Raw genomic sequence first — 144,179 nt, forward strand, 5'->3', positions numbered from 1 at the left:
AATGATCTCCCTCAACAGTGTCATGATGTAGAACTGCAAATGTATGTGTGACATATAGCCTAGGGTAATATGTGTATCCGCCCGCTAAATTGTGACATTATTTTATGCATATGATATCGATTTTGTATCTTTACAGATACGATACAGATGCCCCCCATTCAATTTAAAGCATAGCCTAACTGATTTGAGTAAAGGCACGAGAGTTGGCAGTTTAGAGTAAGACCAGCAAAATGTTTTAATTTATTCTTTCAGGTGGGTAAATGTCACCTAAGCACCTTCAGATTTTATCAGTAGTGTACCCTTAATAGATAATTTGTTTATTTGGTTTGTATTGTGCTTCGTGATATTGTTTGAGGGAACTATAACGTAAGGTAACTGCATACGAGTGGATGCAACCATCACTAATGCTAGTGTAGTTTCTCAGGGATTTAAGCTGTTATTACTTTCATTTTGACAATCGAACATGTGACAACACATTAGCTAAGGTTGTAAGGACTGTAACTGTTGCTAGCTGTGGTTGATTTTGTTAAAATATGTTGAATTGTAATTTTATGGGTTATTGTTTGTCGGACGATTGAGCTAAGCTAACTAACGCTAACGTCAGCTGTCACTTGTTGCCATAGGAACGGTAAACATTCACATACGGGCTAATGGGATGTGGGGGTGCAGAATCAAGCTTCATTGTAAATAGTTAAGATACATTGTAGGCCTATTTAACACAGGACGTGGGATTCTAGTAGGTAGTAAACTTTTAGAAAATAGCTTAATTTGTAATACCATTTAATTTATTGTAATCTTTGGGTTAGGCTATTGTTTTCTATAAAATATAGCCTACTAGTCATAAAAATTGGGACAGTGTACAATTTTTAACATAAAAGATGCCCTGCACCAGAATTAGCTCAAAGCTAATTTGCATCCGCAGTCCCCCACAATCAAAACATACAACAGCACAACAACAAACAATACAAAGCAAAAAACACACAGAAGACACCATATCAAATTCAAAGCTACACACATATACACACATGGGGCGGGAGGCTTATTATATTCTACAGTCATTGTTAGTTCAGTACCGATCAGCTGACGAAAACCCAAATCTGCACATTCTACAGAAAGCTGTGTCCTTACACTCTGTTCTATCAAGAAAAGTGTCGATACTGCTGTGATGGTTAATTTTTCATTCTTCGTTGTGCAGGGAAATACATTTGGTTGTGAATGTGGTTCATAAATGGTGCATAAATTAGCGGGTGAACTCATAATTGCGAGAACATGATTTCAGTTGGAGGTGTGGGAGTGCTGACTATTAAACACCCCCTCCCCAAAAAATGTTTGAGTTTATTAAATACCTGCAGAGATGCAACCGCAGTAGAAACGATACGTGCGTCTCCCCACTGTGCGCATTTACGCACGAGACACAGTAGCCTAACTTCATTAATTAGCCTATCTGGATCTAATGTATCAGGATCTAATGTTAATTAATGTTCTGTGTTCTTCTACACATCCAAAAGGTCACACACAGTTCAGGTTCATACTGTACAGTGAAACTGTTTGGAGTAAAGCAGCGTCCTCCTGATAAATCCTGAGCTCAATCAGAACTGTCTAAATAAATACTTCAGAAGCTAAAAGTTTATTTTCATGTTTCATAATACGGATGGTTGGTTTAAATATCATAGTATAAATGTCCTTTATGAAATTAAGACTGTGTAACGAGTAAGTATACTGTACAGGTCCGGCAGAAAATATAACAGTACTGCTAATTCTCAAACAGTTTCAGTTGGACGCTACATCTCAACTGCTCACATGTGCCACCTGCTGGTTGTTGTTGCGCACTGCAGCTACTCCTGGATCAATTATTTCACCCGCTTCACTGTGGCTGCGGCATTGAAATGAGTCACATCTGTATGTGAAATGGTTAACAAAGGACGACACAGGCTATTTCCACATATGTAATTAATTAGGCTATTAATTCACACGACGCAACTAAATAGTATATCACACATTTTTTGGATAAAATATATTTCATATAGGCCTATTCATTTATTTTATTAGATTCTGTGCTTGCATAATGTTGGGTGTTACATTTTTAATAGAATGACCATTCTACCCATAAATATCATATATATATATATATATATATATATATATATATGATTCTACCCTCTTGGATTTTAGTTTGACGTTTTTACACTTCACTTCCGCTTCCTGTCTGCCCACAGCGCTACTGTGGCCCAATCCCAAACCGGCCCCTATCCCCTCGCCCTATTCACTCCCCCTCCGTTTGCGCGGTCACGCGGAGCTTCGCCATATTAAGGGCTGTCCCAAACCAATTATCGCTGAGTGCGAGTGGACTGCTCAGCCCTTAGATAGCGAGTGTGCATCAGCGCAGGCTTCTGATGAGCCCAGCAGGAAGCGCAACATCACAATGGAGGAAACAACGTACAAATGTAACAGTTCCGTCTTTCTACTTTGTAAAATATTTTAGATCAAACACACACATTTGTTTTCCTCACACTGACTTTACAGTCTCAAACAAACTCACAGAATATTTGGTGTCAAAAGATGAAAACCTCCACGTCCATATGCTTAAATGAACTATTTAAAACTGTCTAAAAAATTCCTCATCCCATTCTCACGATTTTTAAAAAATATATAATTATGTGTTCACAGGGACAGAAGAAAAAACAAAGCAGTTAATCGATCTACGGATTAAAAATGAGTCTCTTTACTAAAAAAAGGAATGCTGCAAAGCAGGGATGGAGGTGAGATTGCCCAGATTAATTAATAAAGTTCATCTGTGAATGTGTAAACTGTGTCTATAAAATATGAACAAGTTAATTACTTTGATTACACTGCACTGTATCTCTTATCTGACTTATTAAAGTTTTTTTTTTTAAATTTAACTCATTTTAATTAATATTTAAATTTTTTTTTAATAGCCCGTTGCTCTATTTTGCTTTCACAAAGCATCTGTCTGTATCCATGGTTACATCTGCTTCCTTCTTCCTGTAGTGTGGCAAGGGCGTCCCATGGTTTGGCTTCTCTTTCATACACTTCCCCTTAATCAGGAGTGCCCTCCGCAGCTGCGAGTGTAACTTGATTTGGAGTGACACTCGGTAGTGAAGTGGTAGTGGGTAGGGAGTGGTTTGGGATTGGGCCTGTCTGTCCCAAATGAGAAATGAAAAAAGGAATTTGCAAAAACCAAAACTGTTTTTCTGGTTTTTCGTTTGGAAACAAAAAAGGAATAGATCACGTGACTTCGTTTTTCGTTTTTGGTTTTAAATTGAGAAACAAAAAAAACATGTGACTCCATGGGTTGTTTCATTCTTCATTCCAAAACGAATAAGGAGAAAAGGAATATTCAATAACGAAAAATTTGATTCTGACATCAAAAATGTTTTTTCCGTTCTTCGTTTTGAAAGAAATATCAAAATAACGTTTTTTTCATTTGTCAATTAGAAACGAATTACGAATTATCCAAAGATATCTAGACCATATCGGCCCCCAAAACGTTCATCACAATTTCCACAGGAATTCTCAGTGCTGATCTCATTTAGTATCACTCGATCTGAAAGATAAATCTCGATTAGAGACCTTTTGACGATCCATGGGACCAGTCATTTCCATATATCAGCCTAAAATATGAGTGAGAGGTGCCAGTATGTAATTAAATACCTCTTCTTTTTTCATTTTAAATGATATCCCTTACTTCATTTAGGGTAGTTGTGGTGGGTCAAATTGTGTCTTACATTGGTATTGTTTTTCTGAGAAATCTGAAGAACTTCCCGAAATGTTATCAATTTTATTAGAGAGAGTAGTGATACCGGCATATCCCACGTCTTAAATCAGAAAATGCTAAATTCAGTCAAAGGCCTATTGGGGAATTTCTAAACAGAACATACTTTTTACATGACCTGCATCAAAATCAGAATAGTGTCATATTCTGAATAATAGTGGAATATTAGTGTGCATGTAAACGTAGCCAATGATGATGTTGTTCCTCTTTGAATGTTTCTCCAGATACTCTGATTTTCCAGAAATGTTACAGCTGGGTGAAGCAGCAAAGGCAGGTAGGACCCAAATGCAGACTCGTAGGCTGGCTGATTCAGAAGAAATACTGTAACTGAGGAAAAACAGGCATACAGGCAGATGAGATGACAACCAGGCAGGCAGGAAAAATCAGCAGGAAAACTCCAAAACACAGGGAAAGCACAACAAGCTGGTGACAATGGCAGGTTTATACACTGACCAGGGTGATGAGGTAACTGGGAAAAGGTGTGTGAGTGTGGAGGGAAGCCCAGGTGGTTGCAAATGTAAAAAAGTTGTGGCTATGGGGCTTGGAAGAAAGTCTGGGGACATCTGGTGGCTGCATGAAAAAATGCAGCTCTGGGACAAACATGATCAGGGAGAATACCCTGTGTCCTCATAAGAGAAAATCACACTACACTTCAACAATCCATGTACAAACAAGATGGCAGCTGTCTCTGCCAAGTCAATCTGCAGCTGATCCCAAGACAAAAGTGGACAAAACCTGATCACATTTTATGGTTGAAACTTGTTTATTTATGACAGTATGACTTTTAATATTAGCATTGGGTAGATAAACAAAAACAATGGCATAACATGGTAATAATAATCACTTGCCATTGTCTGGCCACCCCTATGAAAAAATTCTGGGGTCGCCACTGGCTTAAAAAACACAGATTGGACAATGAAGGAATGTATTCAGGTGTAGAGGGACTAATTAAGTGACTTCCTGTAGAGGTACATGGTCCCATCAAAGTATTGTTCATTCTTATTATTATTATTGTGATTATTATGAACAGTCATCATGTATTTGTCCATCTCTTTGGTGTCCACATGAGTCCACAGTCCCTCCTCCTCCATCAGCTGCAGCTCTTTCTCCAAAGACACCTTGTAGTTGTTTCCAGACTCTGACTTTGGGTCCACTCTCGACATGCAGATGTAACCTCCTGCAGGAAAATGAATGATTAGATTAATTGATATTATAGAAGTAGAGAAGAATAAGATTCATAATTCCCTCATAGCATCTTGTTCTGTAAGATCTGTAGGGGTTCATGGAGAGTAGAGTATTAAATGGAGCAGAGTTGAAAACACACGACCAGTGTTGGTTACCCAGTTTGGCAGCTTGGCAGAGCTCCCTGACAACGCTGACCGGCGCAAATTCAGCGCGTAAACCACCGACAATGATAACAACATCAAACACACCTGAAACAAAAGGAGGAAGAGGAGTCAGGTGTTGTTTGTGTGAAGAGTTAGATCTCCAGCTCCACAACGGCTCTGATCAGCTGTTGCTGCTGTTCAGTGCAGGTGGAAGGACTGTCTCAGTGAGCTGCTCTCCTGCTCTCTCTGTTTTTAAACAGAGGCAAAAGTTGCAGTGACTGGACAAACTCGCAAGGTCGAATCAATGGGGACTGGCTTTTTGCAGTCCCAACATCCTGGAGGGACTGGTATGTGTTTCATGTCTTTTTGTTCACATATATGAGGAGGAGAAGGAGGGAGAGGTTGACTCTTATTCGCCTCCTGCAGTCTCTTTGAATCCACTTCAACTCTCTGGCGCCCCCCTGTGGAGGATTTGGTCAGTCTCTTTTGTCTCTGTCCTGCTGAAAGTCCATGTCTATTACGAACCACAGTATCTGATCATGTCACCATGGTTACTATGTCCTCAATGATGAGTTAAATTAAAGAGGAGCTCATGGGGCTTAAGTCAAATCCCTATTCAGCATTGATATGAGAAATCAGAGTGTATGAAGTGTGAGTGTAGTGTACCAGTCGGTGCAGGCAGTGGTTCTGGTCCCAGTAGGGCCAGTTTGAGGTCCTGATAGAGGCCAGTCTTTGCAGCTTGTTCCAGCATGCCTTTACTGCCGTCCACTCCAACAAAGTGCCTGAAGCCCAGTTTAACCATCTATAAACACAAGAAGAAGAAAATCTGGATTTTTTTTGCACTTATTCCAAAAAAGACAATATTGCTACTAAGCCATTAACATGGCCAATGGAAATGAATATTCCACTAATATTCCTGTTGACATTGTCATGTTGCTTGTGTCATTTTGTTTGTAACACATCAGATTAGGACGGGGGACACCTCTTAGTGACACGATCATTTAGGTGAGGTGTGAAGCGATCAGTCTGATTGCTGTGCAAATATAAACACTGCATGAATTTTCAGTGCAGGACTTTTACTTGTAACAGTATTATTAGACTGTGGTATTAGTACTTTTACTTAAGTAAAGGATCTGGAAACTTCCTCCACCACTGCTGCTGAAGTTTTGCAATGTCTTGGTTTTGGGCATGTGCCAGAGTCACACAACACAGCAACTGCCTTTATATAGTGTTCAGGGTGCATTACAGATGCAAACAGGTTACTCATGATCAAGTAGGATTCATCATACACCACACCTGGACAAGAGCAGATTAGAGTAATTGGAATGTTTGATGCATCTGGAGTTGACTTGAATTTTAGAGAATGTTGCTACATGAGGCTGAGTGTTTTATAAATGAGACCTCTAATCTGTAGAAATAACCTTCATGTTTTGTTAGATTTTTTTTTTTGCAGGCTATTATCCTTTATTTGATAGGACAGATATAGCATGAAAGGGGAAGCGAGATTGGAGATGACATGCAGCCAAGGGCCGTGGGTTGGAATTGAGCCTGTGGCCACTGCAGCAAGGATACAGCCTTTGTACATGGGACACCTGCTCTACCAGTTGAGCTAGTGGGCGCCCCACCTGTCACATTTTAAGCTTATAAAACCATCAAGTTTGACCAACACATTAATAACACTGTGAGGTTTAATCAACACTGCAGCCTCTGCGGGGCCACGATTAATCAGTAAGGGAGATGAAGTATCTCTATTCTAACACTGAGCTCACCAGTTTAGCGACCCATCCAGACCCACAGGTAACGTCCAAAACCTGAGCTTCTGCAGGACTCCCAGAGAAGTTTTTAGACAGGAAGTCTACTGCTAGGTGTGGTGCTCTGTAGCTCATCAGGTTGTGATCCTTTAATTTAGAAAAAAGTGTTAGTAACACAAACTGTGTGAACAAACAGTTTCAGGTCCATCAGACAGGGCTGACCCCTCTCCACCATTTTGTTTAATTTCTATTTAATCAGTGGTTATTTTACTGTAACTGGGTATGAAGGTATATTTATGGACAAGAAGGAGATCAAAGTGTTAGTATACGCAGATGATTTACTTTTTTATAGCGATAACCCTGCAGATTCAAACAACATTGGAAAATTCTGAGAGTTATTCTGAGAGGTGACATCAGGTCAGGTCAGGTGACGTAGCTGCTGCATAATGATGTGTTTTCAGAGGCACATTTAATGCCTACAGAGAATATATGTTTGATACTTAAAAGACAGATTTTTTTGGTGTGTCGTTGAAGTCACCATCAAACCTGAAGGAGGATGAGTGTCTGTCCACTGACCTGTTCATATGTCTCTGCCCAGCTGTCATAGAACCTCATCATCTGCTGTGGATCAAAGCCTTTGGAGGACTGGAGGAAGGTCCTCACATCGTCCACAGTTCTGCTGCAGTCTGACATGATGAGGAGATGGCTTCAAACCTGCCAGAGAGGAGACACATGTTCTTAACATCACAGATGTTGACATGTAGAGTCGACAACACAGGAATGGAGAGCAAAGACCTTCTCCCTGCTCGTGATTGGTCATGTCAGTGTATGGGCGGGAACATGATATCGCAGAGATTGATTCTGCGGAGACTGTGGCTCCAAATGATATCAACAATGCAGGATGGTCGTGGCCGTATCCTGGATATTTAGGCTTCATTTTTGTACAGTGGGAGGAAGTGGAGATGCATCATGCATCTTTGTATACACTCATTGGTTTTGACAGATTTCGCGCCCAAACTAGCCACTGTATATTGCATCGTCTCTTTGCATGATCAAATAGAAACTTCACATTGGACAACATCAGCGTACATATTACCCAGCAATCATCACTGCATATCTATATCTGACATTAATACCAAAGAAAATAAGAAGATATTCATTTAACTGAATAGTTTTTTCATTTCTTATTTAGAAGTATATAATTTTGTTATAGATTGCCACTGACTAAGAAAACCATGACAGAGATGTGTTTGCCTTTCCAGGGGGGGCCAGTTTTAAAATTTAATGTGAGATCTTCTTTGAACACAGTGTATTTCCTAGGTGGCAATCTGAATGAAAACACATTGATGGAGGGCATGCTCTCTCTATGCACCACCCTCATCAACAAAAACAGTAACAACTCACGATGTATTTGCTATTGTGGACAGATGACCTCACCATCCAGTTCCAATTTCTCCAGAACTAGTTTCCATTGTGAACTAGTTCCACAATGTAACAAGTCTGCAACTGTTTTTAATAACAAGGTTCTAAGCATCAGATGTGCAACTAAGTACAGTACTTAATGCCAAAGAATAAAGTACCATCACTGCAGTCTCCCCAAGGTAACATGTTAAGCCAAACACTGGAAGAAATTGTCTCCAGTCTCGATTTTTCCACTTGCTGCCTTGATGTTTTACCCACTAGCTTCCTTAAAACTGTGCTAAGCAGTCTGGTAAAACAACTCATTTTTATAGCTAATGTCTCCCTCCAATCTGGCTCTTTTCTGAATGTTTTGAAAACTGCAATCACAGGCCACTCTGACATGTGCAGTTTTGCTTTATTGGGGGGGTCAGAAAACCAGTCAGTATCTGGTGTGACCACCATTTGCCTCACGCAGTGCAACACATCTCCTTCGCATAGAGTTGATCAGGTTGTTGATTATGGCCTGTGGAATGTTGGTCCACTCCTCTTTAATGGCTGTGTGAAGTTGCTGGATATTGGCAGAAACTGGAACACGCTGTCGTATACACCGATCCAGAGCATCCCAAACATGCTCAATGGGTGACGTGTCCGGTGAGTATGCTGGCCATGCAAGAACTGGGATGTTTTCAGCTTCCAGGAATTGTGTACAGATCCTTGCAACATGGGACCGTGCATTATCATGCTGCAACATGAGGTGATGGTCGTGGATGAATGGCACAACAATGGGCCTCAGGATCTCGTCACGGTATCTCTGTGCATTCAAAATGCCATCAATAAAATGCACCTGTACGCCTGCCCATACCATAACCCCACCGCCACCATGGGCCACTCGATCCATAATGTTGTCATCAGCAAACCACTCACCCACACGACGCCACACACGCTGTCCGCCATCTGCCCTGAACAGTGAAAACTGGGGTTGAAGAGAGCACCTCTCCAACGTGCCAGACGCCATCGAAAGTGAGCCTAATAATACATTTCCTGAAAAATCATTTTTAATTGATCTGATCTTGACAAATGTTCCTCACAAATACTCTACAGCCAGAGTATTTGCTAATGATGTGAGTGACCACTGTGTTGTAGCCACAGTTAGAGACACAAAGGTTCTGAAAGGTAAACCGTGCATCGTTATAAAGAGGGACATAAAACATTTTGTTGCTTTGCATGATTTGTTTCACTTTGATTGGGACAAAATTTATTTGATAGATGATGTTGAAATCGCTTGGACATATTTTTCAAATGGTTTTAAGGAAATAATAGATAGACATGCTCCTCTTCGTAAATACAGGGTGAAGGGCAGGGATAACCCCTGGTTTACTGCAGAGTTATCTAATTTCCTACACAAGAGAAACAAAGCTTGGGCAAAGGCTAGGATGACAGGGTCTGAGGCTGACTGGTACTGTTTTAGGCAGCTAAGAAATTACTGTACATCACAAGTTAAAAGCTCAAAAGCTGAGTACTATCTTTCAGCTACTACTGAGAATTTGAATAATCCAAGAAAATTTTGGAAAGTCATTAAATCTCTATCTGCCTCTGGAAGCTGTAATGAGTTACCCCCTTGCATTTCCACTGCCTCTGGCACTGTCTCAGATAGGTCTTCTATGTTGACGTCTTTTAACAAGCATTTTGTGTCCTGTGCTTCATCGTTTGATTCTGTGTCCACGTCTACATATGCAAATATCGCAGGTTTTGATCTGAGCTATGTTGGTACAAATCAAACATTCTGTTTTTCTCCATTTTCTGTTGATGAAGTCCTAGGTAACTTGGATTCTAAAAAACCTGCTGGTCCTGACAACTTAGAACCATTCTTCCTAAAAACAGGTGCAGAGTTTATTGCACCTCCCCTTACTTATCTTTTCGATTTTACATTAAGCACCAATGTGATTCCCAAAATATGGAAGTCAGCCTATGTCCTCCCTCTACTAAAAGGGGGGGAGGCCACTTTATTAACTAATTATAGGCCCATTTCTAAATTGTCAGTTCTGGCTAAGATCCTTGAAAAACTTGTTAGTGAATAGTTGAAGGAGTTTATATGTAAAAATGATATTTTATCTAAACATCAGTCTGGCTTCAGAAAACAACACAGCGCTATTACTGTGACAATGAAGGTGGTGAATGATATCATTGGCATACTGGATAAGAAGCAGAGTTGTGTAGCTCTATTTACTGACCTGTCCAAAGCTTTTGATACTGTTGACCATCTCATTTTGAAACAGAGGTTGACTAATATTGGTGTGTCTGACCAGGCAGTGGGATGGTTTGTGAACTACCTCTCTGAAAGATCTCAATGTGTCCAGTTTGATGGGCTCTCCTCAAGTGTTTTTAATAGTGTACCCCAGGGGTCTGTTTTGGGTCTACTGTTATTTTCTATCTATATTAATAGTTTAGTTTGTAATGTGGATGGAGCCTATTTTCATTTTTATGCAGATGACACTGTGATCTCTTGTGCTGGTCCCTCCATTGCTGAGGCTCTTGCCAAACTGCAGGATGTTTTTAATATTATTCAGATTCAGCTTTCGCAACTAAAGCTGGTTTTGAATGTTGATAAAACGGTAAGGTAATGCATTTTTCAAATGCTAATAAAAAGCCTGAGAACACTGTTGACATTATTTCTGCTCAGGGAAAGAAGTTAGAAGTTGTCTCCAGTTTTAAATATCTCGGTATTTGGCTTGATGACGGTCTTTCTTTTAAACCCCATGTTGAAAATCTTCTTAAAAAGCTGAGGCTGAAGTTAGGGTTCTGTTTAAGAAATAAGTCCTGCTTCTCTATGGAGGCCAGAAGGAGACTGATCTCTGCTACCTTCTTACTGGTTCTTGATTATGGTGATCTATTGTACGTGAATGTATCTGCACACTGTTTGCACATGTTAGATACTGTATATCACAGTGCTCTGAGGTTTGTTACAAACTGTAAAGCCCTTACTCATCATTGTACTCTTCACTCCAGGGCTGGGTGGCCATCTCTGACTATGCGTAGGCTCAGTCACTGGTATTTGTTTATTTATAAAGCCAATCTGAGTAAACTATCATCATACATTTGCACTTTGATTGCTCAGAGATCTGACTGTAGTTATAGTCTGAGATCGCAAGATTTGGTTTTATTGTCTGTCCCACGTGCACGGACTGAATTGGGAAAGAAATTTTTTAAGGTCTCTGCTCCCCTCACTTGGAACAGCCTACAAGATCTATTGAAACTGAGAGTTTTGGTCCATATGTCTGGTTTTAAATGTCTCATAAGTACAATGGTGAATGAATTGGTTGGTACTTGTCGATGCCTGTAGGTATTTAAATCATTTATATCTTAGTGAGTATCTCTTATGTTTGTGTTTTTTATGTCCTTGCTGTTCATTGTTGTGTTGTAATTTTTATGCTGCCGTCTTGGCCAGGTCTCCCTTGAAAAAGAGATCACTGATCTCAATGGGACTAACCTGGTTAAAAATGGGTTAAATAAATAAAAAAAATAAAAAAATAAAACCTGGAGCTTGCATAAATGGAGCCTGGGTTTGTTGAAGGTGGCAGTGCTGTTTGGGCTGAGGAAGCCATGTGTAAGGTAAGGTGAAGGAGGTTGTTGGGTTGGTGCGGGGAGCTGTGAGAGCTGGCATTAGGGGAGTGTCTCTGGGACACCAGAGATCACTGTCTAGCCTCCTGGAGGTGTTGTGGGACCAACTAGACGAAATGCTAGTGAAAGGAGGTTCCCACCTGATGACCCCAAAGCCGTGTTAGTTATCACTGCTCACTGGTCTGTATAGTTAAGCTTTGCTATAATAGCTTATCATAGGGCTTAGGAGGTTATTCACTGAGCGCTGATCCTTTTCTAGAGCACAAACTTCTTGTGTTTATTTGAACATGACAGGAAGTACTTTGTCAGAGCAGATGGCATGACATAGCGTCCTACAGGGGTCCATTTTGGGACCTCTCTTGTTTTATCTCTGTATGATCCCATTCAGCCAAATCATATAAAATAATAAAGTAGCCTATCATAATCATGCAGATATACATATCCCTTTCAACAGGTGATTATAGACCTGTAGTCACTGTATTGAGAAAATCAATGATTGGATGCATCAAAATTTTCTCCAACTCAACCGAGATTAGATCGACATAATTGTCTCTGGGCCACAGAAAGAAAGACCTAGTGTCAGCTCTCACCTTGAATCCCCTTCTTTTATAACTAAGAGTCAAGCAAGAAACTTTGGTGGTTAGGCATGCATACCTCTAGTCACCTCTCTGTCAGCCTCACTAAATCTTTGCTACATTTGGGCTCTTATGTCTATTTTACAAGCCTTGGTGGTGCTTTATTTATTTATTTTTTTGGCTGTGAGTCACTCATCAGAATGAGGAAATAACCTCACTTTTACCACTGCCTGCTCCACCCTGTAATTAGTTTTTTTTAGTTTTTTATTTACTTTATTAATCCCCCTGAGGGGAAATTCAGTGTTTTCACTCTTGCTTGTCAATTACACACAGGTCCGAAAGTGTATGCAAACATATATTTGAACTTCACTTTAAGCATTTTAAATAATCTTTTTATCTTTGCACCTCTTGTCTGCATGTTTGCCATTTTTAATGGTGATTTTTGTTTAAAACTGTAAATTATTAAATTATTAATTTTACCTTTCATATATTTTCTCTTTAATCTTTTATTGTGAATCTGTATCCTTATTATGTTCTATATTTCATTGCTCTGAAAAGAACTTTTTATTGCCCTGCTATATGAAATGTGATATATAAATAAAGCTGCCTTTCCTTGAACTGTAATAATGAAACAAGTGTGTGACTACTTTAGACAAAAATTAAACCAGCTCAAGTTTTGCTCAAGCATCAAAAACATGAGTACATGAATCAAACCTGAATATTAAAACAGCTTCTACTCACCTGCAGATGAATCCAAACCAATGTGTAGTTTCAGACAGAGATTCAACAGTTAGATCTGGAGGAGAACTGAGCTGCTGACCAGCTGAAGCGGTGCACACAGGAACATGTATGGTCCTCTTCTCTCTCTTACTCTTATAACCCTCAGGGTTGGCCCCTATAATGACCTGACTTGGTTTTCTGGTTTGTTTAGTTTCGGATAACCAATAAATGCTTCAGACATACTTTTTATATTTTTTATATTACTATTATTATTGTTATTTGCATTCAGATTTTATATTTAATTGCTTATAGTATTTCCTTTTTATACACATGCTCCTAATTACTCTATATTTTTCATATATTTTATATTCTTTGTTATGCACCAATGCACCAAGCCAAATTCCTTGTATGTGAAAACCTACTTGGCAATAAAAACGATTCTGATTCTGATTCTGTGGTCATTGCTCAGATGTGTCGTTTTATAACTCCTTTATTACTGCAGGTTAACAGTTCACCATCAGTGTGAATTAGGACATCAGCTTCCACTGAGAGATCAGTAATAGTTGTTCTGCGATCAGTCCAATTATTTATCATCTCTGTCTCAGTAGGAGGAATATTTATTTAACGTCATCCCTCATTTCTGTCTCCACTGACTGAATCAGGAATGGTTCCAAACCTTTGTTTGTAAATGTCTCCATTTGATCAGGAATATCCTGTCAGACAGGTGAGATCTGATGTCACAGTAAGATAAGATAATGTCCGTGTTTCCCGGATCAAGAAAAATAATAATAAGACGAAAAATAAGTATGAGGAATAACAAGTGTGTTCCTGTATGTGCTGTGCACATCAGGCACACAAATAAAATGAATCATCATGACTATCATCACTCAGAAACACGTCCACCCTCCAAACCTGCGACTTTCAGATATCAGGCAACTGACAGGTGTAATTGAGCTCAGCTAGAACCTCATCAAGGGACACTCCACCCGCTACTCTACATAAAGGCATTGCCACATCACACGTGTGAGATACCATGGCTGCTTTACAGCATATTCTCGCTGCTAACCAACAGCGAAACTGTAGGCCTATATGTAAATGCATTCGTGTATCAGCACTTCAGCCCACTCGATGTGCTGTCAGACCGGGCTGTCCAAATGAAGTACCGGCTGCCCCGTGCTGAGATACAACGCCTCATCAACTAGTGTCTCCACACATCCGGAGGGCAACCGGTGCAATTTCGCCCTCAGCCCGGAGGTGCAGTGCCTGGCTGCGCTGCATTTTTACACAGTGGGGAGCTTCCTGGAGGTGGAGGGAGACGGCACCGGCCTCAGCAAGGCGTCTGTGTTTGTTTGTTTTTTTTGTTTAAATATAATACATTTCCTCATGATTCTCTTACCAAGACTACTTCTTATTTAGTTGTAGTCATGAAAATAGGTCATTAACAAATATTTATCGTCTTAGTTTTTCATTACAATTATTAGAACACAGCAGGGAATTATTGTGTTAGGTAGCAGCGCTGTGTGTGACTTATGCACTGATTAAGTGGTGGGTGATCGATTTGCCTGACATCGATTGATTTAGTTTCAGCACTGCGGTACTGGCCAGCTCCTGTTAAGAGCTTCTTAAAGAGCGATCTTAAGAGCGATTCTAAGAAGGGCATTAAGAAGGCATCTGGGAAACACTCGTATCTTAGCGACCCTTCTTACCAAAGACGTTCTTAACTGTGCTCTTAAGTCTTAAGATCGCTCTTAACTGGGAAACGCGACCAATATCTTTCTGTTCGTGATCGTGGATATTTAGTCAAGTCAAGTCAAATTTATTTATAAAGCACATTTAAAAACAACCCAAGTTGACCAAAGTGCTGTACAGTTAAAAATGAATAAAAGAGATACAAGTGAAGTAAAATAAAAAACTGAACAAAAACAGCAACCAACATAGATCAAGGCACAAATAAACACATAGGCAAAATCAGGAGGACTCAAAACCTTTAGTAAAAAGGAATGTTTTTAGCCTTGATTTAAAAAGAGTCGATCGAGGGGGCAAGTCTGACAGAGGGGGGATGCTATTCCAGAGTCTGGGGACTGCGACCACAAAGGCACGGTCATCCCTGAGTTTAGAATAAGTGTGTGGAACAACTAAAAGCCCTAGGTTAGCCGACCTGAGGGGTCTGGAGGTGGAGTATGGGGTTAAAAATTCTGTCATGTAGGAAGGGGCCACTCCATTCAGGGCTTTGTATGTGAATAAAAGAAGTTTAAAATCAATACGGTACTGAACTGGCAGCCAGTAGAGAGAGGCTAAGACAGGGGTGATGTGGTCTCTCTTTCGGTTACCTGTCAAAAGTCTGGCTGCAACGTTTTGTACTACTTGTAAACGGGACAGAGATGACTGATTAATTCCAGTGTAAAGAGAGTTGCAGTAGTCCAAGCAGGTGGAAATGAAAGCATGGATGACTTTTTCTAGGTCCTTGAAACTGAGGAATGGTTTGATTTTTGTGATGGTGCGAAGTTGGAAAAAAATGGCTTTGACTACTGAGTTGACCTGTTTATCAAACTTGAGTGCAGAATCGAAAATGACACTGAGGTTTTTGACGTGAGGTTTGATAAGAGTGGGCAGGTTGCCAAGTACTGTTGGATATCAGGTTAATGTTGTCAGAGGGGCCAAAGAGAATAATTTCGTATTTAGCTTCATTTAGTTGAAGGAAGTTTACTGCCATCCAGGACTTTATTTCACTGATGCAGTTGAAGATATTGGTGAGTTTGGATTGGTCGTTTGGTTTGAGGGGAAGATAGAGCTGGGTGTCATCAGCATAGCAGTGGAAAGAGATGTCATATTTTTGAATGATATGAGCGAGGGGAAGCATGTAGATGGAGAAAAGAATGGGACCTAGGATTGAACCTTGCGGGACCCCGCAGGAGAGAGTAGCTGGGGGAGAGGAGATTGTGCCTGTGTTTACAGAGAAGGTTCTGTTGTTGAGGTAGGATGTGAACCAGTTCAGAGCAGTGCCATTAATTCCAGTGCCATGGTGGAGATGGTCTATTAATATATTATGGTCTACTGTATCGAATGCAGCACTGAGGTCGAGGAGGATGATGATGGTCGAGGAGGATGAGGATGGCACAGTTAGCACACATAAAAAACAAAGGTCACCCTTCAGCCCTCATCAACAAGATAAGACAGTGACAAATCTGAGTTGAGGGGGAGTATATGTACATCATGCTGGTGCAAAGCAATCAAAAGCAGTGTACGTGAAGAACACATAGCATACATAGGAAGAACACAAAAAACACTACAAACCAGCAAAGCAGAACACAGGAGCTCCATCTGGTTCCAAGATCAGCGTAACCCGGTGGCAGTGCATTTCAGAGAGGCTAATCACCCAGTGGCCTCTCAGATACATTGGCATCGAGCACGTTAGATCTCCGAGAAGAGGAGGTGATTTAAAAACCATCTTACTCCAAAGAGAAAGTTTTTACATTTTCACTGTCCATACTCTTACACATAGATGTCTGAATCAAGAATATGAAATCAAACATTTTCTCTAGAATAAATAATGGTGGTTATCATGATGACTCTCCCTGCATATATATGTGTTTATGTTTCTTAGACCCTGACACATTTTATTTTTATTCTTCTATATTTATATTTTTCTCTCACTGGGATATTTTTCCTGATTGGAATTTGGCATAACTAATTACTTAGAAGGGTGTTTTAGACTCAATTTCTGAACATGTATTTAAGATTTCGAAATTTTCTATTGTCGACTGTTTTACCACCCTGAGTGGCTTAGATCACTGGTTCCCAATGGGGGTTCTGACCCCCACCAGGGGCCACTAAAGCTTCACAAGGCATCAGAACAACCAAAGAGCTGATAGAACCAAGGCCAAGCATCAGGGAGAAAAAATCCCACCAAATTTATATAAAAAGAAGCCTATTAAGATTAATTGTTAAAATAGTTTATCAGAGGTCGGCCGCTTAGCCCGGTCCGTCTCCTCTACACTTTGACTTATTTCCACCCTGCCGACAGCAGTACCGTGGAGAACGGTCCCTAACTGCGGGGAGAGGGCTTCCCCAGAGAATCTACCAAGCTCATGTTTTATTCGTGAATAGAAGATTACAGGTTAGGGTAGTACGACGCAGTTTTTTGAGCGGAGTGGTGAGCGACTGGAGCGGGATAAAATTTATGTTAGAGTGGACCAGAACGGAGCGAAGAATGCGCAGAACCAAGCAAAGCGGACGAGCGGCGCAAAGTGACAGGTCTGCGAGCGAGGAGTGGAAATTTTCACCCGCTCCGCTCCGCTCACATGCTCTGGAATGCCTTGTGGGAATTTCTTTAAATTTGACACAAGCGTCCACTTGGACTGAAGAATAAACTGATTAGAATGTTGTGATCAAAGGCCAAGGTCAGTGTGACCTCACAAAATTTTCCTTTGCCATAACTCAAGAATTCATATGCTAATTCTGACAGAACTTTACACAAATGTCTCATAGAATAAAAATAATTAAGTAATAACATTTTATATCCAAAAGTTCAAAGGTCAGCTTCACTGTGACATCATAATGTTCTGCATAAAACACTTACTGACCATTACTCATATCTCAGGAACAGAGGGGGAGATATTTGGTCAGATACTGAAATGCTGACACTCATCTTGGGTGTCTACCTTGAAACTGTGCTGATTGTATATATCTTCTTTTCTCAATAAACAATGGAATTTCTCCATAATCTGAAATACAGTACCATGTAGTGATAATGTATATAGAGCATATTACTGGCAGTATTGATGACAGCCAATCACTGTGAAGTAAGGCAAGGCAAGGCAAGGCAATTTTATTTATATAGCACCATTCATACACAAGGCAATTCAACGTGCTTTACAAGAGAAATACATTAAAATAAAACATTAAAGGAACAATAAAATTGTGTTTGAGATCATTAAAAACAAAAGCTAAAAGCAAGACAATAAATAGTTAAAAACAGTGCAGAAAATGCATTTAAAAAGCAAACATAAAGCAAAAGCAACAGCAGACAAATATAAAAACAATAGCTACAGATTATCCTAACAATAAGTTACATATCTAGTTCACTGGTAAGCTGCAGTAAATAGTAATGTTTCTAATGTTATGTTATGATATTCCATAATCTGAGCAAGAGGGAGCATATAGATGTTGAACAGAAGAGGCCCAAGAATGGACCCTTGAGGAACTCCACATGTAATTTTTGTTCACACAAATTCATAATTGCCAAGTGACACAAAGAAATCCCTATCTTGTAAATAAGATTTAAACCAATTTAGCAACATGCCAGAAAGTCCCACAAACTTTTCTAGTCTGTCAAGCAGCATCACTGCTCAGATGAATGTCATTTAAAACTTTTACAAGTGCAGTCTCAGTGCTGTGATGTGCTCGAAATCCAGACTGAAAGCATCAAAGGAATTGTTTTGCTCCAAGAAGGTGTTAAGTTGTTGAAAAACAACCTTTTCAATGATCTTTCCTAAAAATGGTAGGTTTGATATGGGCCTGTAGTTATTTATTACTGAGGCATCCAGATTAGGCTTTTTTAAGAGAGGTTTAATGACTGCAGTCTTCAGGGCTGTTGGAAAAAGGCCTGACTGAAGAGAACAGTTGACTATCTGTAGTATATCTGACGCTATGCAGTTAAAAACATCTTTAAAAAAGCTTGTAGGCATAGTGTCAAGGCAGCAGGTAGTGGACCTAAGGTTTCTAACTATGTCTGTCAAAGTAGCATAACTTAATGGGTGAAAAAGTGCCAGATTAACTGGAGTAGTCTTATGAGGCACAGGTGAAATAGCCACTGTGTTGGAGTTACAGACTGTCTGTCTTATCTTTGAAATCTCGTCTGTGAAAAACGAAGCAAAGTCATTGCATGCCTTGGTGGATAGCAGTTCAGGAGGGACTGACGCTGATGGGTTTGTCAGTCTGTCAACAACAGTAAATAAAGTCTGTGCATTGTTGTTATTTTTGTTGATAATCTCAGAGAAAAAGGAGTGCCGCGCCCTTTTTAGCTCCAAGCTATAGATGTGCAGACTTTCCTTATAGATGTCATAATGAACCTGGAGTTTGGTTTTTCGCCACCTGCGTTCTGCTTTTCTACATTCTCTTTTTTGAGCTTTAACCTGTGTGGCATTCCTCCATGGTGGTTTTTTCTTACCAGAGACAACTTTGACCTTCATGGGGGCAATATTGTCCATAATATTCATAGCTTTAGAGCTGAAACTATGAACCAGATCATTGACAGAGACTGAGGGCAGAGCTGGTGTGGGTTCAAAATCCTGGGTGAACAGTGTACAGGTGTTTTCAGTGATATAGCGTTTTCTGATTACCTCTGTTGTAATTTTACTGGTGTCAGCGGAGATGGCCATTTTAAAGAAAACACAGTAATGATCGGAAAAGGCAACATCAGTCACCACAACCTCAGAAATGTTGAGCCCTTTGGAGATAATTAGAACTAAAATATGTCCCTTATTGTGTGTCGGCTCTGTTACATGCTGGGAAAGTTCAAAGTTGTCCAGGATGTAGAAAAGTTCTTTCACACTGCCATCTTTGGGATTATCAATATGAATATTAAAATCACCCACTATAACAACACAGTCAAAATCAATACAAACAGACAATCGTTTAGAAAAGTCATCAACAAAATGTGCACTATATTTTGGGGGCCTGTAAATGGTTACTAATACTGCTTGACAGGAGGATCTCAACTGCAGTGCAACATATTCAAAAGACTCAAACTTCCCATATGACAGCTGTTTGCACTGGTAAACATCCTTCAATAAAGTGGCTACTCCACCTCCTTTCCTAAGTTCTCTAACTGAGCTGATAAAATGGAAGTTTGGGGGGGCTGATTCAATAAGTACTGCTGCATTGTTGTTTTCATTTAACCAAGTTTCAGTTAAAAACATAAAATCAAGGTTTCTCTTGATAATAAAATCATTAATTAATAGTGACTTGCCAGCCAGAGATCTGATATTTAATAAAGCTAAGTTTAGTGTACTAACTTTGTCTGACACAGTCTGTGGCTGACGCATAACTGGAGTCAGATTAGTTAGAGTAGCTGTGCGCTTCGAGTACACAATGTTTTTCCTGATGCTAGTCAAAACAGGAATGACAGACCTTGGAGATGACTCTGGCTGATGCTTTTCAATTTCAAGATGTGTTTGACCATGCCACCGGCTATTTAAGATCGCCGGTATGTTTAAGGAAGTGGCATGGGGTGTGTCTCATCTCTGACAGGCACCTGAGTTATAGTGTCGCAGCTTTAACTAACTCCTTGATTGGTGAACGTGGTGGTGGGGGGGGGGGGGGTTGATGCTGGTTCCGTGGTGGTTGGGGGGGGGTGGGCGACGTTGGCTCCTTGGTGGTTGTGGTGAAGGGCAGGAGGGGGGTTGTTGGATCCCTGACTGGGACAGAGACATCCTCTGAATGCCTTGGGTGATGTGGAACAAAGGGTCAGGTGAAGGGGGAGAGATGCAGGCTGTCTGTCTCTGTGCCACGTACTTGTCCTTGGCTCTTATCTGCCCATTCTTGTTTTGGTATGGCATTCCAAGAGTATGACGTAGGTTGGCCCCAAGTAAGTCTGCATTCAGTGATGTTCGGATGAATCCCATCACGCTGAAATGGTCCTTACAGTTCCAAAAGATGTTAAAATTGTCAATAAACTTTATCACGAGTGAAGCACGCCAATGTCAGCCATGTATTTAGGGCAAGGAGTCTGGTAAAAGACTCGATTCCTTTCCCCAGGGTTGGAATGGGGCCAGAAATGAAAACACATTTTGTGACTGACAGTCACTCAGTTTCTCCAGGAGCAGGGAAAAGTCTTTTTTCAGGATCTCAGAGTCAGTTTTTCTTCGTAGAATGCCAGCATGGATGATGATCCTCATGTTACTCGGGTGTGTAGAGAGGATCACTGGCAACAGCTCGGTTAGCTCCCCGACAGACGTGTCAGACACTGTTAGATTTTCAGTCTTTGCCATTCTTACATGCTTGGTTTTTGAGTCCCCGATCAGGATGGTGTTTGGTTGATCAGATGTGGGGTTGGGGATATTTCTGTTAGCTCTTGGTCTCTCAGGTGTGGTGTTAGTGATAGTAAGCACTGTCTTAACTGTAACCTTAGTTAGCAATTTTACTGTGATATAACCGAGTCTCACTGTAAAATAACAGTATGGTGCTGGCAGCGGAGGTGTCAGTATCTTACTATTATTTTAGAGTGATTTTGACAGTATATCACAGTATATTGGATGACAGTATTTGATCCTAGGGTAACTGTGGGGTTTTACAATAAGTTTACAGTAGCCTATATGCTAGAGTAAAATCTGCTACTTTTCTAATGATGCATACAAATTAAAAAAAAAAACATGAAAATACACATTGAATCAAATATTGCTGAAGTTCATTGTAAGAAGGACAGGGGAAAGTTCCTCTGGAAGCCAAGAAGGAGAGCCAATGGTAACCTCCGGGGCTGAAAAATGAAGCCAACGCCAAAAATTGTATTTCCTCTAATGGCCACTAGAGGCAGGCTCCAGAAGCTAGTCGATCTTCAAAGACCCCCTTGTTAAAATGCACATCTTTACAGCAAAAATACACATGTTTACAGCCTGGTGAAAACAACGGTTTTGGTCTATAGGCTATTTCAACAGTCGTGATGGCTGCACAAAGGTAAATATTTAAATAACTCACCTGTGGCCACTTGGAGTAACAGGCTGCCTGCGAGGCATCGCTACACTCTAGGAGTCAGATCCACCTCTCCCTCCTCCACAGCTCCAACCTCTTGTTCAAATATGGTCACTTTTGGCTCAAAACAAATAAACAAACAAAACAAGCAAAACTAAGATGGCGACGACTGAGTCCACAAACCAATGGGTGATGTCTCTGTAGCTACGTCCACTATAAACTCACATGCATGTGGAGGTCTGGGAGAGGAAGTGTGTCCATATGTTAAATGGGCATGTACCTAAACTCAATTTTAAACACTAACTGCAGTCTCAGCCATTCATTTCTATTGACCAGTCATTTTAACTGCCAACACCAGGTCTTCAAAAGTTAAATTAAAAACCCCAAATCTAATCAAAATTTATTATGTGTGTTCAGATGTTCTCTATAGACAAAGTCATGGGACACATATAACAATGAGATTAAATGAACAACTTTTTCAGAGAGAAAACTTAATAATACTGTAATACTGAAACAAATTCAACCAGAACTCAACAGGATGGTAAAAGTAACAAAACTCACTAACATATTTAATAATGTATTGTTACTCTTCAGTTGTACGTTTGTCATCACAAGTTAACAGCACCACTACAGGACAGCTTCACCAACACAGGGTGAAGTCTAAGAACAGAGTGACCTGGCAAACATTATGTTGGTGAAACAAGTTCTGGAAAATGGCAGGAAATCACACACACACGGAAGGTTAGGTATGATGTTTGTCTGAGGAAGAGTATAAGAATATTTGGCAAACTGTTCTGCTGTGCTGTCTCATTGTTGTTGCAGTGTGTGAAGTTGTCAGCTGTGTTCACAATAAAATACCCACTAAAGGCTGTGAATTGACCTCATGTCATCGAGTCATTCCCTGCAGTCAAACATGTTCAGACATGTTCTCGGAGTTCAGACATGTTTTCTGAGTTCAGGCTTCAGGGCAGTGGTACTCCAAAGAAATTTTCATAGTGGTGGTCAGATGGAGCCACTGAAAATTTTAGCATGACACACCAAAATCAACATGGAGGCATGAACCATCCAATGTGCAGTGAAGGATTATAAAAAAAGATTATAGGCTAAATCCTAACTGTGGGCCACAGATGAAAAAGTGTAAAAGTGAACCACCACATCACTGGCGATAAAGACAAAAGACAACTGACATAAAGGGAAACTCAACTGCCACCATATTTGTAGGAGACTAGGGGAAAAAAGGAGTTACATAAGGTGCTGAGTTGAAGACCTTCAGGGGACGGAAGGTCCAGTTCATCTTTAAAACCAGTTTTCCCACTTTCTGGTATCACTGATAACAAGCAGCCGACACTGCAACAGGAACTGCCCATTGGTGCGACAGCCCATTGTTCCGACCATATTAATCCCATTGTTCCGAAGTCCGTTCCAAAATCATGATGCCCTGTGGTTAAGGTCTGGTTAGGTTTAGGCACAAAAACCACTTGGTTAGGGTCAGAAAAAGATCATGGTGTGGGTTAAAATGAAAAGAAAGTGACAAACACATAAGCTGTAAGCCTGCTCCGCCTCAAGCCTTTCCCAGCTGATCCAGAGCCGGTGTTGTGTTGCAGTATGTTTCCCCATCCATATGCGTTTCCCTCTACCTAATCCTTACCCAAGCCCTTAGCGCTAACCCTAACCACGGGGGGGGGGGGCTACACATTAACTGAAGGGAAACATTATTCGACAAGGGAACACATCTCGATACAACACCTGTCGCGGCGCACCTACGCCCGCCGCGAGCCGTTCAGCACCGCGGACAGTCAGACTAATGGGATGTTGAACCAATGGACTGTCGGACCAATGACACTGCAACAGGACTGCAGACTCTCCAACCTTCAGTAACACTTTACAATAAGGTACACAAAATTAGAGTAGTTACTGAGGAACTAATGAGGAACGAATGAGGAACTAATGAGGAACGAATGAGTAGTTACTGGGGAACTAATGAGGAACTAATGAAGAACGAACGAGGAACTAATGAGGAACAAATGAGTAGTTACTGAGGAACTAAGGTACACAAAATTAGAGTAATTACTGAGGAACTAATGAGTAGTTACTGAGGAACTAAGGTACACAAAATTAGAGTAGTTACTGAGGAACTAATGAGGAACTAATGAGGAACGAATGAGTAGTTACTGGGGAACTAATGAGGAACAAATGAGTAGTTACTGGGGAACTAATGGGGAACTAATGAGGAACTAATGAGGAACGAATGAGTAGTTACTGGGGAACTAATGAAGAACGAATGAGTAGTTACTGGGGAACTAATGAGGAACTAATGAAGAATGAATGAGGAACTAATGAGGAACAAATGAGTAGTTACTGAGGAACGAATGAGGAACTAATGAGGAACAAATGAGTAGTTACTGGGGAACTAATGAGGAACTAATGAAGAACGAATGAGGAACTAATGAGGAACAAATGAGTAGTTACTGAGGAACTAAGGTACACAAAATTAGAGTAGTTACTGAGGAACTAAGGTACACAAAATTAGAGTAGTTACTGAGGAACTAATGAGTAGGTAATGAGTACTGAATCATTACCTACTCATTAGTTCCTCAGTAACTACTGTAATTTTTGTGTACCTTACACAAAAAGGGTAACTAATGAGTAGGTAATGATTCAGTACTCATTACCTACTCATTTTGATGTCTCACTTTACTTTAGGGTACACAAAAAGGGTAGGTAATGATTAAGTAATAGTTAGTTCCTCATTAGTTCCTCAGTAACTACTCTAATTTTGTGTACCTTAGTTCCTCAGTAACTACTCATTAGTTCCTCATTAGTTCCTCAGTAACTACTAATTCTGTGTACCTTAGTTCCTCAGTAACTACTCATTAGTTCCTCATTAGTTCCTTATTAGTTCCTCAGTAACTACTAATTTTGTGTACCTTATTGTAAAGTGTTACCCAACCTTCAATCAAACTTTAAACCAGTCTCCACCTTTCCTACTTTAAGTCTATGGTTCAGCTTTTTCAGACCTTCCAAAGGTTTTCAACATATTCTCACTTCCAATTCGTCACATTGCTGCTTGTTCAGTGGACTTTTGAAGTCTACATACTGGGCTACCCTGTTGTTGATGCTCCAGGACACCATGTCAGTTTACGCCTGGTGCACACATTGTGTCTTTTCAAAACACACCTCCAGTATCACAGGCAATGTGCCGTTTCTGCTCTTCAGATGTATACAGTCTTTTTCAGGATAAACTTACAACGTCGGTAAAACACCTCATATTTACGGTTATTTCCTCGTGCAACAAACGCACGTGGTTAGGTTTAGGAATCAAAGAGGGAATGGAGGATGGCGGGACTGCACACCACTGCTCCAGACCAACAACAGCAGGCCATAATTTGGTTTACTGTACCGTACTGTGCTGTATCAAGTATGACTATACTAGTCACTAAACAGTTAAACCTATATGCTGTCTCCTGTCTGTGTGTTCTGACTGACACCCCAGGGCAAGTGCAACCTAAACATTCCTCAACCAGTTCCACCTATGGAGTGAAAGCACTCCACTATAACAGAGACATGAAGTGACTGAAACCCCTGGAGTCGTCCTTGAAGTGGCCTCTTCTGTGACATGGAGCCCCTGAAGCAGGTTCAGCCAGCCAATCAGGACTGACCAGCTCACCTCTGGTCCACATATATCTCCGGTCGTCATCACTGTTCTCTCTCTCACATCTGCTTCTCTACCTGAAGCCATTCACACAGGTGAGTACAAACTGTTTTCATACTTCATCACAGTCAGGCTGTTTTAGAGCTGCAACTTTTATGTCAGCATTATATTGTTGGTTTATATCTTCTTCTTCTTCTTTTTTATTAGACTAACAGTCAAAACTCAAAGATTCAGTTTACTTATTTTGATGAATGAATCATTCACAGGTAAAAAAATATATATATCTATGTGATAAATAAGAAAGAGAAAAAAGCACTATCAACAAGCACACCATATTCACATTCAATAAATAAAAACAACTCTATTATTGCACATTTGTAATTTGTGTTATGTGTTACAGTTAGCTGGTCAATCAAGCTGTGTTTAGTGCAGTTATGGCTCTTACATAAAAGCTGTTTCTCAGTCTATTTGTTCTTGACCTCAGAGTCCTGAACCGTCTGCCAGAGGGCAGCAGTTCAAAAAGTGCTTTTCCAGGGTGGGTTGAATCCCTGAGGATGTGCTGAGCCTTCCTGAGGCAGTGAGAGCTGTGCGGTGACTCCAGGGAAGGAAGGTCGCAACCAATGATCCTCTGGGCTGAGGCGACGACTCTCTGCAGAGCTTTTCTGCCTGCTGCTGTGCAGCTGGAAAACCACACGCCAATGCAGATAAAAGAGTCTCTGCTGTGCCTTTTTGATGGTGGCTCTGGTGTTGGTGCTCCAGGTCAGGTCGTCCACTATGTACACGCCCAGGTACCGGATGTTTGGGACCCTCTCCACACACTCCCCGCCAGTGAACAAGGGCTGGATGTGTGTTGTCTTCCTCCTGAAGTCTATCACGATTTCTTTTGTCTTGTTAGTATTGAGGATTAGGTTGTTTGCTTTGCACCATACAGACAGCTGCTCCACCTCATCCCGGTACGCAGACTCGTCCCCTCCTGAAATGAGCCCCACCACAGTGGTATCATCAGCAAACTTTATAATGCTGTTGCTGGGGTGTATGGCGGTACAGTCGTGTGTGTAGAGTGTGTATAATAAGGGGCTCAGCACACAGCCCTGAGGGGAGCCGGTGCTGAGGCTGATGGCTGGGGAGACATGGGGTCCCACTCTCACCCTCCGGGGGCGGTCTGTCAAAAAGTCATTGATCCAACAGTGGTAAAAAAAAAAAAAAAAAAAGGTCACATGGTCCAAATCATTGAAATGTGTTGGTGAGGTCACAGTTTGTGTCTCTCTTGTATTAACATCACATTTGTTACATGTTATTGTTCAGGGAGAGACGACCACGCCCACTCAGAGACCAGAAAAGTAAACCATTTTCTACCACTGACACAGCTTGTAGTGGATTATCTTCTGTCATAGAGTATCTCTGTGGGATCGAGTTCCCGCTCATGCACTTGTATGACCAATCACGAGCAGTGCAATTTATCACGACCACACTGATCGACACACACAGCTGTAAATCTTGATATCAACATCAACCTCCGTTTTTATAGCAAAGAATAACTAATTAAGACCAAACTTATCAGAAAAACAAAAACCTATACTGCACATAGCCACCAGGGGGCGATCGGGGTGTTTTGCATTCACTTCTGGGGAGCTGTCATGCTGTCCACCTTCATCATGCAGTCTATGTTCCAAACTGATAAGCTGAGCTGTGTGAGTGTTTGTGTTTCATAACTAGTAACATAATAGCATGCACTGCATCCTGGTGTAATTACCTCGCACCACTGGTTAACATCTGTTTCTTCTGCAAAATATAAACCTGGGGACAATGAATCGTTAACATGTATGGACACTCAACACATTAAAACAGGACTGTTATGGAACTCAAAACGTTAACTGTACTGGTGTTAGTCTATGCAGATTGTGAACTCAGAGAACAGGTTAGACTGCAGGGAGACGGATTGTGCTCTCCATTCCTGTGTTGTCGACTCTACATGTCAACATATGTCACGTTAAGAACATGTGTCTCCTCTCTGGCAGGTTTGAAGTCGTCTCCTCATCATGTCAGACAGCAGCAGAACTGTGGAGGATGTGAGGAGCCTTATTCAGTCCAGAAAAGGCTTCAATCCACAGCAGATGATGAAGTTCTTTGACAACTGGGCAGAGACGTACGAACAGGTCAGTGAGCAGAAATTCTTCCTCCATCAGGTCTGATGGATTAAGTATTAAACACACTCTGTAGGCATTAAATGTGCCTATGAAAATATATCTGACGCCTTAAAACAGCAGGTACCGCACCTTATCTTACCTGACCTGATCTGATCTCACCTTTCTTCACCCGTTCAGAGCCTAATTATGTTTGTAATGGTGGGTGTCTTATCAGACACAATGGTGGACTCACAAATGAAGACTGAGAAGAAATCCACATTTTAGGGTTTTTTAATGCAGTCAGGGTCAGCACACGAAAGGCAGTCGGCACAGACAGAGGTAACCAAATCAACAGGCAAAAACTCACTGGTCTAAATAGGAAAAACGTCAATCTCAGGTGGAAAGCCATAGTTCAGTCAGGACACGTCAAGCTCAGCTCACATCCCAGCAACATCAGCTAATTTCAAATAGAACAATCAACTGATGGATCAGCCCCCCTCCACTCACTTGGACAAACTATCAACATTCAGTGACCGGCGCTATGGCAGGTGTCACAGTACACGGCATTTCACAGGAGGCAGTTGATGATTTTTGGAGACATAATGATCAGATGTCATTGAGAAGTTACCAAAAGGGCCTAAACTATGCATTGGAGGGATATATTCATCATTTTATTGTTGAGAAGGTCGATGAAAAGCTTAAATTACAAGCTAAAATTCACAGGTCACAGTGTACGCTTGTGAACCGCATCTCGTTGCCGTCACCATCAAAGACAACAAGTTAAAGTGCCACTGAAGTTAAGGTTTTTGGCTCAGAATATGAGAAAAGGATAACGGCCTTTTTACCATCTTTACCAAGAGTGTCTCTCCGTTAGTTTGGTGCTACAGTATTTACACTGAATCATTCATCCAGAAGTTAACGTTAGCTTAACAAGAGCCCTTTGGACAACAGCTAACAATGATGTGCGATCACCAAAGTAGAAAACTAGAACAAAATAGGCTAATGAACTCCCAGCAAACAAGGTGACATGATGAACAACGCAGCTAAGAGCTAACGCTAGGCTAACTTTAGCTAACGTTAGCTAGAGATGTTAAAGATAACTTTATATTTCTTTGCAGCAAAGTGACAATATGTTGCCTCAAACACAATGTTGACTTACCTTAGAACAGATGTAGACATCATTGTTAATCTTATTCACGTTGAGTTGATGTTGTGGTCTAACGTTACCACACAACTTTATCCAAAAGAGACACTTTTCTCGGTTGAGATGTGGTTTAAAGTGTAAAAAATACACCTGGTCGCCCAGCCTCTCAGGATACCTTGTGTCAGAGTTGCATGTACCCCATGCACACCGTTTGACCATTTTTAAACTTCAAATCTCAGAAAAAGCTCATAAAACCTAACAAAACTTCTTCTTCTTTTTTTTTAATCCTGAGTAAAAGCTATAAATCTTTCATACTATTTTTTGACATGTCTAAATAAAATAACATTTCATGTTTAGTTTAACAACAGTTTCAACATAAATTATGTGCTTTAACAATTTGATAAATAGACTGAAATGTGCCTTGCTCTTCCTCCATGACTCACGGTCAGCCATGCTTGTAAAACAACGGGCGTGTTTTTACTAAAGTCCACTTCAGATGATGTTGAACAGTGTGATTGGCTCAAAGACATCCCACCATACAAGTCTGTACATTTAATCCCCACTTTGGAGAAGCTGCTCAAAAATGTCACAAACAATTAAACGATTATCAGAGTGGTTGCAGATTTATTTTCAGTTGACTTCAATTGACTGTTACAACTCTAAACCAGTAATATGTACATGTAATTAGTTACATTTGTCACACTATAAAATGTTTAAACCTGTTACATCAACAGGATGTGAAGATACTCAACTACAGGGAACCAAATCTGGCGGTAGATTTCCTGAACGCCAACTTCCCTGGGAGTCATGAGGAGGCTCAGGTTCTGGATGTCGCCTGTGGGTCTGGACTGGTCGCTAAACTGGTGAGCCAAAAACTTTTAAGGAAGAATTGTTGTGTGCTGCACATAACTTCAACACGTCTCCTGACTTTTTCACAACAACCCTACATACATACAAACTGCCAGTTGTCTTCTTGTGTTTATAGATGGCTGAACTGGGCTTCAAGCACTTTGTTGGAGTGGACGGCAGTAATAGCATGCTGGAACTAGCTGCAAAGACTGGCCTCTATCAGGACCTCAAACTGGCCTTACTGGGACCAGAACCACTGCCTACACAGACTGGTACACTACACTCACACTGCATACACTCTGATTACTCATATCAACGCTGAATACAGTTGAAACTTTAGACAGGATGAACATCACAGGAGGGGGTGGGGAATGACTCTGCACTGAGCTCGTCCTTAATTTAATACATCAGTTAGGTAACTGTAACCATGGTGACATGATCAGATATTATGGTCTGTAATAGATATGGCCTTTCAGCAGGACAAATACAAAAAAAAACAGACCAAAGTCTCCACAGGGAGGGGTCAGAGAGTTGAAGAAGAGCCAGTTATCTCTGATGCCCATCCAGAATAAACGTCTTTAAATCTACTTTGATATCACAGAAAAGAGAAGCTGCAGAACTTTCCTAAAAATCATTGTACGAGAAATAGAAGCGATAATCCACAATGAGCCTGGCAGATGACGAGAGTGTCATGTGACTGACTTTTGGACAGCATGACGCAGAGATTTTCGCTCTGTGAAATGTACAGGCTTATTGCCCATTTGTTGTCTTTTTTTCCTGCAGCAGCTGAGATCTACCTCTTCACAAATAAAATAAGCTAACACCTCCTCTCTTTGGTTTCAGGTGCGTTTGATGTTGTTATCATCGTCAGTGCTTTACGTGATGGTTCTGTGCCGGCCAGCGCTGTCAGACAGCTGTGCCAAGCCGCCAAACCAGGTAACCAACCAGGGCTCAAAATACTTTTTTTTCTGGTTTAAGCTATTTTTCCTTCTTTATCAGCACTTCTGCCACAGCCTTGGCTGAATCCAACCAAAACTAATTATAATTATAATTATGATTATTATTATTCAGAAATGTTTTTGCAAATTCCCGTGAGATGGTACATCATAGAAACATGAAACTTTCACCAATGATTGGAAGTTGTGTGCAAATGGTGCTCAAAATACATAATGCCAATAGGCCAGATGGAGGGGCTATAATTAAGGTTCGAAGAATTTTTTTTTTTTTTTTGAAAGGCCACCACCCTTGCACCATAGGTCAGATTGACTTGAAATTCAGTACACATGTTCAAGTGAATGGTTTCTACGGAAGCCTGAAGAACCGTGACTAGATTGTCCGCCATATTGAATTTTACAGAAAAACATAATTTTGAAATCTCTTCCTAAGGCGTAGGTCTGATTTGTAGCAAATTTCCTGTGAATCATCATGGAACGAAGCTCTTCAAAAGCTATCAACAGCTTTCTGACATGTCATTGCGTTTTGATGATAGTGACCAATGAACTTCAGAGGGGGTTTGGCTCAGCACATTAATGGATTTTACTTCTTAATCGTTCTTAATCTGATGATCTGTCTCATAAAACCTGTTGGTAATCCTTAACACAGGTGTCCTGAACTGTCAAAGGTCTTGATTCTTCCCAGCTTTCAAGTTTTAAATGTTCACGCTGGCTTGAACCCCGGAATTTGCGGCTATGTTGAAACTTATTCTTCTCTACTTCTGTGATGATACTTATTCTGATGATTCATTTTCCTGCAGGAGGTTACATTTGCATGACGAGAGTGGATTCAGCATCAGACCCTAAACAAACATACAAGGTGTCTTTGGAGAAAGAGCTGCAGCTGATTGAGGAGGAGGGACTGTGGACTCCAGTGGACACCAAAGAGATGGACAAATTCTACATAGACCCTTTTAATAACTATGACAATGAGCAGAGTGACCAATATGTCAGTGGGACCATATACCTGTACATGAGGTCACTTAATTAGTCACTTTCCCTCACTATCCGATCTGTATATTCAACAGAATGTCACTAAATACACAAAAATTCATGAGGACATTTTGATCCTTGGTCTTTGATCCGTGCTATTAAGCCCCAAACTACGATACAGTACGATACACGATACAATATACTTTATTGTCCCCATAGGGAAATTTGTCTTTGACGTAAGTGCTGTGCACATTGCCTGTTTCCACAAAAAATCAACAAACTAACAGGCCATTTACAATTTAGGATATTAATTGAGATAGGCACAAAGGAGTTTTTAAACCTATTCAGTTTACATTTGGGGACTCTGGGTAAAAGTTCAAACTCAGGATAAAGGACATGTGACGGGTCAGATAAAGCTCTCTGAGCCTGCCAGACTGGTCAAAGATGGCCTGAGCAGTCTGTTCTTGGGCAGGCTCAGTCATTGATACGTGACATCATAAAATACAAAAGGCTAAATAGTTGTTATTTAATGTATGTTTTTCATGCAATCATGACAATAAATGTATACATTAAAAGAAAAACCCACAATGTGTATTGTATTTCAACTTATTTCTGTGTTTTCTCTCTGAAAAATGTTGCTCAATTCATCTAATTGTCATATCTGTCCCATGACTTTGTCTATCTGTATCTGAACTAGAGTGTGGCTACCAGTGACGGACTGGGACCAAAAAGAGGCCCTGGCATTTTTGACACAAAGGCCCCATGGCGGCGCATCGGCCAGCCAGGGGTGAAAAATTTTCATATTATTTTACAAAAAAATATGCATTTTTACGTCATTTTAGATCATCAGTTCCTTATTTGTGAAAGAACAGGCGTGGTGTCTCATATCCCCCCTCCCACATATTACTAGGTACTATGATGGATGATTTTACACATATTAACATAAAAAACACTACCATTGGCGGAACGTTTCAGAGCGCCACAGAGACACAGACTGTTCCACAGCTACCATAGAAACTCACACACTCACTCACTGCCTTGATGCACAATAGAAGAGGAGATATACAGACACAGTCATTATGAATGATAAGACTGATTTGTGGCTTGCATGGGAGCATGTGGAAAGCTACCCATATGATAAGAATGCAGAAATTCAGAACACACACCACGCAATCAACTCACTACAATTGCACTGGTACAGTAGACAACAATGCACAGCACACAAGATAATAAGGCAGCAGCAGAACCCCCATAAATTCAGGCATGGTCTTTTCTTAATTGATGGTAATTAATTATTGTAACTGTTTTTAAATTATTTGATGTTTTATTGTTTTATGTACTAATTGTTTTTATTGTTAAGCACGTTGTAACTCCGTTTTGAAAGGTGCTATACAAATTAAGTTATCATTATTATTATTATTATTATTATTATTATTATTATTATGTCTTATAAGACATATAAGACAAACTCCTTCGCAGCCTGCTAACTACTTAAAGGTATACCTTTAAGTAGTTAGCAGGCTGCGAAGGAGTTTGCTCTTCTCTGAGGCAGAGGCCGTACTGCTAGCTGCACTTGCTGCAGAGGTGCTCGGTCTGTCGCCGCTGGGTAAACACTTTTTTGTAAATAAATCTGATATTTTCACATACTTTTCACTCTCCGTGAGCATAGCTTTCCTTTTTTTCTCTCTCTTTTTCTCCGCTCCACCCTTCTCCACTCGTCTTTTCGTGCCTCGATCCATTTTCTTTTCTTGTTGTAATGCTGTCGTTGACATTGAGTGCATTACCCATCATTCATTTGTCACTTGTCAGATGTCAAATGTCATCACTCAATGATCGCGCGAAAATGCTTGATGACCAAAAACACTTTATATTACCATTTCACTCATATTTATTTAAAATTATATTTAGGCTACTACTTATATGTATATTGTGGCCGATAAAAATGTTTTGGGCCGCCAAGAGAAGATTTATTTATTTATTTAATTAATTATTTTATTTTATTTTAATTTCTTGCCTGGCGGCTGCCGGCCACACGACCATGCGGCCGTTCTGGCATTTACCCAAATGATCTGAGACCGATGAGTCCCGACGGTACCGGACGGGTCGTGCCGGGTTCGGTCAAAAATGTATAAATTATATTCGGTCAGCTTTCAGTGAAAATGTAGTGTAAAAATAAATAAAATCCTATTGTCTGTCCTGTTTATTGCATGGGGACTGTTATTTACATGACAACACCTGAACAGAACACACACACACATTGACTGTTTCTGCTGTTCATCTCTGAAGCTCCAGAGACGATTCTGAGTGCTCTTGCAGTCAGAGGACTGTGTATGTAGCTGCATGTGTGACTGGGTCAGCTGTCTGTGGCAGCGCCAGTAGCCTAGTTCTGTAGCAGTTCGGTCAGTTTGTGGTTCTCCTGACCAGCCACAGCACAGAACTGGGCTGCGCACACTTCAACACCCTCTAGCCAAGCTTGCAAACCTCCGCCGAGCTCCCACATACTCAGCTGCTCGAGTGAGAACGGCTATTATATTTTTAACTGCTGATGACACTGCATAGTGTGTGTGTGTGTGTGTGTGTGTTTAAACAATCTACTAGCAGAATAGCACAAATCAATGCCTTTTTACAGTCATTTACAAGGTGTTTCCGGGTTAAATAGCCTGTAACCATAACAACTGTGTGACACAAACTCAGTGCTTTAGTAATTAAATAATGTCGGGCTCAGTTCGGTTTCGGACATAATAAAACAGAATGATTGTCGGGTTTGGACAGGTTTGGGTACTTTTCTCTCTCTGAACTTTGGAAGACCTGGTGGTGGTGGTTAAAAATTACCAGTCAATTGAAATGAATGGCTGAGACTGCAGTTAGAGTCTAAAATTGAGTTTAGGTACATGCCCATTCAACAGATGGACACACTTCCTTTACCAGAGACATCACCCATTGGTTTGTGGACTCCCATTTTGATGCCTCTAGTTCTGCATTTCGTCCATCGCCAACTTAGTTCTTTGGAGCAAGAAGTGACCATATTTGGACAAGAGGTTGGAGCTGTGGAGGAGCGAAAGGTTGATCTGGCTCCTAAAACGTAGCAATGCCTCGCACACACACACCCTTATATAATATGTGCAACTTAAGCTTTAATAAAATTCAAACGTGAGTCAGATAAAGGGTAATGCCTGACGAGGTGTCCATTATCACTTTATAAAGGCCAACATGGAGGCATGAACTGTCCAATCTGCAGCGAAGGCTGTAGCAATGCAACCACAAGAAACTGATTTGAGAGCGAAGCAGTCAGGAGGGTCTACAGTATGTGCTTGAAGGATATTTCCAGGATGTGAAACTCACTCAGCAGCAAAAACAGATTAAAACGATTACAGGCTAAATCCTAACTGTAGGCCACAGATGAAAAAGTGTGAACCACCACATCACTGGCGATAAAGACAGAAGACACTTAACATAAAGGGAAACTTTGCTGATATTCAACTTCCACCATATATGTAGCTGCAGGGAAAGTAGAAAAAAAGAAGTAACATAAGGTGCTGAGTTGAAGACCTTCAGGGGAGGGAAGGTCCAGTTTATCTATAAAACCAGTTCTCTATTGTATCCAGATTGTCTCCCCACCCAGTAGTTATATCGTAACTATGGGAACTATCCCCATCGGGGGTGGTCGACGTGGAAAATAAATAATCTTTAAGACACACCACTTTACGTGGCCGGCATGTGCCACGCTATAAAAGCCTCACCTTGCACATGCACCCACTGATTCTTTGATTTCAACCAGTTGGATTCGAGTTGAGAGCAGGAAGAAAAGAGAGAGGAGTTTAGCGTTTTGTCCACTTACCTTCATTTAGGTTGGAGAGCTGGCCTTTGCAGGTCAGTCTTGAGGATAGCTAAATGCTGTTTCTTCTTTTGACAGTAAGGAGTGAAACAGTAGGCAGGGGTGCCATATCTGTGTATTGCAGCTGTCTGTTTTACGCACGGTTGAGGCATGGCAGCTTTAGCCTGTCAATCTTAGTCAGGGGGCAGCATGCTGGTGTAGTAGGGATCTGATAGCTGAACTACAACATGTCTCCTCACTTCTTCCAAAGCACATGAGAGCGCAGGGTGAAGTGGCTGGCTGTGCTATGGAAAGTTTTTGGGCGGCCAGGCGCCATCTCTGGCTGTCACAGTCCATGCTGCAGTCAGAAGATAGGGCGAGTCTGCTCAAACTGCCTGTTGAGCCTTGTTTGGGCCTGATGCATCCATGATGATTCAGCAGGGCCAGGAAGCCTGTCGCTGTGCTAAGGAGGTGTCAGGCACCTTGCTGAAACCAGCCAGCTGTAACTGAATTTCAGGAATAGCTAAGGCCTGTGCTGTTATAGTGCATGGGCTAGTTGAAAAGTGTCAAAATGACTGCTGAATTGCATACTAAAATACTTTGGTAACACAGTTAACATTATAAGGAGATGATTAAATGCCCAATGAGGTGTCCATTATCAGGTTTTAATGACCAACGTGGAGGCGTGAACCATCTGATGTGTAGCAAAGGATTATAAAAAAGGCTATAGGCTAAATCTTAACTGTAGGCCACAGATGAAAACGTGTAAAAGTGAACCACCACATCACTGGCAATAATGACAGAAGAAAACTGACATAAATGAAACTTTGCCGATATTCAGCTGCCTCCATATTTGTAGCTGCGGGGAGTGTAGGGGAAAAAAAGGAGTTACATAAGGTGCTGAGTTGAAGACCTTCAGGGGAGGGAAGGTCCAGTTTATCTATAAAACCAGTTTTCCCACTTTCTGGTATCACTGATAACAAGCAGCCGACATGCAACAGGACTGCCGACTCTCCAACCTTCAATCAAACTTTAAACCAGTCTCCACCTTTCCTACTTTAAGTCTATGGTTCAGCTTTTTCAGACCTTCCAAAGGTTTTCAACATATTCTCACTCCCAACTCGTCACATTGCTGCTTGTTCAGTGGACTTTTGAAGTCTACATACTGGGCTACCCTGTTGTTGATGCTCCAGGACACCATGTCAGTTTATGCCTGGTGCACACATTGTGTCTTTTCAAAACACACCTCCAGTATCACAGGCAATGTGCCGTTTCTGCTCTTCAGATGTATACAGTCTTTTTCAGGATAAACCTACAACGTCGGTAAACACCTCATATTTACGGTTATTTCCTCGTGCAACAAACACACGTGGTTAGGTTTAGGAATCAAAGAGGGAATGGAGGATGGCGTGACTGCACACCACTGCTCCAGACCAACAACAGCAGGCCATAATTTGGTTTACTGTACCACTGTGCTGTATCAAGGATGACTATACTAGTCACTAAACAGTTAAACCTATATGCTGTCTCCTGTCTGTGTGTTCTGACTGACACCCCAGGGCGAGTGCAACCTAAACATTCCTCAACCAGTTCCACCTATGGAGTGAAAGCACTCCACTATAACAGAGACATGAAGTGACTGAAACCCCTGGAGTCGTCCTTGAAGTGGCCTCTTCTGTGACATGGAGCCCCTTCAGCCAGCCAATCAGGACTGACTAGCTCACCTCTGGTCCACATATATCTCCGATCATCGTCACTGCTCTCTCTCTCTCACATCTGCTTCTCTACCTGAAACCATTCACACAGGTGAGTACAAACTGTTTTCATACTTCATCACAGTCAGGCTGTTTTAGAGCTGCAACTTTTGTGTCAGCATTATATTGTTGGTTTATATCTTCTTCTTCTTTTTTTTATTAGATTAACAGTCAAAACTCAAAAAGATTCAGTTTACTTATTTTGATGAATGAATCATTCATCAACATTATTGCCAATTAATTTAATGTGAAATTATTCACCAGCTGATTAGTCTGAGTGGGCGGAAGTTCGCTGCATAGATCAGCCTCTCATTGGGCGGAACGAGCCACCCGCTGAAGTCCCGCCCTACCACCTCCGGTTGCAGTTTTCAACACGTCCTTTACTAACTTTTGCGGTGTTTGATCTTGCGGGGATGTAGCCATTTTTCTGCCATGGTTCGCATCCTGTAGGCGATATTTTTGTGGCCGTGTTACACCAAAACCTGTTTCCCCCCGGCAATATTTTTGCAAGCACACCATTGCTGTGGCACCGCCCAGAACGATTGTGATTGGTTGAAAGAAATAAAAAAAAGCCAGGGCGTTTTTTTCTCCAATCTTAAAGTGAGAGTCGGCGCAGCCAGACCTTTCTTTTCTTGAGTAAGGTCTGGTGAGCGAGACTACCAGCTGATGGTATCAACTCTAACATTTACAGTTATTATTAATAGTATTTTAAATATTTGTTCAAATGATTATTCTCAAATTTGGTTTCCAGATGCAGATTCTGATGGTTATTATTGAAATCACGTTTTTTTTCTAAGAGTTATGATTCATCTTTGAAAAATGATGAAATATAAAAAGTAAAGAAAGGTCAAATGGTCCAAATCATTGAAATGTGTTGGTGAAGTCACAGTTTGTGTCTCTCTTGTATTAACATCACATTTGCTACATGTTACTGTTCAGGGAGAGACGACCACGCCCACTCAGAGACCAGAAAAGTAAACCATTTTCTATCACTGACACAGCTTGTAGTGGGTTATGTAAGGGATAATGAATAGTGAGCCGGTGACAGTTGAAAAATAACTCCCTTCAGGGGAAGTTATTTTTCAACTGTCACCGGCTCACTATACATTATCCGTTACTTATAGAGTATCTCTGTGGGATCGAGTTCCCGCTCATGCACTCCTATGACCAATCACGAGCAGTGCAATTTATCCCGACCACACTGATTGACACACACAGCTGTAAATCTTGATATCAACATCAACCTCCGTTTTTATAGCAAAGAATAACTAATTAAGACCAAACTTATCAGAAAAACAAACACTTGAACAAACATCAGTGTGATAAGAGCTAATTAAAATGACAACAAACATCTTTTGAAAAAATTTATTTCATGTGTACTTTGATTTTTTATTCAGCCCATGTCGCACCTGTTAACATGGAGGGGGCGGGGTTTATGGCCTAGACCGCACATAGCCACTAGGGGGCGATTGGGGTGTTTTGCATTCACTTTTGGGGAGCTGTCATGCTGTCTATCTTAACCATGCAGTCTATGTTCGAAACTGATAAGCTGAGCTGTGTGAGTGTTTGTGTTTCATAACTAGTAACATAATAGCGTGCACTGCGTCCTGGTGTAATTGCCTTGCACCACTGGTTATCATCTGTTTCTTCTGCAAAATATAAACCTGGAGACAATGAATCACTAACATGTATAGATACTTAACACATTAAAGCAGGAATGTGTAGGTATTTAAAGGTGGTGTGCTGCTTTGTTAGCTGTCAGAAGAAGGCTGGAAAGAGCTGTGGTTCCAGCTGCAGTCCTTGCTGTGTCCTTATTCCAAAGGTTCTGATCCGAGGAAGCCAGTCGCTCGGGTGCCTTGCAGAATTAGATGCTGAGTGCTAACTCACTAAGTTCCTTGTTGCTGGAAAGCTAGTTGTAAACCTTGTGCTTGCACCTCTAACTTTCTGGTTCAGGTTAGAGAGTCTGTGTTCAATTGCCCCACCTTTGATGGTTCAGGGCAAGGAGCAAGGGTCTGAGCATCTGGGCTGGTCCAGGCCCGGCCGGAAAGAGGTGTGGGCTTCTCTGCAGTTCCCAAGTAAGAGAGCGGACTGTTTGAAAGGAGCAGAACTTAGCTTAGAGTTTGTTGACATCACAGAGGGGCATGTCACTGTAACAGTACTGTCAAGTGTGACGACTGGTGTCTCACTGAGGTGTGAGATGACCTCCTGTGGAGATGAGTGTCAAATAGCTGTCTTTGTTTGGAGAACAACGAGCATGCAGAGAAGGAAGCCTTTAAATGTCCAGTTCAGATTTTACCAAATGGCAAATAATCTGTGGTCCTGTGAATCCCAACAACTGTTATGGAACTCAAAACATTAACTGTACTGGTGTTAGTCTATGCACATCAGATTATTAGTAAGATTACCTGTAAAATAAGAAACCAAAGAATATCAGTATGTGATTCCTTCACTCTCATACTCACACAGTTTTCAACTAGCGCATATACTACAACAGTGTAACAGAATTCCTCAAATTCATTTACAACCTTTGGTTTTGGTGTGCCAGCACAAGATTTTCAGTGACCCCATCTGACCAACACTCAGAAACATTTCTGTGGACACCACTGCCCTGAAGCCTGAACTCAGAAAACATAGCTGATTTCAGAGAACAGGTTAGATTGCAGGGAGAAGCTGTATTGTCGACTCTACATGTCAACATCTGTCACGTTAAGAACATGTGTCTCCTCTCTGGCAGGTTTGAAGTCATAACCTCATCATGTCAGACTGCAGCAGAACTGTGGAGGATGTGAGGACTCTCCTTCAGTCCAGAAAAGGCTTGAATCCACAGCAGATGGCGAAGTTCTTTGACAACTGGGCAGAGACGTACGACCAGGTAGTTCCTTTCTATGCAACCATTTGGCGTATCTCATTCAGGGCGCCTTATTTAAACTGCTCTGGCCTGCCTACTGTTGCTGCTTCCTCTGCAAGCTGCTTTGCAACCTGCCTCCACCCCAGCTCCTCCTTTTCATGCTGTGTCTGACTTATCAGTGTCATTTCTGTTTGTTATTGGAGCTGCACTGTTCTGTTCCTGGGGATCTTTGCTGCTGCTTTCCCTGCCTTAGACCTTCCATGTAGGCGCATGGAAGGGCAGAGAGGTGTGTTCTCCCTGCCTTAGGCATTCAACATAGGTACATGGGAGAGGCTTTCTGCTTAGGCCCAAGGAAAAGCAGAGAGTCCCAGAACAGAGCCATACCGCCAAAAATAATACTGAATGTACTGAGATGAATATTGTGTGAACATAATCAATGTATTATAACCTGACTGTATCACTAGAAAATTAAATCAGAATTTCATTTACCGGTGACACGCTGATAATTCTTTTTTATTTTTTATCCTGAGTAAAAGCTATAAATCTTTAATATTATTTTTTGACATGTCTAAATAAAATAACATCTCATGTTTAGTTTAACAACAGTTTCAACATAAATTATGTGCTGTACATGTAATTAGTTACATTTGTCACTCTATAAAATGTTTAAACCCATTACATCAACAGGATGTGAAGACGCTTAACTACAGAGAGCCAAATCTGGCGGTAGATTTCCTGAACGCCAACTTCCCTGGGAGTCGTGAGGAGGCTCAGGTTCTGGACATCGCCTGTGGGTCTGGACTGGTCGCTAAACTGGTGAGCCAAAAACTTTTCACATCAACGGAAAATCAATTAACACAATACATCTCCTCTACCACCCAATTCATAACGCCACACAGCCACAGGCAGACGAGAACCGAGAAACGCATAGGCAAAACTCGAAGCCAGGGACAGAACGCTGTTGCGTTTAACAGGGCAGAGATGATTAGAGGTGGTCAGAATCAAGCCGAGCCAAAAACCAGAAAGTCGATGAGTACTGGAGAGTCAGCCATAACACGAAGACAATTTGGCATAGGTGAGGGAGCCAGGGCTGCTTATATACTGGCTTGGTGATGAGAACGAGCAACAGTTGTGAATGATACTGCTGATGAGAAGGTGTGTCGAGGTGGTGAGAGAGACGAAGACAGGGTGAGTGGAAACTCCCACAGCAACAGGAGAGCAGCAGAGCAGACTATGACAGGTAAGAATGATATGGGCTTCAAAATCTGGGATGATTAAGGCCTTGGTAAAATAGCAGATTTATTTGACAATGGCACTCTCCTGTCCTTTGAAGATTTGAAACAGAAGTTTGACATCGAGCAAAAACATTTTTTGAAATATCTGCAGATTAGCAGCTACATATCTAAGATGCAGAAAACCTTATCCTCACCCACTCTCTCTTTTGTGGAAGAAATAGCTGTAAAACACAACTCAAAGAGGGGCCTGATTTCAGGATTCTACAAAACAATCATGGACGGCTCCCAGATCTCCTCAGAAATGAAGAGACTTGCATGGTATGAGGACTTAAATAGCAAAATCTCACATTCCATAAACACCCATTTTAAACTACTCCAATATAAGTGGATAATGTGAATATATGTAACTCCAATAATGTTAAATAAATGTAATCCCAATACCCCTGATATACAGTACAGGCCAAAAGTTTGGACACACCTTCTCATTCAATGCGTTTTCTTTATTTTCATGACTATTTACATTTTAGATTCTCACTGAAGGCATCAAAACTATGAATGAACACATGTGGAGTTATGTACTTAACAAAAAAAGGTGAAATAACTGAAAACATGTTTTATATTCTAGTTTCTTCAAAATAGCCACCCTTTGCTCTGATTACTGCTTTGCACACTCTTGGCATTCTCTCAATGAGCTTCAAGAGGTAGTCACCTGAAATGGTTTCCACTTCACAGGTGTGCCTTATCAGGGTTAATTAGTGGAATTTCTTGCTTTATCAATGGGGTTGGGACCATCAGTTGTGTTGTGCAGAAGTCAGGTTAATACACAGCCGACAGCCCTATTGGACAACTGTTAAAATTCATATTATGGCAAGAACCAATCAGCTAACTAAAGAAAAACGAGTGGCCATCATTACTTTAAGAAATTAAGGTCAGTCAGTCCGGAAAATTGCAAAAAATTTAAATGTGTCCCCAAGTGGAGTGGCAAAAACCATCAAGCGCTATAACGAAACTGGCACACATGAGGACCGACCCAGGAAAGGAAGACCAAGAGTCACCTCTGCTTCTGAGGATAAGTTCATCCGAGTCACCAGCCTCAGAAATGGCAAGTTAACAGCAGCTCAGATCAGAGACCAGATGAATGCCACACAGAGTTCTAGCAGCAGACCCATCTCTAGAACAACTGTTAAGAGGAGACTGCGCCAATCAGGCCTTCATGGTCAAATAGCTGCTAGGAAACCACTGCTAAGGAGAGGCAACAAGCAGAAGAGATTTGTTTGGGCCAAGAAACACAAGGAATGGACATCAGACCAGTGGAAATCTGTGCTTTGGTCTGATGAGTCCAAATTTGAGATCTTTGGTTCCAACCGCCGTGTCTTTGTGAGACGCAGAAAAGGTGAACGGATGGATTCCACATGCCTGGTTCCCACTGTGAAGCATGGAGGAGGAGGTGTGATGGTGTGGGGGTGTTTTGCTGGTGACACTGTTGGGGATTTATTCAAAATTGAAGGCACACTGAACCAGCATGGCTACCACAGCATCCTGCAGCGACATGCCATCCCATCCGGTTTGCGTTTAGTTGGACGATCATTTATTTTTCAACAGGACAATGACCCCAAACACACCTCCAGGCTGTGTAAGGGCTATTTGACCAAGAAGGAGAGTGATGGAGTGCTGCGGCAGATGACCTGGCCTCCACAGTCACCGGACCTGAACCCAATCGAGATGGTTTGGGGTGAGCTGGACCGCAGAGTGAAGGCAAAGGGGCCAACAAGTGCTAAACACCTCTGGGAACTCCTTCAAGACTGTTGGAAAACCATTTCAGGTGACTACCTCTTGAAGCTCATGGAGAGAATGCCAAGAGTGTGCAAAGCAGTAATCAGAGCAAAGGGTGGCTATTTTGAAGAAACTAGAATATAAAACATGTTTTCAGTTATTTCACCTTTTTTTGTTAAGTACATAACTCCACATGTGTTCATTCATAGTTTTGATGCCTTCAGTGAGAATCTACAATGTAAATAGTCATGAAAATAAAGAAAACGCATTGAATGAGAAGGTGTGTCCAAACTTTTGGCCTGTACTGTATGTAATACATGTGGAATACAGGGCACGCTATTTCCTTGCTTATGGGACTGCCCAAACATCCAGGTATTCTGGATAGAGGTTTTGGATATCCTTCACATGTCGTAGGTGTCAGGTTACTACAAGCAAGCACTACAGCCAGATTCTGGAAATCCATTATGAGACCAAGTTTACAAACCTACCTTACTGGACTGTCACACTCTGTTGCCCTAGAAAAACTTACCTTTACAATTAAGGGTAAATATTCTACTTTTGGTAAGTATGGGATCGTTTAATGACATTTCTAGAGGGGGAGAAGGCTACAGACGTCTACTTGTCTTTATCTCTTGAATGCAAAATTGTCATGTGCTTTTTTTCTTTTCCCTTTCCCTTCCTTTAATTTTTCATTATTTGTACAGTTAGCATTTCTGATTATTTATTTTGAACCTTGGAAAAATACTCACTGTATTACCCGGTCGTAGCAGGTGTTAATAAGATGTTGCCTTACTGTTAATGTTTTATTTCATACCTTACTTGTTTTTAGTTGTTGCTCCATCATCGTCACCAACGTTACGTTTGATTCGGTCTTTATTGTGCGCTGCACATAACTTCAACACATCTCCTGACTTTTTCACAACAACCCTTCATACAGCAGACTGTCATAAAACTGCTAGCCATCTTCTTCTTGTGTTTATAGATGGCTGAACTGGGCTTCAAGCATTTTGTTGGAGTGGACTGCAGTAATAGCATGCTGGAACTAGCTGCAAAGACTGGCCTCTATCAGGACCTCAAACTGGCCATACTGGGACCAGAACCACTGCCTACACAGACTGGTACACTACACTCACACTGCATACACTCTGATTACTCATATCAACACTGAATACAGTTGAAACTTTAGACAGGATGAACATCACAGGGGGGGGGGGGGATGACTCTGCACTGAGCTCCTCTTTAATTTAACTCATCAGTTAGGACATTGTAACCATGGTGACATGATCAGATATTATGGTCTGTAATAGATATGGCCTTTCAGCAGGACAAATACAAAAAAAAAGGACCAAAGTCTCCACAGGGAGGGGTCAGAGAGTTGAAGAAGAGTCAAAGAGACTGCAAGAGGTGAATTAGAGCCAAAATTTATGAGAATATCATTATCTCTGATGTCCATCCAGAATAAACGTCTTTAAATCTACTTTGATATCACAGAAAAGAGAAGCTGCAGAACTTTCTTAAAAATCATAAAGATAAGAGATAATCCACAATGAGCCTTGCAGACGACGAAAGTGTCATGTGACTGACTTATGGACAGCATGAAGCAGAGAGTTTGGCTCTGTGAAATGTACAGGCCTATAAGATGGCAGATTAATCAAATGCTTAGATTCAGTAGTCGAATATTCAGGGTCAGCCTTAATCAAATCTAAAAGAGATAATCATTTGTTGTCTTTTTTTCCTGCAGTAGCTGAGATCTACCTTTTCACAAATAAAATAAGCTAACACCTCCTCTCTTTGGTTTCAGGTGCTTTTGATGTTGTTATCATCGCCGGCGCTTTACGTGATGGTTCTGTGCCAGTCAGCGTTATCAGGGAGCTGTGGCAAGCCGCCAAACCAGGTAACCAACCAGGGCTCAAAATACTTTTTTTCTGGTTTAAGCTATTTTTCCTTCTTTATCAACATTTCTGCCACAGCCTTGGCCAAATCCAACCAAAACTACGGTGATGTACACTGAAAGTACTTCAAATAATTTAATGGTCCTGGGAAAATTTAGAGCAGCTTTGATTTTTAAACATCATATTAGGTGTTGGTGTTTTCTTTTCTTTCCTTCTTTTCTTTTCTTCTTTTTAATATTAATACTAATGAATTAATTAGTTAATATTACTGACTTAAATATTGACCTCTAAACTTCAGTTATGACTGTTGTTACTGATAACAACAGCTTTCAATGCTGTTTGTGAATATGAATGAAACTAAATGTGACACTCGAAGTTATTGGGGATAAGAAATCATCAGCTAACCGTCCTCCTGCTGCCAACTTTAGGTGAAACTGATACGAAGACGCCGCTGGGTCCAGAGTGAATGTCTGTCAAATATCCAACTTTGAACTAACTTACATGATGCTGTTGTTGTGCTGTGGGGAACTGCCCATTGGTTCGACAGCCCATTGGTTCGACATCCCATTGTTCCGACCATATTAAACTCGTTCTGAATTGTTCTGAAGTCCATTCCGAAATCATCATGATGCCCTGTGGTTAAGGTCTGGTTAGGTTTAGGCACAACAACCACTTGGTTAGGGTCAGGAAAAGATCATGGTGTGGGTTAAAATGAAAAAGAAAGTGACAAACAAAAAGCCGTGAGCCTGCTCCGCCTCAAGCCGGTCATGGCGCACCATATGCCCGCCGCGAGCCGTTCAGCACCACGGACAGTCGGACTAATAGGATGTCGAACCAATGGGCTGTCGAACCAATGACATGGACCCGTGCTGTGCTGCTCTGTCTCATCTGTCTGTACGCTGTCAATGTCCACTTTTCACTCTGTGATGTTATCTGATAAATGTGTTTTTCAAATGGACATGCTGCGTGCATGACTATGGCATGAGAAAGCATGTGTCAACTGTATGAGTTTTATGGTCAATGTATGACTTGGATATATATATACAGATATATCAAGTTACGTGCACCAGTGCATGTAGAGCTGAGGATTACATGCACAGCTCAAATTTTACATGCACTACTCTGCATATGCATGTGATATTTTGAACTCTGCCAGCACTGGTCATGTGTTACCGAGGTAGCATAAACTGAAATGGACACTGATTATTGTAGTTTATGGTATAAAAGTGTCTGTTTGGGAAAGAGGAAGCACAAAGTGTTATTATATGCAGATGATTTAGTATTTTTATTAAGGTTACCAGTGATTTACGACTTGCCGCTGTCTCCAGAGCTTGCTCAGTTTTAATTCTGCTTGATCTGAGTTCAGCATTTCATACGCTAGACCACAGCATCCTTATAAACCACCTTGAAAACTATGTTGGGATTAAGAACAGTGCTCTTGCCTTGTTTCGCTCCATATTCTCTGAAAGAATATTAATACAAATAATTAAAAATCATGAAAATGTTCTTCATCCCCAGCCCCCTTCTCTTGTGGTGTTCCTCAGGGATCAGTTATGGGTCCTCTTCTGTTTTGTGCTTCATCTTTTTCAGATAATCTGTCAGTATAATATTAATTTCCACAGTTATGCAGATGACACGCAAATTTATGTTCCGCTGACTGGTTGTGACCCTGACAGTTTCTCTCATGTTATGGCTTGTCTCTCAAATATTAAGTGCCAGATGTCACAACACCTCCATCCAGCTTAATGAGTCCAAATCTGAAGTCTTTTTTTTTTAACCCCCCCCCAGACCTGACTTCTGACTTAAAAAAACCTGTCCTCTAATGTAAGGCCGTCTGCCTGAAATTTGGGTGTCATCTCTGTCACTGTGCGCTGTGCCAACATACAAACAACCAAGGTCGTGCAATCATGCTTTCTTCAAATTAGAAACATTGCAAAAGTAAAATATTTTTCATCTCAAGTGGACCTTGAAAAAGTCATCCAAGTTTTCATCTCATGACATCTGGATTACTGTAATTCCCTGTATTCAGGGCTCATCCGAAAGGACATTTCCCCTCTCTCCAGCTCATCCAAAACTCAGCTGCAAGACTTTTAACTAATTCCATGTCACAAGACCATTTAAGGCCCACCCTTGCAATGCTACACTAGCTACCTTTTAACTATAGAATTGATTTTAAATGGTTGCTAATGACTTTTAAAGCTCTACCTGGCCTTGCTCCTACGTGCATTATAGCCCTATGAGCCTAGCCACTGCTTGCGCTCCTCCGGCAGGGCCCTCCTAACTGTCCCCACAGCCAGTTTCATTATAAAAAGAATCCAGTCATTTTCCGTCAGAGCCTCCCAGCTGTGTAACTCCCTATCTGAGGAACTTTGGTTTGTGAAGTCAGTGTCGTTGTTTAAAACATATTTTCACAGGAAGGCTTTTTACAATAAATCTGGTGTTTGTCTAGTTTCTACCCCTTATTTATCGGTTTTATTATTTATTTATTTATTTTTATTACACAATGTGTTTTATCTGATCTCAGCCTACATTCAATGTTTTTATGTATATTATTGCTGTTATTATCTTGATACTGTTTTATCTGTCCCATGTTATGAAAAGTTAAAATAAATAAAGTTTATTATTATATATTACATATATGTTGGCAACCCTCAAGATTCAGTCTCAAACATCATGTTTGTACTGACGTCTTGGCGAAAAATGACAGTAACAACAGTGACATTGGCATTTACCTGTGTATTAATAGTTGTTTTTCTTCTCTGCCGGATTTTTCTGTATTTGTTATTATTGATTTTTGTCTATAAATGAAATGACCCCTTGGAGACATTCAAGCTTTACTACTCTCCTCTCTCTATTCTACTCTACTGTAACCTCTAAGGATCTTAAAGGAGGAGACGCTATGAGAGGATAATGAAACATATTCTTCTCTACTTCTGTAATGACAATTAATCTGATAATGAATTTTTCTGCAGGAGGTTACATTTGCATGTCGAGAGTGGATACAGCGTCAGAGTCAGACAAAAGCTACAAGGTGTCTGTGGAGAAAGAGCTGCAGCTGATGGAGGAGGAGGGACTGTGGACTCCAGTGGACACCAAAGAGATGGAAAAATACTTCATAGACCCTTTTAATAACTATGAAAAAGAGCAGGATGCCCATTACCTTAGTGGTACCATGTACCTGTACAGGAAGTCACTTAATTAGTCACTCTACACCTGTATACATTTCTTCACGGTCTGGTCTGTATATTCAACATAATGTCACTAAGTACGCAAAAGTTTATGAGGACATTTTGATCCTTGTCAGTGCTATTAAGCCCCAAACTATGATTGGACAGTTTTTCATTGATACATGGCTTTGCCTGGGTCCAGACCTGGAAAGTTCAGTCACAATGATAAACATTCAGTCATTAAATACAAAAGGCTAAATAATTATCATTTAATGTATGTTTTTCATGCAATCATGACAATAAATGTATACATTTAAAGAAAAACCCACAGTGTGTATTGTAATTCACTTTAATTCTGTGTTTGACCTGTTTTCATTTTACCATCCTGTTGAGTTCTAGTCGAATTTCCAAAAAGGAAAGATGAGGGAAGCCACAGTGAAGCAACGAACACATTCTTTAAAGCCTCTGGAAACCCAAATCCACAATAGCCTTCTAACTATGTAATTTAGAGTCTTATGTACATAATATTAAACATGTAAAAACAATTAGAAATCAGTTTCCATCCAAATTCGAAATATCTGTCTTTTAAGTTTTTGTACATTCTTGAAATTGGGTTTGATTTGGCCGTGGTTATCTCTAAGATTTATTACGCAATAAATTCCAAACCAATATAAATCATCCGTCAGTTGTCTCATCCCGCCCCCAGTGGCAGCGCAACAAAACCTTTCTGCTCCAGCTAAATCTGCCTCTTTGAGTCTGAGCCAACAAACAGCTTTCTAGTCTGATGTTTAGAAAATACAGATCGTAAACTGGCTGAACCACTCGGCTGCGACCCAGCGGAGGTTCTGCCTCCGGCGGGCTCCCAGCAGCACTCACATCAGGTTGACCGGCTCCAGAGCCTTTGCAGCTCGTGGAGCTGCAGGAAGAGGCGGCTTGTGAGCGGCCGGGCTTGCCCCCCGGGCCCGGTGCCGGTGTTGGCTCGCGGGGAGGGGACGTAATGTGCACTCTTCCTCATCCCTAACCCCAACCCCAAGCAGTTAGCTTTGCTACGCATAAACATATCCCCAATCGCGGAGGTGATGCTGGGGGAAACAACACAATTTTAGCCGGAGGGGAACATTATTCGAGGCGGGCAAATACTTCTACACAACGCCAGAGAGACGGCCGGCCGGCACCAGTCTCTGTGTAAAGTGTGTGTAAAGTGTGTGTAAAGTAAAGACATATTTAATCTATTAAGACTGGAGGCTATTATCAGAAAAACGGAGCAGATTTATGTTTTCAATGAAAACGTATCTCAATGAAGAAAGGCAAAGCGCTAGCCTCCCGTTGTCATTCATCTCCGCTAACATTGCATGTAAAAGTTGTGCTAACTATTGTATGAAGTAACATTAATATGAATCACAAAACATTTTGAAACTTACCATTCAGTGACAACCTGAAAGGAATCATTTTCAGCTGGCAGGGCTTCTGCTTCGTCCTCTGAATCATCAGAGGGCTCAAACATGTACAGCTGGATTAAATTTGAGGCAGCCATTGCTGAGCCATGGAGATGTCAATCAAAACGAGGGAGTTGTCAATCAGAGCGTTATCTGCCACGCCCACTCTGTCCTGGCAAGTGGTCTAAACAGCAAAATGAGCTGTTTTTAAACCAGGTTTTCTAATAGTTATTAATGGTTATTTTCACTCAGACTTTTGTGGATGATTAATGAGACACTCAACTTTGATATAATATATGCATTTTTACTATTTCAAGCTGTGTTTCCAAAGGCTTTAATGGCTCAAATCTGCAGCAAACAGCGTTAGGCAGGCCAAAAAACACATACAGGCTTAAACATGCAGTCCACTCTGCCACTCTGCGACACGTTTCAAGTTAGCCTGAAGAAGAGTTTTCTAAATTTTAAAGCTGGATCTAAATATCAAATGTTAAATCTAAATGTTAAATCTAAATGTGCTTGGTGAAAGTTCTTTTCACGCTGATGTATGTTCAAGTTTTCTCCGATTAGTTTGGTTTTAATTCTTTATTTGATGTTATAAACACAGTCGGACCACCTGGGCTTTTATTTTGGTACTTCCAGTGGCTGGCAGTGTGCATTTGCATATTAGCTAAATATTTAGTTTCAACAAGCACATTTAGATTTTAACATTTAGATTTAGATTCAACATTTAGATTTAGATTCAACATTTGCATTCAACATTAACATTTAGATTTAGATTTAACATTTAGATTTAGATTCAACATTCAGGTTTAACATTTAATATTTAGATTTAACTGTGACATTATATTTAACATATTTCAAATATTACTGTAAATGTGGTAAAAAACTTTGACTTTAAGAAATTCACACCACTTTCTGAAACGTTGTTTGAAGCTAAATGTGGCAAAATGTTGCTGTTAATTTCAGTGTGAGCCACTTCACAAACGGCACCCCATATCACCTGGGCTTCCCTCCACACTCACACACCTTTTCCCAGTTACCTCATCACCCTGGTCAGTGTATAAACCTGCCATTGTCACCAGCTAGTTGTGCTTTCTTTGTGTTTTGGGGTTTTCCTGCTGATTTTTCCTGCCTGCCTGGTTGTCATCTCATCTGCCTGAATGCCTGTTTTTTACAGTATTTCTTCTGAATCAGCCAGCCTATGAGTCTGCATTTGGGTCCTACCTGCCTTTGCTGCTTCACCCAGCTGTAACATTTCTGGAGAAACATTCAAAGAGGATCAACATCATAGGATTCACATTATTTGGGGATGTATACAGCACATTTGGAATATGTGTCTCAACTGGGGTTTTTACTACTGTTTGTGACACACAGCCTTATTATGGTCAGCTCTGTACGTTGTCATGGATACATCATACAAACCAACAGTCCAGCTCTCATGGGAAAATGTTCATCATGAGAGAGATCCCAAATTAGCCTATTACAATTTTATGAATGTGTTTGGTAGTTTATTCAACCAATGATAAATGCTGACTCCAATCAGCTTCAGGTGTCAAAAAGTCTTCTTTGAAAAAATAAGTTACACAAAAAGTATATTTAAAATCCAACTCCCCTGAATAATATAAAACTTTTTTTAAAAAAATGTGTGCATTCATGTAAATCTGAGATGCAAAAGATTCAAATCAAACCACTTCACTTCACTTCAAACCCTCCACAACTACAACTAACTACAAGTCCCATAATGCAATGCAGAGCAGAGCAGAACAGGCTGCTCACCACTGAAAGTGAGGACACCTGTGAGACAAGCAGCACTCACCCTGCACTGGGAATGGAGAAACATCTCAACAGAAGAAGGCAATTCAACTTGTGGTTCCTCCCAAAGACGTTTCTGGTATCGTTAAAAGACACTGAATTTATGATATGTGATGTTGATTATGATGATGTTAGAAATATTTGTGTTAATACTGAAATTACTGGCACAGTTGTTAGGCAAACAGTGGCTGCATGGATTTAAGTTTGGGTTTTGATTATGGGGGTAATGTGCAGCTCTTTAAGTTAAAAAGTTAAAAGTTAAAGTGAAAAATAGGTGTTTAAAAACATTTTTTTTTAAATGTTTGTGGGTAAATCCATGTTGTATAAATCCAGTCAAGTCAATATTAAAACAGGTATTAAATGTAAAATATTTGTGACTATAAAGTTAAAACAATTAAATAGTTGAAACAGTTAAAATAATCGATCATTGATTTATATCATAGATTTGTATCTTTCATTTTGACTTATGCACTGTAAAAAATATTCCACTAAGGAAATTGGTTGGAGAATAATTTTATTTATGGGTTTGTATAACCTGTACCTAATTTGTTGTTTCTTTTATGTCTTGAAGGTTTTCAACCTGATGAAATCCAACCAACCTATCACCAAAACAAGAAAATAAAATGAATGTTGAGTTGGAATGAAAGAGTTGTCCTAGTGTCCTTTGGGGTTTATGGAGCCAGGCCATTTCAAGTTGGGCAGAAGTTGAAAGAAAAAGCTAATAACTTGACAATATATGTGTGTGTATGTATAACTATATATATATATATCTATATTATGTACAGTATATATAATAGAAAAACACACACAGACTTGCATTTCTTTTAACAGGCATGTCAACGTCCATGTTTACTGGTGTTCACATTTAAAAACCTCAGTCTGACCAGCTCGCACAAGTCATCAAGTTGAGAGTCTACAGCTGATTTCCTCATCCTGATGAGTGACTCGCAGCCACGTGCCACCACCGTCCAACACCAACCACAAAAAGCACCACTAACACTACAACATACACATAAGAGCATAAATTTAGCACAAATTTAGAGGAGCTAACAGAGAGGTGACTGGAGATGGCCGCACCACATCAGTTGATCTAACTGATCAATTATAATGAGTTACATTTTCTGTAACTGTTCCTAACAGTGTCAGTTTTGAGAACTTACATCACCAGGATTTGAAGTTGTTTAACTACAGGAAACCAAATCTGTTGGTAGATTTCCTGAATGCCCACTTCACTGGCAGTCATGAGGATACTTGTGTTCTGGTTGTTGGCTGTGGGTCTGGACTGGTCGCTAAACTGGTGAGCAAAACACTTTTCACTTTAACCTCAGTGTTCCTGGAAGATGAAACCACACTGTAGGGTCATGTTACATTATCATTTCATGAAGGAAAGGAAGTATTGCCTGCACACTCACTCCATACGACAGAAGGTTTGGATCCTACTTGATATGTTTGAAAAGTTGAAACCACACTTCAATTCATACATACTTACTTACTTTACTTACTGCCCTTTATGCTGGCTGGCATGTAGGGCAGCAACAAAGGATCTCCATCTTGTCTGTTCTGGGCCAGCGTCTTTACGGAACCCCAGGTGTGATGCAGGGCCTTCAGGGCCAATTCATACATGGTGCACAGTAACAGACTAACAAGCTCTGTGATGGCAGGTGTGGTTAACCATCTAAGCCAGTGGTCCCCAAATATTTTCTTTAAGGGACACCTGACTAAGTGACATATTTTATGGATATTTCATATGATCTTTAATGCATAACAATAATAGTAAAGAGCAACTGATAAACTGGACAGTTAACTTAAATGGTGAACACAATAACTGCAGGAGACATTAGAATATTGCATCAGAGATGAATTTTCCTGATGCTGGTCCTCTCCTGTGGAATCATCTTCCTGTTGCGGTCCAGGAGGCAGACACCATCTCCACATTTAAGACTAAAGACTTTCCTCTTTGATAAAGCTTATACACTGAACAAAAATATAAACGCAACACTTTTGTTTTTGCTCCCATTTTTCATGAGCTGAACTCAAAGATCTAAAACATTTTCTATACACACAAAAGACCATTTCTCACAAATATTGTTCACAAATCTGTCTAAATCTGTGTTAGTGAACACTTCTCCTTTGCCGAGATAATCCATCCCACCTCACAGGTGTGGCATATCAAGATGCTGATTAGACAGCATGAATATTGCACAGGTGTGCCTTAGGCTGGCCACAATAAAAGGCCACTCTAATGTTCAGTTTTATCACACAGCACAATGCCACAGATGTTGCAAGTTTTGAGGGAGCATGCAATTGGCATGCTGACTGCAGGAATGTCCGCCAGAGCTGTTGCCCATGAATTGAATTTTCATTTCTCTACCATAAGCCGTCTCCAAAGGCGTTTCAGACAATTTGGCAGTACATCCAACCGGCCTCACAACCGCAGACCACGTGTAACCACACCAGCCCAGGACCTCCACATCCAGCATGTTCACCTCCAAGATCGTCTGAGACCAGCCACCCGGACAGCTGCTGCAGCAATCGGTTTGCATAACCAAAGAATTTCTGCACAAACTGTCAGAAACCATCTCAGGGAAGCTCATCTGCATGCTCGTCATCCTCCTCGGGGTCTCGACCTGACTGCAGTTCGTTGTCATAACCAACTTGAGTGGGCAAATGTTCACATTCGATGGCGCCTGGCACGTTGGAGAGGTGCTCTCTTCACGGATGAATCCCGGTTTTCACTGTTCAGGGCAGATGGCAGACAGCGTGTGTGGTGTCGTGTGGGTGAGCGGTTTGCTGATGTCAACGTTGTGGATCGAGTGGCCCATGGTGGCGGTGGGGTTATGGTACGGGCAGGCTTATGTTATGGACAGCGAACACAGGTGCATTTTATTGATGGCATTTTGAATGCACAGAGATACCGTGATGAGATCCTGAGGCCCATTGCTGTGCTATTCATCCACGACCATCACCTCATGTTGCAGCATGATAATGCACGGTCCCATGTTGCAAGGATCTGTACACAATTCCTGGAAGCTGAAAACATCCCAGTTCTTGCATGGCCAGCATACTCACCGGACATGTCACCCATTGAGCATGTTTGGGATGCTCCGGATCGGTGTATACGACAGCGTGTTCCAGTTCCTGCCAATATCCAGCAACTTCGCACAGCCATTGAAGAGGAGTGGACCAACATTCCACAGGCCACAATCAACAACCTGATCAACTCTATGCGAAGGAGATGTGTTGCACTGCGTGAGGCAAATGGTGGTCACACCAGATACTGACTGGTTTTCTGACCCCCCCAATAAAGCAAAACTGCACATTTCAGAGTGGCCTTTTATTGTGGCCAGCCTAAGGCACACCTGTGCAATAATCATGCTGTCTAATCAGCATCTTGATATGCCACACCTGTGAGGTGGGATGGATTATCTCTAGATAGATTTGTGAACAATATTTGTGAGAAATGGTCTTTTGTGTGTATAGAAAATGTTTTAGATCTTTGAGTTCAGCTCATGAAAAATGGGAGCAAAAACAAAAGTGTTGCATTTCTATTTTTGTTCAGTGTAGTTAGGGCTGGCTCAGGCTTGCCTTGTACCAGCCCCTAGTTAGGCTGACTTAGGCCTAATCTGCCAAGGGACCTCCTATAATAAACTAAACACATTCTCTCCTTCTCTCTCTCTCTCCTTAGTTTCTGAAAAGTTGGTTTTTCTTCATTTGCTAACATTTACGTCCGGTTACTGCATGTTGCTAACTCAGCCTCATTGTGTCATACGGATTACTGTTAATTTATTATGCTGATCTGTTCTGTACGACATCTATTGCACGTCTGTCCGTCCTGGAAGAGGGATCCCTCCTCAGTTGCTCTTCCTGAGGTTTCTACCATTTTTTTCCCTGTTAAAGTTTTTTGGGGAGTTTTTCCTTATTCTCTGTGAGGGTCCAAAGGACAGAGGGGGAACCCTCTGATGCAAATTGTGATTTGTGATATTGGGCTTTATAAATAAATTCAATTGAATTAAATACACGTGTGTCAGGGTCTAAGAAACATATACACATACACAGGGAGAGCCATCATGATAACCACCATTATTTATTCTTGAGACATACTCACATTTTTCATACAGACAAATTTCTGTGATAACAAATATTAAGATAATATCTTATCTATCATACTGTGACATCAGAGCTCAGCTGTCTGACAGGATATTCCTGATCAAACGGAGACATTTACAAACAAAGGTTTGAAACCATTCCTGATTCAATCAAAGGAGAGAGAAATGAGGGATGATGTTAAATAAATATTCCTCCTACTGAGACAGAGATGATAAATATTTGGACTGATCACAGAACAACTATTACTGATCTCTCAGTGGAAGCTGATGTCCTAATTCACACTGATGGTGAACTGTTAACCTGCAGTAATAAAGTAGTCTTACACACAGAGGAACACACATCTGAAGCATTTATTTGTTACCTGAAACCAAACTAGTCCAGCAGGCCTAACAGCCAAATCAAGACATGATGGGGCCGACCCTGAGGGTTACAGGAGTGAGAGTTGGGGGGCTGTGAATTTAGCTGTTTGGACAGCTCACTTCTCCTCCTCCAGATCTAAGTGTTGAATCTCTAAGCTATTACTGATCTCTCAGTGGAAGCTGATGTCCTAATTCACACTGATGGTGAACTGTTAACCTGCAGTAATAACGTAGTTACAAAACGACACATCTGAGCAATGACCACAGATGAGCAAACATCTCAGAATCAGAATCAGAATCCGTTTTATTGCCAAGTAGGTTTTCACATACAAGGAATTTGGCTTGGTGCATTGGTGCATAACAAAGAATATAAAATAAATAAAAAATATAGAGTAATTAGGAGCATGTGTATAAAAAGGAAACACTATAAACAATTAAATATAAAATCTGAATGCAAATAACAATAATAATAGTAATGTAAAACATATAAAAAGTATGTCTGAAGCATTTATTGGTTATCCGAAACTAAACAAACCAGAAAACCAAGTCAGGTCATTATAGGGGCCAACCCTGAGGGTTATAAGAGTAAGAGAGAGAAGAGGACCATACATGTTCCTGTGTGCACCGCTTCAGCTGGTCAGCAGCTCAGTTCTCCTCCTCCAGATCTAACTGTCTGAAACTTCACACAAGTTTTTCACTTGGATTCATCTGCAGGTGAGTAGAAGCTGTTTTAATGCTGTTTTAATATTCAGGTTTGATTCATGTACTCATGTTTTTACTTATAGGAATTAAAACTACTAATAAAGCTGCAAGTGGCACTCCCAGGTACAAGACATTTCTCTGCCAACAGACGGAAGCAGCTCAACTGCAAAATCACAGCTGCAAGCAGCAGCGTATGGGATGCCTTTTGTGAAGTGGCTCACGCTGAAAATAACATCAACATTTTGCCACATTTAGCTTCAAACAATGTTTAAAAAGTGTTGTGAATTTTTTAACGTCACCTTTTACCACATTTACAGCAATATTTGTTAACTTAGAAATATATTGAATAGTTAAATCCTAAATCTAAATCTAAATTCTAACCGCTTCATCCTCTTGAGGGTCGCGGGGGGGCTGGAGCCTATTCCAGCTGACATCGGGCGAGAGGCAGGGTTCACCCTGGACAGGTCGCCAGACTATCGCAGGGCTGACACATAGAGACAAACACATTCACACCTACGGACAATTTAGAGTTATCCACTAACCTAATCCCCAATCTGCATGTCTTTGGACTGTGGGAGGAAGCCGGAGCGCCCGGAGAGAACCCACGCTGACATGGGGAGAACATGCAAACTCTGCACAGAAGGGCTCCCACACCCGGGATCGAACCAGCAACCCTCTTGCTGTGAGGCGAGAGTGCTAACCACCACACCACCGTGCCGCCCTAAATCTAAATATTAAATCTAAATCTAAATGCTAAATCTAAATCTAAATGTTAAATGTTAAATGTTAAATGTAAATGTTCTGGGTGAAACTAAATATGTTAAGTCTGTCCTTATAGAATCAAATAACGAATTAAAACCAACTTATCGGGGGAAATGAACACTTGAACATACATTAGCGTGATAATAACTACCTAAAATAACAAAAAAACATGTTTGGAGAAATTTTATTTGAAGAGGGAATCGCCATGTTGTTTACAAATACTTCCGAGTAGAAAACCAGCAGAGCTATATATATCTATATCTCACATTTTCCACGTCACTATATCACCGTTTAGACTAATCTGATGTTTGTAAAGTCTATAAACACAATGATTGAACAAACATTACTATTTCTGTGTGCACGTTTTGTAATTAATAACATGGTTATCGTAGATTAGCTTGATAACATTGTTTGAAGCTAAATGTGGCAAAATGTTGATGTTATTTTCAACGTGAGCTACTAACGGCACCCCATAGCAGCGAGCTTCACAAAACTGGGCAAAACTTCAGCTGGTTTAATTTTGTCTAAAAAAGGAGTGAGATCAATCGCACATTTGCTTTTATCATTACAGTACAAGGTAAGGCAGCTTTATTTATGTAGCACATTTCATATAGCAGGGCAATTCAAAGTTCTTTTCAGAGCAATAAAATATAAAACATAATAAGGATACAGAATATAAAAGATTAAAGAGAGAATATATAAAGTTGGGGCTTGTCTAACATCATCTGGAAAGTTATTCCAGGTTTGTGCTGCATGATAACAAAATGCTGCTTCACCATGTTTTGTTCCAACTCTCATCATAAGTCACAAGCACGTCAGAGATTTAATTGTGCGCTGAGCCACAGAGTGATTTATACACAAGCAGCAAGATTTTGGCATCAATATTCTGAGTGACAGGTAACCAGTGCAATTATTCTAGAACAGGACCTTAGCAGCAGCATTCTGACTAACCTGAAGTTCCTAAACTGCTTGTTCTGAAAGGCCTGCAAACAGACCACTGCAGTGATCTAACCCACAGGAAATAAAGACGTGGGTGAGCCTTTCAAGGTCTTGCTTTGACATTATTCCTCTGACTTTAGGAATGTTTTTTAAATGGTAGTAGACAAATGACATCGTGGATTTGATGTGGCTGTGGAAATTTAAGTCTGAGTCCAGGATAACACCAGAGTTTCTTGCTTGACTCAGTTATAAGAGAGGGGGATTGAAGATGAGAGCTGACACTCAGTCTTTCTTTCTGCGGCCCAAAGACAATTATGTCGATCTTATCTCTGTTGAGTTGGGAAAAAAACTGATGCATCCAATCACTGATTTGCTCAATACAGTGACACTGGTTTATTCTACAGGTCTATAATCACCTGGTGAAAGGGATATGTATATTTGCGTGTTATCTGCATAATTATGGTCAGCTAATTTAGTAGTTTGTATGATTTGGCCTTACAGAAGCATAAATTAGGCTTGTGCCGATTTCCAGTTTAACCGGTTCGGTCCGGTTTAAGAGCTCCACCCAGTTTAATTCATGTCAACCGGATAAACCGGAGGAGAGAAAAAAAAAAAAAGCTTTTCACATCAGCGGCGTGTCAAGGGACTATATTCAACTTATCTTGCATTGTAATATGCATTATGACAACTTATTATTACTTTATTTATAAATGAAGTAGAGGAGCCTACAAGTGTTTTGTTTAGTTTGTCTCAGAGGCTTCAGAGGGACTCTGCAGCTCCGCTCCGCTCAGCTGTCTGCTGCTGCTGCGAGAGATCTAATTTCATTGGTGGCGTGGAAAAGTGCGAGGGAGTCAGCGGTCATTCAGTTTGTTGCCCTAGTAACCCATTTCCACTGAAGAAGTTCCTGGTACTATCTGGGGGGCTGGAACTACTGCAGGAAACGTCCTCTCACTCAGCCCTCTCAACCGCTGTGTCTCCTCGGAGGAAGGTTCCTTGGTGTCCTTCTGTGTCTTCTTCTTCTTGTGTAACCTTGTGTGTATTGGCGGTTAATACAGCATTACTGCCACCTAGTGGATTGGAAGCGCATTACACCTATAATGGGCTTTTATTGGTCAAAATAGCTCAAATGTGACCCCCAGTGGTAAAATTAGGTATGTAATTCGATATATCGGTTCGGTTAGATATTTGGCTTTAAATCACACCGGTTGGAAAATTTTCAAACTGGCAGAAGCCTAGCATATATATGTATGTATGTATGTATGTATTTATATATATATATATATATATACACACATATATATGTATATGTATATATTTAGATAAAACAAGGGGGTTCCCAAAATGGAGCCCTGTGGGACGCCACATGTCACAGCCATCTGCTCTGACTATAATTATGGATCGAGACAAATTACTTTCTGTCATGAAGATATGACTTGAACCATTTAAGGACAGTTCCAGCGAGTCTGACCCACTTTTCTAGTCTTTATAACAAATGGTTCACTCCACTGTGTCAAAAGCAGCACTTAAATCCAACAGCACTAAAACAGAGACTTTGCCTGAGTCAGCGGTCAGGCAATTGTCATTTATTACCTCTATGAGTGCAGTCTCAGTGCTGTGATGGCGCTGTGAAATGAGACCTTTTGTGACCCAGCCGGTGGGCGGGGCTTGGTACTCCAGTTGGCTGAATCCAACTTTCCCATTTTCATAACTGCAAAGCAGTGGAGCCTAAAAGTATTTTCTGCTGAGGGAATTTTTTGAGCTCTTGATTGGATAACTGCTGCTAGATAAAACATCTTTAGTGTGTCAGAGAGCTCCTGTTAAGTGACTTAACATTGACTGCTGTCACAGTTTCATTGTCTGACTATAAAATCGCATGTAATCATGTCCATGGTCTCTTTGTGGCAGGTTCATCACCTCATCATGTCGGTCCCTTGCAGAACTCAGACCGATGCCAGGGTTGCTTTTCAGTCCTGTAAAAGTTCTGATCCAAAAGATCAAGCTGAGTTCTACGACAACTGGGTAGAAAACTATGAAAAGGTCAGTTTCAGTGATTCCTGATGAGGACTTAAAGAGCTGTGAAATCAATATTTGTTTTTTAATCTCTGCAGTACTACAGAGCCTTTTGGCCTCTTTGAGCTCCTAGTTTTGCTTTTGCTGGTGGAGACCAAAAACAGAGCTAAAAGAGAAAGAATATTGAACTTACATGCATTATGTTTTTCTGTGACTGTTGGATGTGGAAATAAGCAATGTACAGTACTAAACATCACTGTAAATAATAGTGATTTTTCGTCAAAAGGCTCATTTGTTGTTCAGATAATAGATTATTCATTAAAGTAACAATAAAACAGACAACATATCAAATTAAACAAAAGAAGATATTATTAACCAGTAGAGGAAGAAGTATTCAGATATTTCTCTTCACTTAAAGTACCACAGAGTAAATATACTCTGTTACAAGTAAAAGTCCTGAAAATATTCAACCCTGCAGCAAAAACCACTTCCAACTGGAGAATTTCACTTTTTAAAAAACAGGATGTCACCCTGTTGAGCTACAGAGCACCACAGCTGGCAGTAGACTTCCTGTCTGAAAACTTCTCTGGGAGTCCTGAAGAAGCTCGGGTTCTGGACGTCGCCTGTGGGTCCGGATTGGTCACTAAACTGGTGAGCTTTAAAATCAAAGAGCTGACAGAGAATAATTCATTTTGAAAGTCCAACAGTGGTAATCGATTAAACCAAGCAGACAGGAAAGTCTGAGTTTCAGGTGATACAACAGCAGAAAATCACAGTGATTGATCTGCTTAAAGCAGCTGTGATTTCCTGTACAATATGCATTTGTCATACACCTCCATACTGGTGCACAGATGAATCTGCTGCTGCAACTCTTCAGCAGGTAGCAAAATATATTATAATCTTCACCATGAAGAGCAATATGGTCAGGGCAACCTGTGATAAGTGCATTGAGAGGAGACCCATATTAAGAACGAACCCTTCAGTTGACTTTATAACACAACAAAAAATAACCCACGGCTTCATATATCCTGTTCAGAATTTAACAAATGACAAATCATCTGTGGTCCAGTGAATCCCAACATTGGGTTTTGTTCTCCACACCTACAGACTGAATGTTTCTATGCCAAAAGGACTTTAGCATGAGACGTTTGGAAGATGTAGGATTTTGGTTACTTAACAACACAACTCATAACAGTCTGTTGACAGCTTGGAGAGGCTCCGTCACTACAGTACATCCAAGATCAGAAAAGAACTTTACTTAGTGTAAAGTTACAGAGGTCACATGATCGCAATTTTTTAAATTACGTGGGCTTTGTATGAATTTGGGTGCATAACTTTTAGTAGGAAAACACATGAACAGTTTGTGAGCACAGCCTGACTCTTGAAAGTAGAAAAAGCAACTATAAAGCCATAAACAGGAGAAGAAAAAAACCCCCCAGATACACCGTCAAACTGCCAAAATCTTCAAAAAATTCTTGGTCATACAGCCCACCATTAAGTTTCACTGCACTGATATTAAATTACAGAATTCCTTCCAGGACAGTGTGTATGGAATCATGAGGGAATTATGGACCAGTGAAATAAAGTGTGATCCTGAATGTATTCACCTGTAAGCTCTGATCAGTTTTTATGATTCAGTGTTAATGTTGACTGCATTCTTCTTGTATTTGTAGACTGGACACATCCTGTCCCTGCAGAAGCTGTTGGAGCACGGGACAGACAGACAAACAGACAAAAGTCTCACTTATTAGGGATTAAAAAGTGTTAATGTTGGTCGTCTTCTTCTTCATTTATAGATGGCTGAACGGGGCTTCAGGCACTTTGTGGGAGTGGATGGCAGTAAAGGCATGCTGGAACAAGCTGCAAAGACTGGCCTCTATCAGGACCTCAAACTGGCCCTACTGGGACCAGAACCACTGCCTGCACCGACTGGTACACTACACTCACACTGCATACACTCACTGCTCATCTTTAAGTGTTAAAACAATGACTTCTGGAAACTAAACCTGGCTCTTCTTCCTCCTTCTTTTTCCTGGTTTCAGATACGTTTGATGTGGTGATCGTCACCGGTGGTATGGGTGTTGGTTTAATCCCGGTCAGTGTTGTCAGGGAGTTCTGCGATGCTGCCAAACCAGGTAACTAGCTCCAGATAAGAATATGTAGCATTTTAGTCTGGTTTCTGACCTCTGAATCAACAACCACCAAGACTGTGATGACCACAGGAGTTGAGGGGGACACTGAGGTTGTTGGGGCCATATGGAGCTTGAGAAGAAAGACCTGCAGACAGAACTCAGGGCTGAAAAAGCAAATTCAAACCAGTGTCCACCAGTCTTTCATGAGCAGGTTAAAAAATTAAGTGTGCAAACAGAGCCATAAACATTAAACCTTATTACAGCTACGAGTTGCAAGTTTTTAAAATATAGAAATAATTTCTAGGAGAAAATGTCTTGTCTTTTCTTGTCAGTGTTCAGTCAGTCAATAGATGGTGAAGTGACCTGATGAGGTACATAAAGCACCAGATTTACTGTAGATAAGACAAAGTAAAGCTTCTGATGTTCTTGGAGCTCTAACAGTCTGTTAGAGTTGGAATCTGTGTTTTTTAAATGGCTGTGTTAATCTCATGTGTGAGTATTTAGAAGGGTTTTACAGATAATATGCTTCCTCCAGTATAAAACTAACTATAACTAAATACATTGTTTGTCTACAGGAGGTTTCGTCTGCATTTCAAAAGGTGACCACACAACATCATTTGAATTCAGGAAGGAACTGGAGAGAGAGCTGCAGCTGATGGAAGACGAGGGACTGTGGAGTCCAGTAGGAGTCAAAGAGACGGACAAATACATGGAAAACCCACATCTGAATGCTGAGAGAGTCAAGGACCTGCAGCAGGAGGAGCGATACATTAGCGGGAGAGTTTATCTCTACAAGAAATCCATCCATTAAAATCAGAAGTTATGGCAACATTAAAGAGAAAATAAAGGGGCATCTTACAGCTGAGTTAAAATAAATGTGGGTTATACATAATGCAGAGCAACCCAATGTAAAGTAAGTCAGAAATAAACATTTTTCAACAGATGCTGAACATTTAGTGTAATTTTTGTCGTTGAAAGTTAAAGCTGCATTAGTTGAGTTTTTGTCCGCTTGTTTTCAGCAGAGCAGTTTGAAAACACATTTTATAAAGTAGCTGTGGCTAATATTAGAGCTGCCTACTTACACACCCATCATTCAAAAAGCAAGTCTAAAATAATATCATTTCTGTGTGAAAATGGCTCACAATATGGAGAAGCTCATCTGAAGTAGCATTAGCTCATCAAACTGCAACTTTACCTGGTTCAAATATTAGCTTTTGCAGTTATTGTTAGCCTGAGGGCAAAATTAAGGGCTGATGAAATAAATATAGTTATGTAACATTGAAGTGTGTGCCGTGTATACTTGTTTATATGCAACATTTCTTAATACAAGTACTTTTGGTGCTACTTTGCACTTAATAGAGCAAATTAAATCAAGGCTCAATGACTCAGGAGTGGTTGGTGCTGTATTTTTGGACTTGTGTGAAGCATTCGATACAGTCAACCATAATGTTTTACTGTCAGATTGAACTTCTCATCTTCAGCACTGGCATGGATGTCTTCATTTTTCTCAGATATGGTGCAGTGTGTTAAAGTTTGTGATGCACTCTCCAGTAACATGAAGTGTACAATAGGTGTGTCACAAGGGTCCATGTTGGGTCCCCTGTAATTTAGCATTTACATTAACAAGCTCTCAAAACAGGGTCATAATATAGAAATACAAATATACGCAGACGATACAGTTGTGTACACACATGCAAAAACAGCTGAGTAAACAGCAAGCAAAATAACAACCGCATAAGATAAAAATTACACAATGGCTTCAGCGGTCATGTCTGAGTCTGAACGTTAATAAAACAAAAGTTTTTTTTTCCTTTTTTCTAAAACCATAGTACAACTTCCTAATGTTGACATTTGTATTGAAGGTCAAAGGACTGACGTCGTCAATGATTTCAAATATCTTGACATGATTCTGGATCGAAATTTGAGCTTTAAGCAGCAGTGACATTCACAAGTGGATGTCACAAAATTTCATGCAGCTTAATGCTGACAAGACAGAGATACTGATCACAGGACATGATAGTGCAAATATTCAAATATCAAACAGGTTCTCTGTCCGACTCAGTAACTTCACATTGCAGAAATCTTGGTGTCATTTTTGATCAAATTCTCAGTTTAGGCAAACATGTAAATTCAGTAGTTCAATCCGGCTTCCACTATCTCAGGAATGTCTCCAGAATCAGATCATTCCTTTCCAACAAACATCTGGAACTTGCTATTCATATATTCGAATATAAGTCGTTTAGATTATTGCAACTCTTTGCTCTCTGGCATCAATAAAAAATCTTCTCCTGCCTTTTCAGATGAGATGGAAACAGACCTTGAGAACGCTGGACAAAAAGCCATTGCTTTTTCATCACTGTAGGATACTGGAGAAGTACAATTTATTTTCAAATCCATGCCAGTTTATAAAATTCTAAATGGTTTGGCCCCTTCTTCGCTGTGTGACCTTGTGTATACTCTGTCAGTATTAGAGACTGTAACATACCATTTGTCACACTGCATTTGGGGCAATCAGCTTTTTCTGTAAAAGCTACAAATCAGTTGAACACTCTGCCTGACGATGTGAGGAGCTGCAGCCCTGCCAGTACTTTCAAAACCAACTTTAAAAGGCGTTTAAAAGCTGCTCAGCTGTGTGCTCACTGACTTTGAAATCTGGACTTTATATGCCAGGAGCCACGTCCAGCCCTCCTGATGTTTTCTGCTACCTTTTTTTATTATTATTTCCTGTCAGCCTGTATATACCTTAGGCCATCATAAGTTTTAAACAAGCAACCCTGACTTGGGCCTAAAGCCCCTTTTCTGTGACATGTGGCTCTGTGGCTCATTATCCTGGCACAAAAGGGAAAGTGGCAAAACAACATTTTGGGGCTTGCTGCCAATCACACACAACAGCCCCAAAGAAAAAAACAAAAAAATTACTGTCCATTTAAAAAATTCTCATCAAATAGGATCATTTTTCACCACTTTGTGTTTAATATCACTGGTTCACTTGTACATAGAAAACTCCCCAAGTTGATAAGCTTCATTTTTAATCCCAAGTTGACCTTTCCATCGTGAAAATTACACTTGCTTTGGCCTAAATTTGTCACTATACCTCAAAAAAAAAAAAAAAAAACACAGAATGGAATGGTATTTTCAGTCACTAGCCTTCCAGAGAATCTTCTCACCAGCAATGTGAACCTGGAGGTGTTGAGTTCACCAAAGTTTTATGTTAAAAAAGTACAGAATGGGTCCCCAGTATTTAGAAACTGGCAGATGCTAGCTTACATTTGTTGGGAAATTTGCATAATTAGCACCAATTAGCACAATCACCTATGTAGACTATACTTCAGCAACTGCAGTATTGGAGTATTTGGACAGTTTGGGGGTTAGTGAGGGTTGATGGACTGAGAGTCTCATCCTACTCTCCAATGTGCTATGTGTGAGCTCAGTCCTGCGTGTTCTTTAATGAAGCAATAGGAGAAGATATTCGGTCTCAGTTAATGTAGTTTATTAAGCAGTAAAGGAATAAAATTACAGAGCTCTGGGTCTCAACTTCACGTCCCTGACGAACAACAAAGGTGTGTCAGTTCACGAAGTCTGACCTCCTGTCCTTCCCCTGACCCAGTATATTTGAGCGTAACAGAGTGTCATTGTGCACGCAAGGCGTTGTCCTCTTCTTATTGGCAGTTCCACTTCCTCCTTCACCACACCACGCCCCTGCCTCGTGTTAATCTGACTCCTTCCCGCTGGCGGTGGGGGCGTGGTTCCTGTTTTGAAAGACAAGAGAACAACACAACTCCCTACACGTGCTGTACCTTACTATCTGTACATCACTTTCTATTCTTTTTACCATATATGAAACTAATTATCTAAGCATTGTGGTATGTGCTCCTCAGACTTCATGTCTCTTCCTCTCCTGTACTTCTCCACTTCTGCAAAGCAAACACATTCAGATCAGCTGAAATCATCTCAGTATTCTCATTGTTCACACATCTAAAACTTATATAGTGAAACACAACTTATAGTAAAACACATAACATCATTCTATTCCCAACAGGGTGCTGAATCTATTTCTGACATTTTCAATTCAAACTGCTGTATAGAGCAGATTTCAACTACTGGAGGGCTGATTTTGATTAAGTGGATTTAGACGTTTTAGAGGATGTTGAATCGATTGGATTAGACACATAACTTATGTATTTGAAATAATTAATTTCAGCTTGCTTTAAAAGTATAATGTATTATGATGGAAACAATTATTATGACTTGTTTTTAATAAGCCAAGCATTCACTTGTGATGTGCTGTTGTGTATAGTTTTGAAGGCCAGGAGCCAGGTCCAGCCCTCATGATGTTTTCTGCTGCCTTTTTTTTTTTTATCATTTTCTGACAGACTATACCTTGGGCAATCATTAGTTGATAATGAGCAACCCCAACTGCCTGTTAGTGTTGTCACAATACTGGAATTTCTAACATTGATACAATCAGTGGCGGTTCTAGGCCAGTTTCAATGGGGGGGGCCAAGCTAGGGCCAGTCCTTTTGATACAGGGGCACATACATGTAGGGTCAAAGATCTAAGCCTGAACAATAAGATATATATATATGTATATATATATATATACAGTACAGGCCAAAAGTTTGGACACACCTTCTCATTCAATGCGTTTTCTTTATTTTCATGACTATTTACATTGTAGATTCTCACTGAAGGCATCAAAACTATGAATGAACACATGTGGAGTTATGTACTTAACAAAAAAAGGTGAAATAACTGAAAACATGTTTTATATTCTAGTTTCTTCAAAATAGCCACCCTTTGCTCTGATTACTGCTTTGCACACTCTTGGCATTCTCTCCATGAGCTTCAAGAGGTAGTCACCTGAAATGGTTTTCCAACAGTCTTGAAGGAGTTCCCAGAGGTGTTTAGCACTTGTTGGCCCCTTTGCCTTCACTCTGCGGTCCAGCTCACCCCAAACCATCTCGATTGGGTTCAGGTCCGGTGACTGTGGAGGCCAGGTCATCTGCCGCAGCACTCCATCACTCTCCTTCTTGGTCAAATAGTCCTTACACAGCCTGGAGGTGTGTTTGGGGTCATTGTCCTGTTGAAAAATAAATGATCGTCCAACTAAACGCAAACCGGATGGGATGGCATGTCGCTGCAGGATGCTGTGGTAGCCATGCTGGTTCAGTGTGCCTTCAATTTTGAATAAATCCCCAACAGTGTCACCAGCAAAACACCCCCACACCATCACACCTCCTCCTCCATGCTTCACAGTGGGAACCAGGCATGTGGAATCCATCCGTTCACCTTTTCTGCGTCTCACAAAGACACGGCGGTTGGAACCAAAGATCTCAAATTTGGACTCATCAGACCAAAGCACAGATTTCCACTGGTCTAATGTCCATTCCTTGTGTTTCTTGGCCCAAACAAATCTCTTCTGCTTGTTGCCTCTCCTTAGCAGTGGTTTCCTAGCAGCTATTTGACCATGAAGGCCTGATTCGTGCAGTCTCCTCTTAACAGTTGTTCTAGAGATGGGTCTGCTGCTAGAACTCTGTGTGGCATTCATCTGGTCTCTGATCTGAGCTGCTGTTAACTTGCCATTTCTGAGGCTGGTGACTCGGATGAACTTATCCTCAGAAGCAGAGGTGACTCTTGGTCTTCCTTTCCTGGGTCGGTCCTCATGTGTGCCAGTTTCGTTGTAGCGCTTGATGGTTTTTGCGACTCCACTTGGAGACACATTTAAAGTTTTTGCAATTTTCCGGACTGACTGACCTTCATTTCTTAAAGTAATGATGGCCACTCATTTTTCTTTAGTTAGCTGATTGGTTCTTGCCATAATATGAATTTTAACAGATGTCCAATAGGGCTGTCGGCTGTGTATTAACCTGACTTCTGCACAACACAACTGATGGTCCCAACCCCATTAATAAAGCAAGAAATTCCACTAATTAACCCTGATAAGGCACACCTGTGAAGTGGAAACCATTTCAGGTGACTACCTCTTGAAGCTCATGGAGAGAATGCCAAGAGTGTGCAAAGCAGTAATCAGAGCAAAGGGTGGCTATTTTGAAGAAACTAGAATATAAAACATGTTTTCAGTTATTTCACCTTTTTTTGTTAAGTACATAACTCCACATGTGTTCATTCATAGTTTTGATGCCTTCAGTGAGAATCTACAATGTAAATAGTCATGAAAATAAAGAAAACGCATTGAATGAGAAGGTGTGTCCAAACTTTTGGCCTGTACTGTATATATATATATATATATATACATATATATGTATGTGTGTGTGTGTACAGATATACAGATATACACAGGATTTTTGGAGACTACATCCAACCCTGTAGGGGGGGTTGGGGGGCATGCTCCTCTGGGAGAAAATGTGCGGAGCTAATAGTGGTCATTAAAGTCCATGTAAGCTGGTCCACCAGCTGCGGCCTAGAAGCGGCTCGGCGTTCCGCTCCACTAAAAACACGCGCCGGGTCTATTTCTGACGGACGCCGCGCGACGGCACGTCAATTTGCGCAGACCAAATGAGTCAAACAGGAAGTCAGGTGCAGAAAAGACAAGAGTATCTGGTCAATTTTCACAATAAAACGCCCATGAAAACTCCAGATCGTATTTCACATGGCTACATCAACATGATGTGACATGCATTTACCATGAGCCAAATGAGAAAGAAAAAGTTTTCAGAGCTTACTTCAATGGTGCTGTGTGTTGCAGTGCAGGCTCAGAGTTGTCTTAAATACAGCTACACAATTCTCTACTGATGTTTTCGGTGGGTACGCCGCTTTAGGTGGTCCGACCGGCAACCTGTTGAGACGATTTAGTTCCGCGTTCCGCATTGCCCCTCCGACTCTTCAGCAGGGGGGCCACAGGGGGGACCGGACTCAGATTTACGGGGGCACTGGCCCCTGCTGGCCCCCCACTAAAACCGCCATTGGATACAATGCCTTAAAAAATATTGATATTTGATACCATTTTCAATACCACAGGTAAAAAATTTACATTGTAGGCATACAAAGACAAAACACAAACCAAACCTTTGTATGCCTCTGTAACATTATCACATGACCTCTGTGTTTGCCAAAATGTGGTCGGCACTTTGCTGTGAAACTTTTACTTGACATTTATGTTACAGATATGTGAGATTAAGATCCCAGACGACCTCCACAATTATTATAAATTACCAGAGGCACTCATGGCCACCATAATAACACCTGTTATCTCCTAATTATGATATAGTAAATTATGATCATGAGATAAAGTGTTCTTGTTGTTGTTGATAACAGTTTCAAGTGAAACATTTTGGCTGTGTTTCCCTCCTGTTCTCTCTGACAATAAATGATTATTAATGTGAACCTGATGCTTCAATCTGCCACAGTTGCTCTTTCTTTGACTGTGGCTGGGTTTAAATTTGCCACTTTAAGGAATTTGCTTCTCAGAAAAGGACATGTAGATGTGGGTGTTATTAGGGAAGTAACAGTTAAAGAAGCTGAATGTAATTTGGAGATGTGGTTGACAGATAAGGTTGGTGAGAGAAGGGTTCTCGGAAAAAGAAAGAAAGGAGGAAGTCAGAAAGTGACCAGAGATGTTTCCTGAATTGTGTCACAACTTGTCCGTCAGTCAGTCAATTTACACTCAGCTCATTTTTTGACAGCAGAAGAACTTAAATCTTAAAGGAAAAACTAAGGATGGCAGTTTGGGACAAAAAGATTCTCATTCTCTGGGGCTTCATGTTCCTTCTGGCAGGTAAGACTGAAATCTCATGAATCTGTTGTTGGTATTCTTTCTATCTGTCTCGTGTTCTGTCAGTGAAAACCGAAAAAGGATTCACAGTTTTTCTTCCATCTTTTTCTGATTTTCATCAACACAAATTCAAACTACGACAGAATTATTATTTTTGCCCTCTGTCCTGTTGGTTGCAGACAAATGTAATCTTCTGTTGAGTTACCTGTTAGCCTCAGTTATGGAAAGTAACTTTACAAATGCATTTAAATAAAATTCTGACTTGTTCTCAGTGCCGTGCACAGACATTTTTGGGAGTAGGTGCTCAAGCAAAACACATTTTTGCTTACTTACATGTTTACTGTAAGACCCATACAGTGTGCAGACATGGGTGTCATCTTGTTTGAACATTGTGGGGGACTAATCTTTGAGCCTCAAACTTTTCTGCATCAATTTATGGTGGCAATGTATTTATTTTTGTAAAGGAAAATAAAATTCAAGTGGCAGGTGACTAATCAAAATCAATATATAATAGAATAAAATGCAGTAACACTCTCAGGCGCTCTGTACTTTCAAACATTTATTCTCCTTCAGATTAACTTGTGGAGCATAAAATGGATCGATGGTGTGGCGCAGCGTCTACAGAGATGTGGGCACTGCGCCGGACCATCGTGGTGAAGAGGGAGCTGAGCCAGAAAACAAAGCTTTTGATTTACTGGTCCATCTACCTCCCAACCCTCACCTATGGTCATGAGCTCTGGGTAGTGACTGACAGAAAGAGGTCGCAGATACAAGAAGCTGAAATGAGTTTCCTCCAAAGGGTGTCTGGGCTCAGCCTTAGAGACGGGGGAGGAGCTTGGGGTAGAGCTGCTGCTCCGTCGCGTCGGAAGAGGTCAATTCAGATGGTTCGGGCATCTGATCAGGATCCTCCTGGTAGGAGGCCCCGGGGCAGACCCAGAACACACTGGAGGGATTATATATCTCATCTGGCCTGGGAACGCCTCAGGGATCCCCAGGAGGAGCTGGAAAGTGTTGCTGGTGAGAGGGACATCTTGAATACTTTGCTCAGCTTGCTGCCCCTACGACCTGGCTTTGGATAAGCAGTTGAAAATGGACGGATGAATGGATTTCCCATCAGAATCCTTTAATTTAACCTGTGATCCAACTAAATGCTTTATTTACCGTTGGTTCAGGAATAAAACTAAATTCTTTTTTTTTTTTAATTCATTCCATTTGTAAACAATAACTTGACCATTCTGATTTCATAAATAGTAATATTTAAAGGGGCAATAAGTGAAATCGTTTCACCGCTAGGTTTGCTGTCGTGCACTGCCTGTAGACCAAAACAAAGTGTGTCATGAGCCACTCCTCCCTCTACCTCTGCTCTCCTGGCTCGCCAGGCTGCCCACGAGGCTACATTTTACAATGCTAATTGCAAATGTTAGCTGGGCTGCCGGGCTACTCACCTAACACAACCGTAACGCCTGACCCATTGCTGGGACTGAGCCGCTAATAACTCAAGCTCCAGACATTAACCCATGCCACGATTGTAACATTAAATTTAATTGAATCGACATAGCGACATGTGCCTAACGTTACTGTAACACTAATTAAAACAGACATTTGACTTTATGTTGTACCTGTCCAGGAGAAGAAGAGCTAGCTCCGAGTCAGATTGTAGCCCCTCTAGCTCTCGCAGTGCTCTCCACCTTGGAAATGCAAGGCCAATGTTAATCTGAGTTCTGTCCCTTTCTTTATCCGACAACTTCTTCGCCAACGACCGTTGTTTCTTAAGAGGTAATGTCAGATCCTGGTCGTCTTCAGATGGACATTCCGCTCTCTACCATTTAATTTCGAAAATACGCGCTGCCATTGCTCACTGGCTGTAGCCTTTTATAGGGAGGGAGGGCCAAGGGCTCCGAGAGAGGGGGGGGATTCACATGAACGTACATGAACGCACAGCCGGAATGTGAACAACGGGCTGGACATCAACACAGAGAGAGGGTGTGTGAGGTCATGCTATACTCCAGATGAAATTAATTCCTTCAATCTAGAAATGATGAATTTCCGCTTATTGCCCCTATAAAATCATCTTCTAAATAAGTTTTAAATATTCTGAAAGAATCCCAGTAGCCTGCAGCGGCTGCAGCTTCACGCTCCTCCTCTCCCTTGCTGCGCTCTTGGCATAAGTCATGTGCAGCACCAAACAGCATTTCACATGTATTTTAATGACTTATCAGAGCCGCGGTGTGCAAGATCTTAACATTATTTCAAGTTGAGTTTTGATTTTAATTTTTTGTTTTTTGTTTTTTTGATTTTTGTTTTTCTCCGCTCGCACCAGGCAGTTGGTGAACCAGAATAGCCACAGAATTGGAGGGAGACGGTGCGGTTTTACGCCAGACTAGTTAACTTGTTTAACTTAATGTTGGGTCATTGCTTAATTAGGCTGGCTGTATTGAGATGTTTTAAAAGCTGTTTGGTCTCACAACAGTTCCAAACAATTGGTGCCATGGACAAAATTTGAAAACTAAAATATTAAATCAGAAAAAGAAATAGAAATCTGACCAGTCCGGGGGGCAGGTGCGTTAGCGCCACCTGGGGTCTACGTGTGCACGTGCCTGTTTGTTCTGTAGTAAAGTCTGTATTTTAACCTCTGTAGGAGTTTGTTGTTCTTTAACTTTACTTTCCTTCCAATCACTTTGGATCAACTGAGTTGTGTTTATAGTTAAATAAAATACAAGATAAAAAAAGCTGCTTTCACATTATCACATCAATAGTAAAAATCAATAGCTGGAGACACACGTGGCTTGCGCCGCCACACAGCCGGTGTGTCCCAGGCGCTAGAAGCTGATTAGTGCTTTCTTGGGGAGTTGAGCTATTTTATGTGACGATCCCAGACAAGCCATGTTTTAGGCTTCAGCTCACACAGGTGGGTTTGGTTCGGGTTGTAATTTTTTCTTTGAGAACTCTACACTGGCTCTAGACAGGGCCATTTGTGTTTCCACATTGGCCATCATAGTTAGCAGCCCCTACGCCACTCCATTTCTTTTGGTATAAAAACACATGGTGTCCATGTTTGGCACCCTTGTTTGTTTTGGTACAAGATCATGTGACAATTGTTGACCATGTTTGATTTGGTAAAATAATACATTCAAACAGTTGGGATCCATGTTTGTTTTGGTACAAGAACACTTGACAGATGGCGTCCATGTTTTTTTTTTTTTGGTTGTTGTTGTTTGTTTGTTTTTTGTAAAAGAACACGAGCCAGATGGCGTCCATTTTTGTTTTTTTTGTTTTTGTTGGTAAAAGAACACAGGACAGTTGTGTTCATGTTCGTTTTAGTACAAATACACGAGACAGTTTGCATCCGTGTTTGTTTTGGTAAAGGAACACGAGACAGTGGGCGTCAATGTTTTTTTGGTACAAATAAACGGGACAGTTGGCGTCCATATTTGTTTTGGTAAAAGAACATGTGACAGTTCATTCTGGTGGTGTTGGCAGGATTGTCTACTTCCAGAGTTCCAGTGGTTCAGTGTATTTACTCAGTTGTCAGGGTTACACTTCTTTCTGACTGTCAGATACTAAAACACCTTTATGTTGGTTTGTCTTTGTAGCTTTCAGCTCATCTTCAGCTTCATCCTTAACTTTAGGCAGCAGAATTCTGTCACATCTAATCAAGAATAAAAGTGAGATAACACATTTGTTGTGCTGTTTGAATACTAGAGACAATGTTTAGGGCCAGAAATGTTTCTGTGTCTGTGTGTGAAAAAAAGGCCCTGAATAAAATTTAACGCGAGATCAAATCACAGGTCTCTAAATTTTAATCAGGCCTCAGTTTACAAAGAGAAGCAGAGACAATGAATTCTTTAACTTTCTTCAACAATGTTTATTTTCAGGTGCTGTGGGTCAGAGTGTGAACTATCCACGTTCTGTTTGTGCCATGAAAGGATCGACTGTCACCCTCCCCTGCACCTTCAAAACGCTGGCGTCTGTCACTGAGAATGGAAAAGAAGTTTTGATAAAGATCAACAGAGTCGTCTGGTGCCCGAACCATGAGATTTGTCAGGGCGGCACTCCGTCTGTGTACGACAGTAAATCAGACAAAAACAACCCTCGTTACAGATACCTGGGAGACAAGAAGGGAAACTGCACTTTACAGATCACCGATTTACAGACGGACGATAACGCAACTTTTCGCTTCAGAGTGGAAACTAATCACGGCAAAGCAACATTTACTGGCCCACCAGGAGTGAAAGTCATTGTTGGTATGAGTTTAATAGGATCTCTTTAAGGCTTTCTGATGTTTGTTTTCATAGACTAACTACTGTGGTTCACAAGTCTGAAAATATTTAACATTTTATTACATGAAAAGTCCAATAGGTCAGACGGTTTTAGTTTAAGGTGAGACACTACAGGTGAATAGGGTAAAATTTTAAAATAATAGATATCATCATGAAACTTCCTTAGCTGATTACTTACAATAGTATGAAAAAAAAGTATTACAAGATTTAAATTTTCTATGCTTAATTATGCAAATAAGGCATTGTCTCATTAAATATGTGCTAATTTGCATATATTTTAGGAAGATAAATCTGAACATCTGATAAAGCCAGGTACAAAATTATTTTTTCATTTTGTGTACATATAAGATGAAAAAAAAATACAGAGGGATTTAAGGATATCTGCTTTTATTACCTAGAAAATCAAAATATACTGTCCATAGCCTTAAAAAAATCGATTTTCGACATATTTTTGGGAATAAAATGTCACATAAATCAGGCTAGGATTGAGATATTAACAAATCCCTCTGTAAATATCTTCAGAATTATAGCTAGGTGTATAACTGGAAAGTTTGGTGATGTTTGACTCATTTTGAGAAAATGGCATTCAAAGATTTACATAATAACATAATACAAGTAGACAAAATGTAATAAAATAAATGTCTAAATGTATAATTTGAATGTTTTCTTTATAGCAGTTTAAAAGAATACATATTCAAGGAGTAAACTAGCCCAAAATCTCAAAATTGACCACTGCATGAAAAATCTGTGCTTTTGCCTGCCATGTCTCGCCTTAAGATCCTGACAGAACCAGACTTGCATACTCACTGTCATCACTTTTTTAAAAGTTCAAATTGAAAAGTTTTTTGAAAAATGATAGTTTTGCTATCATTAATGCCAACACTGCCACCGCTGCCCACCAATAACAGTAGCCCCTTTAACACTGTCTGGTCAAGGAGGGAATCTCTGCTGTTATTCTGCTTTGCTGTTCAGGTATGATCCCTAATAGGCAGACAGAGTTGTCTCACCTTTAAACCTTCAAGCTGACAGCATCAAATTGACATCTATGTAAAATGGGCAGCCTGCAGGGCGGGATGAGTGTGACATTTTGATGATGTGTTATACAGTATGTGTGACCCGCCACCAGGAGATTTGAAAAGCAGCTAGCAGCAGTGAGCAGCTAACTCAGCCAATAATAATAATAATAATAATAATAATAATAATACATTTTATTTATAAAGCGCTTTCCAAAGTTCTCAAAGTCACTTTACAGAATAGGTTAAAAACTCATCAAAAAACAATTTACAGCAAAAGACATCGAAGACAAAGAGGAATAGCAATGGGAGTGAAAAACAAATAAATGAATAAATGAATTAAAAAGTAGCTAAACATTAAAAGCAGAACGGAACAGGTGAGTTTTGAGTAGTGATTTGAATGATGGGAGGTCAGTGCAGTCACGGATATGTTTTGGGAGGGAGCTCCAGAGGGTGGGGGCAGCAATGGAGAAGGCTCTGCCCCCCCAGGTTCTGTGCTTGGTCTTGGGGACGGTGAGAAGGTTGGCATTGGAAGAGCGAAGGCTGCAGAAAGGGGTGTAAGGGTGGAGCAGGTCTGTGAGGTAAGAGGGGGGCTGGTTGTGGAGGGCTTTATGGGTGAGTAGGAGGAGTTTGAAGTGGATGTGTTGTGGGACAGGGAGCCAGTGGAGGTTCTGAAGGACAGGGGTGATGTGGTCGCGGGAGCGGGTGTGAGTGAGGAGACGGGCGGCAGAGTTTTGGATGTATTGGAGTTTATTGAGGAGTTTGGAGGTTGTGCCATAAAGGATGCTATTGCAATAGTCAAGGCGGGATGTAATGAAGGCGTGGATCGGGGCTTCGGCGGCATTGCAAGAGAGTGATGGGCGGAGGCAAGAAATGTTTTTAAGGTGAAAGAAGGCTGTTTTAGTGACTTGTTTGATGTGTTGGTCGAAGGAGAGGTTGCTGTCGAAGATGATACCAAGGTTGCAGCAGTGAGGGGAGCGGGACAGGGTGGAGTTGTTGATGGTGAGGTGGAAGTCTTTGGCTGTTTGGGTGAGGGAATTTGGACCAATTAGGATCATGTCTGATTTGTCACAGTTGAGTTTAAGAAACTTTGCTCGCATCCAGGATTTAATTTCAGAGAGACAAAAATGTCCATAAATTGAGGAGACAATGACTATCCCTGTCCTCAGAGCGGAGGATGAGAACAGCCGCCATATAACAGGGACGGTAAATGATTGTTATGCCATTGTTATTGTTAAAAAAACACTGCAGATGCATATGCATATGTTATATTTCACACTACAGGCCATATGTCATGTCGCGCCTCTTATGCTTCCGGGATGCCGGTAAGCCGCCTAAAATCACAAACTGGGGCGGCATGATGCTGTCCAGTATTTGTGTAGTACTTGTGGTCACTGCACTAATGCTGAAAAAAATGTGACCCCATCCTTTAATGTATAACATAAATAGGGTCCAATATCATTTAAGGTCAAAGGTGTCAGTTTCTGACAGAGTTACACAGTCCAAGAAACATTCGAGACAGACATAAATCTGATTGTTCAAAGCACCTCTGATGGAGGTTTGAGACTCATTCTCACCAGTCGTTAAAAAGGTGTAAATGAATCCATCTCTTTATGACACATCTGTAATCTCTCCTCCTCCCACAGTGTAACTATGTCAGTAAACAGTCTGTGGAGTCTTAAATCTAATCTGCTTTTTATCTGATTCGTTCTAATATTACTGCCAAATGAATAAATTATAGAACTACAAATGGACATGTTTACCTGTGGTCCCAACAATAATCAGGTTATTGTCTGGACCAAAGCTAAATGCCGTTAAATGCAACAAAAATCATGGGTTATCAGTTAAAACTCCTCAACATGATAATTACATTCACTGTATAATGTATTGAAACTGATAGTTTAAGAAAACTAACATTTTACAGGTATTTTAGAAAATACTCGGATGAAGATAAAGACAGAGAGCAACAGAGAGTTTAAAAGAGGGGAAAGACTCACGCTGAAATGCAATGCAATGTGCACCTTCCACCAACTGGAGGTCACCTGGTTTAGAGATGGCAACACCCTCCCAGAGACTGGCCCCACCCTCCAGCTTGGCCCTCTGGCTGCAAAGGATTCTGGGAACTACACCTGTGGCTTGAAGAACAACAACCGCACACTCTCCCAGCCGTACAGCCTGCACGTGGAGGGTGAAGAAGAAGGTTTGTTTCATTAGTTTTATTGCAACAGTCTGTAAAGATCTGATGTACAGCATCATCTTATGAAGAAGCTGATGCCAACTTTTTAGCAATCTATCTGTGCAACGTGGAAGTACCAAAAATTGCAGTTCCTCTATTGTCCACTAGAGGCTGGCTCTAGAAGCCAGTAATTCCCATAGGACATAGAAGTGCCCAACTTCACAGTAGAAATAAACATGTTTACAGCCTGGTACAAAGAAAAAAAAAGTTTTGATTTCTAAAGCAAATTTCAGAGTTCATGACAACTGCATATAACTCACATGTTTTATTAAAGTTATGCATATTTAAGGACGAGCGCTTTGAGAGGCAGACAGGCTTTCTGCCAATAGTGTCCTCAGCTTCAGTCAGATCCATCCCTCGCTCCTCGTCAATTAGGGTCACAGCCATAATGCTGAACTCGAGGGCTCAAAATGTGAGTCCACAAAAACAGTGGGTGATGTCATGGTAGCTATGTCCATTATTTTTACAGGCTATGGTTGCACTGCCATGTTTCTACAGTAGTCCAGAACAGGCAAACCAAACACTGGCTCCAGATAGAAATATTTGCGCTGTTGCGTTTTCGTATTGATCACTGTAGTTAGCAGCCTCTTTGTGACAAGCTGCTGCAGAAAAACGTGAACCGTGAAATTGCTTTATCAGTGTTTTTACCATTTTAAATCTGAACAAGACAGGAAATGAACCAAAAAAACTAGGAGCTAAAAGAGGCTAAAAAGCTTCAAAGTGCTACCCTGGAAATCCAGAGTTCTCGCGAGAACACAATTAGAATTTGCTCAGCGAGTCACTCTGGCAATCAGTAATGATGCTCATTACCCATGCTGTTGGAGCCGAGCTGCACCAATCACATCGGTGTATCTGATATAGGCGGGCCAGAGGCGAGCTAAACAGATGACGACAGCGCTGCAACGACGAAGTCCGGAATCAGTCAGTAAACATTGCAAGATGGCTACGGATGAACACCAGTTGTTTGAAACGGCTTTGGCCGCTACAATGAACGAGTTAGACTTGGCTTTTTCTCTAAAAGAGGAACAGAAGACGGCGCTCAAATCTTTCCTTTGCAAGAAGGACGTTTTTGCTGTTTTGCCGACCGGATATGGCAAGAGTCTAATCTACCAGTTAGCTCCGCTGGTAGCTAAACTCTGGATACGTCACCCTGTGTATTGTTCTGATTGGTCGTAGTGTTATCCAATTGCGTGCAGTGATATTTTCAAATGCATGCTTGGTGCCGCCCCTCGAGTTGGGCCATTTGCATTACTCATGGCCAGAACCTAAATCTTTCTAGATCTGGGTCTGGATTTCCAGGCTATCAAAGTGCTGCATAAGGGACACATTACTCATACAAGTAGTCATGTTAACCGTTTTTACTGTAATACCATATATTGATAAGAGCCGCTTTCAATGTACATTTAAATATACAACTGTTATCAGTAACAATAATTTACGTTGAACTGACTTGTGTACAGTCTTATTTTGAAAACCTGACAGAGAAAGGTACTGGCTGTGTCTTGTCATTCTGATTTTTAGGTTCCAGTCTGTAGTACTGACTGTAATGATTTGGCGATGGTGTATAATAAGTGCTTTTATCTAATCTCATGACGGTCTGATGTGTTTTACAGCAGGAGATGTTAACCTGCCTCTGATCGCTGGTGTGGTGGTTGGTGTCCTGCTGGCTCTCTTCGCTCTCGTTCTGGTTCTCTGCATCATCAAAAGGTATTTTAATCAATCTGTTGATCACAAACACAACCTCTTGTATTAATCAGTGCACATTTATTCCAGCACTTTGCACCATTACACTATTGTTTCTACGAATTTAATTGCACAAATTTGGGCATTCCTGGTCAAAATTTATTTTACTGCAAATAGTTAATTAAGCAGAAGATGATCTCCTGAGGACATGAAGTTAAAGATGAAACATGCTTTTCAACATTTTAAGCAAGATTAGAATATTATTTTGGTTTAGTGGGAAAAAATATGAAAGGAGTACCAGGAAAAAGTTTGGGCACCCCAAGACATTTGAGCTCTCAGACAACTTTTCCCAGGGTCTCAGACCTTAATGAGCTTGTTAGGGCTCTGGCTCAGTCATCGTTAGGAAAGGCCAGGTGATGCTAATTACAAAGCTTTATAAATACTCTGACTTCTGAAACCCAACAATCAGCAGCCATGGGCTCCTCTAAACAGCTGTCAAACACTCTGAAAACTAAATTAACTGATTTCCACAAAGCAGGAGAAGACTATAAGAAGACAGCAAAGTGTTTTCAGGGAGCTGTTTCCTCAGTTCGTAGTGTCATTAAGAAATGGCAGTTAACAGGAACTGTGTCTAACTCTAAGTCAAGCTGAAAACTTTCTGAGAGAGCTGCTCGTAGGATTGTTAGAAAGGCAAATCAAAACCTCTGTTTGACTGCAAAAGACCTGCAGGAAGATTTATCAGACTCTGGAGTGGTGGTGCACTGTTCTACTGTGCAGACACACCTGGACAAATATGACCTTCATGGAAGAGTCATCAGAAGAAAACCTTTCCTGTGTCCTCACCACAAAATTCAGCATCAGACGTTTGCAAAGGAACATCTGAACAAGCCTGATGCTTTTTGGAAACAAGTCCTGTTTTTGGACACAATGAGCAAAGGTATGTTTGGAGAGAAAAGGAACACCTGTCCAGCTGTTAAACACAGGGGTGGATGGATGATGCTTTGGGCTTGTGTTACAGCCAGTAGCACGGGGAACATTTCACAGGTAGAGGGAAGAATGGATTCATTCTGGAAGCAAACATCACAGCATCTGTAAAAAGCTGCAGATGAAGACAGGATGGCTTCTACAACAGGACAGTGACCCTAAACACACCTCCAAATCCACAGTGGACGACCTCAAGAGGAGCAAGCTGAAGGTTTGGCCACGCCCCTCACAGTCCCCCGACCTAAACATCATTAACATCTGTGGATAGAGCTCAAAGAGCACAGCATGAAGACGGCCCAAGAATCTCACAGAGCTAGAAGCCTTTTGCAGGAAGAATGGGTGAAAATCCTCCAAACAAGAACTGAAAGACTCTGAGCTGGATACAAGAAGTGTTTAGAAGCTGTGATACTTGCCAAAGTATCAAGTGAGTAACTTCGCTTAAAATATTGAGGAAATGTGTCATCTTTAACTTTCAGATCAGTTCATCTTCTACTTAGAGTAAACAAAATTTTGACAAGGGTCCAAACCTTTGCATGCCACTGTATATATGAGTCTTTTAAGTTGGCCGTCTATATTTGGCTTTAAAGGAGAATTCCGGTATGTTGCGTAAAGGAGCATTATCGCGATCAAGTGGGCTGGAGTGTATACTGCTTCAGGGTCAAACGAACAATCAAGCGGAAGTTTACACACGGGTGTGAGGCAGCTGAAAAAATAGTTCCACAGTTGAGATGAACAGCGAAAACACGGATTGAAACCACAGTTTGCCACGATTTTTATGTCAGAACATCAACGAACACAACTGACCACTCGGTGAGTTTCACGGCTTTGAAAACGAACCTTGAGGGTGGTTTCAGGACAGATTTACACATGGCCATAGACGTGTGTATATCTGCCTGTTAAGCCAGGCAGGGGAAAGCCAAATTTTCGTCAAAAGGAGCAATGGTCAAAATTTTGGTCTTAACTACTCTATTTCATCATAAACAACCCAGAAATGTGGCTCAAAGTGCAAAATACCGGACTTCTCCTTTAACGTCCTGATGCAACATCAGTAAGGTTTTTTTGGTGGTGCTGTTGTATTATCATGGTAATTACAGGAAACGGGCAGCCGCAGCAGCAGCAGATCAGCTTCAGCCATCTGTGGAAAGCGAACAAAAGGTGAGTTACTCCCTGCCAGTCATAATGCATTTAATCTTTATTCATATTTCACTTTTTTTTTAATCTCATTTTATTATCATCACTTTTTCCTTCCACATTGTTTTTTTTTTTGTTTATTTCTCAAGTGAGCAGGATGAGGTGGTGGAGCAGATTAAGATAGATTTATAATTGTTTGTTAACAGGAACAGTGCACATTAATAAACGTTAGTGTAAATGCACGGCAGTTACATAGGTTAGGTATGAATGAAACACGGTAACTATGTCCCTGAAAATGACTCAAACACTTGGTTTCACGTGGTTCTTCACTCCGACACCCCAACCTGCTTCCTTACAGAGAGCGTTTCTTTCTTTATTCCCATCAGCATGTTGGTCATGTGATGCCAGCCTTCCTGGATATATAAGTTATACAGGAATCACTGGCTTGTGGTTACTTGCATTATATACAAGTTTTGGTGCATTACTTTTCGTAGGTTTACATACAAACAATACATGAAATTCATTAATTCACTCATTAAATTAATTCTTAATCCACTTTTCTGTTGCAGAGCAGCTTTTGAAACAAATAACACTTCAGCAGTGTCTTCATTTCCTCATCTCTTCCTGTCTTTCATCCTGTTCATGTTTTCAGCGTCCTGATATCATCTACAGTGACATCCAGCACCCTGCTGAGCAGGAACCACAGGAGGACATCAGCTACGCCGCCGTCCAGTTCAAACAGAAGAACAAGGCCAGGTACTGTAGGCTGGACGGATTCTTCAGCTGTGCAGTGAACACTTTATATCTGTGTCTGTGAAACATGTCTCTGTGAACAGCCAACAGAGATTAAATCAGCAGGTTTGAAAACTCTAACAAGCAGCTTGGAGGAACTAGTGATATTATTTCTTCTAGATGGACATCAGAGATAATGTTATCCTCAGGAAGTGTGAGTCACGCTGAATGATATCAGTATGTGTCTCATGTCTGTGTTCGTGTTACACTGACTTATAAAAAAGAGAAGAGGGAGATTTTTTTTATATTGCATTTATTTAGGTGACGCTTTTATCCAATCTTACAATGAGTGCTTTTAACCCTGTGGGCATTCAACTGATTGTGAAACATATAAAAAAAGCTTTTCTCCTCCTCTCTCAGATGACACAATATTGTCCATTTCTTGTTCTGCTTTCTATTGACTTATTTTTAGGCCAGCAGAAGAGGCGGAGGACGGTGTCATCTACAGCTCTGTGGCCAACAGAGGCTGAAGTCACATCTCGTTTACACCCAGAGGACCTAAAGAGGAGAGAAACCATCTAATGTCATGTCATGATGATGTGACGACAGCAGTCAGTCTGTGTTTGAGACTATGTAAAACTTTATCAGCACTTTGCTCAGTGTGTGGAGCATGAAGCTTAACATGACTGTCAGTTAATTAGTTATTGAGATATTATTGTTCAGAGCACCTAAAGCTGAGCTGCAGACCCAAAGATTTCTTCATGAGGGTGCTCGGTGATGTAAATATCTTTCTCACTGTTAACTTTATTTTTTATTACAAACATGTTGGAGTCAGTGTACATATATACTGTAGATAAGTAATATAACCAGTCATGCATGTGGATCTAAACAGGATCTAACCAGCTGTAACTGTGACTCAGTGCACGCTATCCTGCATGTATTGCCTTGACACAAAGAGAGACTTGACAAATGACATTGCATATCTGACAAAGATATTAAAGAAAGAAATTAATCATTTCATCAAATAGTTTTTATAGTATATTTATAGATTTCATAGCTTATATAGAAAAAGCATATTTTGTTTTAGACAGCTACTGACCTTTTTTTTTTCTTTTAAAAAGAAAAGAAAAATAAGAAAGAAAAATATGACGCAGACTGGTTTGCCCTTTTGAGGACATATACGTCAAATAGCACCATTTATATTATTATTATTATTTTTTATCATTTATCTTTGAACAGGGTTAGGGTTAGGTATATTTCCAAGATGGCAATCTGAATCATTTGCAAGGGCCCACTCTTTGCACTGCCTGCACTGCCCATATTTACGCTCCTGCACACACACAGTCCTCAGAATACTGTTAATACTATTATATGCTGCTACTGCCAGACGTAATGCTACTACCTCTGTGACTACTGCTAATGACAGACTTGTCTCCTGAAGTTTCACGGACACAGTCTGCTACCTTTAACTCTTTATCGATGAACCAATATTTGTCTGATCGTTTGTACTGATTATGACTTTATTGGCTTGCTTTGGAATTTTTCTTTACAGTTTTATTTTTGCATTTTCAATACCTTTTTGAAGCCTGTTAAATGTAAGTAGGTAAAGGCTCCAGTTTCAAAAACAGGAACAGGAACACCTCCACCTCCATAGGAAATATGTGATTTAAAAAAGGGTTTTGTGGCTCCATTAAAACCTAACACGTACGTATGTCATTTGAATCTATTTTAATCTGCTTTTCACTTCTGCTCTAGTCTCATAGTGAAAATGTCCTCAGTGTAAAATGTTGCTGAGTAAATGGGCTACTGTGAATTGGAAGATAACAGAGATAACTGGAAAGCAACAGCTCGACCGACGCTCACAATCTAACACTTGTGACACAGAGAACAGGGAAGTGAGAGTTTATGTCAACACATTCAATATGAAACAGGACTGAAGACAGACGGAAAACAAGAATATTACACAATTACAAGTAACAGGCTGATTCTGATTGTGGGTCTTGAAAGGTTGTAAAATACAGAGATACAGGTCGACCATGATGGACTTTTTAAATAGTAAGAAATTTGCACAGAGTGTGGTTGATGGCAGTCCAAAAATGTCTCAGGTGGTGACAGACTTCCTGGCTCAGGATGCAACCCTGCACATAGACACATCGTTACATCATACAACGTGTTTGTGTTGCTCATTAAAAATGACTCACTGTGTAATTGAGTGTGTTTATGTTGGGTTATTCAGTTGAAAGTCCCATATGTGACAATCATATGGTGCAGAACCAGTGGAGGGAAGTAACTAAGTATACATACTGAAATACTTGTACTTTACTTGTATTTTTGTTTGATGTTACCCTCTACTTCTGATACTTAATAAAGCTGATAATACCTTTACTGCTGATAGCCTGCGTTAATGACATGATGCCGATGTTACTTGTGTAATTTTACTGCTGATACTTTTTTTAAGCTACATAAAACTTATAATACATTTACTGCTGATACTTACAGGATTGAATTTACTTAGGTAAAGTAATACTTTTACAGTAACAGTATTACATTTACTGGTTTGAAACTCATGCCAGTAAAAGTAATACTTTTACTACATCATTACTTTTACCAGAATGAAATTTATAAAAGTTGCTATAACATTTACTGGAGTAAAACTTCAGTTAAAGTAATACTTTTACTGACGGACATTTTAATCCAATAACAGTAATTTCTTAACAGTAAAAGTAACCTAATACGTTTACACTAAAAGTATTACTTTAACTGTAAAAGAATTACTTATACTCTTAACAGTAAAAGTAATCTAATACTTTTACAGGAAAAGTATTCAAGGGTACTCGGTTACTTTTACTGTTAAAGTATTACATTCACTGGATTAAAATTTACGCCCTTAAAAGTATTACTCTAACAAAAGTAAAAGTAAAAAATAAATAAATAAATAAAATTATTACTTTTACTCGATTAAAATTTACTTTAATAAAGTATCTCTATGGATTTTATTCTGGTTGTCAACGGCAGCGGGACTCAACTTCCGCTTCCGGTGTGAGAGGTTACGGTCCCGGCTGAAGATGGCGGCCCCCGACGAGTTGTTTTGCTGGGAAGGAGACTGGGGTCTACCGTCCGTCAGCATCGACTGTCTGGTGGTTCTGGTGAGTTTCCGTTCACAGCGGACCGAACCGGCTCACCGGCCGCCTCTCTGTGTCATTCACACACAGAAACACGGGTCTAATCACACGGTAACTGCTGCTAGCATTAGCATGCTAACGACTCAGTGAACGCCAGATTAACGGTAAACCGACAGAAACCGTTTCACCTGTCATTTCAGGGTAAATAGTCAGTGTAACTCTGTATTGATCAAACTAGTTATTGTTCTCTTTTACAGTTATATCGACCGTTTCAAACGTCACGTCCTCCTTGATGTGATGATGTCACAGGCAACGTGCAAAACGTTACTTGAGCTGCAACGATTGGACTAATCGATTATTCACAAATATACACAAGTATCATATATTTACATCTATACACGTCTTAATATCAATATGTGCATCAGATTCTTGACTATATGCGCAGCTAAAAACTCTTGTTTTAATTTAATTTTCCCGTCATGCATTTTAAAGCACCTTCTGAATCAGTCTCAGTTTAATACTGATGCCACTATATGACCTATATCAGCAGACCAGACCATCAGAGAGAAGACTGTCTTTGCCTATATAGTTATACTTAAAGGTCCAGTGTGTAGGATTTAGGGGGCTATATTGGCAGAAATAGAACATAATATAACAAGTAGGCTATGTTTTCTTTAGTGTATAATCACCTGGAAATATGAATAGTAGTGTTTTCGATACCTTAGAATCAGCCCTTTATATCTGCATAGTTAGCAGCCCCTCTGTGACGAGCACTGTCAGAAAAACACTATTATTTGATAATAATCTTACTATATAATGACGAAAACTCTGTCTTCGTGTCTGCTCCACGTTTTTCTCCTCACTGACTTGGTCAATCCATGTGAAATTTGGCACAGTGGTAGAGGGTCATGGGAGGATGTGAATGAAGCAATATTACATCAGTTGGCCAAAGGGGGGTGCTATAGCAACCGATTGAAATTGCAAACTTTGAATGGGCATATCTCATGCCCCGTATGTCGTAGAGACATGAAACACAGAGATGCCTCTCCTCATGAGGAACACATTTGCCTCAAGAACCCATAACTTCCGCTTATATAGATTTTCCGCCATTTTGAATTTTTTGAAAAACACTTCAAATGGATCTCTTCCTAGGAAGTTTGAGCGATCTGCATGAAACTGGGTGAACATAATCTATGAACCAATATCTAAAGTTCCCTCTTGGCAAAAGTTGGAAAACTTACTAAAACTGAGCTTCTATAAGGCAATGAATATTGCGGAGGGCGTGGCTCATCACATAAAGGTGTATAACATCTCAAGGGTTTCACCCATCACCACGCAACTTTGTAGGCATATGACCACACATAATCTGAGGGGACCCCTCCATTATTGACCCCATCAAACAAAATGGGGGCGCTAGAGAGCTCATTTCTTATCTAGGCCTAACCGCCATATGGATTTTTACTAAACTTGGTAGATATGTAGAACAGGACGCCTCAAGGTGACTAGGGATGCACCGAATATTCAGTAACCGAATATATTCGGCCGAATATTGCAAAAAAAACCACACATTCGGTATTCGGTGGAATAAGTTAAAAGCAAGGCTGAATAATAGCAGCGTGTTTTGATAACGCAATCAAACAGCGTGCCGTGACAGGCGGAGTAAAATGTTGGCAGTGTGGCGATCCGTCCGTCACCGCACTCGCATTTGCGACTAAAAATAGTTTTGAGCGAGCAAAATAGGCTTAAATCATTCAGCACGCTGTGCGAGCAGCCTACAGATTTCAACCAGCAGCAGAAACGAAAGGCGAATCCCATTGGTTGTGGGTTGAATGGGGGTCACAGACACAGACAGTAATGTATTCCTGTCAAATACGGCGGCCATGGTCTTACCGGCGACAGAGAATTCGGCTCCAATAATATCCTCTTCTTGGCGTCATGACTGCCCAGAAGTACCTGAACAGCCGAGCCAGCCGAACACAGGTATGTGACGTGTCAGAGGAGAAACGAGCCGTTCACGGCCCACAAACCTCACCGCACTTTAGCGACTGTTCTTTACTTATGAAGGGACTTGTCAGGGGAGGAGGGTGGCTGGTTGATTATTATTTCATTTATTTATTTTATTTTGATCCCCCCTATGTTCATCACTTATTGATGCTGTTTTTGGAGTATGAATAAGTCAATAAGTAATTTATTCCATTGAAATATCATTGATGTATTTAAGGCACATCTGTCTCATTTTCGTTGTGGTATTGTGATACTACTCAGAACCATGATATTTTCATTGGTATCGTACAGTGGGATCCAATTTTGGTACCGTGACAACACTAATCTGGAGGGGGTTCATCTGCAAAAACTAATGAAAAACTAAACAATGGTATTCGGTACTCAGTATTCGGCCAAGCGTTTAATATTATTCGGCTTTGGCCACAAATTTTCATTTCGGTGCATCCCTAAAGGTGAGTGGAGAAATTTAACTCTAATTGGCAACTGGGTGGCGCTATAACAACAGAAAAATGCTTAAAAATGGCTAAAATGCGACCGATCGCTGTGGCTCCCCCTGTGGACCAATGTTTTTTCTTTCTTCTAATTTTTGGTATGACTATTAGACTTTTTAAGAAAAAGCATGTTTGTCGATTCTTAAAGGCCATTTTAAAGCCAGTGTTGTCATGCATCCTTAGTAACGTCTTCAAATAGTTTGCTTTATCTGACCGATCGTCCAAAAATCCTGTTCAGTTTGTTATCATGAATGACAATGAAAAGTATCATATTCTCTCATATAATAATCATGAAACCAGCAAAGGTTAAAATAAATTACTAAAACAATTATTCAGTTATCAAAATAGTTGCCAGTTAGTTGCTGTCAGTGAATTAATTGCTGCTGCTCTAGTTTATTTCATTGCATGTTTTAATCAGATCAGACATGTAGCATGTAATTGTTCATATGACCACCAGGTGGCACCACAGTAGCTTTAAACACCGTGCTGTCTGTCTGTTTCTCACTGTTTGACTTTGCTGTTTGTGTTTGTCTCGACATCCACTGGTTTATTTTCTGTCTAGCTGACGTGTTGACACGCTGCTCTGACTAAACACTTAAACATGCTCACTCTGTTGCTTCTTACACTGTTATGTAAAAATGTTAGTACACTCAGTATGTGTGCTGGTCTCAGAGAAATATGTCTCAGTTGAGGTCTTTCTGCACACTGATTGATTATGTTACAGAAGTGACATCACATAGTGCCTGAAGCAGGAGGCAGTCGAGGTGATTTTATTACAGACAGAGCAGACAAGAGGCAATAATGTAGCTGTAAATGTCAAATAAAGAAGCAGGATGAATGTAGCAGCTGTGGTGCTGTTAGTCCTGTTCATACTTTGGTTGATTGATCACAGTGATCAGTAATTTATCAGCTTCAGATGTTTGTTGCTCCTCTGCTCTTTGTATTGTATTGCATTGTTTGTGTTATTGAAAGCAAAATTACCCCAAACTGACATCATTATCGAGTATGGATCAGGGCTGTTTGTTTGTGATCATCAACGACTTTAGCTGTTTCTACTGCACCTCTATATGAGGCTGACAAACAGCGGAATTGTCCTTTAAGTGGAGACATTGGTTGTGGCTTGACCACCCAGAATGCTCTGCTGCTGCTGCTGCAGACAGACTGATATGGTCCTGAGACTTTGGTGACAGTGTGGATAGGGTGATGCAGCCTGCAGACCCTGCTGAGGGCCGCAGTGCTCCGCTGAGTCATTAAACCTGATTGGAACATGCTTGTGTTGGAGGGAGATCTGAGCGCAGAGCAGCAGTGCACTCTGGGTAATGATGGAGTGGTTGGAAAACTGTCGCTGCCTGCTGGGAATCACACCGGCAGGTTTTCCAAAGTGCTGCAGGAACCACAGTCTGCTGCTGGTCTGGAAACGTCTCTGTGTTGTGTACTTAAAATCCTTTTTTTTTGTTTGTTTGTTGAGGTTTGAGCTTCACTGTGCTGAATATAAACCGATTTAAAGAGATTCTTAAATCTGTTCTGTTGCAGTTCTGCATGCTGGTCTTTAAATAGTCGTAATTCTTTGTAAATCAAACCTAATAAATCTGTATTACGTGGAAAAAATACAGAGTGGAGGCGGGGCTTCAGGTGCCCAGACAGGTGAAGTGAGAAAGTGAGAGTGACCTCATCATGATGGAGGAGCTGTTTCTGTTTCAGACGGACGGACGGACGGACAGATGATGAGGTGAACTTTTCCTTTAGCTGTTGTTGTTGTTGTTGTTGAGTCTCCAGCAGGAAGTGTGTTAAACTCTCAGAGTTATAATTAGACTCTCACAGCTGGACTGAGTGAGTCTGGACCTGTTGCATAACAGCGGGTTTGTGTCTGTTAACATGAAGGAAATGTTTCTGTGTCTGATTGAAAACATTCATTCACACTCAAGAAAGCCATTTCCCATTTCAGTTTTTATTCATATTTAGCACATAGGTTATGAGTCGCATACATTTTATACTCGTACAGCTGTGTCGAGACTCTCAAGCTTGTTCTGGTTAACCACAGGACTCATAGAGAAGAGAAACATCTTGGTGAGCTTCTGGTCAAGTCATGGTAGTAATGAGTTATCAGTGCCACAGAGGACGATCTATTGTCAAGAAAAACAGATTAAAAGACGTGGTGATGCAATCCCATCAGCATATACACTACCCATAGGCCTTATAAAATAATAGAAGAGCACAGTGATGTGTCGTGTTGGTTTGTAGACTCCTGTTTTGAAACCTGGAGTTAGGCATTTCAGCCGTCACCATCTTGGCTTTCTGGAGCCAGAGGTGACCATATTTGGACGAGAGGGTGGAGCTGTGGAGAAGCTGAGGACGGACAGCCTGTCACTCAAAGCAGCCCGCCCTCCAATATGTGTGACTTTGAGCTTTAATAAAATGTAACTGGATGACTTATATAAAAATGCAGCCCACACAGTTGTCATGAATATTGGAATTAGCTACAGAGACCAAAACCATATTTTGTACCAGGCTTGCAACATGTTTATTGCTGCTGTAAAGTTGGGCACTTTAACATGGCGGTCTGTGGGGACTGACTTGCTCCTGGAGCCAGCCTCAAGTGGCCATTAGAGGAACTGCAGTTTTTGGTACTTCTTGTTGGCATTATTTTTCAGCCCGCAGGTTTCTGCTTGACACTACCATTGAAGAGTCTCCTGCCACAAAGTTTAAGAATAAGCACAGAGGAAATCAGCAGCAGCATTTGATTTCTACTTAGAGTGCAGCTCTCCGCCAGGCGGCCACCTTAGCTGTTCACACTCACACTCTACAAAGGTTCCATTCCAGCAGAAGCGCTGCAGCATGTCCCAGATGCTAATAAAGATCAATCAATCAATCAATTTTATTTATAAAGCCCAATATCACAAATCACAATTTGCCTCACAGGGCTTTACAGCATACAACATCCCTCTGTCCTTATGACCCTCACAGCGGATAAGGAAAAACCCCTTTAACGGGGAAAAAAAACGGTAGAAACCTCAGGAAGAGCAACTGAGGAGGGATCCCTCTTCCAGGACGGACAGACGTGCTTCATCTATTTTTGATGGAGCCATGGCGCTTTGCTCAGAGCTGAAAGAGCTTTCCTGCTAACAGGCACTCTATGAAATACAGGTACAATATCATTATAAGGATAAAAGTCCATTGTATCTATTCTTCCATGGTCCACCAGATGGAGATATGAAATACAATACTTTTAAATGTATGTAATATTCATTCACTGGGCAAAATAATAAAAAGCATGGTGGCTGATTCTTATTGTTCATTTTGAAGCAGATATCGGCAGATACCGAATAGGAATTGTGCAAATTTTCAGCATCGGCAGTATAAAATCAAAATCGGGGAGTGTAGCAAAATGCCGCCTACCTACTTTTGTTTATACAGAATGCACCTTTTTCGGGGCAATGGGGGGCGTGAGCAAGTAACAAAACGTGTAGCTCAGCGTGTGACGTCAACAGTGACGTGGGAGGGAAGCCGCGGCTGGTCAGTCCTTCGGCGATTCTCTCGTAAGTCAGCCTGTTCTTCACCGTCCCCGTCATCTGACGGTTAATGGCCTCTTCGTTTGCGAGGACAAGGAGGGCGCGCAATTCCTTGTCTCCCCAGTTGCTCATCTTTACAGTGTCTGTCAGGTTTGTGTTTCCCTCTTGCTACTAGCTGCTCGCTAATTCCTGCTATCAGCTGTTTCCTGTTTATCCACCGCCAGTGGCTCGCACTTGCGTCATCAACAGCTCCTCCCACAAGTCTTCAACAGCCCCTCCCGCGGCAGAAGGTCGCCTCGTTCTTTTTAAACCAAAAAGGTTCCACCAATATGTCTACCCTACGAGGTGGAATATTGGGCACCTCGGATCAACTCGCCAATACGGCTCTGTGTGTCTAAACGCTCGCAGCTTGCCGGCAAAACGGCCCAACATTCGCAGAAAAAATGGCAGTGTAAAAGGGGCTATTTATATGCAAAGATTTCTACAGGGTCCTTTTGATTTAAATGTGAAAGTGCAATAAAAATATTTTGTCCTTAAAGAAAATGAATAATTGTAATAAATAATCACGATCTTAATACTGGTAAAAAAAATCATTATTTTGGTCATAATCTCCATCTCCATTACTCCTTATTGGTTCTGGTGCACTGCTTGACAACAGCATTAGTCCCCCTGTGGCAGTGATTGGGTTGTTTCTTTTATGTTAACCAAGAACATAACCTGTTGATTTCACAATGCCAGACACATCAGTCAAGTCAGTGGAGTGGGCAGAAAAAAACGTCTAGCACCTGGCAATTCTCCCCTGTCATGCAACACTGTTGGGACATCGATTAAATGGAAGTTTAAATCATTTAATTCTTCTTCTTTTGAAATGTCAATAATTCATATAGTGTCTGACTCATAGACTTTTATTCTCTGTTAACATTTATAGTATTGAATGAAATAATAAAAGCATCAATATAACAGCTGATTCATAACTTTTCAAAGGCAGATTTGTTTTTTCAGTTGACTTTACCAACACACACACACACGCATGCACACACACACACACACACACACACACACACACACACACACTTTCTCCCTCAGTCAGCTGTGTGTCTCCGTGTGGAACAAACGTCTTCACGGCTGCAGATTTATGAGGAAATTCTTTCTCATTTTTTCTGGTTGTAAAAGTTGAATGAGTTTCTCGACTCAGAATGAAGCTTTTATTTTTTATTTGCAGAAGAACTGAGTCATTCCAACATTTACTCATTTATTCCAGCATGTACACTTCATACTGTATTCAATACGTACTTGTCGTTATAGTAGTTTTTTCTACCTTTAAGAAGTGAATGTACTTTTGCTGGTCAAACCTAACAAAGAGAGTCTATTTTAAACATTAATACATGACTGTGTTAAACTCAGTGGTGGAGAGTAACTAAGTACTGTACTTAACTACAGTTTACAGGTTCTTGTACTTTATCTTAGTATTACCATTTTATGCTACTTGGTATTTACTGCACTTCATCTTAGAGGAAAGTATCATACTTTTTACTGCACTACATTTACCTGACAGATTTAGTTACTTTACAGATTCAGATTATTAATACAAAATATAATCAACTAATATATGAGGATGTTATTTAAGAAACATTCCAACAGAGGGTGTGCTTTAACATCAATTGTGGTGCGACAGTGGTGCATTTCATGTGTTGTTTTGTTTATGTGTTGTGTAGTTGATGTGTGGTTGATGTGTTCTGTAGTTGATGCGTTGTGTAGTTGATGTGTGGTTGGCGTATTGTTGTGTAGTTGTTGTGTAGTTGATGTGAGGTTGATGTGTAGTTGTCGTGTGGTTGATATGTTGTGTAGTTGTTGTGTGGTTGATCAATCAATCAATCAATCAATTTTATTTATAAAGCCCAAGATTGTTGTGTTATTGTTGTGTAGTTGACGTGTGATTGCTGTGTTATTGTTGTGTTGTTGATGTGTGGTTGTTGTGTAGTTGACGTGTGGTTGTTGTGTAGTTGACGTGTGGTTGTTGTGTTATTGTTGTGTTGTTGACGTGTGGTTGTTGTGTTATTGTTGTGTCGTTGACGTGTGGTTGTGTCTGTCTCTCTGCAGGCCTACGCTCAGTTTGCAGGAGCTCCTCTCAAACTCAGAAAGATGTCGAACCCCTGGAGGAGTCCCAGCGGTGAGATGTCATCTACACACACGTTAAATTTAGTTTCACTCAGAAACACCTGGGGGGTATTCCAGAAAGCAGGTTATGTGAAAACTCAGAGTAAGTTAACCCTGAGATGAGGGAAACTCTGAGTTTTCCGTTCCAGAAAGAGAGGAAACTGAAACTCTGAGTCAATCACCATGGTAACAGACTCTGTGAACATAACCTGCTCGCTGACAGGTTTTCTTCAATAAACCCTGAGTTTTTCTCTGTCTCCTCCCTCTTACACGCTGTTTCATTTCCTCATTCATTCAGTCCGTGTCAAAGCTTGTATCGAGATTTACCGTCTGTCACAGTCTAAATCCTGCTGGATATTAGTTTGTTACTCAGGACTGTCTTAAGTTACTGAATTTATGCACATCAATCATTTCTTTGGACATCAGTTTTTGTCTTTACATTCAAATATTACACAGCGAGAATTCACCCTCAGCTCAGAATCAAACCTCTGTCCTTTTTATATTTATTATTTTTTATAACACTGTGCACAAGGATCAGACTGTCAGTCTGTTAGAGCAGCTCCCAAATGTTTATTGCACATAATGTGTAGATCTAATTATTTAAATTTTAAAAATCGGTATGAAGCTTTAGACACGTATTATCAATGACTAATGATTTCTATCACTGATGTCATTGGTCGCACTGATGGAACATAATTCCTATAGCCTAATATTGGGGATTATATGTTCATATTTCTGAGTGAGCAATGGTGCAGCATTTCACTGTCTTTAAATTTACTACATTTGTATCTGAAATAAAGTCACTGAATGCTGTTGAGTCAAGATACAAATAGATGTCCAGCGTTTTAAAATCTACTGTATTTTAACCTCAACGTCTTTTCAAGTGCAAACCACCAAACATATTATTACTGGGTCAGACTGTGAGTTTACAGTCATGTCTTTATGTCTCTGATCTATAGCCTAGCCTATATGTTTTAAATCTTCCTATTTTTCAGTTGCTGCCTCCTGTGTTTTCCCCATCAGATTAAATCTGAACAAATATATTATTATGTATTATTAATATAATGTAATGTAATGTATCTACAGCCTGATACACAGTCAGATTCCACCACTTTATTTTCATTAAGAATTATGTAAGTCTGATAAATGATGACTAAACAGACAACGCTGAATCAAACTTTTTTATTAACTTTATGGTTAACTTATTTACACTTTCCTCGCTCTGACTCAGGCTCTTCTTTTAAAGATAAACGTGCACCGTCTGCTACACATGCATTAATATCTCTACATCCACTGGATTAAAATTGCGGCGCTGTCTTTTATTTACCTGTTGCCATGGTGAATCGTGGAGTCGGAGCTCCATTGATGATGGCTTTTTATTGTCGGCTTAACTCAGAGTGAACATACTCAGAGTTGACTGAACTAACTCAGATCAGCTGTTCTGGAACCGGATACTCAGAGTTTCCCATCTCAGAGTAAATCAACACAGAGTTCAGGGATAGACTCAGAGTTTGTTGAACCTCCTACCTGGAATACCCCTCTGAAGAAGAAACTTGTTGTTGTTGTTGTTGTTGTTGTTGTTCATGTTGTTTGTTTCTTCTTTCACAGGATCACTTCCTACTCTGAGGACCAATCAGAAAGAGACTCTGTCCAGGCCCTCTGACATCATCATCCACCTCAGAAAACAGGTAACCACCTCCTTCCCAGCATGCATCAGGGCTGATACACACACCACAGTATATCGTTAATCCTTTAGTCAAACTGTTGATGAATAAAAATCAGATTTCAATAATCAGTTTAGTATTATAGATATTTATGGATCTTTTCAGCTGTGGATCAGACAGATTCCAGAATATTATTTATGAACTGATCAGATGAGGCAAAAATATAATTCTGAATTATTACATGTCACAATTTTCTATTGTTATTTTTTTAAAAGTAAAATTGAGTCACACAGACTGTGGTGATGTCATGTTTCGTACGTGCAGAAATGATGTCACACATGAACACACAGTTAGTCGTGTGTGTGTGTGTGTGTGTGTGTGTGTGTGTGTGCTCTGCAGCCGACTGGAAAAACTCATTTAACAACAGGAAGCTGCAGCCAGAGACACATTCCTACAGAGCTGATAGTTCTCATAAAGCTCAGCTGTAAACTGAACTACTACAACTCCACTACAGAACTCTTCTCTGCAGAACTCTGATGGATGTGACAACATATTACATACAGAATATGAACACTGAACAGTGGCTTCAGAAAGTTTTTGGACCCCTTCACGTTGTGCACACATTATCGTTATTTAGATTATTTTTTGTCCGTTATTCTACACTCAGTAACCCTTAATGACAAAATGAAAACATGTTAAATTAAGAATCAGTTCCAAATAGTCTGATCCATCAGAGTGGTGTCCCTCTGAGCTCATCAGTTCCTTTTATCAGTGCCAGAATGTTTTTATGCCTCTGCGCCGCCAATAGCTTTGGCTGAAGTCATTATGTTTTCAGGTTGCCCATCTGTCTGTACGTCCTATTCTCCTAAACATGATATCTCAAGAATGCCTTGAGGGAATTTCTTCAAATTTTTCACAAACACTTGGACTCAGCGATGAACTGATTAGATTTTGGTGGTGAAAGGTCAAAGGTCAAGGTTATTTAACCTCACAAAACATGTTTTTTGGATACAACTCAAGAATTCTGATGCTAATTATGACAAATTTTCACACAGATGTCTGATAGGATGAAGTGATGACACTTTATATTCAAAAGGTCAAAGGTGAACTTCACTGGAATATATTGATGTTCTGCAAAAACACTTTTCTGGCCATTATTCAACGTCATATCTCAGGAACAGAAGGGGAGACATTTGGTCAGATACTGAATTGGTGACTCTAATTTTGCCCACTTTGAAACTGTGCTGATTGTATCTTCTGTGCTGTCGGGGGGAAGACGTGTGTGCAGCATCCATGTTGTCACAGACATGGATGTAAACTTTAAGTGCAACTTGACTGGTGTGGAGAGGCATACAACCACCGGGCAGTAATTCTAGTTTCTGATAGTTGCGCATTACAGAACAGTGATATCAAACTCGTGCGTCTACACTGCTGGAAACCTGCTACAAGAAGGAGTCATGATGTAGAGGAAGAAGCAGGCCACAGCGTAGCTTCATTTCAAGAAAAAGAAAGAAGAAGATATACTTTATTAATCCCTGAGGGGAAATTCATTTTTACACAGGCCCGAAATACTCACATGTACAAACAGGACCTATACATGCATCAAATGGAGATTTCAGAGCGAGAGGGCTGCTTTGGAAAGGCGCCCTGAGCAGTTGAAGGTTCAGTGCCTTGCTCAAGGGCACCTAGACAGTGCCCAAGAGGCAAACTGTCACCGTACAGGGATTGAACCGGTTACCCTCCAGTTCCCAAGAGAGATGACAGCAGCTGTTTGTAATGTCTGTAAAATGATCGTTTCAAGTCAGAAGAAACAGCAGCACTGTGCTGAAACATCTTTCGACGCAATATGGGCTGAAATTCCAGGAACGTCATGTGTTTCACATTGTACGCACGGGTGCCACTGCTTCTCGACTGAGCAGCACATCCATTACAGCTATGTTACACAAACATTAGCACCACGCAGGCATGCTGAGCAGATTTTTTCTTTGACCAAGAAAACCAATGAAAACAAATGCAGCACAAATCAGGGTTTATGCTAGACTTTTTTTTTTTTATAGCTGTTAATACTCCAGAATCCCGGCCATATAGAACAATGACCAGACATATGTTTTAAATAGACATGTAACAGCCTACATTTAAACAGCAATAAAACACTTCAAATTGAATAACTTGAAAATAAGCTAAGTGAAGCCTGTTGAACAGAGCGACTAATCAGAGGTTTAGTGGCAGAGGCAGAGGAGGAAAAGGACTGTGTGCCAAGCCTCACCATAAATCACCAAGTCTGCTACCCACCATCTTCTGTTGAAGGTTTTCTGGGACAACGTGATCTGTGATGCCATCACCTAACTGCACCGAGCACGCTAAGAGAAAAACTTTGACTGCCGTGAATGTGGCGTATGCTCTGAAGAGGCAGGGGCGCACTCTTTATGACACCGGTGGATAAACAGATCCTATTGGTCATTAATATCCCAAAATCTGGTCTAGTATAAATTTAGTTGTCGTGGCAACATATCTTATAGATCACATGTTAATAGGCTATTTAGTATAATATTAATAAATATATTTATTTATGTGGCATATTTCCCACTGATCATTTCCCCATTGATTTGTTTCATCTGCAAGACAAGCACATGTGATACTGGCCAGAAGTCTGATGTAAACTCTGGTACAAATATTCTTTATTTCATGCCTCATGGAATATGAGCAAAGGAAGTGTCTTGCTGTGTTGAGGTTGAAAGCCTGTGTAGACCTGCTTTTTTCCACATAGAAAATAGATGAGGAATCAGTAAGACAATCTGTAAAAAAAATCAGGCCGATAAGCAGAATCAATGATGGCATTGGTATCTATAAAATCTTTTAAGTTCCCGTCCCACCATTTACATCAGTATTTAGACCCTTTGCTGTGTCAGTGTATCCTGCATGCTTTAATGATCCCTGAGAAGTGTCTAGGACTTGACTGGAGTCGACCTGTGGCAAACTGAATTGATTGAACATACTTTAAAAAGACGCACACCTGAGTATAAAAGGTCCCAAAATCCACACTGCATGTCAGGACAGAACTCAAGCCATTCTTTCTTTATTGGATCCCCATTAGCACCAGCATAAGCACTGGCTACTCCTCCTGGGGTCCACACACATACAGTCACGGACACAATATCACGGACAAACACAGCAAACAAAACGCCTCATCTTGTTGTTTTAACATCAAGTGAAGAAAAGAATCAAAGTTGTGATGCATTTAACAAACACAGAATTAAACATCAATCACAGTTCCTAAGACCTCGTAGCAGACTTGACATTTTTATCTTCATACAAATAACTACTAATTCTATATGCCTCTTTATAACCTTTGCCGACTGGCCTTGAATTATATATTTAGTCACCAACCCCGAGGCATTCGCAGGCCAGACAAGATACTTAATCCCGCCAGTGTGTCCTGGGTCTGCCCCGGGGCCTCCTATCAGTGGATTGTACCCAGAACACCTCTAACGGAAGGCGCCCAGGAAGATCCTGATCAGATGCCCGAACCACCTCAACTGACCCCTTTTGATGCCAAGGAGCAGCGACTCTACTCCGAGCTCCCTCTGTATATCCGAGTTTCTTACCCAAACTCTAAGGCTGAGCCTGGCCGCCCTTGGGAAAAAACTCATTTCAGCTGTTTGTATCAGCAACCTCAGGTCATGAGGTCATGGAAAACTTTGAACCAGTCCTTAATATTCTTGTGATTGATATACACTGGCAGTGAATTCCACCTGACTGTGGCTCTGTACACAGCTGTTTCTGTGTCATGCATGTTTTCATATTAGGTAGCCTGATAATTGTGTTGAGCAAACTGAAAGAATAACCTTTCACATAATATCCTTGGATCTCTGTCTTACTGGTAGCCAGCCATGGATGATAATAATATTAAAATTGTGGTGAGGCGTAGAAGTTTGAAGTTTTGAGTGTTCCCAGGAGCACAGTGACCTAATTGTGAAATCTAAGAATTGTGGAACCACCAGGACTCTTCCCAGAGTTGGCCGTCTGGCATTTCTGAGTAACCAGGAAAGAAGAGGCTCAGCCAGGAAGAACCCAACAGTCACTTTAAAGGAGGTTCAGAGGGATGACCGTCTCAGCAGGACTCCATCTCTTGAGTCTTCATGGCAGAGTGGCTAGAGGGAAGTTTGTAGAGCAGCATCAGATTGTATCCAGTAAATACTTCCAAAGAATATTTTCGTTACAGAATCTGTGTCACCATGTTCATCCTCTATGTTTTCTTACTGAGAGCTGAACAGAGCTTTGTGAGTTAGTCAGGACCTGTTCAGACCTTTATGTTCATGTCTTTCTCTCAGAAATCTGTTCTGCATTTGTAGAGGAAGAAACAAGGTGTGAGAGATGAGTCCGTAACACCCAACTCTCTGTGTTTGAGTCTTTTCTTCATGACCTTCAGCTGCAGTTTCCCTTCATCTCTGAGCCTCCGCCTGCGTTCAGCAGCTAACAGGCAGCTGGAACACATTACCCAGCATGGTCGGTGCCTCCACGCTGCGGTAGGTTGGTCAGAAACCACAACGACAGGAGAGCTGCTGAAGAAGCTCAGAGGAGAAAACTGCTGGCTTCACATTTAACTCCCATTAATTCACACTTCTTCTGTTTCTGAGGATTCTTCTTTTCCAGTCAAACTTGAGTCAGCTCTCAGCTGAACTTAATCAACCTGCACTTTTATTCAGGGAGGATCTTAAAAACAGACCAGATTCCTGCTTCTCAGAGGATGAATTCTGATGACTTTGGGGACCATTTCACATTTCCTCTGGCATCTCCTGGTGAAACTTTTCAACTTGCTCAATAAAAGCCTGAGTGGAAACACCAAAAATGTCAGAGAAATCTCTCAATAAAAAGTTTATACCCTTGGGGGAGGTGGAAAAGTTGGTGTACTGTAAAAGGTAGCGATCTGGTGACTATTAGTGCTATGGAAACGGATTTAGTGAATAAATGAAGACCTCAAGACGATCATGATGTCCCGTCTCTGCAAGCTTTCTCTGTTATCTCTGGAGACTTTTAACACACATGTATGCAGACAGGGCTGTTAGCAGAACTCCTCCAAAAGCACATATTAATTGTTCAAAACTCTGTTTCTGTAGTCCTGTGTGTGCTCTCCATTATTATACATCCATTGTGTTCCTTTGTATGAGGTTTTTTTAATTGTGTTCTTTTAAATACGTCATATCATTGCACCGTCTTCTTCCGCAGTGGCACCTGACTGGAGAGTTAGTTTCAGCTACAATAATCTTATATTTTAAGGTTCATAAAATAGACCTGAATTCATGTACATGTAGGATATTAATAAAGACATTCCTGTGATCTTAAATTGTAATGTCTGCTGTCAAATGACCACCTGTAGCTCCCAAGGACTCACTACATTAAAATTCTTGAATTATGGCCAAAAACATGTTTTGTGAGGTCACAATGACCTTCATCTCTTATCGCCAAATTCTAATGAGTTCATTCTTCAGTCTAAGTGGATGTTTGTGTCAAATTTGAAGAAATTCCCTCAAAGTGTTCTGGAGATACCGCTTTTACGAGAATGAGACAGATGCAAGGTCACAGTGACCTTTGACCACCAAAATCTAATCAGATCATCGTTGAGTCCAAGTGGATGTTTGTGCCAAATTCGAGAAAATTCCCTCATGGCATTCTTGAGATACCACGTTTATGAGAATGGTACAGACAGACGGACAACTAGGCCTGTCACGAAAACAAATTTTGCTGGGCGATTAATTGCATCAGAAATTATTGCGACAAGCGATAATATTGCGTAATATTGTGCTTTTAAGACCATTTTTATTATTGTTGTAATTTTGCTGTTTTAAGATCATTTTTTAAACTTATGTAATGATAGTAAAGGCGTAATGATGCAAGTACACCCTTTTAAAGAGAAATAAACATTTATTTAACAACAATATTTAGGACTGCAAAAAAGAAAATTTAAATGTCCGAAATATCAGGTAAAAATATCAAAATAAATAAGTAAATACAAAAAAATAGACTCTCCAAATTACTGGGGTCCCCTCTGTCATTTGGTTTTAATCCAAAACACTCCCACACAGGAACAAGTTCCCTGTCTTTCTCTTACGCTCAACTCTCTCTTTTTTTTCTCCGCCTCATCTCCCCCTCACAAAGATTGCACTGTGTGTGTGTGTGTGTGTGTGTGTGTAGCCCATAGCCCCGCCTCCCCCACAGAGACAAAGACACTCGATGACAAGAGCTTTCCCTCCGTTCATTACGCTAATGAACCAACTCACCTGGCTGCCAGACGATGCACGGCAGTGAACGCTCTTAATCGCTGCTGGAAAAGTTACTGTCTCCCTTTTAATTTACCGTGCAATTAACCGACTTATCGCATATTGCGACAGGCCTACAGACAATCTGAAAGCATAATGCCTCCGGCTGTGGCTATCACTGGTGCAGAGGCATCAAAATACTCAAATCTAATTTTAATTTTGATTCCATGTCCTGATTTCATTCTTGTTTCACAGAAAATGAACCCTGTGGCCTTTCCTCTTGTGCCATCCTTAAGACAAACAAAACACTTGTAGTCTAATAGGACTAAATGTGCACAATGTACAGCTGCACTTTGGCTCCGTCACAGTTTAAATGTCCACTGAAACATTTCAGAAGCTCCTGATGAGGGTAAAATAGGGAGTGCTGCACTGGGTTAAGGCTCTATGTAGTTTGTTGTAAAAAACAATCTTGCTTTTCAAGGATGGGGCAAATAATATAAAGATAAAAAACGACAACTGGCCTGACAGTCAACATGTTCAGGGTCACCTTCACCCTCTAGTCTAAACACGTTGGTTTATCCATGTATTAATAAAGGATTTCTAACTACAGTCAGAGTGCCTCGGATGCATTTTTGGACTGCCTGCCTATACTATGGACTTCTACACTGAGTGAGCTGACGGTCGTTGTTTCAGAAGCTCCTGTCCTTCAGCAGAGACACTTTGAGTTTAGATGTGTTGTGAACTGGTTCCTTTGAAACACTGACACCTTCACTCAGGTATCTCTGTCAGCTCAGGAACATTCAACCTTTTATAGAAGTTTTGATCACCTGCTGCAACATGTGACACCAGGAGCAGCAGGTCTGTGTGTTCTCCTGTTGCTGTGTTTTGTTTATGTGTCAGGAGGTTTTAAAAATCTGATGTGTGTTTTCCAGAAATACAATGCAGACTACGATCTGTCGGCCAAGGAGGGAGCTGACAGTCTGGCCTTCATCTCTCTGCTGGAGGAGAAACTCAAACCTGCTCTGGTGAGAAACAGACACACTCTTTGGTCCATGAAACATGAATTTATTAACAGAAACAGAAACTCTGCTGCGCACATGTTGAGGATGGATTTTGTCCATCGTAGATCTACACGTTCTGGATCGAGCCGAAGAACTACGTGGATGTGACTCGCCGCTGGTATGCAGAGCACATGCCTTTCCCTCTGAACTTCTTCCTGCCAGGGCGGATGCAACGTAGTCAGCTGGAAAAACTGCGACTGTTGCGCGGAGACGAGAGCCTGGAGGCCGGAGAGGAGCTGGAGAAGGAGGTGAGGACGCGGCAGGAAAGTTCACCTCTCAAGTGTGTTTGTAAGAGTTTCCATCCTGGATTTATGCAGCGACCTGAGAAACATTTAAGTGCTGAAAATTAAACTGTCTTGAGACTTAGTGAATCGTTGTGTCTGAGAAGCACTTGTTCCTTTGTGTTTGTCTGAGTTTCTTGAGACGGAAACAATGTGACTTTAATCTGCTGCAGTAACATCATCAACATGCAGCAGCTCAACATTTTTCCAGCTCGTTCAGGGATCTCCATGTTTCCATGCGTTCAGGCTCCTTGAAGTGGTTTGGAACGATTTACAGTGAAAGGAAAAATGTTTCTGTAGGAAAACTGCAGTTATGGAACGATGTGTGGAAACAGGTCAGAAGTCAGAGGAAGGTGGTTAAAGAACAATTTGTTCCTGTCAGCATGAAAACTTTACAGGAATGAAGAAAAAGTCAAGTTGGCATTGATGTGTTTTCTGAAATGTTTCCGTCCATGGTGACTTAGTTTTAGACACTTTGAGCTCAGAAAAAAAAATGAAACAGTTTTCAGCTGCTTCTTCAGAAGCAGAAACCAGCTGTGGAACTAATCGGGTTAAAGGAAACATCCAGTGATGGATGATGTCAGTGAAGTGGTCCCGTTAACAGCTACTGAATCACAGATTGTTATGACGTTCTGAGGATTCTTCTTCATGTGTTTGGTGACTTTTCTCTCTTTGCTGCCATCAGGATGAGTAATCCACCACACCAACCTTTAGTCTCTGAAGAGATACATTCCCAAAATCAAGGGGGTGTGTCCACCAAAGTTTTTTATCATATTTGTTTTATTCTTTTTCAATGGGAGTGCTGCATATTTACACTAAGGGTGTGAATTCTGTGCTGAGTGCTGTATGTTTGGTGTTATAAGAGTTGAAAAATGTTTAACTTTGGGTAAATGCTGCACTTGTCACTGTCACTTTTTACCCAGCCATCCAATCACAGTGGAGGAGGGGTGGGACAATAAACCAACCACAAAGACTATTACCCCTTTCCACCAAAATTAGCATGTGAACACGGGTTCATTAAACACAAGAAAACCTGCAAAAAATAAGCTATAGACTCCTTCCTCCTCACCCAGTAGATAAGAGTTATGTGTTAGTAAATGGTGAGTAAACGGTGAAAAGCAGCATGTAGGCCTGTGAAAACTTTACTGTGGTTACATCGTCTTATACATCTCTTACTTATTTAAACTCGATGCAGACATATTTGGATCGATGCACGAAGGCTGATTGTAACCCTTCCCATTACATAAAAAAGCCAGATGTTTGCAGGTGTTAGGCCCCAATCACACAGAAAGCACTCAGTTTGTTGGGCACAGGGAAACAGAGATCTGTGTGGGTGCATAAGACCCTAAAAAAGAGGGTGGATCATGGTGAGCACCACCAGTTGGTCCAGGAGCTTCGCCTCCACGCCTGCTGTTTTCCATTGAGATTGTAGTAACTGCGGTTTCTAAAATCATATAGCTCTGGGTATCCAGCAACAGCTACCACCAGTTTCTCCTCCATTGTTTACTAACTGTAAACTAGCTGTCATGACCACCACAAAAGGCCCGCCTCTCTTTTTCAACTCAAGGAGTTCAATCAATTTCAATCAATCAGTTTTATCTATAAAGCCCAATATCACAAATCACAATCTGCCTCAGTTCAGAGTGCTCCCAGAAACATGTCACGATCCTAGAGCACAGAAACACAAGGCGCGTAGCAACACAAAAACAGCGAGCAAAAAGCTTCATTCTCATCAAAAACAATTACAGAAAGCCACCTTCGGCTGCTAAAACACTTTCTGTGTGATCAAGGCCTGAGTGGGTTTTTTTGTGCAGTGGGAAAGGGGCTCAACTATCACATCGCTGAACAACAAAAACAGTGGAGGAGAAATTGATACTGAACCCACACAGACCAGCGGTCCATCCTCTCTCCCTTCGTGCTTCAGCCTTCATCCACAGCAAGTACTCTACCTTGTGTCAACATTTTTACTTCCAAGGATATTCTTCATCATAGCAACCAGACACACTCACAGCCTCTCATCTGAAAATATGCTGCTCCTCCAAAGCACTCTCAAGCGCTTCCAGCTGGGTGTTTCCTGAGGAGTGACTGGCATTTTCAGCTGGGTAAAAAAAAACACTTTGTTTGACACAAAGCACGCAGCAGCAGGATTTTCATGGTATTAGTTGTGAACTAGTACAGTGCCATTCAATACTTGCCTGTTAGGAATAGGCTGATTGCTCGGCCTCCAGTATTGCTTGCTTCCTGAGCAAAACGTACCTGCCAAGTGTGAAGTCAATCGGGTGAACAGTTGTCAAGAAACTTGATAGACTGACAGACAAACGGAGAGAGTCCTTTCATTTTAATTAGATGTTCACAACAGAGCAGTAGTTCACAAACCTTCTAAAACCACAGTAGTGCTATCTTGTCATGGCCATCCATGCCTCAGTTTTGGGATGATTAGCTGCCTCTCTCCATGGAAAGCAGTACGTAGTTATGCTTTCATTGTCCAGTCTCATTTGATTTGTTGTGGGCGTCTCAGACAGTAGAAGTAAAAAACGTTTACCAAAGTTGCCACTGGGCCAAATGTTACCTCAGTCCCTAGCAGGAGGATTGTGTCTCTCTTTGACACTTGCACTACTCTCTGTTTATAAAGAAAAAACAACAAAAACGGAACAGATCCTCCGGCATTATTGTTTGTTCCACTGAATTCACACCGAACCACGACTCCTGTGTACCATTACATCTCTCTACAGATCTCTATTGAAGACAAACATTAAAATGTTGTTGTGTTTTTCAGTTGTACCGTGATGCTGCAGAGTGCATGAACCTGCTTTCCCAACGACTCGGCTCACACAAGTTCTTCTTTGGGGACTCGTAAGTTCATCCAGTTTATAATGAAGAAGAGGTCAAACATGTATTTTAAATGTCTGGTTTTAGTTGGACTCACACAATAATGTCACTCTAACGATCATCACACGATTGTTCACTGAAGAGGCTTTTTGAATGAAATGTCCAGGTTGTCTTTGACTCAACATCTTTTATATTTAAGAGATATCTCGTCTAACTGTTTCTGGATATTGCTGTAGAAAGTGTGACTCATGAAAGAGACCATTAAACAATATAAAACTGAACCTTATGTGACTCTGCAGGCCCTCGTCTCTTGACGCCTATGTGTTCGGTCACCTGGCGCCCATCCTGAAGTCCAAACTGCCCAACGGGAAACTGCAGCAGCATCTGAAGTCTCTGGACAACCTGTGCAACTTCTGCAGCAACATCCTGCTGCTCTACTTCCCCCGAGACGGCAGAGGTGAGACCACACACCTGACTTTAGATCAGCTGAACTTCCCTCCAACATGTTCTCATCGTTTACTTCCATGAGGTTTATATGACATCACCGAATGACATCGTATCAACAGATTGTCTCATTGTTTGTTTGAAGGAGGGGAAACTGTGTGAAAAGATTACTGAGCTTATGAAGTGTTTATAGACACTTTTAGATTGTAAACGATGATGTACGTAAGGGTGTGCACACAGTTTGGCAAAGTAAGTGTCGCAAAGTGCAAAATCTTGTCAAGCGGTGCAGGGGCATTACCAACCAAAGATCACGAGTGCTACCTAAACAACAAGTGGTGACCGACTTCCAGATCCGTGTGCTGTTAGTGAGTGTGTAGAAGACATAAGTTAGTGGCCCAATATTCAGTCACCAGATAGATGCATGTATTTGGTGGAGTAAACTAACGATAGCGTGTACACCAGATGTTTACAATACATTATGAGGTTGTGTACAGAATGTCAGAGACCATGACATGGACTCAGTTTTGTGTTTTGTAATCAGAAATCCTCCCCAGCTAAAGACAAGGACACAAAACTGCATTGTATGAGACTCGTAGAGGCTTTGAGGGCCGAAGTCACAAGTTTAGTTCCTTAGTTTGTTAGCTTAAGGCAAAACAGGACTCTCCACCACAGGGCTGTAGGCTACACTGGAGTCTTAAACTATCGTCTTGTTTTGTTATTGGGAGCCAGAATAGAAGGAGTCATGGCTCAAAACCAGCCGTCTAAAACAAGCCAACAGAACTTGCTAGCTAGCGCTAGCTAATGTCTGTGGAGAATTGTTTTGCCTCCAGCTAAGTAAAGGGGTCTGCAATTCACAAATAAAAAAACTGGTACCTGCATTATTGTTTTGTGTTGTCATGCAAATATGAATTCTGCTTCTGTTTTACGGTAAAGTTGTGGACACACCAAACCGACATCAAAGAACTAGCGGTGACGAAAGCCAACTGTTGCGTCGTTACGTCGCCTCACGTCGCCCCGTGTCAGTTGCATTTGAACACACTACACGGACTACATCCGACGGCCAAGTAGCACGTACGTTCTGCGTACGTGAGAGAGAGCGGAGTGAGAGAGTGGTACATCCTGTCAGTCGAGGGGTTTCCTATCTGTGCAGCCGAGCACCGCAGCACCTCCATGGACTATTACATCCAGACGGTCCCGGTGTTTCCTCCGCAGGCTCCACTTCACTCAGCTGCCTGATAAACCCGCTGCTTCTTCCCACTTTAACCTGAATAACAAACCAGGGCTCGGTGCTCCGGTTGGATCCAAACAGAGAGCCGGGGCTAGCTCAGAGACTAGCGGAGGCTAACTGGCTGTGCGTCCCTCCGTCATGCTGCGGCTAACGCTCTGCTAACCGCTCCCAGCTAGCTCCGGCTCTCCGTTTGAATCCAAACGGAGAGCCGGGGCTAGCTGGGAGGCTAGCAGAGGCTAACTACCTGTGCTTCCCTCCGGTCATGCTGAGGCTAACGCTCCGCCAGCCGCTCCCAGCTAGCCCGGGTTTGTTATTCAGGTTAAAGTGTGAAGAAGCAGTGGATCTTTCGGGCAGCTGAGTGAAGTGGAGCCTGAGGAGGAAGCACCAGTTAGCCCTGGTTTCACTACAGGCAGATTCTCTCGCTACAGGGTCGAGGAAATAATACCTGAACAGCCAATCAGAGTGATCTCTCTCACCCACAAGCTCCGCCGCCAATTCAACATGCTCAATCAGCCGAAAAGCCGCCGACACCAAAGTGCCGGCGGTGCGGGACACACCCCAAAAACTAGGGCGACAGACGCTCACTGACGGCCCGACTTTGGTCAGTGTCAGGGCCTTAACACCAGAATTTTTGAATGAGAATATTAAACGCTTCACTGAAATCCTTCATGTTGTCTTTCAGAGAGCTACAGTCAGAAAACGTCCTCTACGACACATTCTGAAGGCGGAGACTTTGATAATGTCCCCAACAAGCGCAGGAAGCAGCTGCTGTCAGCTCTGGTGGCTCTGGGCGCCATGCTGAGCTACGCCTTGCTGACCGGCATTGTGTCCATCCAGCACATCCAGCAGGAGGCGCTGGAGGAGCCGCCCGACCTGCAACCTATGGGATCTCACGACGAGGACGAGGGAGACGGCTGAGGAGATGCAGCGTCCAAACAGAGGCATCATGGGACTTAATGGACGGAAGTAAATGTTAAAGGAAGTAATTAGTCGTATCTCACCCTGAAGAGTTTTACTGTCACCAAAGAAAAGTGTCGGTATTATTAAAAAAAATAAGAGTCATCAACACATCCAGGAGCCTTTCAGTGGACAGGAAGTGGACGTTGGTGGTTTATGTACAGAAATTAATTAAAAGATAATTCTCTGGATATTTTATGTGAGTTACATTTTTTTTTAACTTTTTTTAAACTAACTGATCTTTTAAGAAGAAACATGGATTGGCTTTTTCCTTAAAAATAAATTAATTTTGATTTGGTTTTTATGTTTTTTTTTTTAAATTAAAGACATTCTCTGAAAATAAATAAAATATTTAAAATAAAACTAGATTAAAATATTGTTTATTGTAAAATAGTGTACATATAAATCAATATTTCTACATCTTTCTTTACATATCTATATGTATGTACAGTCAGGTCCATAATTATTTGGACAGTGATACAGTTGTCGTCATTTTGGCTCTGTACACCACCACAATGGGTTTTAAATGAAACAATGAATACCTGCTTAAAGTGCAGACTCTCAGCTTTCATTTAAGGCTTTTTTCAAAAATGTAGTATGAACCATGTAGGAATTACAACCATTTCTTCACACAGTCCCCCAACTTTAAGGGCTCATAAGTATTTGGACAAACTAACATAATCATCAATTAAACAGTCAGTTTTAATACTTGGTTGCAAATCCTTTACAGTCAATGACTGCCTGAAGTGTTGGACACATAGGCATCACCAGATGCTGGGTTTCTTCCCTGGTGATGCTCTGCCAGCCCTTTACTGCAGCTGTCTGCACTTCCTGCTTGTGTTTTGGGTGTTTTGCCCTCAGTTTTGGCTTCAGCAAGAGAAACGCATGCTCAGTTGGATTCAGGTCAGATGATATGACTTGGCCATTGCAGAACATTCCACTTCTTTGCCTTAAAAATGTCTTTGGTTGCTTTTGCAGTATGCTTCAGGTCAATGTCCATCTGCACTGTGAAGCATCGTCCAATGAGTTTTGAAGCATTTGGTTGAATCTGAGCAGATAATGTAGCCCCAAACACTTCAGCTTTCATCCTGCTGCTCTTGTCAGCAGTCACATCATCAATAAATACAAGAGAACCAGTTCCACTGGCAGCCATACATGGCCATGACATAACAGTACCTCCACCATGCTTCACTGATGAGGTGGTGTGCTTTGGATCATGAGCAGTTCCTTCCCTTCTTCCTTCTCTTGTCTTCCCATCATTCTGGTAGTTGATCTTTGTTTTATCTGTCCATAGTATGCTGTTCCACAACTGTACAGGCTTTTTAGATGGTTTTTGACAAACTCTAATCTGGCCTTCCATTTTTAAGGCTAACCAATGGTTTACATCTTGTGATAAACCCTCTGTATTTATTCTAGTGAAGTCTTGTCTTGCTTACAAGAGCAGCAGGATGAAAGCTGAAGTGTTTGGGGCACCATTATCTGCTCAGATTCAACCAAATGCTTCAAAACTCATTGGACGATGCTTCACAGTGCAGTTGGACAATGACCTGAAGCATACTGCAAAAGCAACCAAAGACATTTTTAAGGCAAAGAAGTGGAATGTTGTGCAATGGCCAAGTCATATCATCTGACCTGAATCCAATTGAGCATGCGTTTCTCTTGCTGAAGCCAAAACTGAGGGCAAAACACCCAAAACACAAGCAGGAAGTGCAGACGGCTACAGTAAAGGGCTGGCAGAGCATCACCAGGGAAGAAACCCAGCATCTGATGATGCCTATGTGTCCAACACTTCAGGCAGTCATTGACTGTAAAGGATTTGCAACCAAGTATTAAAACTGACTGTTTAATTGATGATTATGTTAGTTTGTCCAAATACTTATGAGCCCTTAAAGTCGGGGGACTGTGTGAAGAAATGGTTGTAATTCCTACACGGTTCATACTACATTTTTGAAAAAAGCCTTAAATGAAAGCTGAGAGTCTGCACTTTAAGCAGGTATTGATTGTTTCATTTAAAACCCATTGTGGTGGTGTACAGAGCCAAAATGACAACAACTGTATCATTGTCCAAATAATTATGGACCTGACTGTATGTATGTAGATAGATAGATAGATAGATAGATAGATAGATAGATAGATAGATAGATAGATAGATAGATGGCAACAAATCAGGATGGTGCATGGTAACTAAAATGAGCATGGGCAATTTGGGAACTAAAATTAATGTTGGCTATTTAGGAAATGATTCTGGGACTTTTGGTATCTAAAATAAGTGCAGGGCCTTGGACAGGATAAGGATTGCGCGGAGTTTGGAGACTAAAATGAGTATGAGGCATTCAGGTACTACAATGACTATAGGGCTTTTGGGAACTACAATGAGTACAAAGTATTGCAGGAACTATAATGAGCGTGAGGCATTAGGAACTAAATGAATGTGGGCTGTTAAGGAAATGATTGTAGGACGCTTGGTAATTAAAATGAGTACGAGGACTTTGGGAACTGAAATAAGTATGGACATATGGGAACTACAATGACGATAGGGCGTTTAGGAATTAAAATGAGAATGGGTGTTGGGGAACTAAAATGAGTAAAGGGTGTTAGGGAACTGATATGAGGAAGGGGCATTTGGGAATTTAAATATGGGGCATTCAGGACCTGAAATGAGAAAGGGATGATTGGGAATTAAAATTAGTATGGAGTGTTCAGGAACTAAAAGGAGTATGAGACTTTCAGGAACTAAAATGACTGGGGCGTTTGGGAACGAAAATGAGTACAGGGCTTTGCAGGACTATGATGAGCATGGGGCATTTAGGAACTGAATAATAAATGTGGGCCATTAAGGGAATAATTGTAGGACGCTTGGTAACTAAAATGAGTAAGGGGTGTTTGGGAACTAAAATGAGTTTGGGGTGTTCAGGAACTAAAATAACTATGGGGCATTCGGGAACTAAAATTAGTATGAGCATTTTGGAACTAAAATGAGTACAGGGTGTTAGAGAACTGAAATGAGGAAGGGGCATTTGGGAACTAAAATGAGTATGGGCTGTTCAGGAACTAAAATGAGTAAAGGACGTTTGGGAACCAAAATGAGTACAGGGATTCCAGTAACAGAAATGAGCGTCGGGCATTTAGGAACTTCAGGAATCTTGTGTAGTGTGTTGTGTAAGACGCCCAGTGCAGAATCTGGGACACTTCTACGCCAAGTTTGGTAATTGTTACAAAGCAGACAACCTGCCTGGGGGCCCCAGCTGGGGTTAAGGGCCTTAACTTAAGGGCCCCTCAGTGGTGGTAAAGGAAGGAGGGGGAGATATTTCTTCACTTAGATTGATGGTGCTGGTCCAGGACATTGTTCCAACCTCACTTCTTTAAACTTATTATCACCACAATTATCAAATTATCACAAAGTAACTAACAGACAGGAAACGTGGCGCTGGTAGTCGTTCAGCGGGGGGGCACTGGGTAGGTTTTCTCTTTGGGGGGAGATCAGGTACAGTAGGGGGTTAATCCACTCCTGACATCATGAGTCTTACATAAACTGGAAAAACGAACATGAGAACAATGAAACAGCAGAGGACGACAACATGCACATGTTTTTTGACTTCAGCCCCCCCTCTCCCTCGTCTCCACCCGCCCTGACCGGGTCCGGACCCCGGGGACTTACAGCTGCACATGACGCCATCACACAGGAATCTGCCCTGGCTCCTGTTCACCCTGCTGTGTGTTCATGTGTGTGTGTGTGTCAGCAGCCGGGTTTAACGAGCTGATCTGGAAGCAGTTTGTGGAGTTGAATTCGTAGTCTTCTGGACCGAGAACCTCGAACACAATCTGAACCCAAACACTGCGAGGACTCTGGTTCAGTCAGACTGTCTCTGCTCTTTTTACTCTACACACGCTTCACTTTCACGCTCCGACAGGAGGAGGAAAAAGAAGTCAGACTGCTGCCATTGAAGGGTGGAGGTGGAGTTTCCTCCCTCCCCTCACCTGCTGTTAAACGCAGGTTTCCATGGCAACACTCCAGAGGCAGAAACAAACAGTCCCAAAGTGTGAGAGGAGGCCTGCAGAGAGAACCACAGCAGAAACACTCATTTCATCACAGTTTGGATCTGTTCCCCCAAAACACTCCCAGGTTACATCTTTTACTGTAACAGACAAGACAACAGCGCCCAGCTCACATCAGGAGTGCTAACAGCAGCAGGGCCGGATGGTAACGAGGCCGCAAACCCTAGGGGCCCCAAAAGCCCCGGGGTCACTGAGATTGTGAATCAGAATTCCTCAAGCAGAGCTCCACCATTGTCAGACATTTGTTAACCACCCCCAACCAAACTCTGGACACATTTCTCAGTATTTTAGGAAAAAGAGACAAAAATTTAACCATTTATTATATTTTTTTTTTATGCATTTATTTCTAGACATAATCGGCTGGTGTCAGGTATGTAGTCCTGGTGCAGACTCCTAAATTACTTTGTTTCCTTTCCTAAAACAGGTGAATTTTTTTAACTTTGCACAGCAGCTTGATCCTCACGATATCATGCGATCAGACGAGAATCAAGGGATCACAGGATCACATGGAGTCTGTTTGATGTAACAAACCAGCTGGCACATCACGTTACAAATTATTGGAATCTGATCTAAAAAACAAAAATGTTAAAACATTAAAAAAGGCATGATGTGGGTGTGATCAATAGTAGCTACAGCCCTGTGTTAAAATAAACAATTTTCAGTGGATCCTTGCATGAAGTGCTCACACATGACAGACTCAGCCTGCTGTCACTTTTCCTGTAGAGTCATCTCTGGGGGATTCTTTGCCCTGAGTTGAGACTCCAGGCAGAATCTGCCTCTCTGGTTGTGTTCAGACACAACACAGATCACGTTTCGCTCTTTGTTTTACAACTTTGACCGATGCAAAACTGAAACTGGTTCTCACAAAGATGTCATGACAAGACCACACTCTCAGCCTGCAGTAAAGGGCTCTCACAGTCTGGTTCTGGACCCTCTGTTCGGTCACTGGAGGACTGAAAGGAGGTCCAGAACAAAAGCTGAATGGACAGAGAGACTCCCAGTCAGCTCCTGACCCCTGCCCTGCTGCTGGTAACAAAGGAGACTGACTGATGTGATGGATAATGGAGTGTTTTCTGCAGCACAGAGCGTCAGTCAGGCCACTTTTAAATGTTACCGTTGATCACTTATTTTCAGTTATTTTCCAAAATGTCTAAACATAATCTAGTTACATCACATAAACATATCTAGATTTGTCTAATCACAGAATACATAATTAATACTCACACCTGTACTCTCTTAAATCAATGTAATGGTTTTAATAAATTAACGTCAGTTTATCTTTTATGTATAGGCATGAAGAGAAGTTCTTGCTTCTTGTTTTGGAGAAGAAACACCGTCTGACAAACACTGACAGACACTAACATGAAACTGCTTCAGGGCGGCACAGTGGTGCAGTGGTTATGATGTTGCCTCACAGCAAGAGGGCTCAGGGTTTGGATCCACCAATCGGCCGGGCCCTTCTGTGTGTAGTTTGCATGTTCTCCCTGTGTCAGCGTGGGTTTCCTCCAGGTACTCCAGCTTCCTCCCACAGTCCAAAGACATGCAGGTTAATTGGTGACTCTAAATTGTCCGTAGGTGTGAATGTGAGTGTGAATGGTTGTCTGTCTCAATAGCCCCTTTTACGCTGCCAGATTTTCAGCGAATCTTGGGCTGTTTGCCGGCAAGCTGCGAGCGTTTATACACACAGAGCTGGAATGGCGAGTTGTTCCGAGGTGCCCAATTTTCCGCCTCATACGGTAGACATATTGGCGGAACCCTTTTAGACCGAAGCAGCCTTCCGCAGTGGGAGGAGCTGTTGAAGACTTGTGGGAGGAGCTGTTGATGATGCCACACGTGCGAGCCACTGGCGGTGGATAAACAGGAATTAGCTGATAGCAGGGATTAGTGAGCAGCTAGTAGCAAGAGGGAAACACAAACCTGACAGACACTGTAAAGATGAGCAACTGGGGAGACAAGGAATTGTGCACCCTCCTTGTCCTCGCAAACGAAGAGGCCATTAACCGTCAGATGACGGGGACGGTGAAGAACAGGCCGACTTACGAGAGAATCGCAGAAGGACTGACCAGTCGCGGCTTCCCTCCCACGTCACTGTTTACGTCACACGCTGAGCTACACGTTTTGTTACTTGCTCACGCCCCCCATTGCCCCGAAAAAGGCACATTCTGTATAAACAAAAGTAGGTAGGCGGCATTTTGCTGCACTCCCTGATTTTGTTTTTATACTGCCGATGCTGAAAAAAGACTGATTGGGCTTTCCTGCAAATTTGCACAACTCCTATCTAAAAAGGGCTTGCGTGTCAGCCCTGTGATAGTCTGGTGACCTGTCCAGGGTGAACCCCGCTTCTCGCCCAGTGACAGCTGGGATAGGCTCCAGCCCCCCGCGACCTCTAACAGGATAAAGGCTTACGGAAAATGAATTAATGCTTTCTTCAGTATTTTTGTTTTGGAGAGGAAGAGACCTCTGCTGATAATTCAGCTCCCAGTAAAAACCTCCTGAACAATGGACACTGAAGTAATTCTAACCAGAAGTTTCAGCTGGTTGCAATCAACAATCCTCACCACTAGATGCCACTAAATCCCCCTGAATCTGACATAACTGAACCTGAAGTTAATGAAACAACAACTTTGTATATTATAAGAAAAACACCCCAAAAACAGATATTTTGTTGAATATATTATACAATAAAGTGCTTTAAAATAAAACTAAACACATTTAAAACACGAGAATGAAACAAAGTAAAATGTCATTAAGTCTCACCGAAGTTTAGTTTATTAGGATCCCCATTAGCTACTGGACTTTGCTAAAATAACAGACCGAGACTAAACCATTGTTACAGACAAACAAGACAGCTCCTGGTAATACAATAATTAAAATGTGCTTTCCATGATCTCATTTGGTAAGTAACCTCCAGTTTGGGGCTACATTTTACCCTGATTACCTGATTACGCTTCATTATTATAATATAAGGCCAAGTATTTACATAATATACATTCACATTTGTATGTTTCCATACACACAATACATGTGTGTTAAAAGGAACAGTTGTATGAATCATATTGTATAGGTCCCCTCTCCTTGTAGTCTCCTTTGGAAAACATGAAAACATGATTAGCATACTAACAGAAAACAATCACCATTTAAATGTCCCTGCACCACGAACAATGACAGACCCTTCACATCCTGAGACACACGACACAGTCAGACTTACCTTTGATATTAATTCATTTGGCTCTGACAACTATACTTTCGCCTGTTTTATGGATAAGCTAAGTCTTTGTCAAAAGGTGCTGCAGAAGAATTTTAAATCTACAGTAAGTCATAAATTTGAGATACTAATTGATTTTATTTAGTCATAATTTTGATTTACAAAATCAGCATTAACTTAGTTCTTATATTTTTTTTTAAATATAATTGTTAATCATTTTTCAGTGTTTCCAAACTCACTGACAACTCAAGACACCATAAATAAAAGAGTTGAATAATAATAAATGATCTCCATCATCATGTGTCAGTAAACCTCAGCTCAGTCTCTCCTCACTGGCGCGCTTTATGCTAATCACCTCCAGTCCCTGCGCGCACGAGCCGTTTGGAGAGCTGAGCGCGCGCCAGCAGTTTCCAGCTGCGCTCGTGAACCCGTTAGTTTCTCCTCCGGTCGGTCCGTCGGTTCTCTCTCCGGCTCCGGGTCTCGTCTCCTCCCCGCTCTGCTCAGCAGTTTATCGGCCTGTATCCAGTTTATTCCCCCGGCCCTCCTGCCTCCTCCTCCGCACTGAAACTCTCCGCAGCTCCGGCTCTGACCTCCGGATCCTGCTGCTGCTCCGTCCGCTCGGTTCTTCCGCTTCTCCGTCAGAAGTTCCTGCTTTAAGTTTGTTCTCCAGTGTCGGTCGGTGTACCTCCGGTTCCCCCGCTGACAGCTGCTGCAGCTTCGGTACTAACCGTCACTTTGGACCCGGTTCTCCTCCATCTGCTCCCTTGTTCCCTTTTAAAGTTTTCAGACCCGGTTCTCCGGTCCTGTTGGGTCGGTAGCCTTCTTCCTGGTCCTGTTCCCACGGTAACGGTTGCAGACATGGGTTGGAGTGTCCCGGTTCTGCTGTCAGTCCTCTGTATTGGACTCACGACGGGAGTACCGGACGGACCGGACGTTCAAGGTAACAAAAACCAAACGCTGCTTCAGTGACTAAAAATCTGATTTAAACTAAAGAAGCTGATTAATAGAATAAGTTCAGTTATTAATCTAAATCTGTGTTTTATTTTATTCTAAATTCCTCTACAAGTTTATGTGTTGCACATAAATCTGAGACCTGATCAGTTCTGAATAAATATTGATCTGTGGGGTTATTCATGGCGGAGCTGACTGACTCATAATGATAGATGACAATGAGGGAGATAATGATGTCACAGGCTTCACTGTAAAAACAGGGAGAATTAATTTATTTCACCTCATTTTTCTCAGTAAAGCTCAACACAGAAACTGACTCCAGAGCAGCTTTGTGTGTCTGCAGGTACAGACCAGCTTAGGGCTGGGCGATATGTCAACTCAGTTCAATTCAATTTTATTTATAAAGCCCAATATCACAAATCACAATTTGCCTCACAGGGCTTTACAGCATACGACATCCCTCTGTCCTTTGGACCCTCGCAGCGGATAAGGAAAAACTCCCCCAAAAAACCCCTTTAACGGGGAAAAAATGGTAGAAACCTCAGGAAGAGCAACTGAGGAGGGATCCCTCTTCCAGGACGGACAGATGTGCAAAAGATGTCGTACAGAACAGATCAGCATAATAAATTAACAGTAATCCGTATGACACAATGAGACAGAGAGAGAGAGAGAGAGAGAGAGAGAGAGAGAGAGAGAGAGATGCAGGACAGACGGTAATGAGAGTAGCTTACAACAGCAATAATGAAAGTAATAATATTAGAACAGTAACTGTGGTACAATATGTTGTAAGCATATATTAATATATGCATGTGACAATAATCATATGTGTATAATAACAGTAGAAGTATGACTAATGACTAATGATAACAGCAGCAGCAGGAGGCATCTTGCAGGACCACGGCAGCAGCACAACCACACACGTCACGCTGTCCAGGCACCGCTGTGATATGAGTTAACCTGAGAGACAGTGGAGCACAAAGGCTCCGGAGAAGAAGCCGAGTTAAGGCCCGAACATACTCAGGCGTACTATAAGCGGAACGGACTCTGCGAGGAATGTCCACAGTCATCCGGGCTTCCGTAGTCGAGCGCACTTCCGCGTTGTAGTTTCCTGTAAAAATGTCCGTGAAAAATCCCCACGATGTGAAAAATACATGCCGAGCAGTCACTGGTGTGCGGAGCGGAGTCCGCGCGGTCGTAAAATCTAAGCTTTGCGCGCACAGGCCTTGCGGACGTCCGCTTTGAGTCCGCGCGGACCTCCGCGGAGTCAGGCCTTTAGGGATAAATTATCGGACGTGAATGTTAGCAAATGAAGAAGAAACAACTTTTAAGAAACTAAGGAGAGAAGGAGCTCGGTGTATCACAGGAGGTCCCCCGGCAGACTAGGCCTAAGTCAGCCTCACTAGGGGCTGGTACAAGGCAAGCCTGAGCCAGCCCTAACTATAAGCTTTATCAAAGAGGAAATTCATAAGTCTAGTGTTAAATGTGGAGACGGTGTCTGCCTCCTGGACCGTAACAGGAAGACGATTCCACAGAAAATTAAACCATGATATTTTTAGGCTATATCTCGAGACACGATACAGGAAAAAAAAACATTAATGCCATATCATGATACAACAATATCCAAAATCTAAGACGATATATAGTTTCATATTTCGATAACAATATACCTTCATATTGCCCAGCCCTCGTCCGACAGGTTTCTTTAATAATTAGTAATAATAATAATTAGTAGTAATAATAGTCTTAATGTGTCAGCGCAGGTGAGTCAGATTCACTTCTTCACACTCACACACAAAAGTGCTTCAGAGAGTTTTTGTTTTCCAATAAGTCATCAATTATTTTGATAATTAATTGTTTGTAGATGAATTTTAACTTTAGAAAATTAATAAAACCACGTTTCAATAGTTTTGTCCACTTTATAGACAAAAACAGTTCATCGATAAGTTTAGAAAACAATGAGCAAACTAAAGTCGAAGTGATGATACCTGTGGCTGTGGTGCATTCAGGCGCTGCAGGAAACATCAGAGTTTAATCTTTCTGATGGAAGTCAGGAACATCAGCATCTAAACCACATCCATCTTTACTCATGGTTTGTTTTCAGTTAACAAACATTTGCTGTTTGTTACTTTGGGTCCTTCAAAGCGCCATCTATCACCATGAGTTAGTCATTATTGGACACAGGTCCGGTCCTGTTGTGACTGTGAGTGGACAGAGTTGCCATGGTAACTGTGAGAAGATCAGCAGCAGGACGGAGGCAGTGACCGATTATCAGCCGTCTTGTTTTTCTTCCTCTGTGGTGTTTCTGTTGGCCTCCTATACGCAGACCGTCTGACAGGCTGCAGTTTGAACCACAAACATCTGAAGACTATTAATAAAGTTAAATTAAATACAGGACTGATCAACTTTAGTTTCAGAATAAAAGCCTGAGAGTTAAATTTTCATATGGTGACCGATTGAACAGTTACTATGGTAACAGTCAGTTATCAGCCGATACAGATAATTACCTACTTCTCTTGGCCGATAACGATAAGATAACCGATAATTTCGTATTTTAAAAAGAAGTCAGTTTACACACACCTGAGGGTAAGAAACATTAAGATATAGTGAGTAAAGGTGGTTGATTCAATATTCCAAAGCTCTGACCGAACCAAATCTACTTGACATCACTATTGTTAACACAACAAAAGTAAAAAACAGGTCTGACTCTTCAAATGTTCATTTATTTTTTTCAGGAAAGTACATTAAAAATCACAAACTAGGGATGCGCGATAACATCAGCACGTCATCAGTATCAGCCGATATTGGAATCGGTCAACGTGCCGATATCTGCTGAAAGACAAACTGACATATATATTTACAGAAAAACAGAGGGACAGCTGTTTGCTCTGTGTAAACAAATGTAGATCAAAACCTTGTGTCAGGTGCTCATGGAGAGCAGGAAACAACAGGATCGACAGGAAGACGCTCCAGAATATAGCCAACGAGGAAGGAAGTATTAAAAACCCGATATTGTCGTGGCTAAATCATTGAAAGAACCAACATGTCTCGACCGCTGCAGGTCTTCATCAGGGCTTTAAAAACGAGTTTTTAAATCTGTTCTACAAACTTCTTAAAGCACCACAAAGTAAAACACCCTTAGAAGACAAAAGGTTGTGAATTATTATTTCTCTAAAGGAAACATTCATTATAAATGCAGATAAATCAGACAATGAAATGACAATACTACACAATACAAATACAGTACAGGCCAAAAGTTTGGACACACCTTCTCATTCAATGCGTTTTCTTTATTTTCATGACTATTTACATTGTAGATTCTCACTGAAGGCATCAAAACTATGAATGAACACATGTGGAGTTATGTACTTAACAAAAAAAGGTGAAATAACTGAAAACATGTTTTATATTCTAGTTTCTTCAAAATAGCCACCCTTTGCTCTGATTACTGCTTTGCACACTCTTGGCATTCTCTCCATGAGCTTCAAGAGGTAGTCACCTGAAATGGTTTTCCAACAGTCTTGAAGGAGTTCCCAGAGGTGTTTAGCACTTGTTGGCCCCTTTGCCTTCACTCTGCGGTCCAGCTCACCCCAAACCATCTCGATTGGGTTCAGGTCCGGTGACTGTGGAGGCCAGGTCATCTGCCGCAGCACTCCATCACTCTCCTTCTTGGTCAAATAGTCCTTACACAGCCTGGAGGTGTGTTTGGGGTCATTGTCCTGTTGAAAAATAAATGATCGTCCAACTAAACGCAAACCGGATGGGATGGCATGTCGCTGCAGGATGCTGTGGTAGCCATGCTCGTTCAGTGTGCCTTCAATTTTGAATAAATCCCCAACAGTGTCACCAGCAAAACACCCCCACATCATCACACCTCCTCCTCCGTGCTTCACAGTGGGAACCAGGCATGTGGAATCCATCCGTTCACCTTTTCTGCGTCTCACAAAGACACGGCGGTTGGAACCAAAGATCTCAAATTTGGGCTCATCAGACCAAAGCACAGATTTCCACTGGTCTAATGTCCATTCCTTGTGTTTCTTGGCCCAAACAAATCTCTTCTGCTTGTTGCCTCTCCTTAGCAGTGGTTTCCTAGCAGCTATTTGACCATGAAGGCCTGATTCGTGCAGTCTCCTCTTAACAGTTGTTCTAGAGATGGGTCTGCTGCTAGAACTCTGTGTGGCATTCATCTGGTCTCTGATCTGAGCTGCTGTTAACTTGCCATTTCTGAGGCTGGTGACTCGGATGAACTTATCCTCAGAAGCAGAGGTGACTCTTGGTCTTCCTTTCCTGGGTCGGTCCTCATGTGTGCCAGTTTGGTTGTAGCGCTTGATGGTTTTTGCGACTCCACTTGGGGACACATTTAAAGTTTTTGCAATTTTCCGGACTGACTGACCTTCATTTCTTAAAGTAATGATGGCCACTCGTTTTTCTTTAGTTAGCTGATTGGTTCTTGCCATAATATGAATTTTAACAGTTGTCCAATAGGGCTGTCGGCTGTGTATTAACCTGACTTCTGCACAACACAACTGATGGTCCCAACCCCATTGATAAAGCAAGAAATTCCACTAATTAACCCTGATAAGGCACACCTGTGAAGTGGAAACCATTTCAGGTGACTACCTCTTGAAGCTCATGGAGAGAATGCCAAGAGTGTGCAAAGCAGTAATCAGAGCAAAGGGTGGCTATTTTGAAGAAACTAGAATATAAAACATGTTTTCAGTTATTTCACCTTTTTTTGTTAAGTACATAACTCCACATGTGTTCATTCATAGTTTTGATGCCTTCAGTGAGAATCTACAATGTAAATAGTCATGAAAATAAAGAAAACGCATTGAATGAGAAGGTGTGTCCAAACTTTTGGCCTGTACTGTACATGGTCTTAAAACAGGGTGTTACATAAGTAGACCTACATAAATGAAATACATATAGAAATAAAGATACACCAGGGTACATGCACACACATAAAGAGGTATATTTAATCAGAGGATTTGGGGAATAAAGTTTGCACAAGGCAGATGTTGAACTAACTGTTAGCTGGGAAGGCAGGATGCTCAGTGGCGCATGAAGCCAAAATTATCCAACTGCCTTGAATAAAATCGCCCAAATGATTGGGGGATTATCAACACTACTGCGGCCAGTAGACCAAGCGCACTCGAGACTTGCAGCGGCCGAGCTCTGCCAAGCGCAACCGAGCAGCTAACTTCCAGTTTAGCGCTTCACTAACTTAAATTGGGATGAAATGATTTCATCATGCGGCTCTTTTAGACTCTCCAAATGTTATCAGACTGAATGGATCAAATCCTGATTGTAAAGTAATTTCATCCACTGATTTACTGATGTCTCTTTCGCCATGTAAGGCTATGGGCTGCAGGACATCACGTGACGAACCCTGGAAATTGCAGTACTACTGATTGGCCACTAGTGTTGTGTCGTTGGTGAACGAATCATTCAAAAGATCGAATCTGTTTAGTGAACGTACTGAACTGAATCACTTCTGGAACTGATTCGTTCATTTCTCAGTTCAGTTGGGCTCAGCAGCGAAGCGTGCAGGCCAGGAGTAGAACTGCCAATTCGGTCCGTGCGAACAATGAATAACTTGTGAGTCACGAGGCAGCCAGGGAGCAGGGAGGGACTGCCTACCGCGTGGTGAATCATTCCGTGAACGAATCACTCGGTGAACGAATCACACGGTGAACGACATAACCCTGATCCCTGAGTGATTCAAATAATTTCTTCTCAGCGATACACTTTCATAGGGACCGTTTTCTCCAAGCTAACGGCTAATGTAGCCAGGAGTCAAGCCACATGAACACAATCACACACCTCCACATTGTTTTAACAGACTTAGTTTCCAGATAAACAAACTTAAAACGTTAGGCTGGCCAGTAATGAGACTCTCCAGTGCAGGGCAGACGCAGCAGCAGCAACAGCAACAGAGAGAGACTGAGTCGGACTACGCAGTACACAGTCAGGGCTTCTCCCACCAAGCACTGAACGATTCAATGAACAAATCTTTTGAACGAATCCTTTTAATGAACTGATTCTAGTGATTCAGTAACATCTAAAGAACTGCTTTGCCCGTCACTATTGGCCACGACGGAAATTGGATTCAAAGGGTGGTACACTTCCTAGAAGCCTGGATCGCCCGGCGTAATTGTGTTGTCTTCCTCTTAAACTGTGAAAAACATCCACACTCTTGTTGGCTCTCCAGTTAGCATGCTGCGCTCGCTCTTCTTCTTCTCTGAGTTTATTGGCGGTGTCAGTTCTTCGCCAGTTAAGTCAATGAAAGCAGTTCGGCTTTTTATTATTGACTCTATGTATCGGCTATAATCTTATACGGAACAATAAATAATAATACAAATTTCTCATTATTGGCTGATAATCTGTTGTGCATCCCTAGTTACAGTCACTGGGCCAAAAAGATCCCCTGTAACCATGGAAACGGGAAACATGGCGATGGATAAACCCATTTATAATATTAATTATAATCAACTTAAAATGTGTGCAATGTTTTGTTTTCCCATCTCATTAAGTCGCTGTTTGTCTTTTATTAAAACTTGATTGATGTTAATCAGACTGACAGATGTCCATAGCAGCTGTGTCTGTCTGATATTGATCCTCCTCCTCCTCGTCTTCCTCAGTAATCGACATGTTGACTCTTCAGGACCCGAAGCAGACCGTAGCAGCTGTGGAGAAGCTGTCGGCCGGTCTGAGCGCGCTCAGTGACATCTATGTGGTTTCCACGTTTCGGCTGCCGGCGAAGTTGGGCGGCGTCCTGATGGGCCTCTACAGCAAACAGGACAACAGGAAGTACCTGGAGGTCGCCGTCATGGGGAAGATCAATAAAGGTTGGAAATGTAACTCGACCTGCTGACACCAGTTTTACTGACGCTGTTCAAACTCTTAGAACATAAATATGTCGGTGTAACTGAATTATGTCGCTGCTGGTTCCTTCTTTCCTTCTGTAGAACATCCTTTTCCCTTCTGTCATCATCCCTCCTCATCTGCTTCTCCTCTCCTTCACCACGTCCATCCTTCCTTCCTCTTAAAATCCATCCCAGTTATCATGAACACCAGACCGTAGTCTCGCTCCGCTCTGACAGCATCATGTGTCTGGTTTCCACCCAGCCGCATTCAGACCGCAGACTCCTCCACGTTTTTATGGATGGAAAGATTCTGCTGCTTCACACACATTTAGTATCTCTGGAAACTTTGAGATCTCTCAGAGAATTTCAAATAAAGTTTTGTGGGATTGAACATCTGAACGTTCATTGTCACACCAGGAGAAGATAGTTTCTATCCAGCTGAAGTTTTAAGGACAAATCCAGTTTGTTCCTCTGGTGCGGTCGTCCATGAGCAGTTCAGACAGTCACTGGGAATGAAACATGATGTGAATGTAGATTATCTACAGTGCTGATATTTTTAATAGAGCTGATTAGTCAATTAATCAATTTATTGGATCAAGAGAAAATTAATCAGCTTTTTTAAGTCACTTTGAAGCAAAAATGTGACATTCCCAGCTTCTCAGACGTGAGGATTTGCTGCTTTTCGTACACTTTAGTAAATTTAAAGTTTTGGGGTTTGGAAATGTTGGTCAGATAAAACATGATGTTTGATGAAGTCACTTACAGCTCAAGGATCTTGTAACAGGCTTTTCTCACTGTGCACCAGGTATACTCAGCTTGCATTGCCCAGGGGCCACTTTTGCAACATGACAGGAGGTCAGGGGCCAGGCAGCAGCCCCACACATGCACCCAGGGGTGTTTCTAGGATTTAAAGACATTGGGGCTTGGCCCAGACGTCTGTCAGGGGATCCAGGGCTCATCCCCTGGCACTTTTTTTGAGAAACAAGCTCAATTTCGATGCTTATACGCTTCAGCACCTTAAGCTGCTTTGACACCACCGTGCGGCCACTCACAGCCTCCAGTCATTTCAATGAGAGAAGTATCGGCATGGAGAAGAAATCGCTGAATCCAAAGACATATTGGCATTAACATGGCATTGACATTGGTTTATTCTAAGCACAGAACACGCGTCTGGAACACGCCGTAAATTGAGTGTCACTGCTGTACAATAATATTTTGTAGACCAAACCATTAACAGGGAAATCATCTACAGATCAATCAGTGATGAACGTAATTGTTAGAGCCCTGACACACCAAGCTGACGACGGTCTGTCGTCGCTTAATGTCAGGCCATCGATGAGTGTCTGTCACTGTGGTTTTTGCAGTGTGTCCCGCACCACTGGCACTAGTTGGCCCTTGTCAGCAGATGGCGAAGCCTATTGGTGACTGAAATCACTCTGATCGTCAGGTCAGCCTGGTAGCCTGCAGCTGCCCTTCCCCATGGTCACTGGAGAAACAACAAAATCCTCCATGGTGTGGCAACATTTTGTCTTGCCTGTGAGTCATGTAGACAACATCCTATTGCTGACTGAAAAATACAGTTTGTGGGCTATGCAAGAGAAGTGAAAGTGAAAGTGAAGCAAGGATCAGATGGAGGTGGAGGAAACTCAAGCTCTTGTAACGCTCCCCTCTGCCATCCAGAGCGTCGCAAACTGAAATGTTGTTAATGATCAGGAATAAAGAGGAAAACTGTGAGTACAGTGTTACAGTGAGTAGAGCAGGTCAAAGTGAGTGATGGACAGTCCGTCAGTTTGTTTCCTGTCGATCATCTTTTTAGTGTTCTCAGGTACGAGCTTTATTTTTATCAAAGATGGTCTGAACTTCCTAAATAAGACTGAATCTGAGTTATCCTTTAGAGCTGTTACAGTACACGTGTAAAGCTCCTTTAAACAGTGTCAGTGATGATGACTGCTGTGTGATGAAGAAGAAACTTTTTTTGTGATTTGTGATGTTAAACTTTGTGAATGAAGCTCAGTTTAATCGTGACTAAAGTTCTCAACAGGACGAGAAAATTACAACCCAAACTGGACCCACCTGTGTGAGCTGCAGCCCAAATCTGGCCTCTCTGAGATCATCACATGAAATACTGAGCCTGAGCCCGACCAAGCTCGACCCCCCAAAAAAGCACTAGACAGCTTCTAACGCCCGGGACACACCGGCCGTGTGGCGGTGCAAGCCCTGCGTGTCTCCAGTGGAAAATGGACCAGCGTGGTGGATCACTAACCCTCTATCACTAACTCTAAAAAAGATATTTTTCCCACAGCCCCATCCATACCTGAGCCGGCCAGAACCTGGTCCGACCCTTCAGGCATTTCGATACTCGTCAGGCTCAGGTTGAGATTGAGAACTCCAATCACGACTCTGTCGTTCAGTCCGCTCTGAGCAGCTGCTCCTCTTGTTGTTTTCTCTTCATCCTCATAATGACAGACTGTGAGTTCAGCCTTCATCTACATGATCACTGTCATCTGACAGAGTTTATTAACTGCTGTGTGTGTGTTTGGGTTCAGTCTGACCTCTGACCTCCTGATGGATGAATAAGGTCATTATGAACCTTCAGCTGCTGCTGCACTGATCTGTGATGAAGAGCCACTTTGTTTTTTGTCTCAGCAGAAGTTAGTGGAGACTGAAACAGGCTGATGTCAGTGAAGATGATAGAAGTCTCTAATGAAGAAGTCTGTTGGAATAGATTTTATTAACACGGATACTGTTACCAGCAGGGTGGTGTCCATGCTTTATACATAATGTTATAATCTTCCATAGTCTCAGTGTGACTTTAGAGCCACCTCAGTGTGCTTTATATTCATGCTGTTTTTAGTTCACTGACCGAGAACAGAGCTGCTCCTTCAGGTGGAGGCTCAGGTGATGAGAGCAGCTGTGTTAACATTGCGGCCTGTTTCGACGCTGCCGGCTGCAGTCCTCTCACTCAGTACTGGAACAATTTAAAAAATGGTTGTTCCCGTTAGTATTGACAACAGCCTGCAGGTAATAGTATCCAATGAAGATAATCGTTAAAGTGCAGGTACACATGCTGCGTTTTTTTGCGCCCTCAAATTCGTTGTTTTCAATGAACATGTACAGCAGGCACACTCAAACGCCAGAGGGACGTCGTCTAAGCACACGCACGTTGCCGAGCGCCTATTTTTCAGGGTCCAACAGCTGTGCCCTGAGATAACTTTCAACTTTTGGAGTGCAGCAGCGCGCACCATATGTCAAGTGATGAGGACCAACCAGTCACAGCTGACAGATATATTTCCCTTCTTACGTAAATATCAGTCTGTGATAAATATGAAGAAGTTGATCATGTTAGTGCAGAGCTGTCAGAGCTATACATCAGGCCTGCACACAAACAGCTCTGCACTCAGGATTTCAGGTTAATAGGCTACGATACAGTGCTTGTTGAGGTTGCTCAGCAACTCAGACGCAACTTGTTGCTGCGCTCTTGAAAGCTGGCGTTTTCCAGGCGGTTAAAGATGCAGCATGTGTGCGGGCCCTCAGACACAAAATACCAAACTGACCCTTTAACAGGAAACAACAGGGACTGAACACATACTGAACTCTCTGTTCTTCACTCTTCTGTTGTTTTTATACAGTCCTGGTGGTTGTTTATTGGTCAGTTCTTCTTCCTCCTGCCTCATGTTCTTTTTTTCCTTCATGAACTAATGTTCACCGATCGGCTGCAGTGCGACTGTGTGCAGATTGTCATTATCTGTTAGTCTAATCTGTCAATTTAAGATAAGATTTTCCTGTATTCGCCCCACAGAGGGAGCAGTAAAAAATAAAAAAACAATATCTAATAAATAGACAGGCTAATTTAAAAAAAGGAGCTCTGTCCCAGATCACACACTTTCTCTTTTTACTTTAAGCAGGTACTGCGGCTGCCTTTAACGAAGCACCTACTGTTGCATGGATCATTCACACGCTGGGACTGCTTGGTCAAAACATTGCACCTTGAACTTTGACCCTCTCATATATCTGTCGCAGTCCACAGTGCAAAATTTGTTCTAACTTTAAAGTACCACCTGCATACACTGTAGATTCTAACATTATTTTCACAGTAAATTACATCTGCATTTCTCCGTGCTGTGTTGTCCTTTTGTTACTGGTAATCGTCATGAATATTTTGTTCACTATAATTACTATTTGACTGGTCATCAGTCACTTGAACGCACTGGCATCACAGTGCGACTTCTGTCATCTGTCTGCAGCTCAGTCGGTGTGACGTATTGTCCACTGTGCAGAGGATTGTGGGTCAGAGGGGCCAGAGAAGCATACTGGCTTGCATCCTACAAAATGCGACCGGTGGTTTTGGCATTCTGCACCTGACATACTCTGTATTTGGGTCTACTAACTATTCTTTGGCATTCTAAATAGTGTGGTATTATTATCTTCCTCCTCCTTCTCCTCTTCCTCCAGTCCTGGTGCGCTATGTGCGAGCAGACGGGAAGATCCACACCGTTAACCTGCAGAACGCTCACCTGGCAGATGGACGGACGCACTCCATCATTCTGAGGCTCGGCGGTCTTCAGCGTGACAACATGAACATGGAGCTCTACGTCAACTGCCGACTGGCCGACTCCAGTCAGGGCCTGCCCTCGTTGGTCCCTCTGCCCAGAGAGGCGGATATGGTGGAGATCAGACACGGACAGAAGGCCTACGCCCGACTACAGGTGAGAGACAGAGAGAAATTATTTTAGGAGTTTCTCTGAGATGTAAAAAGGTCGATACAGAGGAACAGGCTTTGAAATGATTTTATAATTTCATTGTTGACTCTTGTTTGTGTGTTCATATTGTGTTTCTTTATGTGAGCTCCTTTAATGTTCTGACCACACTTTAATCTGTAATTTAAACTTTGTGGTAATCTGCCCTCTGTGTGTGTGTGTGTTAGGGTGCAGTGGAGTCCCTCAGACTGGCTCTAGGAGGCACTGTTGCTAAAGCTGGAGCTCTGACGGACTGTCCTTTCCAAGGAGACTCTTCAGCCTACAACACAGGTCAGCTCACATTAACCCGTTCATTTGATTAAGTCACGTAGGCCTTAGAGCTGATCGGAGCGGGTCATAGGTGGTCAGCTGTCAGACACTGATGAGGTGAGGGTCAGGTCATGGTTTGGTGTTTGGGGTCAGGTCTGATGCAGCACCACCACAGATCATGGAGGCAGTGCAGCAGAGTTCAAGTGAGATACGGCTATAGGAGACTACAAAGAAATTTGTCGGGGGGTATGTGTAAGAAGCGTCCGTGTTTTAGAGTTTGTAGCTTCTCTGTAGCAACATTTAAAGCACTGTTAACTGTCATGGCTACATGAGTCTGGACAGACATGATTGACTGGTTGGTGGAGACGTACAATCATGAGGCGGTAAATCTAGTTTAATCTGAAGAGCTTCTCATACTTCTTCTTGTCATGTTTCTGTGGGACAGTTTCTTCTCCTGTGTCACATCATGTTCCAGTTGATCACTTTAAATGATTGTCACTGATAGTTTGATGTGTGATATCTGAGGTCAGCTGTGTCTTTGGTGTTTCAGTGAGTGGGGAGGTGAACTCCATCCTGGGTGAGTTAACAGACCTATCTCTGACCTGATCAATAATCACAGCTGATCAGTTTCACCTCACCTGTTCTGATCCTGTCGCTTTGATGGCCTCCTGTCAGGTGACCACACCAAGGCTCTGATCGGTCAGCTCATCATCTTCAATCAGATCCTGGGAGAACTGCGGCAGGACATCAGAGAACAGGTGAGACACACTGAGAGACAGACAGGACTTCAGAGAACAGGTTATTGATCGTCTCCTGTCCCTCTGTCCAGGTGAAAGAGATGTCTCTGATCAGAAACACCATCCTGGAGTGTCAGGTTTGTGGTGAGTCAGCAGCTCCGTCTCTTATTGAAGCTGTGTCACATCTGAGGACCTGATTGAAGCCAGCCTGTCTCGCTCTCGGTCTCTGCAGGTTTCCATGAGCCTCGCTCCCGCTGCTCTCCTAACCCCTGCTACAAGGGCGTGTCCTGCATGGAGAGTCTGCACTACCCTGGATACACCTGTGGACCCTGCCCGCCTGGGACCACCGGCAACGGGACGCACTGTCACGACATCAACGAGGTAACTACAACAACAACAACTACGCAACAAAATTTACAAAAACACAACTACAACTCCTACACGCCAACACTTACACAACTACTACACACACACTAACTACAACAACTGCTGAACAATGCTCACCTGGAACCACCGGCAACGACACACTGTAACAACATCGACCACACAACAAGTACTACATCACAAAAATTACAACTACACTAAGACAACTATACAACAATAACTATTTCTACACAACAACACTAATAACAACAATGCAACAACAACTACTACTATGCAACAATGACTACACAACATCAGTAACTACAACTACTATACAACAAAAGCAACAACTACACAGTAACAACTACTACTGCAACTACACAACAACAAAAATAAAAACACAACTACTTCACATGAACAACAATAACTACACAACAAAAACAGCTGCACAATAACAACACAACAACTACTAACAGTAGTAGTAAACAAATGCTACTGCTACACATCATCAACAACTGCAAAACAACAATAACAAACAGCTACACAACATACAATGACATAACATACAACACAACAGTGCTACAACTATACAACAAAAAATACACAATTATAGCAACTAATACACAACAATAACTACTACACAACTACAGTAGCAACAATGATTACACAATTATAATAACAGTAACTACCACTACTACACAACAACAACAACTGCACAACAATAAAAAAACTACTACACAACATACAACAAGATAACATGCAACACAACAACACTACAACTATACAAGAAAAATACACAACAATAACAGTGACCTGTGCGATGATGTCACACATTTAATTAACAGCTGTTCTCCATGTCTCTCTGTCAGTGTGAGCTGCAGCCGTGTTTCTCTCCTGAAGCCTGTGTGAACACTGTGGGGGGGTTCACCTGTAAGCCCTGTCCTCCTGGACTGTGGGGGGCGCCGCTCGCTGGAACCGGACTGGACTACGCCAAGACACACAGACAGGTCAGACACACAGACAGGTCAGACACACAGACACAGGGTTCATTCTAATACCCCTCCTCGACTCCTCTACCATCTGTCCTCGGAGGCGAGGAGGGAGGAGGCCTTTAGCGGGGAGGGAAGCGAGGATACACGAGTGCAGCCTTTTCAGAAGTCTTTTACTGACCAATACACCCGCCTGACTGGATATCAGCGCTGCAGCTGATTGGACTGATCTGATACATCCCAGTTTCATACAGAGTTAAGACAGATAACAGATGACTTACACTGACTTATTGAAAAGGAAAAAAGGGAAAAAAAAAATCTCACAGGGTGTGAATGTACACTTCACATACTCCACCCAGTATTCTCCCTTTCCTTCTCTATTTTTTTCCCTCCTTCATGTCCCTCCCCCCCCTCTCCCTATCCCTCTCACTCACTCCCCCTCCCTCACCTCACACACAAATACACTCCATGTAACCCCTTTGTTTTTCAGGTTTGTGAATACCTCAAGGCACAGGCGCTTCTGGTTGTTGAACATGCTTGTATATATTCTAATGCTCTACTCCATAACCCTGCGATGCTTCACCATGACACATCGGTTGACTGTAATACATACACTTAACAATTACATATACTCATGCAAAATCCACGCAGATAGAAACTCACATAGAAACACACACAGATCATTCTCCATACCCACACACAGTATGATAAAACCCCCACTTTGTCAATGTCACACCTAAACTTGGTTTCCTGGAATGTACATGGCATCCGCTCACAGCCGAAAAAAATTAAAGTGATGGACTTTGTCACAAAATTGAAAACAGATATTTTTCTCCTACAAGAAACCCACTTGCTAAAGTCAGAAGAAAAATCTCTTAAAGATCCAAATTTTAATCAATTTTTTTCATCCTGCTATAACAACAGACAAAGAGGTGTCTCTATCATGGTCCAGAGACTACCATTTACTTTAAACAGCACGGTAACAGACCCAGAAGGCTGCTACATCATTGTTCAGGCAACAATCTTTAACAAATTATATACAATCGTTAATCTGTATGCCCCTAATAATGATGATCCAGCCTTCTTTCACACAATCTTCTCTTTACTATCTAACCTATCAGACAGCTCGACAACTATAATTGGAGGAGACTTTAACACAGTCCTAAATGCTTCATTAGACCGATCTAGTAACTCAGTACACACAAAGCAATCACAATCGGCTAAGGTAATACAGGAATACATGGATGATTTTGGGCTTGGCGATGGCTGGAGACTCAAATACCCATCGAAGAGGGAATATACTTTCTTCTCTCCTGTGCATCGCTCATTTTCAAGAATTGACTTTTTTCTCTTAAATAACTCCATCTCACAAAAAATTACCACAAAAATACACCCGATCATTATCAGCGACCATGCACCAATATCACTCAATCTGCAAATAGAAACCATCCATAAACGGCCCCCAACATGGCGCTTTAATATCTCTTTACTTAAAGACCCAGACTTTGACAAAATGGTGAGATGGGAGTGGGCAAACTTTCTCGAAGACAATGACTCTCCAACTTTATCTCCATCTTTAATATGGGAAACTGGGAAGGCAGTAATCAGAGGAAAAATTATATCATACTCCTCCTACAAGAAGAAAAAGGAATTGCAAGCAGAAAAAAACATTGAGGAAAAAATTAAACAACTAACACAGGAATATGCAAACAATCTAAGTGATCAAGTATGGACCCAATTACAGTGTACAAAATCGCAACTGGACAATATTCTATCAAAGAAAACTGAATTTATCATACAGCAACTAAGATATAATAATTTTGACTAATTTTTTGGCTAATCAGCTCCAACGCAATAAAGAAAAATCTCTGATACCAGCAATCCAGGGGCCGTCCGGAAATTACACACAATCTCCTCAGGAGATCAATCAGATTTTCTATTCTTTCTACCATAACTTATATTCAACAGTAAACAATCCAAACCCAGAAGATATTCAGGCTTTTCTCGATAACCTAAATTTACCTCAGTTATCCATGGAAATATGTTAGACGCCCCCCTGACTATTAATGACCTGCAGAGCGCATTAGACAAAATGCCAACAGGTAAGGCTCCAGGTCCAGATGGCTCTCCTGCCGAATTTATAAAACATTTCTGGACAATATTAGCACCACTTTTCATCAGGACAGTGACAGAGATCAAAAAGAACGGAGGTATAAGACCTCACATGAATACAGCAGCAATCAAATTATTACTAAAGCCAGACAAAGACCCCACACTTCCTTCTAGCTACCGTCCTCTATCACTAATCAACAGTGATATCAAAATCATCTCAAAGGCACTTGCTTCTAGACTGGAGAAAATAATCACATCAATAATTCAATGATCAAACGGGCTTCATTAATGGCAGACACTCAAGTAATAATGTCAGAGGAGTTCTTAATCTGATAAGTAAAGTACAACGCGTTAATACAAAAGCAATTATTTTGTCACTTGATGCAGAAAAAGCCTTCGACAACATCAACTGGTCCTTCCTATTTGCCACCCTGAGTGGATTTGGCTTTGGAGAGTCATTTATCCAGTGGGTATCAGCCTTATACAATTCCCCTAAGGCCACAGTCACCACCAACGGGATCACATCTAAAAGCTTCATTTTGCAGAGAGGAACCAGACAAGGGTGCCCACTCTCACCTCTACTGTTTGCAATATTCATCGAACCATTGGCTATGGCAGTCCGTCAGAACAGCAAGATCATAGGTATCCATTCCGCCAATTCAGAGCATAAAATTAATCTATATGCCGACGACATTTTACTTTATCTACAAGAACCGAAATCGTCTTTACATGAAGTATTTAATCTCATAACACATTTTTCTAAACTTTCGGACTATTCCATCAACTGGTCTAAATCAACAATAATGCCAATAACGGAGAACTCTTGGAATCCTGCAGACCAAAAATTTTCTCTCCGTGTGGGCAACATAAGATATCTTGGCATAAATATTTCACACAAACTATCAGACCTGGTCCACCTGAACTTTAGCCCGCTGCTAGATAAGATCTGTGGTGACCTGAAGCGCTGGAATAATCTTCCCATCTCCCTCCTGGGACGAATAGCCACAGTTAAAATGAAAATTCTACCCCAAATTAACTATTTTTTTTCCATGATTCTATTCACACCCACATCGAAATGGTTCCTGTCATTAGATTCTGCAATTATAAAATTCTACTCAAAGAACAAAACAGCAAAAATTAGCCTAAGCACCCTTCAGAAAAACAAATTGGAAGGGGGATTGGACGCTCCTAACTTTAAACATTACTATTTAGCTAACCAGCTACAATACCTGTTGAAATGGTTATATCCTAACGAAGACTACAACTCCTGGCTCGAACTAGAACAGGCGGACTGCAACAATATAAAACTCTCTGACCTCCCGTTTATCACCACTACACTCAGACGTCATAACTGTTTTAAGAACCCAATGATTGCTTCCACCTTATCAGCCTGGTGGAAAACACTAGAAATCACAAACTCTCCGATAGAACCTTGCTTGCTCTCTCCAATTTGGCACAACCCGGATTTTGAAATTAACAAAAGACCTCTCCATTTTAGCACATGGGAGATGAAGGGAGTAACTTATCTCCATCACCTTTTCCAAGACAATATACTTATGACATACACAAACTTATTTCAAACTTTTGAAATAAGAAATGGCAATTTTCTACAATATTTACAATTGATAAAAACAATCAAGAGGAGAATTCCAGCGCCTCAGGACACTTTGCAGCCACTAGAATTTGCCAAACATATTACAAAGCTTTCTCCGAGTAATAAGAAGAACCTTTCTAAGATTTATAAATTATTGTCAAAGACCAGTTCTATACATTTACCAATTTTAAAATGGGAAAAGGAGCTGGGTGTATCACCGGACCCTGACTTCTGGACTCAGATATGCAAAAATACATTTAAGATGACAAGACACACTAATATACAACTTATCCAATTTAAAGTACTCCACAGAACACACATCACCCAACAAAAGATGAATAGAATGGGCTTTAGTCAATCTGACACATGCACTCAGTGTACTCAGAACACTGCAGACACCTACTTTCATGCACTCTGGTTATGTTCACCCGTCCAGCACTTCTGGTCAACAGTCACTCAAAAACTCTCCTCCATTTTGGACTGCAGGATCCCATTATCTCCCAACCTGTGCTTAATTAGTGACCTGATGACAATTGACCTCCCAAACAGCCACTGCAACTCTCTTCTTGTAGCTCTCGCCATCGCCAAGAAAACAATCCTAGTCAACTGGAAAGATAAACAGACCCTCAACATCAACCATTGGCTGAATCTCCTTGTAGAACATATTTCGCTGGAGAAAATATCTGCTGGCCACAGAAACCAATTAACATACTTTACAGAAAAATGGTCACCATTTATTCACTCACTAAACATGTCTGTATAGTGCCACTCAGCCTGTGAGCATATGCCACCTGTACATATAAATATTACAACTCAAGAAAGTCTGTTGTGTAATATGTAACGTGTTTCTGTTAATGATGTAACCCCTAATCCCTTTATCTCTCTCACCACAATATACCACAGCGGTTCAGCAGAACTCAAGGTCTTAAGCATGTGTTAGGTGCACCTTCTTCCCCTTGAATCCGGGCCTGCTCCCTGGCTCTGTGGGGGATCGCGGGGCTGGGCGGTTTCCCCTGGGGGCGGGTGTGTCTGGACTGCTCGCCCTCGCTCCTCGTGCTCCCTGGGCCTGGGGAGGCGTGGCCGGTCCCCCCTGGGGGGCTGTTTCCGCCCCTGGTGGTGCGGGGTGGGTGGGCTCCCCCCCCCTCGCTCTGCTCCTGCCCTTCCCCCTCCCTCCTCCCTCCCCCCTCTCCCCGTCCCTCCCTGCTCCTCTCTCCCAGCCTCGGGCGGGCCCGGGGTTCTCCCCGGGTTGGGGAGCCTGGTGTGGGGGCTGGGTGCTGCCCACGGGGGGGTGTTCTGGTGCTGCGCAGTGTGGGCCTGCCCGTTGGTGTGCGGCCAGCGGTAGGGGTGGGTCGGATGGGCTGGGGGTCCGGCTTTGGGTCTGTGGCGGTCTGGGGGGGTACTGGCAGGGTTGCGGGTTGGCCTGTGCTCCTGCGCGTCGGGGTTCGGGGGGGCTGGGTGGGGCCCGTCGTCCGTGCACCCTGGTGGCGCGTCTCGTCCTTCTGCTGGGGGTCGATTTGCTGCGGGCGGTGTGGCCCAGGTCGGGACCATTGCGGGGGCCTGACGCTGCAGTTGCTTAGGGGGCGGGGTTGGGTGGGGGCCCGTTGGGTTTCCTTGGGGCCCGCCTGGCCCGCTGTCCATGGACGCTGGGGGCCTCACGGCGCTGGGGTCTGGTTGGCGCTACCTTCCAGCCCCTCCCATCCATCCCTCCAGCCCTCGGGCCGGGCCTACACTGGCCTGGCCTCCTAAACCACATTTAGTTCACTCACCACACATTCCACAGTTTTAATGCACCACATACACTCACTCTTCGAGGTGCAGACCACAGATGGATTGGGGGGCTTCATGATGGGGCAGGCTATGGGACAGTGGTGTCCGGTAGCCCTCCATGCTGCCCCCCAGCCCATCCTTATCTGTTCTCCAATTTTAAAGCACCACATACACCTACATCTTGTGGGACAGATGGGAACAGGTTCCAGGTGCCTATGGCTGCACGGGCTGCAGGACAGCAGTGTGCTGTAGCCATCAGCCTTGCCCCCACCTGTCTCCTATGTCCCTCAATTTTAATGCACCACATCACACTTATGGGCACTCACATTCACATTCACGGTGTAGGGTTAATGTTTCTCCGTCAGGGATCGGAGAATCATAGTAAGAGGGGGGGTGGTGGGTTTACACACACTGTAGATACGCATGGCGTGGCTAGTGGGGCCCGGCCCTCCTGGGCTGAGGGTTGGAGCCAGGGAGCCCATTTACATCATGGTGGTGTGGCTGGGTTCCCGGTGTCTGGGGGGGTCCCGTGGCCCTGTGGCGGGTGGGCTGGGTGGCGCCCTGGGGGCTCTGTGGGTTCCTGCCGGGGTTCTGCCTCCTGACCGGCTGTGGTTTATGGGCCCTCTGCCAGAGGGTCCCGATGGGGGATTGACTGCTCGTGGCGGGCCGCTCTCTCCTGTGTGTTGGTGGGGGCCCATCCTGGGGGGTTCGGGCAGGTGGCCCTTCGCGGTCCCCTGGTTCCCGATGCGCCGGGGACATATGCCTTGCAGCATCGCCTCCTTGCCTCCCGCGTCCGCCCGGGCCTGGGTGGGCTCTCACTACCGTCCGGTCCGGCGTCTGCTGGTGGCCGGCGCCTGGTGCGGGCCTGTCCGGTGCGGTGCTGGTTCTCTCCCTGGGTGCGGTGCCGGGCCCCCGCGCCTGGCCCCCGTGCCTGGCTCCTTGGGTCGGGGGCAGTCCCTGGGTGTGTCTGTGGGTGGGGGGTGGGGGCGGGCGGGTGGTTGGGTGCGGGTGGTGGTTGGGGGGGGTGGGGGCGGTCCGCGTCGGGCGGTGGGTGGGCGGGCCCTCCTGCCCCGCCTGTCTGGGGTGTGTCTCTGGCTCTCTGGGGGTGCCGGCCATTGCCGCCCTGGGTCCTTGGGCCTGCGTGGTGTCCTGCGGCCTCTGCGGCTCCCTGGTCTTGGGGTCTGGGCGCTCCTGCGGTCTTGGGGTGCCATACCGCCCCCCTTCCCCCGCAGGGCTGGCCCTGGACCCTGGTGATGGTTTTCATAAACACATTGGGAGGGTTCAAATACACGCATGCATGTTCGATACTTCAGCTCCGTGACGCATCGCAAAGAACCGATGGGATCACTCCAAAGGGGCCCACTTGCTTCTCAAACCTACCACACCACGCTGGCAACTCTTCTCTGCAATCGGGCTCTCCCCCTCCACCAAGACTCTCACATTTTTGGTGTTCAGTATAGAATTCTCTTTTGTTTTTGTTTTTCAGTACAGTATAGTAGACATGTATATGTTTATTTTTGATAATCTGCATGGAGCACAACCACCTCAAGGCCACAATACATCAGCTACACTGCCTGTTTCTCCCCTGTTTTTTTTTTCGTTTGTTTGTTTATTTGTTTGTTTGTTTTTCCTCCTTCTTCTCCGCATGCACTGTCACTATATAACTTAAGCACCTGCCCCCTCCCCCTTGCTTGTTTCCTTACTTTCCCCTTGACACACTTTGGTGTATCACGGCCCTCTCTGACTCATATTAGGTAGTTTTTCCAATAAAGGCTGTTAGGCTAGTCTCCAGGGAGGGTGGGTGACGGTCACAACCACGCATTATGGGTATAAAATACTTGACTGCAAGATTAACAGTGCATCAATCTTCACAAGAAGCTTACACCCTTTAGTGGCGCTAAGCTATGAAGACCAATGCAGACAAGTAGGAAAGAAAAAAAAGAAAAAAAAAAAAAAAGACAGATAACAGATTAAATTCCCAAGTTTTATTACCTCCGCCAAGGAGGTTATGTTTTCGCCGGCGGCTTTGGTATGTTTGTCTGTTTGTTTGTTTGTCTGCAAAACAACTCAAAAAGTCATGAATGGATTTTGATGAAATTTTCAGGAAAGGTGGATAATGAGACAAGGAACAGATGATACAATTTTGGTGGTGATCGGTTGAAGCAAAGTGGATAAAATAATAAATAAATTCTATCGTCTGACAGCCTCAGCAGCAATTCCAGTTTCTAAAGATGGTGAAAATAGCGCCATCTGGTGGCCGGAAAGCACGTCTTGTTCTACTTGCTAAATGTTGTAATTCTAAAGTTGAAATTAATGTTCTGTGTTGGGAAAAAAGAAAGTGAAAAATACAAAAAAAACATATTATATTCTGTGTTGGTACAAAATAAAAACGAAATAAACACACCACAGTGTCTCCATGGTGAAGGCATATATAACCTAATAATGATAGTGATGCAAATAACCTGCAAAATCTGATGCAGAGGGGGAGGGGATATCACCTACTTGGCGGAGGTCTGCACTCTCTGAGGGCTTTTCTAGTTGTGGATACAATCAAAGTCAGAGAGTATGTCTGTCAGCAAGAAACACTTTTACATCACTGACCGTCATTTCCATTCAGTCACACTGAGGCTGATCATTCCTGAGCGTTGCTTTGATGAGTTAAATAATTTTAACTTTCCCTGAAACATTTGACATTTGTACAAGGCTGTTGCCGCAGCGGCCCGGGTTCGAGTCCAGCCTGTGGCCCTTTGCTGCATGTCATCCCCTCTCTTTCTCTGTCCCCCTTTCACACTTGTCTGTCCTGTCCATTAAAGGCTAAATACACGAAAAAAATATCTTAAAAAAATGGCTCCATTCTGTCATGTGCATCGAAGCGTGAATGGAATACAGTCGTATTAATTCTGTCTCTCTGTCTCTGTCTCTCAGGACTGTGTAGATATCGATGAGTGTTTAGATCTCCCAGACGTCTGTGTATCAAACTCTGTGTGCATCAACACTGTGGTGAGTTCATAATCTCTGTATAAGAACTGATCTGCAGTCAGTCACAATGAGGCGGCGCCCTCTAGTGGACACTCAGCTGTAACACTGAGGACATGTCCCGTCCTCTCTCAGGGGTCATACAAGTGTGGAGGCTGCAAACCTGGATTCATTGGTAACCAGACATCAGGGTGCTTCCCCAGGAAGTCGTGTGCTGCGCTGACCTTTAACCCCTGTGACTCCAACGCCCACTGCGCCATGGAGAGGAACGGAGAGGTCGCCTGCAGGGTGAGTGGAGGTCATCACAGGTCTGTCAAAGACTGTATTCATTATTAATGTGTGTGTGTGTGTGTGTGTGTGTGTGTGTGTGTGTGTGTGCGCGCAGTGTAACGTGGGTTGGGCTGGTAATGGTAACACATGTGGACAAGACACAGACATCGACGGGTATCCTGACCGCTCTCTGCCCTGTATGGACAACGACAAACACTGCAAACAGGTGAGACACCTGACTTCATCATCATCTTCATCATCATCATCATATCCTGTCACAGTGTGTGTTTCTGTTTTCAAAATCAAGAAAGCTGAATCGTTAAATATTTGTTAATGAAGTGTGTAAAGTTAATTTATTCAGTCTTGATCTAAAGATTTCAACTTGACATATAACGACATGACATCACCTTCTCTAAAGTCACTGATTGGCTGTGAGTGTGTGACCGTCTGTCTCCCTCCGCCAGGACAACTGTGTGTTCACACCAAACTCTGGTCAGGAGGATGCCGACAACGACGGGATCGGAGATCAGTGTGACGAGGACGCAGATGGAGACGGCATCAAAAATGTGGAGGTTAAGCAACGCCTGTGTGTGTTAGTGTGTGTGTGTGAGCATGGGTGTGTGTGTTGTGATGTAATCATGTGACCTGTGATGTGTCCTTCAGGATAACTGCCGGCTGGTCCCCAACAAAGACCAGCAGAACTCAGACAGCGACTCGTTTGGAGACGCCTGTGATAACTGTCCCAACGTCCCCAACAGCGACCAGAAGGACACCGACAGCAACGGACAGGGAGACGCTTGTGACCAGGACATCGATGGAGACGGTGAGAGTCCATCAGTCTGTGTTTATGGTCAACAGGAAACAGAACACGTCAACCTGATCGGATCACATACAAGATCTTTTACAGGAGAAGAAATAAGTGTGTGTGTGTGTGTGTGTGTGTGTGTGTGTGATCAGGTATTCCAAACGTCCTGGATAACTGCCCGAAGGTACCGAACCCGATGCAGACGGACAGAGACAGAGACGGAGTGGGAGACGCCTGTGACAGCTGTCCTGAACTCAGCAACCCCATGCAGGTACAGACAGAGATCGACACTGCACCTTATGTAGGAGCCTGACCGTCATGAAGACCAACAGACAACAACAGGTCAGAGGTCAAAGTGGGTCCTCTAAACTTCTCTCTCTTTCAGACGGACATCGACAACGACCTGGTGGGAGACGTCTGTGACACCAACCAGGACACGTACGTCTGACACACACACACACAGTATTATTATTTCTAATATCTATTATTTCTGAATAACAGTATCAATGTTTTATGTCACATTATTGATTTCTTCAGTAAGTAGCTGTATAATATGCGGGATAATGTACAGCGAACAGGTCGTTATTGCAAAAATAAACCCCGACAGGATGATGCAGGACTTGCTCCTTACATGTCAAAACACCTCTTCCTTTATTTTGTTGAATCAGTGAAACAAACCTCAGACAACAGGAGCAGGTAGTTTATTTTTATTCTGTCATTAATAATAAAAACACACAGTTCTTGCAGAAACACTGAAGCGTGACAGAGAATAGAAACACTGAGACAGACGTGAGAGTCTGAACCCTGCTGCTGTTACTAATGTCTTCCTGCAGGGACGGAGACGGTCTCCAGGACAGCAGAGACAACTGTCCAGACATCCCCAACAGCTCCCAGCTAGACTCTGATAACGACGGCCTTGGAGACGACTGCGACCACGACGATGACAACGATGGCGTCATTGACGACTACGACAACTGCCGACTCATCGTCAACCCCAACCAGAAAGACTCTGACGGTAACAATCTGAAACACACAGTCAAAAAGACTCCAACAGTACCAACCTGGGGCAGCAGTAGCTCGGTCCACAGGGACTTGGATTGGGAACAGGTTCAGGTCCCAGCCCGGACCAAGTACTGAGTGTGGACTGGTAGCTGAAGAGGTGCCAGTTTGTCTCTTATTCTCTCTCTCTGCCTGTCTGTCTCTCTCTCTCTGTCTGTCTGTCTCTCCAGCTAACGGTGTTGGGGACGTCTGTGAGAACGACTTTGATAATGATACAGTGATGGATTTGATTGACGTGTGTCCGGAGAGCGCTGAGGTCACTCTGACAGACTTCAGAGCCTATCAGACGGTCATCCTGGACCCAGAGGGCGATGCCCAGATCGACCCCACCTGGGTGGTTCTTAACCAGGTGACCCTCTGAACCCCCCCCCCCCACCTCTGCTGCTGTTTGTCTGACTGTTGGTTTAATGCTGCTGTAAATAACTCCTCCTATAATCCATCCTGTACACGTGTGTCTGCAGGGTATGGAGATCGTCCAGACGATGAACAGTGACCCGGGGTTAGCTGTGGGTACGTGTCTTTGTTTCCATCTTCATGAACTCCAGGGTTACAGTTAGAGCAGGAGTATAGACCTGACCTCCTCTGTATGTCTGCAGGCTATACGGCGTTTAACGGCGTCGACTTCGAGGGAACGTTTCACGTCAACACGGTAACCGACGATGACTACGCCGGCTTCATCTTTGGGTACCAGGACTCCTCGAGTTTCTACGTGGTGATGTGGAAACAGACGGAGCAGTCGTACTGGCAGACAATCCCCTTCAAAGCCATGGCCCAGCCGGCCCTGCAGCTCAAGGTCTCTACTGATCTCTACTGTACTCTACCGGTCTCTACTGTGCTCTGCAGTACTCTACTGATCTCTACTGTATTCTGCTGTACTCTACTGGTCTCTACTGATCTCTACTGTACTCTACCGGTCTCTACTGTACTCAACCGGTCTCTACTGTGCTCTGTTGTACTCTACCGGTCTCTACTGTGCTCTGCTGTGCTCTACTGGTCTCTACTGTATTCTGCAGTACTCTACTGGTCTCTACTGATCTCTACTGTACTCTACCGGTCTCTACTCTGCTCTGTTGTACTCTACTGATCTCTACTGTATTCTGCTGTACTCTACTGGTCTCTACTGTGCTCTGCTGTGCTCTACTGATCTCTACTGTACTCTACTGGTCTCTACTGGTCTCTACTGATCTCTACTGTACTCTACCGGTCTCCACTGTGCTCTGCTGTACTCTACTGGTCTCTACTGATCTCCACTGTACTCTACTGGTCTCTACTGGCCTCTACTGATCTCTACTGTACTCTACCAGTCTCCACTGTGCTCTGCTGTACTCTACTGGCCTCTACTGATCTCTACTGTACTCTACTGGCCTCTACTGATCTCTACTGTACTCTTCCAGTCTCTACTGTACTCTACTGGTCTCTACTGTATTCTGCAGTACTCTACCGGTCTCCACTGTGCTCTACTGGTCTCTACTGATCTCTACTGTACTCTACTGGTCTCTACTGGTCTCTACTGATCTCTACCAGTCTCTACTGTACTCTACCGGTCTCTACTGTGCTCTGCTGTACTCTACTGGTCTCTACTGATCTCTACTGTACTCTACTGGTCTCTACTGGCCTCTACTGATCTCTACTGTACTCTACCGGTCTCCACTGTGCTCTACTGGTCTCTACTGTATTCTGCAGTACTCTACTGGTCTCTACTGATCTCTACTGTACTCTACCGGTCTCCACTGTGCTCTGCTGTACTCTCCTGGTCTCTACTGTACTCTTTTTGGCTCTGTATTGTACTCTACTGGTCTCTACTGTACTGGTCTCTACTGATCTCTGCTGTACTCTCCTGGTCTCTACTGTACTCTTCTTGGCTCTGTATTGTACTCTACTGGTCTCTACTGTACTGGTTTCTACTGATCTCTGCTGTACTCTACTGATCTCCACTGTGCTCTACTGGTCTCTACTGATCTCTACTGTACTCTACTGGTCTCTACTGATCTCTACTATACTCTACCAGTCTCTACTGTACTCTACCGGTCTCTACTGTGCTCTGCTGTACTCTACTGGTCTCTACTGATCTCTACTGTACTCTACTGGTCTCTACTGGCCTCTACTGATCTCTACTGTACTCTACCGGTCTCCACTGTGCTCTACTGGTCTCTACTGTATTCTGCAGTACTCTACTGGTCTCTACTGATCTCTACTGTACTCTACCGGTCTCCACTGTGCTCTGCTGTACTCTCCTGGTCTCTACTGTACTCTTTTTGGCTCTGTATTGTACTCTCCTGGTCTCTACTGTACTCTTTTTGGCTCTGTATTGTACTCTACTGGTCTCTACTGTACTGGTCTCTACTGATCTCTGCTGTACTCTCCTGGTCTCTACTGTACTCTTCTTGGCTCTGTATTGTACTCTACTGGTCTCTACTGTACTGGTTTCTACTGATCTCTGCTGTACTCTACTGGTCTCTACTGTACTCTGCTGTTCAGAGACATTGGCTCTCTGCTGCCATCAGGTGGCTTTAATCAGTATAACATGTGTCAGTTATATTTGAGTCTCTCTGCTCTGCAGCTGCAGGTTGAAGCATGAATCGGTTGTTCCACATAGATTTACTCTACATAGATATAATAGATATGATAACTGCGTCCATCCTGCAGGCGGTGAAGTCTCGGACTGGACCAGGACAGTTCCTGAGGAACGCCCTGTGGCACACCGGAGACACACCTGGAGAGGTGAAGCTGCTCTGGAAGGATCCACGAAACTTAGGCTGGAAGGACAAAACCTCATACCGCTGGCAGCTCAGCCACCGACCGCAGGTGGGCTACATCAGGTGAGACCAGAACCAGACCTGAGGCTGGGTTAGACACTAAACAGCAGGGTTTTCATGGTCTTCATAAACCTGGAAAACATTGTGAATGTCATTAAATGTTATTCTGGGTCCTTAAAGTGTCATGGAAACATTTTGTCCGTTAAAATATGTGGGAACCCTGAAACTAGGGACATAAACTGTACTGATGCTGCAGTATTACAGCATCCTGTATTCCTGATACTGTAGTACTCTGTAGTACTGATGTTGTAAATGAATATTTTGTAGAACTGTACAGTAGTACAGATACTGCAGTACCCTGTAGTACTGACACTCTGCAGTACTCTGTAGTACTCTGCCAGCCTGCAGCTGTCTGTTCTCCGTCTCTTCCTCTCTTTACTTTTTACTGCATTCTTTCCCCTCTGAAACTTCTTTGTGGCTCCGGGGCCCCCCGGTACTCTATTGTACTCGTCTCCATGACAACCAAAGCCCTGGCAAGAATCCGCCTCAGCAACCGTTGATAT

At 42.0% G+C, this 144,179-nt stretch overlaps 7 protein-coding genes across 10 annotated transcripts in view; 6 read left to right on the plus strand and 1 right to left on the minus strand.

Annotated features, from left to right (window-relative positions):
- Window positions 1–4,537: 4,537 nt before the first annotated feature.
- On the minus strand, window positions 4,538–35,549 carry LOC117265350 (methyltransferase-like protein 27). Of its 2 annotated transcripts, XM_033639794.2 has the most exons (6): window positions 35,409–35,547; window positions 7,449–7,586; window positions 6,891–7,019; window positions 5,788–5,923; window positions 5,134–5,226; window positions 4,538–4,970 (listed from the first exon to the last, which is right to left on the minus strand). In XM_033639794.2, exons 2-6 carry the CDS (start codon window positions 7,563–7,565, stop codon window positions 4,738–4,740), a joined length of 708 nt encoding a protein of 235 aa, XP_033495685.1. In that variant the 5' UTR covers window positions 7,566–7,586; window positions 35,409–35,547; the 3' UTR covers window positions 4,538–4,737. The 2 variants fall into 2 exon arrangements, with proteins under 2 accessions (XP_033495685.1, XP_078027482.1); XM_078171356.1 differs by lacking the exon at window positions 5,134–5,226 and having other exon boundaries at window positions 35,409–35,549.
- LOC117265351 (methyltransferase-like protein 27) lies at window positions 25,476–32,158 on the plus strand. Of its 2 annotated transcripts, XM_078171331.1 has the most exons (7): window positions 25,480–25,621; window positions 26,011–26,314; window positions 27,545–27,682; window positions 29,531–29,659; window positions 29,782–29,917; window positions 30,489–30,581; window positions 31,399–32,158. In XM_078171331.1, the coding sequence occupies exons 3-7, from the start codon at window positions 27,566–27,568 to the stop codon at window positions 31,626–31,628; spliced, it is 705 nt and encodes a 234-aa protein (XP_078027457.1). In that variant the 5' UTR covers window positions 25,480–25,621; window positions 26,011–26,314; window positions 27,545–27,565; the 3' UTR covers window positions 31,629–32,158. The 2 variants fall into 2 exon arrangements, with proteins under 2 accessions (XP_033495688.2, XP_078027457.1); XM_033639797.2 differs by lacking the exon at window positions 26,011–26,314 and having other exon boundaries at window positions 25,476–25,621.
- Window positions 35,550–37,063: 1,514 nt separating the features above from the next.
- On the plus strand, window positions 37,064–48,377 carry LOC117265464 (methyltransferase-like protein 27). Its single transcript, XM_033639963.2, has 6 exons — window positions 37,064–37,190; window positions 39,873–40,010; window positions 40,674–40,802; window positions 43,977–44,112; window positions 44,796–44,888; window positions 47,859–48,377. Exons 2-6 carry the CDS (start codon window positions 39,894–39,896, stop codon window positions 48,086–48,088), a joined length of 705 nt encoding a protein of 234 aa, XP_033495854.2. The 5' UTR covers window positions 37,064–37,190; window positions 39,873–39,893; the 3' UTR covers window positions 48,089–48,377.
- An 8,017-nt stretch (window positions 48,378–56,394) lies between these two features.
- On the plus strand, window positions 56,395–63,256 carry LOC117266058 (methyltransferase-like protein 27). The gene is made up of 6 exons (XM_033640998.2): window positions 56,395–56,481; window positions 60,076–60,207; window positions 60,703–60,831; window positions 61,977–62,112; window positions 62,223–62,315; window positions 62,888–63,256. Exons 2-6 carry the CDS (start codon window positions 60,091–60,093, stop codon window positions 63,121–63,123), a joined length of 711 nt encoding a protein of 236 aa, XP_033496889.2. The 5' UTR covers window positions 56,395–56,481; window positions 60,076–60,090; the 3' UTR covers window positions 63,124–63,256.
- A 6,567-nt stretch (window positions 63,257–69,823) lies between these two features.
- LOC117266059 (uncharacterized) lies at window positions 69,824–84,488 on the plus strand. Of its 2 annotated transcripts, none has more exons than XM_078171357.1 (7): window positions 69,824–70,047; window positions 73,920–74,288; window positions 77,262–77,537; window positions 79,187–79,280; window positions 81,335–81,395; window positions 82,024–82,127; window positions 82,576–84,488. In XM_078171357.1, the coding sequence occupies exons 1-7, from the start codon at window positions 69,990–69,992 to the stop codon at window positions 82,631–82,633; spliced, it is 1,020 nt and encodes a 339-aa protein (XP_078027483.1). In that variant the 5' UTR covers window positions 69,824–69,989; the 3' UTR covers window positions 82,634–84,488. The 2 variants fall into 2 exon arrangements, with proteins under 2 accessions (XP_078027483.1, XP_078027484.1); XM_078171358.1 differs by having other exon boundaries at window positions 77,271–77,537.
- Window positions 84,489–85,124: 636 nt separating this feature from the next.
- mtx1a (metaxin 1a) lies at window positions 85,125–108,298 on the plus strand. Its single transcript, XM_033640056.2, has 8 exons — window positions 85,125–85,249; window positions 93,330–93,399; window positions 94,995–95,074; window positions 102,240–102,332; window positions 102,434–102,616; window positions 105,426–105,502; window positions 105,778–105,935; window positions 107,833–108,298. Exons 1-8 carry the CDS (start codon window positions 85,169–85,171, stop codon window positions 108,066–108,068), a joined length of 978 nt encoding a protein of 325 aa, XP_033495947.1. The 5' UTR covers window positions 85,125–85,168; the 3' UTR covers window positions 108,069–108,298.
- Window positions 108,299–115,729: 7,431 nt separating this feature from the next.
- Window positions 115,730–144,179, plus strand: part of thbs3a (thrombospondin 3a) — a 32,640-nt gene continuing 4,190 nt past the window's right edge. Inside the window, exons 1-21 of the mRNA XM_078171359.1 lie at window positions 115,730–116,308; window positions 122,958–123,164; window positions 127,635–127,888; window positions 128,107–128,209; window positions 128,739–128,765; window positions 128,864–128,946; window positions 129,018–129,069; window positions 129,158–129,306; window positions 130,158–130,295; window positions 138,676–138,750; window positions 138,862–139,014; window positions 139,112–139,222; window positions 139,461–139,568; window positions 139,660–139,819; window positions 139,954–140,072; window positions 140,187–140,239; window positions 140,635–140,816; window positions 141,031–141,209; window positions 141,322–141,370; window positions 141,457–141,653; window positions 143,507–143,679. Of these exons, the coding sequence (XP_078027485.1) occupies window positions 116,227–116,308; window positions 122,958–123,164; window positions 127,635–127,888; window positions 128,107–128,209; window positions 128,739–128,765; window positions 128,864–128,946; window positions 129,018–129,069; window positions 129,158–129,306; window positions 130,158–130,295; window positions 138,676–138,750; window positions 138,862–139,014; window positions 139,112–139,222; window positions 139,461–139,568; window positions 139,660–139,819; window positions 139,954–140,072; window positions 140,187–140,239; window positions 140,635–140,816; window positions 141,031–141,209; window positions 141,322–141,370; window positions 141,457–141,653; window positions 143,507–143,679 (2,654 nt within the window). The 5' untranslated portion in view covers window positions 115,730–116,226. The remainder of the gene's footprint in view (window positions 116,309–122,957; window positions 123,165–127,634; window positions 127,889–128,106; window positions 128,210–128,738; window positions 128,766–128,863; window positions 128,947–129,017; window positions 129,070–129,157; window positions 129,307–130,157; window positions 130,296–138,675; window positions 138,751–138,861; window positions 139,015–139,111; window positions 139,223–139,460; window positions 139,569–139,659; window positions 139,820–139,953; window positions 140,073–140,186; window positions 140,240–140,634; window positions 140,817–141,030; window positions 141,210–141,321; window positions 141,371–141,456; window positions 141,654–143,506; window positions 143,680–144,179) is intronic.

Source organism: Epinephelus lanceolatus, chromosome 10, assembly GCF_041903045.1.
Source record: "Epinephelus lanceolatus isolate andai-2023 chromosome 10, ASM4190304v1, whole genome shotgun sequence".
NCBI classification, from domain to species: Eukaryota; Metazoa; Chordata; class Actinopteri; order Perciformes; family Serranidae; genus Epinephelus; species Epinephelus lanceolatus.

Coding starts and splice junctions, on each gene's coding strand:
- mtx1a (XM_033640056.2), top strand. CDS start 85,169: ATGGCGGCCCCCGACGAGTTGTTTTGCTGGGAAGGAGACTGGGGTCTA. Junction 85,250..93,329: donor TCGACTGTCTGGTGGTTCTG/GTGAGTTTCCGT, acceptor GTCTCTCTGCAG/GCCTACGCTCAGTTTGCAGG. Junction 105,503..105,777: donor AAGTTCTTCTTTGGGGACTC/GTAAGTTCATCC, acceptor GTGACTCTGCAG/GCCCTCGTCTCTTGACGCCT.
- LOC117265351 (XM_033639797.2), top strand. CDS start 27,566: ATGTCAGACAGCAGCAGAACTGTGGAGGATGTGAGGAGCCTTATTCAG. Junction 29,660..29,781: donor CTGGACTGGTCGCTAAACTG/GTGAGCCAAAAA, acceptor TTGTGTTTATAG/ATGGCTGAACTGGGCTTCAA. Junction 29,918..30,488: donor ACCACTGCCTACACAGACTG/GTACACTACACT, acceptor CTTTGGTTTCAG/GTGCGTTTGATGTTGTTATC.
- LOC117266059 (XM_078171357.1), top strand. CDS start 69,990: ATGGCAGTTTGGGACAAAAAGATTCTCATTCTCTGGGGCTTCATGTTC. Junction 74,289..77,261: donor AGGAGTGAAAGTCATTGTTG/GTATGAGTTTAA, acceptor AACATTTTACAG/GTATTTTAGAAAATACTCGG. Junction 81,396..82,023: donor CTGTGGAAAGCGAACAAAAG/GTGAGTTACTCC, acceptor TCATGTTTTCAG/CGTCCTGATATCATCTACAG.
- LOC117265464 (XM_033639963.2), top strand. CDS start 39,894: ATGTCAGACTGCAGCAGAACTGTGGAGGATGTGAGGACTCTCCTTCAG. Junction 40,803..43,976: donor CTGGACTGGTCGCTAAACTG/GTGAGCCAAAAA, acceptor TTGTGTTTATAG/ATGGCTGAACTGGGCTTCAA. Junction 44,113..44,795: donor ACCACTGCCTACACAGACTG/GTACACTACACT, acceptor CTTTGGTTTCAG/GTGCTTTTGATGTTGTTATC.
- LOC117266058 (XM_033640998.2), top strand. CDS start 60,091: ATGTCGGTCCCTTGCAGAACTCAGACCGATGCCAGGGTTGCTTTTCAG. Junction 60,208..60,702: donor GGGTAGAAAACTATGAAAAG/GTCAGTTTCAGT, acceptor TTTAAAAAACAG/GATGTCACCCTGTTGAGCTA. Junction 62,316..62,887: donor CTGCGATGCTGCCAAACCAG/GTAACTAGCTCC, acceptor GTTTGTCTACAG/GAGGTTTCGTCTGCATTTCA.
- LOC117265350 (XM_033639794.2), bottom strand. CDS start 7,565: ATGTCAGACTGCAGCAGAACTGTGGACGATGTGAGGACCTTCCTCCAG. Junction 5,924..6,890: donor CTGGATGGGTCGCTAAACTG/GTGAGCTCAGTG, acceptor TTGTGTTTATAG/ATGGTTAAACTGGGCTTCAG. Junction 5,227..5,787: donor ACCACTGCCTGCACCGACTG/GTACACTACACT, acceptor CTTTTGTTTCAG/GTGTGTTTGATGTTGTTATC.